At 34.5% G+C, this 140,087-nt stretch overlaps 19 protein-coding genes and 2 pseudogenes across 24 annotated transcripts; 17 read left to right on the forward strand and 4 right to left on the reverse strand.

Annotated features, from left to right (window-relative positions):
- The first annotated feature begins 749 nt into the window (after positions 1–749).
- Positions 750–4,169, forward strand: LOC18031272 (acetate/butyrate--CoA ligase AAE7, peroxisomal). The gene is made up of 3 exons (XM_006419360.2): positions 750–1,051; positions 1,864–2,454; positions 3,127–4,169. The coding sequence occupies exons 1-3, from the start codon at positions 836–838 to the stop codon at positions 4,021–4,023; spliced, it is 1,704 nt and encodes a 567-aa protein (XP_006419423.1). The 5' UTR covers positions 750–835; the 3' UTR covers positions 4,024–4,169.
- Positions 4,170–6,604: 2,435 nt separating this feature from the next.
- Positions 6,605–8,990, forward strand: LOC18031784 (acetate/butyrate--CoA ligase AAE7, peroxisomal). The gene is made up of 2 exons (XM_006419361.2): positions 6,605–6,921; positions 7,497–8,990. The coding sequence occupies exons 1-2, from the start codon at positions 6,706–6,708 to the stop codon at positions 8,988–8,990; spliced, it is 1,710 nt and encodes a 569-aa protein (XP_006419424.1). The 5' UTR covers positions 6,605–6,705.
- A 3,768-nt stretch (positions 8,991–12,758) lies between these two features.
- On the forward strand, positions 12,759–15,098 carry LOC18031995 (annotated as a pseudogene).
- Positions 15,099–23,029: 7,931 nt separating this feature from the next.
- Positions 23,030–25,170, forward strand: LOC18031755 (acetate/butyrate--CoA ligase AAE7, peroxisomal). The gene is made up of 2 exons (XM_006419363.2): positions 23,030–23,938; positions 24,099–25,170. The coding sequence occupies exons 1-2, from the start codon at positions 23,132–23,134 to the stop codon at positions 24,981–24,983; spliced, it is 1,692 nt and encodes a 563-aa protein (XP_006419426.1). The 5' UTR covers positions 23,030–23,131; the 3' UTR covers positions 24,984–25,170.
- Positions 25,171–38,843: 13,673 nt separating this feature from the next.
- LOC18033565 (beta-D-xylosidase 1) lies at positions 38,844–44,925 on the forward strand. Its single transcript, XM_006419364.2, has 7 exons — positions 38,844–39,458; positions 40,956–41,234; positions 42,242–42,411; positions 42,557–42,654; positions 42,948–43,298; positions 43,489–43,902; positions 43,987–44,925. Exons 1-7 carry the CDS (start codon positions 38,940–38,942, stop codon positions 44,607–44,609), a joined length of 2,454 nt encoding a protein of 817 aa, XP_006419427.2. The 5' UTR covers positions 38,844–38,939; the 3' UTR covers positions 44,610–44,925.
- Positions 44,926–47,173: 2,248 nt separating this feature from the next.
- LOC18033566 lies at positions 47,174–49,318 on the forward strand. Its single transcript, XM_006419365.2, has 7 exons — positions 47,174–47,314; positions 47,576–47,638; positions 48,477–48,539; positions 48,636–48,683; positions 48,796–48,858; positions 48,951–49,016; positions 49,105–49,318. Exons 2-7 carry the CDS (start codon positions 47,588–47,590, stop codon positions 49,108–49,110), a joined length of 297 nt encoding a protein of 98 aa, XP_006419428.1. The 5' UTR covers positions 47,174–47,314; positions 47,576–47,587; the 3' UTR covers positions 49,111–49,318.
- Positions 49,319–49,415: 97 nt separating this feature from the next.
- LOC18032226 lies at positions 49,416–51,235 on the reverse strand (annotated as a pseudogene).
- A 1,475-nt stretch (positions 51,236–52,710) lies between these two features.
- LOC18031623 (putative pentatricopeptide repeat-containing protein At3g16890, mitochondrial) lies at positions 52,711–55,849 on the forward strand. Its single transcript, XM_024191986.1, has one exon. It carries the CDS (start codon positions 52,758–52,760, stop codon positions 54,921–54,923), a length of 2,166 nt encoding a protein of 721 aa, XP_024047754.1. The 5' UTR covers positions 52,711–52,757; the 3' UTR covers positions 54,924–55,849.
- An 832-nt stretch (positions 55,850–56,681) lies between these two features.
- On the forward strand, positions 56,682–57,781 carry LOC18031347. The gene is made up of 4 exons (XM_006419368.2): positions 56,682–56,774; positions 56,867–56,964; positions 57,053–57,278; positions 57,362–57,781. The coding sequence occupies exons 1-4, from the start codon at positions 56,696–56,698 to the stop codon at positions 57,484–57,486; spliced, it is 528 nt and encodes a 175-aa protein (XP_006419431.2). The 5' UTR covers positions 56,682–56,695; the 3' UTR covers positions 57,487–57,781.
- Positions 57,782–60,730: 2,949 nt separating this feature from the next.
- Positions 60,731–62,481, forward strand: LOC112096363. Its single transcript, XM_024179791.1, has 3 exons — positions 60,731–61,276; positions 61,406–61,735; positions 61,813–62,481. The coding sequence occupies exons 1-3, from the start codon at positions 60,731–60,733 to the stop codon at positions 62,479–62,481; spliced, it is 1,545 nt and encodes a 514-aa protein (XP_024035559.1).
- Positions 62,482–67,253: 4,772 nt separating this feature from the next.
- Positions 67,254–69,175, forward strand: LOC18031269 (protein trichome birefringence-like 4). Its single transcript, XM_024189417.1, is given in 5 exon segments — positions 67,254–67,752; positions 67,841–68,033; positions 68,217–68,410; positions 68,506–68,664; positions 68,744–69,175. Coding segments are annotated over 5 exon segments (1,374 nt in total). The 5' UTR covers positions 67,254–67,255; the 3' UTR covers positions 69,075–69,175.
- Positions 69,176–69,715: 540 nt separating this feature from the next.
- LOC18031981 (AMSH-like ubiquitin thioesterase 3) lies at positions 69,716–75,351 on the forward strand. Its single transcript, XM_006419372.2, has 14 exons — positions 69,716–69,982; positions 70,155–70,219; positions 70,634–70,709; positions 70,800–71,000; positions 71,334–71,425; positions 71,875–71,980; positions 72,078–72,124; positions 72,286–72,601; positions 72,750–72,839; positions 72,988–73,050; positions 73,768–73,842; positions 74,180–74,242; positions 74,452–74,504; positions 74,817–75,351. Exons 1-14 carry the CDS (start codon positions 69,884–69,886, stop codon positions 74,989–74,991), a joined length of 1,521 nt encoding a protein of 506 aa, XP_006419435.1. The 5' UTR covers positions 69,716–69,883; the 3' UTR covers positions 74,992–75,351.
- An 86-nt stretch (positions 75,352–75,437) lies between these two features.
- Positions 75,438–80,626, forward strand: LOC18031574 (transcription factor MYB111). The gene is made up of 5 exons (XM_024189929.1): positions 75,438–76,109; positions 78,811–78,950; positions 79,065–79,194; positions 79,699–80,497; positions 80,530–80,626. Exons 2-4 carry the CDS (start codon positions 78,818–78,820, stop codon positions 80,447–80,449), a joined length of 1,014 nt encoding a protein of 337 aa, XP_024045697.1. The 5' UTR covers positions 75,438–76,109; positions 78,811–78,817; the 3' UTR covers positions 80,450–80,497; positions 80,530–80,626.
- A 962-nt stretch (positions 80,627–81,588) lies between these two features.
- LOC18031720 lies at positions 81,589–86,497 on the reverse strand. 3 transcript variants are annotated; one of them, XM_006419374.2, is made up of 6 exons: positions 86,293–86,497; positions 85,198–85,405; positions 85,014–85,072; positions 83,083–84,921; positions 82,489–82,642; positions 81,589–82,409 (listed from the first exon to the last, which is right to left on the reverse strand). In XM_006419374.2, the coding sequence occupies exons 2-6, from the start codon at positions 85,316–85,318 to the stop codon at positions 81,742–81,744; spliced, it is 2,841 nt and encodes a 946-aa protein (XP_006419437.1). In that variant the 5' UTR covers positions 85,319–85,405; positions 86,293–86,497; the 3' UTR covers positions 81,589–81,741. The 3 variants fall into 3 exon arrangements, with proteins under 3 accessions (XP_006419437.1, XP_024044851.1, XP_024044847.1); XM_024189083.1 differs by having other exon boundaries at positions 85,198–85,411; XM_024189079.1 differs by having other exon boundaries at positions 85,198–85,448.
- Positions 86,498–92,337: 5,840 nt separating this feature from the next.
- LOC18031721 (protein FAR1-RELATED SEQUENCE 11) lies at positions 92,338–96,045 on the forward strand. Of its 2 annotated transcripts, none has more exons than XM_024182605.1 (4): positions 92,338–92,523; positions 92,979–93,990; positions 94,326–94,769; positions 94,848–96,045. In XM_024182605.1, exons 2-4 carry the CDS (start codon positions 93,031–93,033, stop codon positions 95,706–95,708), a joined length of 2,265 nt encoding a protein of 754 aa, XP_024038373.1. In that variant the 5' UTR covers positions 92,338–92,523; positions 92,979–93,030; the 3' UTR covers positions 95,709–96,045. The 2 variants fall into 2 exon arrangements, with proteins under 2 accessions (XP_024038373.1, XP_006419438.1); XM_006419375.2 differs by having other exon boundaries at positions 92,339–92,554.
- Positions 96,046–97,833: 1,788 nt separating this feature from the next.
- Positions 97,834–99,473, forward strand: LOC18031210. The gene is made up of 3 exons (XM_006419376.2): positions 97,834–98,258; positions 98,338–98,585; positions 98,978–99,473. The coding sequence occupies exons 1-3, from the start codon at positions 98,100–98,102 to the stop codon at positions 99,378–99,380; spliced, it is 810 nt and encodes a 269-aa protein (XP_006419439.1). The 5' UTR covers positions 97,834–98,099; the 3' UTR covers positions 99,381–99,473.
- Positions 99,474–100,216: 743 nt separating this feature from the next.
- On the forward strand, positions 100,217–103,774 carry LOC112096785 (importin subunit alpha-2-like). Its single transcript, XM_024180489.1, has 11 exons — positions 100,217–100,550; positions 100,688–100,784; positions 100,869–100,960; positions 101,053–101,184; positions 101,306–101,491; positions 101,578–101,741; positions 101,832–101,910; positions 102,142–102,270; positions 102,518–102,645; positions 102,743–103,147; positions 103,270–103,774. The coding sequence occupies exons 1-10, from the start codon at positions 100,335–100,337 to the stop codon at positions 103,116–103,118; spliced, it is 1,599 nt and encodes a 532-aa protein (XP_024036257.1). The 5' UTR covers positions 100,217–100,334; the 3' UTR covers positions 103,119–103,147; positions 103,270–103,774.
- A 3,898-nt stretch (positions 103,775–107,672) lies between these two features.
- Positions 107,673–108,881, forward strand: LOC18031534 (GATA transcription factor 16). The gene is made up of 3 exons (XM_006419377.2): positions 107,673–107,981; positions 108,084–108,227; positions 108,355–108,881. The coding sequence occupies exons 1-3, from the start codon at positions 107,961–107,963 to the stop codon at positions 108,631–108,633; spliced, it is 444 nt and encodes a 147-aa protein (XP_006419440.1). The 5' UTR covers positions 107,673–107,960; the 3' UTR covers positions 108,634–108,881.
- A 5,641-nt stretch (positions 108,882–114,522) lies between these two features.
- On the reverse strand, positions 114,523–115,653 carry LOC18031941 (leucine-rich repeat extensin-like protein 3). The gene has a single exon (XM_006419378.2). It carries the CDS (start codon positions 115,429–115,431, stop codon positions 114,844–114,846), a length of 588 nt encoding a protein of 195 aa, XP_006419441.1. The 5' UTR covers positions 115,432–115,653; the 3' UTR covers positions 114,523–114,843.
- Positions 115,654–124,236: 8,583 nt separating this feature from the next.
- LOC18031944 (COBRA-like protein 7) lies at positions 124,237–127,059 on the forward strand. Its single transcript, XM_006419379.2, has 2 exons — positions 124,237–124,864; positions 125,426–127,059. The coding sequence occupies exons 1-2, from the start codon at positions 124,336–124,338 to the stop codon at positions 126,841–126,843; spliced, it is 1,947 nt and encodes a 648-aa protein (XP_006419442.1). The 5' UTR covers positions 124,237–124,335; the 3' UTR covers positions 126,844–127,059.
- A 604-nt stretch (positions 127,060–127,663) lies between these two features.
- On the reverse strand, positions 127,664–131,668 carry LOC18031346 (two-component response regulator ARR2). Of its 3 annotated transcripts, none has more exons than XM_024191753.1 (7): positions 131,521–131,668; positions 131,224–131,358; positions 130,647–130,799; positions 130,190–130,570; positions 129,795–129,871; positions 128,441–129,640; positions 127,664–128,335 (listed from the first exon to the last, which is right to left on the reverse strand). In XM_024191753.1, exons 2-7 carry the CDS (start codon positions 131,351–131,353, stop codon positions 128,261–128,263), a joined length of 2,016 nt encoding a protein of 671 aa, XP_024047521.1. In that variant the 5' UTR covers positions 131,354–131,358; positions 131,521–131,668; the 3' UTR covers positions 127,664–128,260. The 3 variants fall into 3 exon arrangements, with proteins under 3 accessions (XP_024047521.1, XP_006419443.1, XP_006419445.1); XM_006419380.2 differs by having other exon boundaries at positions 131,224–131,390; positions 131,521–131,590; XM_006419382.2 differs by having other exon boundaries at positions 127,664–128,332; positions 131,224–131,607.
- Positions 131,669–140,087: the final 8,419 nt, after the last annotated feature.

Raw genomic sequence — 140,087 nt, forward strand, 5'->3', positions numbered from 1 at the left:
CTTCGCTCAAAATCACCGTCAATTGTTTTTGGGACTGCTGCGCTGCGGCCGGGTACACATAACTACCGAACGAAGGTGCACATGTTATGATTTAAGTGTGGATAATAAGATAAGGATCCTCATTTTCTGACCTATTCTCAAATAAGGGGGTAGTTTCTTCATCTATTTCGAGAATGTATTATAGGTCACTAAAATGACCAAAGTGCCCTTGTGGTGTTAGATTTTTCCACGAATAAATATAAGGTAACCTGAAAATTATAGGATGATAATCGACTCATATAGTAAAATTTATTCAATAATATTAGAAGTTTCAAATTTAAATCTCGTTTATTTGAGTTGGGTGAAAATCTTTTTTTTTTTCATAAGATGAGCATATTTGTTGATTTGAATTAATTTAAATTGATTAAATTTAAGTTAAAGACCGATTTTAATTTAATTGAAAGTTTATGGACATATCAATTTTGATTTAGTTTGAGTCTTCAAAGAATGAACCAAAAATAATAGAAGTGAAAGAAATTGATGGAACTAATTCTAACTAAGAAGGAAAAGAAAACACTAATGCGAATTTTTGTCGTAAAAATTAGAGAGCAATTTGATTAAAATAGAAAAAGTATCCGCAAATTCGACAATTTATTAAAAGGTTAGGGATTAAGGTGTTATTAGCCATTATTAATCATTTTTCGCCTTTTTCAGAAAGCTCGTGAGTATAAATGGAAACTCGTCGTTCTAGTTCATTTCGGCAAAACTCTGGATGTTATAGAGAGAGAGAGAGAGAGAGAGAGAAGAGAGAGAGAGAGAGTAGTGGGCTAGTGGCTGGCGCTGAAGAAGATAGAAGATGTCGATGGCAAAAGGCATAGACGATCTTCCGAAGAACGCGGCAAATTACATGGCACTAACGCCGCTGTGGTTCCTAGATAGAGCGGCTACGGTGCATCCTACCAGAACTTCCGTGGTCCATGGATCCACGCGCTACACGTGGCTCCAGACTTATCAACGCTGCCGTCGTTTGGCCTCCGCACTGTGTAAACGCTCCATCGGCCTCGGTTGCACGGTATAAAGTTCTTATACACACACATACTTAACATCATACATGTGCACGTACATCGTCAAGAAGCAATAAACCCGTTCGTATATTTGTTTTGAATGTTTATGGATAATTAGATTTTAAGAAGAGATAAACTGTATTAAGCGTCCAGACTATAAAGACTATATTACAGTCAGTAGACCGTAAAATGATATCAAAAAGTGTTTTCGGATTTGTTTTATTTGAAAAAAAAGCGTTTTTTTTTTAGTATGTATTTTTATTTTTAGAAAATTGTTGCTAACTTTATTGAAAATGGAATTGAGTGATGATATTATGCTGGCCTATTTTCATTTTATTAAAATTTCTCGCTTGATTTGCCATATCACTTTACTAAATCATTTTGTGTGCAATAACTATCTAATAAATTGTGAGGAAGAGTAGTATCTGTTAGAGTTTTTATTTTTGAAACTCAGCCCTGTTTCTATTTCTTGTATCGCTTATTTCCGCATTTCGGCACAAATTTAGTTACCGTTTTGGGTGCTTGAAAATTCTTGTTCAGCTCTTTTTGTCCCATTGATTTGTGTACTTGATATTTGACTAGCATTAGACATGTAGAATTTTAGCAATTCTTTAATCGGTTTTGGTTCTTATCCTCGCTCTGACTTTAAAAAGTGACAAGAAGTTCGAATCCACTAAATTTGTGTAGAATTTTTAGGTAGAAAGTATATTATGGCTGGATTATAATGGGTTTGCTGTGTTCAGTTTGTTTCATACTACTTTATGCTGATTTGGATGCTGATCATCGGTTAAATGTTATCTTTTCTGTTTTTTGCTGGCAGGTAGCAATAATTGCACCAAACATTCCTGCAATATATGAAGCTCATTTTGGAGTTCCAATGGCTGGAGCTGTGTTAAACGCTGTCAATATTCGTCTAAATGCACCAACTATTGCCTTCCTTCTAGGTCATTCAGCTTCTGCTGTAATTATGGTGGACCAGGAGTACTTTAAGTTGGCAGAAGAAGCTTTGAAGATCATGGAAGAGAAAAGCAATGGCAGATTTAAGCCTCCGCTTTTGATCGTGATAGGTGATGAAAGCTGTGATCCTAAGGATCTGAAATATGCTTTAGGAAGGGGGGCCGTTGAGTATGAGAAGTTCCTTCAAACTGGGGACCCGCAATTTGATTGGAAACCCCCGCAAGATGAGTGGCAAAGCATTGCCCTGGGATATACTTCAGGTACAACAGCTAGTCCTAAGGGTGTGGTGTTGAGCCACAGAGGGGCATATCTCATGTCTCTGAGTGTTGCTCTTATTTGGGGAATGAATGAAGGAGCTGTATACTTGTGGACTTTACCAATGTTCCATTGCAATGGATGGTGTTACACTTGGTCACTGGCCGCTCTTTGTGGGACAAACATATGCCTTCGGCAGGTAAATTTGTTAGCTTAGTATATATATTGCATTTCAAACATAACCGGAATCATGCTTATTCCCTTACTATATCTTGATGGTGTTCATGTAATTATTATAACTTCAATGCGACTGCAAATTCATGTTTAAGATAGTGAAGCTTCCAAGATGTGTGCATCTAACTCTTACACCATGGACATAAAATTGGTCTTCTTGCATCAGACATGCTTCCTTTATGATGGTTACCTTCAGCTATATCTTGACCGGGCATGAAAAAAAATTATGTTTTTGGACCATTAACAATGTTTGTAGCTATTGGGTGACGGAATTTCCTGTCTCCAAGTTTTTATTTTTGATAATTTGTGTTTGATTCGGTGGCTGGTTGAAGTGAGTTTTCCCTTCAATGCTGTTGGAATGAGGCTGTATGTTTGAAGTGACTGTCACTTTCAAGTATGCTATGTGTGTGAACTGGGTGATGGGCAGAATTTTTTGAATCCTCCGTCATTCTATTGTAGGTTGATAAATCATAAATGAGCTTAAAGATTAACAGAAGCTTGTTGCTTTCAACTAAATCATTCATTGCTAGGGTTAAACACAGGGTTTAAATACTAGCATGCTGCATTCTTCTCACAAATAAGAACTCACTTGAATGTATTCAAATGCTTTAACTGCGTGTACTTTGTGTTTCCACAGGTAACGGCCAAGGCAGTTTACTCAGCCATAGCCAAGTATGGTGTGACTCACTTCTGTGCTGCACCTGTGGTGCTCAACAGCATAGTCAATGCCCCATCAGAGGACACTATCCTTCCCCTCCCCCATGTTGTGCATGTAAATACAGCTGGTGCAGCTCCACCGCCTTCTGTTCTCCATGCGATGTCTCAAAAAGGCTTTCATGTCACTCACACTTATGGTCTCTCAGAAACCTATGGCCCCTCCACTGTTTGTGCGTGGAAGCCTGAGTGGGATTCATTGCCACCTGAAACCCAAGCACGCATGAAAGCACGCCAAGGGGTCCGCTTTATTGGTTTGGAGAAATTAGATGTCATTGACACTAGAACTCAGCAACCTGTTCCTGCTGACGGGAAAACAATTGGAGAAATAGTGATGAGTGGTAATGTGGTGATGAAGGGTTACTTAAAGAACCCAAAAGCCAACAAGGAAACTTTTGCAAATGGATGGTACCATACTGGTGATCTTGGAGTAAAGCATCCGGATAATTATATAGAAATCAGAGACAGATCAAAGGACATTATCATCTCCGGAGGTGAAAACATCAGTAGCGTGGAGGTAGAGAACATGATGTACTTGCACCCGGCAGTTCTTGAGGCATCTGTGGTGGCAAGGGCAGATGAGCGTTGGGGAGAGTCTCCTTGTGCTTTCGTGACGTTGAAGCCAGAAGTGGATAAATCCAACGAGCAACAACTGGCAGAGGATATAATGAAGTTTTGTCGGGCAAAAATGCCTGCCTACTGGGTTCCAAAGTCAATAGTATTTGGACCATTGCCAAAAACTGCTACTGGGAAGATTCAGAAGCATGTGCTAAGGGCTAAGGCAAAAGAGATGGGACCTGTTAGAAAGAGTAAGCTTTAATCCAATGATGATCACGGAAAAAAAAAAACAAATGCCTCTTGTTTTTTCAATTGCCATTATAGAAGGATTTTAATCTTCAATAGAATAAAGCTGTAAGTTAATACACACTATTTATTCAAATAGCTGCTTGCTCCTTGTTCACACAATTGCTAATTTTCTAGGCTTTACCATTTGGTCTTTGATATTCTTTGCCTTGGTAATATTGAGAAATGAGACTGTGGCTGGAAAATAAAAGGAAAATTTATAGAAAGAGCCTAAATTAGAGCTAATTTAGGAAAGTAACCACTTTTCTTTAGTCCCTACAAATAGGAAGACTTTCTTTTTTTTATTTTTTTCTTTTTTCTTTTTTAGACAATTAAAGTACGGAAAAAAAAATAAGAAAAGAGGTTACATTTGTAATTGACTCCAATTTTAGGCTATTTCAATATTTTTTTCCTCAAAAAATTAGACAAGCGGCCGTTCAGTAAAGTTTTGATCAGGGTTTTATGGGCTAATGGCCCAAGTACGTGCGATGCCCAGTAGCGATGCTGAATTAGGAGACGCTTAAAATGTTATTTTTATTTATTTATAAAAAAATATTACTTTATATAATAATTTATCTCATTATTGGGGGTACATGGTGCATTACATCACCGATGTGGTTCATGATAGATATGTCAATTGGTACTATCATGCAGCGTACGTGTCAAATTTAAATATTGAAATATATCATCTGTCTATTAATCATATTGACCCATTTAACATAATTAATATAAAAATTAAAAATTAAAAATTAACTTAAAAGATAATAAATATATCAATATTATTCTTAAAAACAGGTTATAAAATATAAGTTAGCATGACATAAATAGATTCATAATACAATATGAATATGACACAAATAATTAATTTAGTGTTTAGTATATATATTAGTTATTTTAAACAATATTATCATATATTAATTGATATTCATGTCATAATAATTAATTTATCATATCGTGTCGTGTTAACTCGTTTGTTTATTGTGTTAATATTTGACAATACAAATATTGAAAAATTGTGTTGTATATGTATTATATAATCTTGATGTGACCTATTTTGCTATCTCCAGTTTATGAAACAAATTTACCGGATTCATACATTTTATAAATAATTATACATATGAGCTTTGATGTGGGGATCAACTGTTGGTCAATTTTTAATTCATAGTCGTGAATAAAATTTTTGTTTTAATAATTTTTAATAGTAAATTACAAATTTATCAATATTAGAATTAGAAATTTACTAAAAGTTTTAAAATCATATATGTGATATTGTGATATTGCATTTCAAATATTTAAATTCAAGTGTCTACTTTGTTTTTACAAAATACAAACTTACATAAACAAAATTGATGTAAGTCTTGACAATTGACAACTTAGCTTAATTTGATCCATAAGTTCGTTGGTGGTAACTGATTATGTAAAAAGATCTAGAATTCTCTAAATTTGAAGTTCGAATTTTATTTTAATTTTTTTTAATTAAGACTTTTAAGAGAGCATAAAAGGTCAATTGACAATTATTTTTTTATATATTTTTTTTTGGAGGGTAAAACTTATCTTTCACAAAACTTCAAGCTTTGTTATTCTCTCTCTTGCACATTTCCCCTACGCAAATGCTGACGTTGGCTATTAGATTCTCATAAGGCCCACAGGGTTTTTTTTTTTTTTTGAGAAAAGGCCCACAAGGATTAGATTAGTTCACACCTGCAATTATTTCTCTTTCATAATTAGAAGCTTTTTTCTAAGCCCGATTGCCTGAACTAATTACCTCAATTGCCTAATATCGAAGCAAAAGTCTGTTTTTCAATTGTAAAGAACAATTTTTCAAGAACTCACCTACGTTCCAAGTTTGGATTTTAATGTGTGTGTGAATTAATAAAAAATATGAAAAGAAACTAACATTGCCTAATATGCATAATAACAAAATTGTTATCGGATTAATCATTTAACATGACACGTACGTGATTCAACAATACCTCACAAAATTGTTATCGAATTAATCACACGTATGGACTTTATATTTTAAGAAACTATTTTTTTTTTAAACAAACTAATGAATGTAACAATTTTCTTTGTAAAGAAGAGAGTAATAAAATTTTCCATCTACTATTTTTAAGATTATAAGGTTTTTAATAAAATTAAAAGGAATACTCAAAATCAAAGATTCTAAGTAAATAATTAAGTTTTTTTTTAAAGAAACTAGAAAGAAAAAGATTTTTTTTTCTTGGAAAGACTAATAATGAACAAATTAATGGTTAGAAAATATTATTAGTTATATCTTTTTAACACTAAGATTACAAAATACATATTTTTTTTTTATAAAAAATAATTATTACTTGTAAGATAATTATTAATTAGAAAAATGATTAATAGGCTTTCCTACAATAAGTAATTTTTTTTTAAAAAAAACTTTATTATTAGAGAATATTAATCAAATACTCAAAAAATAATGTATTCCTAAAATATAGAGTACTACCTCCTTTACTTATACTTAAAGCCGTTACTGCTATGTAGTCAACAAGAGTACCAAAAACTTTAGTCAACCAATCCAATGTCTATCTAAATTTAATTCTTGTTTTTCCTCTTTTAAAAATAGACACTTTTGTTTCATTTTCGTTCCTTCTTTTGGTTTAGACAAGTTGATAAGAGAGAGTGAGGTGAGATGGTGGGAGTGAAAGCCATAGATGATCTGCCAAAAACCTCGGCGAATTACACGGCACTGACGCCGCTGTGGTTCATAAACAGAGCAGCAACGTTGCACCCCACCCGAAAATCGGTGGTCCATGGATCAAAGCACTACACGTGGCATCAGACTTACCGGCGTTGCCGTAGATTCGCCTCTGCTCTTTCCAAGCTCTCCGTCGGTCTTGGTACCACGGTACGCATACATACACAGTAGACACCCACACACACGCACACATATGTATTTAATGAAGAGATTGACATATATCTTAGAGTCCAAAAATATACGATTAAATAAGTTATTTTTAGCCGGCCAATTTCTCAGGAACTATTTTTTTTTATTTACAAAACTTTGCCGGATAATTAATAAGCTACTTTTTTTTAAAAAAAAAAAACACTTTGTATGAAAAATGTGAAGGTCCACTTTCACATATTATATTTATTAGTTGTTTGTAAGGGGTAATTTTGTTTATTGCAACAATTTGCTCCATACACGAGTCTTTCCTTATCTAAATATATTTTTTAAAGAAAAATAAATAAAAAGTAAAAAAAAAATGATTTCAATAGACAGTGAGTAAATTGGATATGTTTTTAAGTAAATTACGAAGTTTTTTTTTTGAAAAGTGATTGGCTTATAATCTTAATTTTTTTTTTTGAATACTGATTAATCATCATATTACTGCATTACACAAATATTTACAACTGCTATTATAGCAGATATATTACACTGATCAATTCGTTAGGTTAATTTACATTTTCATATACCGGCAGGTATCGGTGATTGCACCAAATGTGCCGGCCATGTACGAAGCTCAATTTGGAGCTCCAATGGCTGGAGCTGTGTTAAACAGTATAAATATCCGTTTAAATGCCACAGTCATTGCCTTCATCTTGAGTCATGCTTCATCAGCCGTCGTTATAGTGGACCAAGAGTTCTTTTCTCTAGCAGAAGAAGCTTTGAAAATCATGGAGGCGGACAGCGAAGGAAAGTTGAAGGCTCCCCATTTGATTGTAATTGGTGATGAAAGCTGCGACTCTAAGCAACTAGACTATGCTTTAGCAAGAGGAGCCATCGAGTATGAGAGGTTTCTAGAAACCGGTGACCCTGAGTTCGCCTGGAAGCCACCGGAAGACGAGTGGCAAAGCATTGCATTGGGGTATACATCAGGCACGACAGCGAGTCCCAAAGGGGTAGTGGTGAGCCACCGGGGGGCATATCTCATGTCTTTGAATGGTGCTCTTATCTGGGGAATGAATGAAGGAGCTGTGTTTCTTTGGACTCTACCAATGTTCCATGGCAATGGTTGGAGTTACACGTGGTCACTTGCTGCTCTTTGCGGCACAAGCATATGCCTTAGGCAGGTGACAGCCAAGGCTGTGTACACGGCCATTGCCACACATGGTGTCACCCACTTCTGCGCCGCGCCCGTGGTGCTGAACGCAATTGCCAATGCCTCACCCGAGGACACCATCCTTCCACTTACTAACGTTGTAAATGTAAATACAGCTGGCGCTCCTCCGCCCCCTTCCCTTTTATTTGCAATGTCACAAAAGGGCTTTCGCATCACTCACACTTACGGCCTCACAGAACTCACCGGTCCTGCATCCGTTTGTGCTTGGAAGCCTGAGTGGGACTCGCTGCCATTTGAAACTCAAGCCCGACTCAATGCCCGTCAAGGGGTCAGGACTATTTGCCTGGATGGCTTAGATGTTATCGACGCGAGAACAAACCAACCGGTTCCTGCTGATGGGAAAACAATTGGAGAGATAGTGATGCGTGGCAGTTGTGTGATGAAGGGTTACCTAAAGAACCCTAAAGCCAACGAGGAAGCTTTTGCAAACGGGTGGTTTCATTCTGGGGATATTGCTGTGAAGCATCCGGATAATTATATCGAAATTAAAGACAGATTAAAGGATGTAATTATCTCTGGAGGTGAAAATATTAGCAGTGTTGAAGTAGAGAAAGTGCTGTACTTGCATCCATTAGTGCTCGAGGCAGCTGTGGTGGCGAGGCCAGATGAGCGTTGGGGTGAGTCTCCTTGTGCATTCGTGACATTAAAGCCAGAGGCCGATGAATTGGATAAGGGGAAATTAGCTGAAGATGTAAGCAAGTTTTGTAGAGCAAAGATGCCGTCCTATTGGGTTCCTAAGTCAGTAGTATTTGCAGCACTGCCTAAGTCAGCTACAGGGAAAATTCAAAAGCATTTGCTAAGGGCTAAGGCTAAAGCGATGGGACCTGTCAAGATGATTAAAGGCAAATTGTAATGTAATTAACACATACATACCAAAATAAATTGATCAGTTCTTGTGATTCTAAAACATTTAGATAGTCCTGTGGACGTTTAGGACTGCAATTAACCTAGCACCGTATCCAGACCTGCAATTGGATCACAACTTTGCTATAAAACGCAGTCAATGGTTGACATTGCACCCATTCTACAATCACTTTCAGTTCTTCTCAATCAAATATCTTCGTTGGCTTTAACTTAGATAGTCAAATCAAATCTTTCGAGCCAATTATTGACCAAACAGTAGTGCACGTAGTTAACCGCTTTCACGGCTTTGGAGGCTTTTATTATTTATTTTTTAACACCAAAAAAGTTCTCCAGTTTTTTGTTTTTGTTCTAATATATGAGAAATTCTAAAATAGCTCAGATGTACTACAACCAATTGATGCATGCATAATACAATCACCACTTACATGATAGTGATTCAAAATAAATGCACACATGTCATGGTATCATTGCTTGTTATATGGGTAACATGGTACATCGGATGTATTCTAGAATTTCTCCTAATATATATACCACCTTAGCTTCTTGTTTTTTAAGTCTGATTTTTAATAGAATTTTAATGTCGTACAAAAAATTATTCCGTCATTAATTGGATAAAACTACATAATTTATCCGTATCTAAATTTAAGTCAAAATCTTAAGTTGAAATAGTCTATCCCCTTCAAAATTTGGTGTTGTATTCCTATCTTGTATCGTGGATAAATTAGTGCACTACAAGAAGTAGCACTTGTGGGGCCTTAATGAAATTGATTAATTTCGTTATACACATTTTCGTTTACAAGTAAATAGAAGTATTGATAGTGTTGAAAAACGCGCAGTCGTTAGCTTGGCTGCCATTAGTATTTACTTATCCATAAAACATTCCTTACTCGCACAATTTTCTTTCTTTTGCATAGTTTTTGTACACATCATTTCTTTTAATAATCTGATTATAGAGCCCGTATAAAAAGCTTAACACGTCTATTGAACTTGTTTTCTACTTTTCTTCCTTTCTTTCTATCTTATTTTAATCAGTAATGCTACACATCCCAAATTTTTTATCCCAAAAAATTATTTCAAATGATGTGTCATTTATCAATTGGTTGGTGAGATAATACAATTAATTCACTTGGATCTTGTAAAAAATTATCAACCACTCAATTAATGACAAATCATTTGGGATAACTTTTTGAAATAACAAATTTGGGATATGTAGCACTACTGTATTTTAATGGGGATTAAAAATTTCTTCGACTTAATCAGTAACCACCCTCACACTTATACCGTACAAATTGCGTGCCGACAATATTTTTATTTTAGATTAAATTTATTAATGCAAGTAATTAATAATGCCATAGCATTTCCCTGTGATGACATGCTTATCTGATAACCAATTAGCATGAGTGTCACGATTTATCATTTATGAAGGATTAGTGGTCAGCGAATACGTTTATTTTTATTCTTATTTTTTTTTTATACTTACCTTTAAACCTTAAACAGTTTAGATTTAGAGATTTTTTTTTTCTTTAAAGATCTAGTGGATTCGACTCTTTATTAATATTCAATTATCTAAATCACTAATTAGTCGATTGATGAGTACATCCTCGTTTCATTCTTGAGGTCAAACTATTAATTATCTGTGAATTTTAATTTTCTTGATATCATCTAGATCTGGCTCATTTTAGGCAAATATTTAGACCGCGGCAATAAAGAATTGATTTAAAAAATTTATGTAGAGTTCTCATTGTAAATAGAACAGTCAACATTTGAAATAAAACAATCAATCATCTTCATAGTCAATGGAGTAAAAAATTCGATCTGAATGATCTTGTTCCAATTTTATGAAGTTCTTGGAAAATATAGTTAACAATATTGGACCACATAACCATGGTGCTCGCATGGGTAGCCACATATTTTTGGTTAAAGACTTATAAAAGTCAGCAGCTGTAAATCTCAGTCGGAGCATATACATATACATATATATAATTCTTGCTTGATCGGAAGACTTTTCTCAAATTTGAATGGTCAAATTTTTTTTTTTTAATTTGTAGCGAACTTTTGCTTTGAAAAAAAACTTCAAAACCAACATTTAGAATGTTGTTGTAATACATTATTTATAAGTTGTAACATTAAATGATACATCATATATTGAAGCTGGATTATATATATAGTATTTAAAAAAGTATTTATGTGCAGCATTCTTTATAAGTTGTAATACTAAAAGGTACATCATAGATCAAAGTTAGAGTAATATTAAAAAAAACATCATAGATCAGAGGTAGACTACGCACGCATGTGTATATATATATATATATATATAGTATATCTAAAAAAATACTTACGTGTAATATATTTTTTATAAATTGTAACATTAAATGATACATCATACATCAAAGTTGGATATATATATATATATATAGTATATAAAAAAGCACCTATGTGTAATATATTCTTTATAAATTGTTACATTAAATGATATACCATACATTGAGGCGGGACTAATATATAGTATCTAAAATGGAACTTATGTGTAATAAATTCTTTAAAAATTGTAGCATTAAATGATACATAATAGATTGAAGCTGGACTACATTGATATATAGCATTTATAAAAGTGCTTAGGTGTGATGTATTCTTTATAAATTATAACATTAAATGATACATCGTACATGCTGGTCCATAGACATTGTATCTTAAAAAGGCACAAAATGATGGTAGGGAAAAGATAGAGACGATCTTCCCAAAAACGGAGCCAATTACACAGCACTGACGCCGCTATGGTTTATTGAGAGGGCCGCTACGGTGTACCCCACCAGAAAATCTGTGGTCCACGGATCCAAGCACTACACGTGGCTCCAGATTTATCTATTAGCCTTGGAACCACGGTACTATACTGAAAATACGTATAGCTAATGTGTGTGTGTGTGTGTTTTGGGGGGGCATTCAAGATTCTCTCATCATTATGTGAGCTTATATTATTTCAATATGTGTTTCGCAGGTATCAGTGATTGCAACTAGGGGTGGGCGTTTGGTTCGGTTTGGGTTAACCGATGAAATCCGAACGGATTCAAAGCTTCAACCCGTTCGAGTTAAAATTCGGTTCGGGTTGAAGCTTTTTTTTTTTTAAGATTAAGCTTTTAAAAATTAAAAATATATATACATACAAACATCTCCCGTCATCCCACCATCAGATTTCTATTGTTTAGTTTCCTATTACTAACTCAATGTTGTAACGTAGTTTTAATTGAGCTTCATTGACTAATAATTAATTGAGCTGTAACTTAGTTTTAATTGAGCTTCATTGACTAATAATTAAATTGTATATTTTTAATTAATTGATTGGCAATTATTCAATTATTTGGAGTGTGTTTGTTGTTGTTGACTGATAATTGAACAAATGGAGATTGTTATTAGTCAAATTGGAGTGGGTTTACTGATAATTGAACAATTGGAGATTGTTATTAATTAAATTGGAGTGGGTTTGTTGCTGTTATTAATAATTAAATTAGAGATTGTTAATTAATTGATTGATTAACCCGAACTAACCCGAATTAACCCGAACCGATATGTTAACCCGAATTATCAACCCAATCCGATCCGAATTACCAACCCAAACCGAACCGAACCGAATTAAATTCGGTTCGGTTTGGTTCGGGTTGGTGTTTTCAACCCGATTGGGTTCAATTCTCCAACCCGAACGGGTTGAAACCCAAACCGAAACCCGAACAACCCGAACCGAAACCCGATTTGCCCACCCCTAATTGCAACAGCCATTGCTTTCGTTTTGAGCCATGGGTCAGCTGCAGCTGTTATTGTGGACCAAGAGTTGTTGCCTTTGGCGGAAAAAGCTTTGAAAATCATGGAGGATAACAACATCAAGGGCAAATTCAAGCCTCCAATTTTGATTGTGATAGGTCATGATGAAACCTGTGACACTAAGAAAATAGAACATGCTTTAAGAAGTGGAGCCATTGAATATGAGAATTTTTTGCCAACCGGTGATCCTGAGTTTGCTTGGAAGCCGCAGGAAGATGAGTGGCAAAGCATTGCTTTGGGATATACTTCTGGCGCGACGGCGAATCCCAAGGGGGTGGTGGTGAGCCACCGGGCGGCGTATGTAATGTCCTTGAGTAATGCTATTTTCTGGCGAATGAATGAAGGAGCCGTTTACTTGTGGACTTTGCCATTGTTCCATAGTAATGGCTGGAGTTACACTTGAACCCTTTGCAGCTGTTTTTGGAACTAGCATTTGCCTTCGCCAGGTATTTTGCTTCTCTTTCATTTTTTGACTATTCAATATACCTTAATTAATGATGATCCTTCAATTATCGATCTGTATGTCGGAACGAAGCAACCATAAATTTGTATTCATAATTCTGAAGTTTTTGTGTAAGAGTACTACATCCTACGCATGTGAAATTAAATATTGAACCAAGTATAACTAGGACATATAAAAGAAGATCAGATCAGGAGAGAATTCTAATCCGTATAACTAATATTTAACTAGAAGCTTATAACCATATTGGTGGCCATAATACATGGAATTTTTATATGTCATCATAGCATAAGATTATTACACAGTATATAGAGCATCTTCAAAAGACTCTATTAATTTTATTCTTCAAATATCTATTTGCTTACCTATGTGGCAAAAAGGAAAGTGAAAAAAATATGTTATTCTCCAAAATACTCTTCAAATAGAAATACGTTAATATAATTTTAATCAAATAAATATTTTTTTCAAAGAAAAATAAATGGTAATTAAAACACTTCTCCCTCTCTTTTTCTAATAAAAAGTAATAAAATATAAATTAAAGAGGGAGAAAATAACTCTACAAAATTGAAGAGAGAGAATCATTTCTTATTTGAAAAATTTTAATTGAAGTGTTTATTGGAGTTTTAAATGCTGATAGCCTGATATAGTTCTTCAAATAAGTAATTAAATCTTATTTGAAGAGACTTTTGGAGATACTCTAACAAACATATTCTAGATTTTTATTTCAAATAATTGAAAATAGATCTGATCTGCTTTGAATTTAAATTATCATGCTTAGGCCAGCTGAATTAGTAGATTTGGATAGATTTATGGTGTTAGATATTGATCAATAACTTTGGGATGTAACATTAAATTTTTGTCACTGATTTAAAAATTTTAAAATTTCAAAGCTAGAGTAAATTTTCTTGAGCGCTACGATTGTATTTTCAGTTGACGGCCAAGGCCGTCTACTCAGCCATAGCCATGTATGGGGTGACTCACTTCTGCGCCGCACCCGTGGTGCACAACAGCATTCTCAGTGCACCGCCAGAGGACACAACCCTTCCCCTCTCCCACACGGTAAACGTAAACACAGCAGGCTCTTCACCACCACCTTCAGTCCTTTTAGCGATGTCCCAAAGAGGCTTCCGTGTCACCCACGTTTATGGCCTCACCGAAATCAACGGCCCCGCTACAGTTTGTGCATGGAAGCCGGAGTGGAACAAACTGTCACCTGAAGCTCAAGCCCGCCTCAATGCCCGCCAAGGAGTCAGGACCATTTGCTTGGAAGGCTTAGATGTCAAAGACACATTAACAAAACAACAGGTTCCTGCTTGGGAAAACCATTGGAGAAATAGTGATGCGCGGCAATGCAGTGATGAAGGGTTACTTAAAGAACCCTAGAGCCAATGAGGAAGCTTTTGCAAATGGGTGGTTTCACACTGGGGATCTTGGTGTTAAGCATCCGGATAATTATATCGAAATTAAAGTTAGATCAAAGGATATAATTATCTCTGGAGGTGAAAATATTAATAATGTTGAAGTGGAGAATGTGCGATACTGCTTGAGGCGTCTGTGGTGGCGACGCCAGATAAGCAGTGGGGGGAGTCACCTTGTGCTTTTGTGACATTGAGGCAAGGGGTGGATAAATTGTCTAGTGAGCAACAATTGGCAGAGGATATAGTGAAATTTTGTTGATCGAAATTGCCTGCGTATTGGGTTCCGATATCGGTTGTGTTTGGAGCATTGCCGAAGACGGGAACTGAGAAGATTCAGAAGCATTTGCTAAGGACAAGGACTAAAGAGATGGGACCTGTCGGGATGGTCACTAAGAGCAAGCTCTAATTGCAATTGAGTGGCGAGCATTCAGAAACGGCTTGTATGATTGTGTGGATGAGAGTTTTTAGATTGCGGAGAAAAAAATATATTGGGTTACAGAATTTGGATGCATCAGTAATTGTTTGGGAAAACCAATAGTCAAATGAATGTCAAAGTGGAAAAGTTTGAGAAACCAAAGTCTTGGAATGCCTAAAATTCTATTAATTTTTTTTAAGTAATAATTGTTTTGTTATTTACAATTTATCATTTTTGAGAAATGATAGATTTTAAAATTTTGATAAAAGACATGAAAAAACTAAAATTTTGTTTACTTATTTACAATAATGATCTTCTGAACATTGATAGGAACAATAAATTATTTTGATGCCAATTCTTTAAAATTCAACAAAAGCAAAAGATCGAAGGGGTCTAGATCCCATCTTTCAATTTTCTTCATTCATATATTCACATTCCTTATTTTGTTCTACAGATGCGAGACGAGATTGATAGTGCAGCGGAGGTGGAGGTAGGAAATGACAAAGACGATCTTCCCAAAACCGCAGCTAAATTCACAAAATCTGTGGTGCGTGGATCCAAGCACTACCAATGGCATCAGACTTACCAACTTTGCCGCCAATTGGCCTTTGCTCTTTCCAGGCTCTCCGTCGGACTGGGAAAGTACATCTTTTGTGAAGTAATCCGATTAGTTAAGGTACTAGTCGATTTCTTTTTTCACTAAGCGCACTCTATTTTATTTACATATGCTAGAAGAAATCTTTGCCTTAAATACCTAAAAATTATTTTCCACCTCATACTTCACCACTTGATTTCATACGTATAGCATTACTCAATAATAATAAAATTCGATAATTTGTCTTTAAAATTTTGTTTTGGATTGTTAAATTCTTAAAAGGATATTTGTTCAAATTTCTTGATCACGCAAAGATGAATAATCCAGTAAGGAAATGAAAAGAGATTTTTTTTTATTGAAAATTAAATATCACAATATTAAACATATAATAAATTAATAACAATATTCTGGTCCAAATAATTAAACAAGTTCAAATTATAATAAAATTAAAATAACTAATTAACTCATGTCGGTTTTACTTGTTCGACAAGAATAAGTAAGGTCGCTTATACTCAGGATATACATACTCAAGATATATAATTGTAAACTGCAATAACACATGACATGTCATTTACGTCGCACAAGTACTGACGGCATAATGTAAGAATTAAAAGTTATTTAACGACAAGTCACCTTTCAACAAATAGTTGAAGACAATTTTTACATAGTACGCGCCCCGCATATACTATATGAGATGTTGTTTTGGTCTAAATTAAAATATGACATGTCAATAAAAATAGTCAGACAACATGTTCTCTCAGATACCAAACTTCATCAAAAGTTCATGAATTAAATGCCATTTTATAATATAAAAAAAAAAAAAAAACTTTAAGCTACAACCTTTTTGAGACTCTGATATCTCAGCTACATTACAAATGCAAAAACGATCGGGGATTGAAAAGTGAACCAATGCATTATGGATCCACCATATCTTTAATCTTTTTTCACTAAACACGTTGAATGGGACATAAGAACTTATTAATGATGGTACAATTCAGACTATCCATATATTTTCTCTACATTAATTTGCTACAAGAAGGCCCTTCCCCAAATATTTAAAAATTATTTTCCTCCTCATATTTTGTTATTTAATTTCATATGGATGCATTGATTTTATCAACTGCTTGAAATATCCTATAATTATTCCAAATTCAAGATTGACAACTGAATAGAATCGGTCAGTTATTTGATTGAAACTAAAAAAGTAGATATTGAAAGGCTTAAACAAATTTCAATAAATCATCCTATGGAAAATATTTAAGTGACTTTCAAAGATCAAATGAACATTAATGTGGTTGCATACCAAAAAGCTTAAAAGTTTTCATGAAAATATATGTTAATTAAGATTTAAACTCAAAAGAAAGGATAAATAAATAAATGCTACATCTATATATGAATAAAATGTAAAGTTTCATATACTCAAAATTGATGAAGACTCGTAAATTCACCATTAGCAGACTCGTAAACTCAGAGATATCTCACATGATTGGGGGTCTAAAGCTCAGCCATGCATGATTCGTTCGGATGTAGAGCCAGCCGAATCGTGTTCCGATCATTATTATAGCTATATATGATCCCTTAATAGAAAAAAAAAAAGAGAATATTATTAATTTCACTTCCTTTATCTAATAATCAATAATGTTGTACCAATCAAATTTGTTAAACGTTACATAAAAAATATGCTTGTATTTATAATAAAATAATCTATTTATTATAGCCCAGTTTGAATATTCAAAATTAATAATAAATCATATCTATTAATAAAAAATTTGAAGAAAAAAAATCACCCCACCAAGAGATTCATAACCATCGAATTACTTTATGCTTCCCTGCCAATTGACTTATTATTAAGCCGACTGTCTTATTAATGAGTAGTTTAATAATCTATTTCAAGCTGTTTGATATTAATTACGTTGGATAACTATAACTTAACCACAACACTAAAATGTTTAATAAAGACTAACTAGTGCGGCTTAAAATATAAGTTGATTTGATCAATTACTTGTATCATGAAAAAAAAAAAACCTATAATTTTTTCTGTCAAAAATTATTATTTAAAAGTCATATTTATGATAGGCGATTAATTTTTATTTCATAATTACAACTTTTTTCATAATAAAACCACAGTACTAAACAAAACCTTCATTTTCTATCTTTTATATTTGATATTTTGGTGTCACAAAAAGCACTAGGTCATGAGCTAAAAAGTGCAAAATCAGCACAAATGTTTTAATTCTCATACATGGTTATGCTACTAATTAATTATGTTGGTGTACAAGATTTGATGAATAGTCAAGTAGAGAAAGAGGTAATAACCCGATTAATAATAATAATAATAATGAAGTATACAAATTAGAAATAATTAATCTAAACATAATAATAAAAGCACAAGACTCAGCATATAGTTTAGAGGATAAATATGAATTTAAATTATTAGAATTAAAGGTAATAAGAGTAGTACTCATAGATATAAAAATCCAGCATTTACTGTAAATAATCATAGTGAACAAAAACAAAAGGAAAAAGTAGAAGATTAAATGATAATACTCTAGACAATAGTTATAAAATACCTTAAAGATGAATTAGTAAATTGTATACAAAAGACTAGATATTTTTTATAAATTTGATTGTAAAAGCAGTTTTTGACAAATACAACTCCATGAAAAATCTATTTCATGGACAACTTTTAGTAGTTCAAAAGGACGTTTCGAATGATTAGTTATGTCATTTGGATTTGAAAAAACACCACATGTTTTCCAAACTAGAGTGCATAAAATATTAAAAACCATTTTCAAAATTTCGTATAGTGCACATAGATGATAGTCTTATATTTACTCATAATAGATTTATGCATATAACTTAGTTATATAAAATCTTAGATTATTTTTAAAATAATAATATTTTAATCTCTAAAAAGAAAATAGAATTACTAAAACAAGAAATAGATTTTTAGGACTAGCAACATATAAGGGAACAATAAAATTACAACCACACATAGTTGGTAAAATATTAGATTTTTCAAACAAAATATAAGATACTAAAGAATTACAAAAATTTTTAGGCCTATTAAATTATATTAGAAAATTAGAAAATTTATACTAAACTTTAGTACATTAATAAGACCTTAATATAATTAATAAGTTAAGTAAAAATGGACAAAAATACTTTAATAACAAATATATAAATTTAATACAAAAACTTAAAGGAATTGTTAGAAACCTTAAACCTCTAGTGTTACCTATAGATAATGATGATAAAATTATACAAACAGACATAAGTAGCTTATAATGAGCAAGAGTATTAATACAGAAGCCTAATAATGGTAGTTCTAAAGAAAAAGAACAAATAGTTGTGTAACCAAGCAGTAAATTTACGCAAACATAAAGTAGAAAGTCTAGTACAAAATTAGAAATTTTTGGAATAATAAATTCTTTAAATACATTCCATTTATATATACAAGATGATACTTTTACGATAAGAATAAATTATAATAATATTATAGAATTTTATAAAAAAGCATAAAGAAGAATTTTAAAAAGAAAAATTCTTTTATTAGTAATCATTGGATGTACTTTTTATAAATAATAACAGGTAGAGAATATAAAGCAAAGTGTGAACATACAATACGAAATGATTGTACTTTAACTGATATTTTTTCAAGCTCCGTTTGGTACAGCTTATTAAATAGAACTTATAACAGTAGAGCTTATAGCAGTAGAGCTTATACCAATAGAGTTTTTGCACAAAAAGTCATTGGGTGTTTGGTTGTCAATAAAAAAAGCACTTTTGAACCATTAAACTATGTGATATTTTTTATATTATCTATTTTTAGAAAAGCTCTATAACCTCTAATCCCAAAAGCTCAAATTTTGAGCTTTTACTAGTAGAGGTAAATTAGCTTATTTAAGATAAAAAAACTCTACTAAAAAAATAACCAAACACCATAAAAATTTTAAAAAAGTGCTTATACGATTAAATAAGCACTTATGGCTCTTAAATAAGCCATACCAAACAGGCACTAAATATTCAATGATTATTTTGTAGGAATGGGGCATTAAATGAATTTTGGACCAATAACACTTCGACAATTCCCTTCATGAACAAATTTGAGTTTTAAAAATAAATTTAAATTATTAGACAATCAATAATGCACTTTGGACAGTTTGTGAAGTTGACATAATTCACAAGATAAAATAAAAGTATTAATGCACTCATGCGTTATTTTAGATAAATTAGTGAACGTGTAGACAATAAAAATTTTGCATTTTGCATATTAGTTAGAGATAGAAAACTATGCATATATAAACAACAAAAAGAGATAGTTGACTTAGCAATAAATTATTTAAATCCATATTTTAAAAGTTTTTATGCATTTTATGAAACAATAGAATTTGTTAGAAAAGAAATAGCACGAAGTTGTTATGTTAGCCATTTAATCAATCACTTAGATAGTGTATCATCATCATCAACCGTACAGTTTTCTAACCATTGTGAAGTAACAACATGTACAAAAAACTTAATGGTACTAGATATCATTTAGATAGAAAGTCAAAGCATGTACACAAAAAAATAATTGCATTAGAAAATACTATTGTAGAATTATATAGTCAAATCACTGCCTTACAAAATAAACGTCATACACTAGACATTAAGCATCATGGTAGCTAGAGTACACAAAAACCATTAACAAGAAAAGAATGGGATGAGCTTGAAAAAAAAATTCTCTTTTTCTAAAAAGAGAATATACACTTCTAGCACATATAATTTTAAAAATTAGACAGAATGCAGCAAAAACAACATTAGAGAAATAAATATATAATATAATTTTTTTAAATGATCTAGCTTCTGATAAATATTAAAGGATTGAGTATTAGGATGTCCAATACAAAACTAAAAGTATAAATTGCCCAAAAGAGGACCCATTTTTTAAATATATTCCTTTAAAAAGATTTGCTTGTAAATGCCATCTTGTTTATAATATACCTTCAGCATGTATAGATTTATCTAGATATGACCCTATAAAAATAGAGTACAAAGAAGAAAAGATAGTTTTGACACCTACCCTACTTTTAGATTATGGTCTGTTAAGTTGTCTAATATTTTCAGATCTAGATCAAATAAATCATTTTGGCAGAAAAATAGCTACAATTGTCCTAAACATTTTTGCCACAACCAATAATCCTTTTGTAGAATTATCTACAGAAGCAAACCATCTGAATGGGATGAATCAGGAGTTAAACCAGCTGAATATAAAATAATATTAAGATTCCATAAATTTAGACCTCCACTTTTTATAACTAAATTTCTTTGGTCATGTAAACAGTTTAGTATAGGAGAACAACTTAAACAACAGACCAGCAAAGTAATTGGTAGACAATTTTATTGAGCACATTTCAAGCTTAAAATTTACAAGTTAATAACTGAAGATGCAGTCCAAAAATTTTATTCTAAAAACACCCTCCTAAAAGTACCTTAACACCCTCTTAAAAGTACCTTCCATTATCAAAACTAAGTATACAAAACTAGTTAAGCATTATGCTAAAGAATTCAACTAGTTAAGAATTTTGCTGAAGAATTTGAGGCAGAAATAAAGCTTAGAAAGAACAACAAGAATTGGCCTAATAAGAAGCTGAATGGTAGGACCAATTAGATGATGAAGAGAGAGAGCTATTTTAGAGAGAGTAGCAAAGAAAATCAAGTGGCCAACTTTATTTTTACAGATGTCATTCATTTACTCATTACCCAATAAGAGAAAAATTGTGAAGGATTTTTTTTAGTTTTGTCATTTTTTATTGACACTTAGCCATTATTGAGTCAGCATAGAAAGTCAAGTCTTTTTACTGTTTACCTTTTAGTTGACCCTCAGGCAAACTACCAACTATAAATGTAATCTCTAAAACATTATCCCTTTGTACTTCAAATCGTTTATTATATCAAGTTTTCAATTGTATATACAGACCTCTTAAATTACTGAGACGAGAGAAAGGCTTTGAAGCAAGAGTCATTATTTACACAAGCAAAGAAATAAAATTCTCTTTCCATGTTTCCTTTCATACTTAAGAAGTTCATATAATATTTGGAAAGCGATCAGCAAGTAAGTGATATTATTTGCTTTTATTTATTTATCTTTCAAGTTAAGAAGTTTCACCTAGCTAATGAGAATACAATCCATATTCAAAACACTAGCACAAGGTCGGTCCTTGTTATTATTCAAGGAAAAAGAGTTTTTGAAGAAAAGAGATGTTAAAAACAATGTTTTCATTTCTAACAAAAATATTAAGAACTCAATAAAAGTTTTTACTAATTCTCTGAAAGCTTCTTTTTGAACATGGTCTTTGTTACCCGTCTTTGCCATTAATGTGTTGTTGAAAGACATTTTAGACGTGAGTCAGCAATTTTGAAAAAGGCATTTTAAGCGTGAGTAAGCAATTTTGAGGTGTTTTTATAAGCATGATTTCAAAACCATTTTTTTTTTTTTTTGAGGAGCAAAACCAATTTTAATAAACTTTCAAAGGCTAGTTTTTACTAAGATAACTACTTATTTCAAAAATTAGGATTTCACTATATATAGATGATAACCGACGACATATAGTCTGATGGTTAACCTAAGTAGAAACTATATCAACATATATTGTCGATATAACAAGTCACATACAAGTTTTCCTCTTTTTACCCACTACCCTTTTCTCAACTTTGGTACCAGAATATATAGTCAATTATCCATCATCAAATCAGACATCATCACTATGTACAATGGCATTTTTCATCTTTTCATTAGCCGATTCTGTAGTCTCATTTCCATCTCTTAGAAGACTACTCATATTTGACCTAATCAAAACTTGTAATAATTAATTAAGTTAAAATATTGAAAAAAAAGGTACATTTGTAGAGAGCTCAGCCCGTCAGCGGGGGTTTGGCGGCGTTTACAACATATTACATAATCGAACCGTGAATAACAAAGACCATTTTATCATTTAATAAATTTTTTCAAACAATATTATTCACTCCATCAAACTCATCTCCCAAGGTAAATTTTTTGGGCATATTTTTCGGTAATTAAAAATTGAACACGACTTTATATTGGCTCAGTTTTTATTTATCCTTGGGCAGAATTAATGTAGAGTCGTAGTAGCTGTCTATCATCCAATAATTTCTTTTTTGAAAAAAGTTGTTATTAGACTAATCTAGCAGGCCAATATTGACTGAGCTGGAAACTGCAGCACCTTTTGTTTTCCTTGAAACGTACACATGGCATAATTGACATCATACGTACATATATAGAATTTGGAATTAAATATATCATTTCCTTCCAGCACTGGCGGTGGAACATATGGAGCTCACGTAAATACGTAATATAGGTTACGAAATTATGTCACCAGTTCTTAATTAAACTATCATCATTGCTTTGGATCCTTCTCTTAGAATTCTCATGGAGCCGCAAAATGACATAGACGATCTTCCGAAAAATCCGGCAAATTTCACAGCACTCACTCCACTGTGGTTTCTAGAGAGAGCAGCTACTGTGCATCCCACTAGAAAATCGGTAGTCTACGAATCAAAGCACTACACATGGCAGCAGACATACCAACGTTGCCGTAGATTGGCCTCGGCTCTTTCCCAGCTCTCAATCGGCCCTGGAACCGCGGTGTCAGTGCTCTCACCAAATGTTCCAGCCATGTATGAAGTCCACTTTGGAGTTCCAATGACTGGAGCTGTGTTGAATTGTATTAATTTTCGGTTAAACCCACTCAATGTCGCCATCATTCTGGGTCATGCTGAGGCTGCTTTGGTCTTTGTGGACCAACAGTACTTTGCTTTAGCAGAGGAGGCTTTGAAGATCATGGAGGGAAAAAGCGAAGGCCTGTTTAAGCCTCCGGTTTTGATTGTGATTGGAGATGAAACCTGCGATCGGGCGCCCCTGGAATATGCTTTGTCAAAAGGGGTTACTGAATATGAGAAGTTATTGGAGACAGGTGATCCTGAGTTTCCTTGGAAGCCGCCGCGGGATGAGTGGCAAAGCATTGCCTTGGGGTACACTTCAGGTACGACGGCGAATCCCAAAGGGGTGTTGGTGAGCCACCGGGCGGCATATCTCATGTCTTTGAATGTGGTTCTTACTTGGGGAATGAAAGAAGGTGCCATATACCTGTGGACTTTGCCAATTTTTCATGGAAATGGATGGTGTTTCACTTGGTCACTTGCAGCTCTTTGCGGAACAAGCGTAATCCTTCGTCAGGTAAGTTCGTTTATCTAGACTTTTAATGGAAGGAGAAAGATTCTTCTTTTTTTTTTTCTCGTTCGTTGGTCAACTTCTGATTGGATTATTCGGATCTACCAGGTCAGTACTCTTAACGCGGTACTAGTCTTGCTTCATTTATATTTTTGTTTTTCTACAGGCGTCGGCCAAGTCCATCTACAAAGCCATAGCCGAGCACGGCGTGACCAACTTCTGTGCAGCACCAATAGTGCTCAACTCCATAGTCAATGCTCCACCAGAGGACACAATCCTTCCCCTGCCTCATGTTGTAAATGTAAATACCGGTGGTTCTCCGCCACCGCCTCCAATTCTCTTAGCAATGTCCCAGAAGGGCTTCCGTGTCACCCACGTCTATGGTCTCTCAGAAATCAACGGTCCCGCAACCGTTTGTGCGTGGAACCCCAACTGGGACTCACTCCCTTTCGAAGCTCAGGCACGTCTCAATGCACGACAAGGCGTAAAGTGCATGTGTTTGGAAGGCTTAGATGTCCTTGACACGAAAACAAACCAGCCGATTCCTGCTGATGGGAAAACCATTGGAGAGGTAGTAATGCGTGGTAACATGGTGATGAAGGGTTACCTAAAGAATCCTAAAGCCAATGAGGAAGCTTTTGCAAATGGATGGTTTCACACCGGGGATCTTGCCGTGAAGCATCCGGATAATTACATAGAAATTAAGGACAGATCAAAGGATATTATAATTTCCGGAGGAGAAAACATTAGTAGCGTGGAAGTAGAAAACGTGCTGTACACGCATCCGTCAGTTCTTGAAGCATCTGTGGTGGCGAGGCCGGATAAGCGATGGGGGGAGTCGCCTTGTGCATTTGTGGCATTAAGGTCAGGGGGAGATCATGTTTCCGACGAGCGGAAGTTGGCTGAAGATCTAATGAAGTATTGCAGGTCAAAGATCCCTTCGTATTGGGTTCCCAAGTCAATAGTATTCGGACCATTGCCAAAGTCTGCCACTGGGAAGATTCAGAAAAATGTGCTAAGGGCCACGGCAAAGGAGCTTGGGACTTTGTGAATTGCCTGTGGTCAATCAATTAAGCCGTGCATTGATTATCATTGCGCGGGCCTAATAATGTGTTTTCATTAGATAGATTGTCTGGTGGCCTTGACACAATGGTGACATGTATTGGATAATCATTTTGGGGCTGAAATGTGTAAACAATGGTCATTGTATTCCGTAATAAACGAATCCTTGGTTTATATATCTAGGAAATAAATCTCGGAAAGACGATTCTTACGAACAACTTTTGATCAAGGTTTAACCCACGAGTTGAAGAATTTCCACCATATTTGTTTTTGAGTATTGTTTTGATCTAATAAGGATTATTTCTTTCAAAAGTTTAACCAATAAACAGCAAAGTCCCATTAACACACCTGTACCCGCTTTCCCATTAATTTTTTTTTCCGTTCCAGTAACTTCACACTTATGTAAATTACCATATGAAGTAAAATGAATAGTAAGTATCATTTAGTACAAGATAATTTATAACATATTAGGATGCAATACTCAATTGAATTTGTATTGAGTACCGGATCAACGGTCAGTAGTTAATTAAAACTCACATAGAATAATTGCTGACCTTTGATCTGGTGCTCAGATCTGTTTCCATTTATAACAACCAATAAAATCACACCATATTATATTATTTAGGATGAGCAAATATTCATGTAATTGATTACAAAAGTTTTTCGGTTAGCTTAATGTCACACGACATTAATTACAATCTCGTTTGTCCATATATTATGTTTAAGCAGGTTGGAGACTTGACTTGAAGTGATATGTCTTCATTTGTGTTGAGTAGAACGCGCGCAAAGTTTGAATGTTGCTCTCTCATGTCAATTAAATGCCAACCCTTACGATGTGATGGTAATAGAAATAAGGACTTGACTAGGTCTGTTGCTTACAGAGTCTGTAACCATCCGCCGTCCACGTGTCACGCACCCATATATCATTTTTTCAACTCACAGGCTGTTACTTACGGAGTCAGTAACGTAGATTGGTCCCGTAGTTAGGTCCCAATTAGGATAAGGATATTTTCACCTCACAATGTCAATTTGTGTAAATCCACCTTGTTTTAAAAAATTTATATATAAAAATTTGACATTAATTTTTTAAAATTAAAATTAGAAAACAAAGTTTAAACAATTAATCAATTAGATACTTCTCAGAGCCAAAAAAAAATTTATGAGAAAAATAGCATACATTTCCTAACTAATAAATTTTATGAGATATCATGCCACAAATATGTACCTCAGTTTTCAAATTTATCCTTAATTTGAAATTGTTAAAAACATAATGAATTTCTCATGAGTAATTTTTTTAAAGTAGGATGGGTTTACACAACTTGAGGGATAGGAATATCACCATCAAATTAATTAATAATTGTTATACATTTTATCATCTTCTCCTTAATTATAATAATTGTCAAAGTTGAATTATTTAATAGCCTGATCAAATAATTTTTAAATAATTTATTTAATTAGACACGAATTCAAAGTATAGTAAAGTGTAGTTAGTCATACACATTTAATTAATTAATTTATTCAAAGTGACTCGGTGCCGTTACAAATGGAGTCACACAATCAGTAAATAATATTCTTGTTTGATGACATTCATGGCAATCTGGTTGTCAAATCTTTTCTCTTTTATCAATTTTCAAACTGCAGCTTTCGTCTTCGTTGAATAATGAGTTAATTGACGACGACTGCCAGCAGTCGCTCTCTCGAAGCAGCCACTCTCAACTCTCGAGAGCAACTGAGGCAATCGGAAGTCGCCCGTTCTCTCTTTTTTTCTTTTTTCTTTTTTCTAATTACTCAGATTACAATATATATATATATATATATAATTTTTTTAATTACTTAGATTACAACTTATATTTCTTTTTTTTAAATTACTCAAATTATAACTTATATTATATGAAATTTCTACTATTATTTAAAAATTAAAGAAGAAAATTAAGAGTGCGTTTAGTAACGTGTTTAAACTAATGTTTTTGGATCTTATTTTAGAGAAGGAGAATGATGTTTTTGAGGTGATGTTTCTTAAAATGAAAATTTGTTTAGTAGTTTGTTTTCAAGACATCATATGAAAATAAAAACAGTAAAAATACGTTTGGTTGTTTGTTTGAACATATAGATTTCTACAGAATTTTTTTATAAAATAATTTTGTTCAATTTATTTATACATTTTATCTTTTATCACTATAACTTTAATCAAAATGAAATCAAATTTCATACAGTAATAACAATTTTCAGAAAACCCTCTCATAATTTATTAAGTCCAAAAATTAAAATAAATGAAAAAAAAGAGGAATCTTCATCCTATATTTGATATAATAGAAAATCATACAAAAATTTAATGAACAATAAACAAAATCATAAAATTCCAAAAAAAAACAAAGTACATGGGTCTTGGTTATAGTTGAAGACAAAGGCAAAGCTCAAGGTGGGCTAACCCAAGCTGTATCCCGGGTTAGTTTTTTTTTTTTTTTTAAAAATAATTATTATAATTTATAAATTTACCTTATTAATAATTATAAAAAATAAAAACAAATCCAATGTTTGATAATATTTTTTTATATTGTATTTTTTATAATTTTATGGTTAGATTTTTACTTATGTAATGTGTTTAATTTCGTTTGTATAAAATAAAGTTTTGAGAAGAAAATTTTATTTTAAAAAAAAGATATAACCCACCCAAAAAAATGATGTTAGCTTCGCCGCTGGTTGAAGAGATAAGGAAGTCTTGAGTCTTTACAGTTGAAGAAGAAGAGAGTTATAGTGAAGGGATAAGGTGTAGAATCGCAGATGTAAAATTGAATAAAGAAGGGACAAAGTTAATAAAAACTTATTAATGAGTAAAGACTTATTAATGAAATAAAATAATAATTGAATAAGTAAAAGTGGTGTGCCAGGCTCCTACTTTTTTCCTTGTCTTTCTTGTTTTGTCCTTCAGTTTTGAGAACAAAAGTAGAGAACGCCAATTTCAAGTTCTTGACTTTTGTTCACAAAAGTCAAGAAAAAATTGTTTTGATTTATAAATTTTTTAGTAACCGTTAGAAAATAACCTTACCAAATATGTTTTTGTGTTTTTCGTTTTTGAAAAATAAAATACACCCAACAAATAATGTCACCATACGAACCATAAACCCTTGTAATTACTTTTAGAATAATGATATATCCACAAATTCTTTTACAAATTTATCTTGTACAAACTGATGTAATATTAATTTATTGATTGAATAAAAATATAAAATAATAAAAATAAATTATGTAGGGCAAGAGATATTTAATTCAACCAATGAATTAACGCCACATTAGTTTGTATAAAATAAGTTTATACAAGAGTTTGTGACTATATAATTACTCTTACTTTTATTGGTTCGAACACATTGTGAGAGTAAATATTCTCTTACTAGGTAGAAATCGCCTATTCTTAGAATATGTCACAGTAGTTTTTTTTTTTTTTTAAGCAAGGATCTATGTATTAAAATAGACAAAATCATTTTAAAAAAAATTATCTAGAAATTATATCAATTGTTTTGTTTTTATAAGACGCGTCTCCCCTTTTCCCCTTTCGTTACAAATTATATCATTTGTTTTGTTTCTATATAGACGTGTCTTCCATTTTTACCTTTCGTTCCGATTTTCATTAGAGACAAAGATATGTGATTCAATAACTATTGTTCAGTACACGTTATGGGGCTCTTTGAGTGCAAGAACTTGGCATTGGATTTGGACTTTGGGCCCATGATTTTATTTTGAACTATTGTTCAGTACATGTTATGTGATTCGATAATTTATTTTGAAGGAAATGCTGTAATGGATTGGATGACATGAGAAATCTTCAGGTTTAACATCAAGATAATTTCCAACCGTCTTCAATTTGCAACTAAAAATAACCTTAAAATGTTAAAAAAAAAAAAAAAAGATTTTACTTGATAACGTCGAGATGATTTCGTAGGAAGAAAGTGATGTTAGATTTTACTTCAGGATTTACAGTTACACACAAATTATTTTCCGCCTCATTAATTCTACTCGTTTTTTCTCACTACCAATTTCCACCCGATCGAGCCTGATTTACTAGCAGACAGAATTAAGCAAGATCGTTGATCTTAGTTCAGAAGATGGTCATCTTCGTGAGCTTATGGATGATGATGATCAAGATTTGTATCCTGAGGTCGATGCTGATGATGATTACGATGCTTTTGTGACGGTGAAAGAAGAGAAATTTCCTGCTGGCTGCAATTATGAGAAGATTCCCAGGAGTGCTGGCCTCATTCTTTTGTATGTTCATGTTCATATATCGTCGCTTGCAGCGACTATTGAAGTTCTTGTTCAGTGTGTTTAGAGGGGAATTTTAATGGAATGCTCGGACTGTCTGCTGCTCCAATGTCTTCCATGAAACTTGCGCTTATGAGTTGTTTTTAAGCCAGATTTTTTGTCCCAGATTAATTTTTAAGTGCCATTTTGTTGTTCTATTATTAATCATAGTTACGTCTTCAGTTTTTTAATTTTATTGAGAGAATGATAACTTATTATTACAATTGTAATACTTTTTCTAATCAAAATTTTTGTTTGATTTCCGGGTTATAACGTGTATGCTAAACTATTTTATTTTCAGGATTAAATGAAATGCATCTCCAGGGTTTAATCTGTAGTTGGAGAATCATTCAGAAATAAGATTTTAATTCTTCGAATAAAAGGACAGTGGAGAGTCTATAGGAATGTTTTCGGAAGGACTCCTCATCCAATAAGTCGTCGTGAGTTTCGACTCCAATTCGAAATTTATGTTAAGGAACAATCTTTAATGTTGGAAGTAGGTTGGGCCTTCCTTAATGCAATAGATTGGTATTGATTCGATCTTGGACTTGTGATTTTAATTTTTATCATGTCGGCCCCTAAACATTCGTGACCCAATAGTGTTGGGGTTTTTTTTTTTTTTTTTTTTAAATGTTAGCAGTTAGCATCACTAAAAGTAAGGAATAGTAAAATCCTCACAAGTTTCAAACTCCATGAAACCCTACACCAAATAGGATAAATTTTGAATAACTTATTTTAGCTTTTAAAGATTTTTTAAAATAATTTAAATACTTTATAATATACTAATAATTTTATTTAAGTCTCTAATTTTTTATTTATTAAAATTATTTATTCATACTTTCTATAAAATAAGTAAATGAGGATTCCCGATGTTCACCCCACTAAATTTATTGGAGGATGAGATGGGGAATGGAAGTGAAATTTTTAATTAGGTGGGGAATAAGTTAGGCCTCTCCACCCTCATTCATCCCTAACAAAAAGACTCTACTAATTTTACTCTTCAAATATTTATTTACTTATTTATATCACAAATAAAATAGTGAAAAAATATGTTATCCTCTAAAAGTCTCTTCAAATAGAAAAAAGTTAATGTTATTTTAATCAAATACTAATTTTTTAAGGAAAAATAAATAGTAATTAAAGCACTTCTCTCTCTGTCCAATAAAAGTAATAAAATATAAATTAAAGAAGGAGTAAGCACTCCACAAAATTGAAGAGAGATAAGTATTTTTTATTTGAAAAATCATAATTAGAGTGTCTTTTAGAGTTTTAAATACTTGTGTGGCTTTTCAAATAAGTAGTATAATCTTATTTAAATAAACTTTTGGTGACGCTCTTAAAAGAGTGGGCTGATAAATATTGAAATGTCGATTAATTATTTCAACATTAGGGACACTAAATCTTAATACGATCTTGTTCGATGATTGAAGTTAGACAGCTGTAAAGCTACAATACTAAGTATTTAGTAAACATTAGTACATATAACTTAAAAGCTTAGTTGATTCAATTTTACACTTGTATGATAAAAAAATATTATATTTTTATTAATTTTATCAAAATTATTATTTAAAAATTATATTAACTACGTACTATTAACTTTTATTTCATATTTATAATTTTTTTCACAGTACCTCAATAATAAACAGGACCTACGCCTTTTCAATATTGATTGAGTGTGTTTACTTAACAATCATCCAATTTATTGAGTAAAACCATTATTTCTGTCATTTTTATAAGATGCAATCTGTAGATATTAGAATATTTATATGAAATTTTGTACTTGCTCATTCTTTATTTTTTCAAAAAGAATAATTGTAGCGAAGGATTGTGAACTCTTAATTTATCTAAAAAAATAATAATTCTAGTTCTTGGAAAACCTTTTTGTAAATGAACCGTTGATCTTTCAAGAATAAATATTGGTTTATAGAGAATCAATCATAATCGAATATTATAAAGAGAAATGAGAAGCGTGAAGCATTAAATTAAGGGTTGCTTACTCAGATATATTATTATAAGGAGTAATTTTATATCTTTGATTCGAATTTTGTTAGACTTTTAAAAAATTAAGATTCGATGAAGAATTTATACGCTTTTGTTTAGTAGTCGTTGTCTTTTATTTTAATCAGCACAATGTGCCACTTCAGCCTTGGTCGGAGTGGTGGGCTGCTGCCCCCGCAAAAGCATTTGTGGGGGCTAACGTGCTTATTTGCTTAATATTTCAAAAATTTCCTCTCCTTTGTGAAATACGAGTGGAGTATAGACATCCCTCTTCTGTAAGGGCTTATTTATCTGGGCATGTACTTCACAAAATTCAATGTAATAATATAAGTCCCAATTATATATTTATGATTGTAAATATCAGTGTAATATATATGCTATAATAGCAGTTGTAAATATCTGTGTAATGCAGTCATCTGATGATTAATCAGTATTCAAAAAAAAAAAATCAGCACAATGTGAAATCAACGTTGAATTTGAACTGATCTCTATAAGAGTTAGGAAGCAGCGAAAAAGAGATCGAAATTGATTGCTCCCTTTATGACAAAGCAAAGCAAATCCAAAACTATATCCGTAGCTGCCCATCAGTTAATTGATTACGTACAACATGAGATTATAAACCCCTTCGAACGATTAACGTAAGGATAACGGATTGATTCTTGATGTTTCGTTTTGAGTAATGACATAATTGCTTTGGAGTGTTGACGTTGTATTACAAATATTTTCGTCACCAAAATCATTAATAGCATGTATAACTATTCTAGGAGAAAATATTATGTACGATCGAGATGGCTATAAATTGTCTCTTCAATGATGAACGTCATGCTCGTATAGTTGAGAATTAAAATCATCTTCTTATATGGATAGAATTCTCTCCTGATCTGAGTACTCCTGATATAAGTTTATTAATTAGTTTTCTAAAGATTTTTTTAACACATATCCATTTATTTTTCTTTTACTAACTGCTAATCACACTTATGTACTTATTAATAAAAAGATTTAAGATAAAAAGAGAATTATGATCTTATCCATATTAAATAAAGTACTTTTAAACACAAATTCTGATGCTTTTTCAATATGAATAATCCAAGTTTGACCCATAAAGCATCATCTTGCTTTATTTAATGGAAAAATGAAAAAGAAATGAACTAATAACGATTTCCTACAAGTTAAGGAAGAGGAGCTTTAAATTTCATTAGTTGCCAGTTGGCAGGATTATCATTCGCCATCATGTATAATATTATGCGTCAATTTACAGTATTTTAATTTTAAGGATAAGAATGTAAATATGGAAAGAAGGATATCTCTTTACGCCATTGCCGTATCAGCTTAGACGCACGAAGCTCTATCTTCCACAGAGGCAAGTGTCATCCATGATCCGTATGGAGATAATTTTTCTGATAATATTTTTCAATCTCATCCAAATTTGGTCTTTCCGATAATATTTTTCAGTCTCATCCAAACTTGTGTCCCAGATTCTTTTAACAGATAGAATTTATGTGGGTTCAACTGTTCAAGTGTATGTAGGCCACACAGTATCCATGATATATATTAATATATAATATATTTATGGGATAATAACATACGAGTCCGTAAACTCTTACATTTATGCAAAGGACGTAAAGCTCCGTTTGTAGTTTGTACGTTGATGTGACGAGATAACTACAGTGTCTGAACATTTTCCACTTGACACAAATTGACAAACTATTCCTTAGTTGTGAAAACAAAAGAAATCAGGGACTTAGAAGTTATTGCCCCCAGATGTCAAGATGCATACGGTTGGGCTTATTTTGGGTCATCGTTTGGCCAGATCTCCCGCGATAGGGTATACGTGGGATCGAGCAGGCACTGGTCCCACATTATCCACAACGCGCATATATCTCATAATATGTATTGGATAATAGCATGTGGATCCCTAGTTTTCGACATTGTCACAAATGAGGCCATAGTTTGTCTGTTTACATAAAACAGGTCCTAATTCACTTTCCAAAAAAAAAAAGTTGTAATTCCTTTTAAAATGATGAAGTTACGCTTATAATGTGTCTGCATTTGTATTTTTTTGTTGGTAATTTTATGTTATACAAGTGATTTTAAGAGCTTTTGTGTCAAGTGATGTACCATTCATTCATTAAATGATAAAATTAAATGTACTTTGAAGTTATTGAATACAATAATTTCATTATTCAAAACATAAATGTCAAATGACTTTAAATGAAATCTGTTGAAAAATATATATCATAATTTTTTTTTCCTTCAATGAAAGATTATATATATATAACTTAAAACGACAGAAGCATTTTCTATTTTTTCAAAGAAATTTTCATTACAAGAAGTAAGGGACATATTGGATATAAAATGATAAGCAAGGTCGTTATTTGTGTAAATTAAAAACCTTTGGGGATCTCACTGTTATTATCCCATATATGATATATCCGTATACACGTATGTAGTTAGGCTTGTTTCGGGCCCCGGCTTGGCTTTGGCCACATCTCCAACCAGTCATCTTCTTTCCATGCAAATTGACATCAAAATTAACGTATGGAACAAACCCCACAAGCGTGCATGAACGTCCATGAAAATCGTGTCAACATTTTGAAAAAAGATAATTGGATATATAAAAATATCAGGAAGAAAGAAAGAGTTGGCGTTGGTTGCAAATGGTCACAAGCTAACAGAAGGACAACCTTTTGATGCAAAATCAATGAACAAACCCATCTTTCAATTCCTCAAAAGCGACATAATTAATATACTAACCATTGGTTACAAAGAAGATTCGATTCTTTGCTCAATATTGAAAATTTTAAAATGGAAATTTGATCTATACACAGTCAATGGCGAAATTAGAATTTTAATGACGAAAGCTATGATATAGAAACAATGAACCTGACAGGGAAAACACCATTGGTTGCTGAAGTTTCAATTCTTCTATTAATTTTCTAGATTCTGGTAAATAAAGTTGGTTTTTACAGAGTCAGTGGGAAATTAGAATTTTGATTTAATGGAAGCCATAACATAGAAGCAACAAACTTGTAAGGGTCCGATAATAAGATTTAAATAAAAATTGGTTAAAATTTACTTTAGACTTTTATCTGTTCTAAATTTCTTTCGATTGGAAAAGTCACATCTCAACATTGTTTCACCTAATTTATGTTACTTAATGTATTTTTTTTTTTTGTTTTTGAATAGATATGAGGGTGGATAAAGTGTTAAATCAATTTTTTTAACCTCTTATCTCTCTAATTTGAACTCGGATTGCTAGCTAGAGAAAATTATTTGAAACCACTTGTTAAATCTCCTGGAGGCTATTTACTATGTAGTTTAAAAGGTATGGACTCCGGCTCAAGAAAGTTGTTATATGACAAACAAAGAAGATAAATATATGAAGTTTCGCTGAGCTAATTGAAAGAAATTAAGATTGATAATTAAATCATGGAGAAAACAGGAGTAGGAAGCTTTGAAGGAAGCTGACATAAAATTCATAAATGTTTTGTTTTCCTGCGTTTAAGGTCCCACATAAGAGAGAAAGCATGAAACTGTGTTGCTGACCAATGGATGCACTTGCGTTTCAAACTTTCAGATAAAAAAGTAACTGATGATTGATGGGTCGCTGCAGAGTGGTTGTTAATAATTTCTCCTGAGAAAGCGTCTAGGTTTATACAAGTTGTACGTTATACGAAAATTAAATTCTATTTTGCCGAATTCTATTATTCAAGATTATGATGTAACCATGATGGGTTTCTAAACTGCATACACATAACGAATTTATTTAGCATGATGGGTATATTAGCTTTTTTAGTTTCCTTGTACTATCAACTGAAGCTTTAAGGTTTTAAAATGTCGGTACATACTTTGTTTTAGGCTATATATGGAATTCACTTTTGAGAAGAAAAAGTTTGTGTGATGAATTCATCTTTGCTATATTCTTTAGATTTATGCTAGGGTTGAATGTAACTTTGCTAGAGAAAATGAAAAAAAAAAAAAAACTTTTTTTCCTATTAGAGATTAAAGGAGAATCTGCCCTAATCAGACATTAGTTTTAGTGGAATCCATATGAACCGAAAATATCTTTCGCCGATGTTGATCATCATATTTGACGTAGAAATGGAGAAAAAGCAAAAATGCGAACCATAGTTTTGGTTGGTGGATACTTAAGTAGCTTTTAACTTGTCTTGTTTGTTTATCTAACAAATAAAGTAGTTCGAAAAATGCCAAGTCCAAAGATGCTGAAATTTTAAATAGAAAATCCACCTAATAGATAGTTTCTTTTTTTGCATCTGCTGTATATGATCTATATGAACTCTTTTTATTGATTTTAATTTTGTAAATTTCTTATTGTGCCTGACAACATACAATGATATAAGAGCATCTCCAAAAGAGTCTTCAAATAAGATTTTACTTCTTATTTGAAGAGCCATATCAATATTAAACACTCCCAAAGACACGTTAATTTAGATTATTCAAATAAGATTTATTTCTCACTCTTCAATATTGTCGAATGAGTTTCTCTCTCTTCTATTAATATTTTATTATTATTTATTGAAAAGATAAGACTGCAATAATTATTGAACTTTTAGAAGAGAATAGTTTCAAATAGTGAATTCCTTTAAATCTCAAAACATATCATTTTCTTTAGTTTATATGAAAACATATCCTTTGCTTTAGTTTACAGGGATTTTATTGTGATTCAATTAATTATTGCGTATTATAAAAATTATAAAACATGACATCCCTAATTACTTAATTTCACATATTTGAATTCAATGACTTGATTTAATATGTATTTAAAAAAAAAAAAACCGGTGTGACTTCTGCCCTAACGTATCTCTTCATTGAAAAAAAATGCATGGTTGATTTGGGACAGATAGACAAGTTGAAAAATTAAAAGAAATCTCAAGACAACTGGGTAAGAGGGATAATAACATCTGGATACCTCATGTTATGTATATTCTCAAAGAATATCATTGTCTGTCCATTTATATGAAATAAGTCCCTAACCATTTTGAAATGACCAGTTAACCTTATAATATATATATATATTTTACCATTAAGAATGTAAGCGTACACGCCCTGACACTTAAAAGGGCATTCCAGTCGTTTTCCATAAGAGTAAAGGATCTATTTGTTTCTAATTGATAAACTATATCCTTATTTAAGAAACTGTATAAACTCAGCATTCTAGATGCTTTATCCCAAAATAAATTATTAGATAAAAAAGTTCAAATCCCTAATTTTAAATGTGTATATATATCCAATGATTTATAATGAGAATTTTTTTTTTTTTTAATGAAAGAACGACGTGTAGTATTAAAGAAACCTTAGATAATTAATTAACTAACAGCAAGGGCGGATTCACCTTAGGACTGGAAATTTTTTTTTGTTTAATAATTAATTTAGTTTTCTTAAAATTCTCAATAATTTTTTCTAAAGCCCCCACTAATTTATAGTCAAGCCTACAATACATAGTTATACTTAAATTCTCACACTCATAATTTTTTAAATTCAAATAAAAAAAGATGGGCTTTGCAAACTAAAATCAAACCCATAAATATTAATATTAATTTAATTTTTAGACGGCCCACAAACTCATTAATAATTTTTTTTTATTAATCTTACTTTTCCAATTCCACTACTAATCCAACGCCCATAAAAAATTCCTAAACATCTACTTATTTTGGTTGTTTACATAGAAAATTTTTTTATTTAATAACATTGATAATGAAGTTATAATACAATGTATCAATGTATGAAAACTCGTATTTTCAACATATGCTGAAGTACTATAAATCTTTTAAATTTATATTTTTATTACTTTTTTAAAAAAATTTATGTTACTGTTGAATAAGCCCCCAGTGAATCACTATGCTGTCTCCGCCCCTGACTAACAGATAATATTACTTATCAAACCATCTGCACGCAGCATGCATAATACCAAAAATATAATACTATTAATAATAACAGTCTGTAAAAGGGAACTCATGCAATTAAGTCGTGGTAAGCACGTGATGCATCTTGAGTAATTGTTGGTATTATTTCCTTTTCACAATCTGTTGGTAACAAACTCTTGTATTTAAATTTAAATCAAAGTTGACTTTTTTTTTTCCTAAAAAAAAAAAAGATGTTCTATTTATATTGATACAATTAACACATCAAATATTCCATTTATATTTATCTATATCAATTAACATATCCAAAATAAATGTCTTAATCATTTAAAAAAAAGGAAGTTAACTAACATACGTACGTGAAGTCTTGTCTGACAATTAAGTTAACGAAAGTAATTTTCATTCATGATTGTTAACTACCGTACGTGAAGTCTGAAAAAAAAAAACAAACCGAGCCTGACAATTAACAATTAAGCCCCATAAAAGACTAATTAATAAAAACACACTCAAAATGACGTAATTTTGTGTTTGTTTTAAAAATAAAAATAAAAATAAACTCACTTGAAATTACATAATTTTGGATATATATTTTTGTCAGCTAAGTTTTGGTTAAAAAAAAAAAAGAGTGCTCTAACAATTCATCACAAGATGAAAAATAAATTAAGTCGATAAAAAGACAACCAAAAAAAAAAAAAAAGGAAGAAAAAGAAATCTTTCTTTTTCTAACTTTCTAAATTTTTAGGTAAATTAACCAGACAAAAGTTCACGTTTCATCTAGTAGCAAGTCACGAGATTATTTTTCAAGCAACCCTAAACATTCACATGCTTCAAAGATTTTACCATCACAAGAATCAATGATCAAGGACAAGAAACTCAACATAACTAGCCTATCATAGACAAAGGACTCATTCGTATAGCAGCTTTCAATATAAGAGTTGACTTATTCCTAGTTTTAATCAATTTTTTATTTAAGAGATAAACAGTTCTAGAATTAATACAGTGGTCCGCACGTTTTAAAATATCAAACTTCTAGGTTCTCAATTAGTCACCGCATTTTAATTAGTTATCACTCAAAACACGGCCGATTTTGATCACTTGCTAGTGTATTTTTGTTAATTTATAAGTGACAATTATTGTTGTGATTTTAATTACAACTTGATTTTCACACTTAACAATCTTCCCTCTCTCAAGTGCTGGAGTAGTGTTATTAGAACATAGCATTAATTAATTGTATAGATTTAGACTCCCGGTATTCCAAAGTTGTAATATCCGTGAACATATATATATAAATGTATGTACAAATAAAAGTGATAGCAACTCAATTCCGAAGAAATATACCCATTAATCAATTTTAACTTTTGAGCAGTGCGCGTGACAGCCAACTTGCTAAACATAAAAGATAGAGATTCGCACGTCCGTGACCAGCATTCCAGCTTTTCCCACACCCAGTTTCAGTTTCAATCTTAATAATTGATCAGCTCCATTTATAGGTTATGGCTTATATAGTTATTATATATTATTTACAGCAGGCGGGCTCTGCAGCCTCGTAGCTACTTTCTTTAATCTCCTCTTTTACCTTTCCATTTCTGTTATTAATTTATCAACAACCTTGTTTTTTCTAGCTAGCTAGATTACTCCCACCAATTTGCCAACTGCGTGTTACGCTCACTCTCTTCTCTTGCTCTCATCACATTTACATCCATCTCTTTCTGAGTAGTGTTTTCGTTTTTCTCCAGTAAGTAGCCCCTCGTCGACGTGTAATCCCAATCATGAACGCAACCCCCCTCTATATATACACGCACCCTCCTTCATCTCTACTCGCTCACAACAACAAAAAAACAAAAAAAGAAAAAGAACCCTCTTGGTTATTATTCTTTTGTTTGATAATAATGCCTCGTCACTTTTTGTTTCTCACATTCTTCTTGATCTTTTCCTGCTTCGGCTCCCGTTTCGTGGAATCGCGTGTCCCGTTTGCATGCGACCCGCGAAACGGGCTGACGAGGAGCTTGAGATTCTGCCGGACGTCGGTGCCGATTCATGTCAGGGTGCAGGACTTGATCGGACGGCTGACATTGCAGGAAAAGATAAGGCTGCTTGTGAACAATGCGGCGGCTGTGCCCAGGCTTGGGATTCAGGGATACGAGTGGTGGTCCGAGGCTCTTCATGGGGTGTCAAATGTGGGTCCCGGGACTAAGTTTGGTGGGGCCTTCCCTGGGGCCACTAGCTTCCCTCAAGTCATCACCACTGCTGCTGCTTTTAATGAATCACTCTGGGAAGAAATCGGACGGGTAAGGATTTTCTATCTCTCTTTCTCTCTCTTTTTTTTCTTTGTTTTTTTAGTTAATTATTTATCTTCTTTTTTATTTTATTTTATTTTATTTTTTGCATGGTTTATTTATTTGGCAAATTCGCTGGCCACTGCTGCAAAATCCGTAAAATAACCCCCCAGTCGGCCAGCCCTGCGTTTTCGTTTGATAGTCATTCCTTTCTAATCTTCATTTGTGTGTTCAATTTCTTCTTAAAATTTGGATATTTTTATATTGTGGGTCTAAGTTGAATTTTCAAATGACATGAACTTCATTTAATTTTCTATCAGTCGTAATCACGTTTTAAAAATTTTCTAACAATTATGTGAGTGACGACTATAAGTATTGTTTTGGAATGTCCGTATTTTGTAAAATAAAACATGGACCACTCTACTTATTAGAAAAAAAAAAAAAGTATATATATTAGTAGTTACAATATCTAAAATTGTGAATTTGTTCACTTGGAAGATTACACTTGAACGTATAAATTAATATAACTAAGGGCACAAGTAATATATAGCGATTCATGATAAGACGAATCACATGCGACACACAAAAAATTTTGAATATTCGTAAATTACAATAAAATATTTTGTGCTCAAACATTCCTGAACTAAATTATGCAATTGTCCTCCGTTTGTCGAATTGTCCCATGCCTTGCCCTTGATAGATAATAAGTGGCCCTTGAAATTTCCATACACGGCCGTCACCCTTTTTCCCTTGTCTCCATGTCTTTTGATATTATTATAATTATTATAAAGATTCCAAAATTTTGTCATCTTTAATTATCAAATATGTTGTTGGAAAGAACACATCACCATTTATCAACGACGTTGTCTTTATATCAGTGATTTGTTTGTTAGTTTTCGCTTTTCATGATGCTAAAATTTTCAGTAGTACTCAAAATTATTATTTATGTTGGGGAAGTCGATCTCCAAATTAATCATTATAAGATCCTGAAATTAAAAATGATAATAAACAATATGAATTCTAAGTTCTCCCAAGTAATTAGATTCATCAAGTTACATGCAAAAGTTAGTTTGTAGCACATGTCAGGTGGAAAAAAAAAAACACAAAAGTGAAGAACTGAGGAGTTGCGTGCATATTTTAGCCACGGTTCCTTCCTTTTGGGTCCCATATGACCATAAATTTACCACCTTTTTATTGCTCTATATGTCTAGATACTCGCCAACTCTATGTAATGTATAATTTTTTTTGTTTTAGGGTCGTCTCCTAAAATGTTTTTTAATCTTTCAATTAATTAGGGCAATGTCAAATGTGTAGAGATTATATATTTCGAAGATTTTAAAGGATATTAATATAATTCTTAACATTCGGAGTTGTTCTTTTATTTTTTATTTTATTTTTTATTCTAAAAAAGCATGTCTAAATGTTGCCTTTTTTTTCCCGTTAAAATCTTTCACTAAATTAATTTCTTTTGTTAAACAATAACGGCTAATAATATACTTTGGTTGTCAGGTGGTGTCTGATGAAGCAAGAGCAATGTACAACGGAGGAATGGCAGGTTTGACATATTGGAGCCCTAATGTAAACATATTTAGGGACCCAAGATGGGGCAGAGGCCAAGAGACGCCCGGCGAAGACCCGGTATTAGCCGGAAAATATGCCGCCAGTTATGTCAGAGGACTCCAGGGTAACACCGGCAGTAGGCTCAAGGTCGCTGCATGTTGTAAACATTACACAGCCTATGATCTTGACAATTGGAATGGCGTGGATCGGTACCATTTCAATGCTAGGGTAAGAAAAGATTTCAAACATATATATATATATATATATATATATTGTTTTATTTCCTTTAATGAATCATGTCAATGTGTATAGATTCAATAAACATATGTAGCTATCTAGGTGAATCACATAGGCAAGCTAGCAGTATTACATGTTCGTTCAAAATTTGTGAAGAAGCTGAAATCGCTTAACTAGTATTGCATAGCTTGCACGTTACAATTAAAGCTAATTAAGTTGTTAAGGCTATGATCTTGGGCCACGGTCACATGTCATTTTCTTTAGCTGTCCTGTGCAAAGTCTTTAGCTTTGAAAATAGACTTAAAAATTATAAAATAATAAGTAGATGCTTATAAAATCAGTTTACTTTGATTTTGTTTGTTGTGACCTTTGAACTAAGCATTCTCGTGTCATGTACCATTTGCTTTAGAATTTTAATCATAGTGAAACTGACAAATTTGTGCACAATTTATTGGCTTCGATCTAGTGGGAACTAAAATCCTATCTTCAACAAAGATTTAGATACTCCTTGTGCATACGCCAAGTTTCATTAGATTGCGACCACGCAACTCTCAATGAATTAACAAAAATAAACACATGTATGATAATAACCCAACAAAGGAGGGAGTATATAATTAAAGTACCCAATATTATCATTTCCACCAATGTGACAGATTGAGAAACACATGCTGAGAAGAATCTAAAGAAAAATTGTGAACATAGCGAAAATATCTAAAACTTTCTTTGCTATAGAAAAGATGAAATATTTTTGTCATAGTTATCATTTATTACTACTTCTAGAAGTGCTATCTTTTGCAGAATATTTTGAAGCAAGATTCGTTTTTTATTTCTTTTTAAGTCAAGAAGAACCTCTAGGTAGTAGGTAAGATAAAGAAGTAAACCAAACAAATAAATTAATCGACAAGATTAAAAGCTTCTTACACGGCTAGTTAAAAATTCATTTTTTTCTTTAAATATAAACAATTAATTAATTTTGCATTATTTTTAATTAATTGAAGGTAAGCAAGCAAGATTTAGAGGATACATATAACGTCCCATTCAAAGCATGTGTAGTGGAAGGCAAAGTTGCCAGTGTAATGTGCTCTTACAATCAAGTCAATGGAAAACCCACATGTGCTGATCCTGATATACTTAAAAACACCATTCGTGGCCAATGGCGTCTCGACGGGTGAGTCTCCTTACTATTTTAATATAGAACTTATCAAATTATATTAGCTTTGACTTTAGAATTCAAATAAAATAGTGGCTCTTGAGTCCTGTTATATTATTATCAATGATTTGATAATTTTATATTTGGTTTTGGTCACAAACAGGTACATTGTGTCAGATTGTGACTCCGTTGGAGTTCTATATAATACTCAACACTATACCCGAACACCAGAAGAAGCAGCTGCAGATGCTATCAAAGCAGGTGAGCAACATTGAAACATTTCTTTTGGTGTGATTCGAATTTCAAAATAACCTTGCTATTAAGTTGAGTACTCTTAAATATTCATAGTCAAATCGAATGATCTACAAGTAATTTGGTGATCTCATTGGGGGATGAGGGACTTATTCGTTATAAATGGATAACTAGGTTCTCCTCTTTGAGAAATTAAAACTATAGGGATCTACATATAAGTATACCACACTCCATGTTTGTTCTCTGTTTCCTTTAGTGGGCCAACAAAATCTAATGGGCCCAATTGCAAAAACACTTCGTAGGTCTGGATTTGGACTGTGGGCCTTTTCTAGCAATTCACACGGAGAGGGCAGTACGGGGAGGTTTACTAAGAGAAGAGGATGTTAACTTAGCGTTAGCCTACACAATAACGGTTCAAATGAGGCTTGGCATGTTTGATGGCGAGCCATCGGCCCAACCATTTGGAAACTTGGGTCCAAGAGACGTCTGTACTCCAGCCCACCAGCAGCTAGCCCTCCAAGCCGCCCATCAAGGCATTGTTTTGTTGAAAAACTCTGCAAGAACTTTGCCACTTTCCACTTTAAGGCATCACACTGTTGCGGTCATTGGACCCAATTCTGACGTCACCGTGACCATGATCGGCAACTATGCAGGTATCCAACAGATCCCTGATTTTTCATAATTCATCCATTAAAGATATAGTTTGATGATTTATGTCAAACAGGTACTGAATCGTGCTGAAAGCCTGAAATGACTGAAAATTAACTCATTACAGGGATTTGATGTCACTTATCAATTTGAAGATAATTTCATGATCATTTAATCAATTTCCTTAATCTCCAGGTGTTGCGTGTGGATACACAACTCCGCTACAGGGGATTTCAAGATATGCCAAGACGATTCATCAAGCAGGTTGCTTAGGTGTTGCTTGTAATGGCAACCAATTAATCGGAGCCGCTGAAGTAGCAGCTCGCCAGGCTGATGCTACCGTATTAGTAATGGGACTTGATCAATCGATAGAGGCAGAATTCATAGACAGGGCAGGACTGCTTTTGCCTGGACGCCAACAAGAGCTCGTATCCCGAGTTGCAAAGGCATCAAGAGGCCCTGTTGTATTAGTCTTGATGTGCGGCGGCCCTGTTGATGTATCATTTGCTAAGAATGATCCAAGAATCGGTGCCATTTTGTGGGTTGGTTATCCTGGGCAGGCTGGTGGTGCCGCCATTGCTGACGTTTTGTTCGGAAGAGCTAATCCAGGTACTTAATTATATCAGAGTATGTTTATAACTGTTGTGCTTATGCTTGATTTTGAAAGGAGTTGAAGCCATTTTCCCTTTTCAGGGGGAAAGCTGCCAATGACTTGGTACCCTCAGGATTACGTGGCTAGACTGCCAATGACAGACATGAGAATGCGAGCAGGAAGAGGCTATCCTGGAAGAACTTACAGATTCTATAAAGGCCCAGTTGTATTTCCATTTGGTCACGGAATGAGCTACACGACATTTGCACACACATTATCAAAGGCACCAAATCAATTTTCTGTACCCATTGCAACAAGTCTCTACGCCTTCAAAAACACTACCATATCAAGCAATGCAATTAGGGTAGCACATACAAATTGCAATGATGCAATGTCATTAGGTTTACACGTTGACGTCAAAAACACCGGCGACATGGCCGGGACACATACGCTTTTGGTTTTCGCAAAACCCCCGGCTGGAAATTGGTCTCCGAATAAGCAACTAATTGGTTTCAAGAAAGTTCATGTTACAGCCGGGGCACTACAAAGTGTTAGGCTCGATATTCATGTGTGTAAGCACCTTAGTGTTGTTGATAAATTCGGAATTCGAAGAATTCCAATGGGTGAACATAGTCTCCATATTGGGGATCTCAAGCATTCAATCTCTCTTCAAGCAAATTTGGAGGGGATAAATTTTAATAATGATGTTCCTAGTCTTCCTTGATCATTGCACAAGCAAAGGGAAGAATTAAGGGACAATATATTATATTTGTTGCAATTGTAAGTTACAAATAGTAGTGGTTGACTGTGTGGGCTTTTGTATAAAATAGGTATTGAGTTCCAATTCATTCTTGATTTGCAAAAGCAAAATTGAATGGAATGGAATTGTTCAGTTGCAAGCAATAATTAATGAAACCAGCTCTCAAGCTTTGCTGGTTTTGCAACTCTCTTTGTTTGTACTCTGTTGTACCTTCTTCTTGAGTTATTTGTGCTCCAAAATTAAAATTCTTAGAAGAAATACAATTATAGTTTGATTCAAATTTCTCCTTTTTAATCTCTTCTTGTTTCTTTTTCTTTTCCTCTTTCCTTGTTTGGCATGCATTTATTTAGTTATTAACATATCAACCACATTTTACATTTTAAAAGATTATGTGTACAGAATAAAAGTGGCCCCATTAATTTGACAAATTACGGCTCTACTTTAGCGGCTTGTCCAATTCATTACTTTAAGTGCACTAAAAATGAGATAAAGTTTCAATGTCTTACTGAGTTTTTGCTAAATATTAGATCAGAGGTTGTTCGGTAAAATAAATGAAAAATAGAAAATTATTAAATCCTGATGTAAATTTAGTGTTTAACAAAAGTTCAACAACCCATCACTAAATAATAATCTTATTAAAATGACTTCAAATTAAGAAATACGGATTTGAATGAGATTCCTTAGCTATCATAATTAACCACATTGATTTTATTCATTATATTAGAACGGGTTTAATTAAAAAAAAAAAAAGCCCTTTTCATGTACTGTTTGATATAATAATCAATTTCATCTTCTTTTTTAAACAATAATATATTTTATTTTTATTTTTTAAACAATAGCTCAAAAAAAATACTTTTGTGAATTTACCGTTAGTTTACTGTATAATTCGTTAGAGGCAAAACAAGATATCAATTAAATAGATGGAAGCTATTTTAAAATATAAATCTCAAATACAATTAAATAATATCTAACTTTCTGCATAAATTTAAAATTTGAGGATAACTTAGTGTATTTTCATTATTTTTTCTTAATGAAAGTCAACTAAATTTTTAATGAATATATTATTATTATTATTATTATTATTATTATTATTATTATTATTATTTCAATAAGAAATTATTGAGCATATTACGGTCAAAGATAAGTTACAAGACAAAAAGAATAAAAACAAATAAACACACTCCAGTGCTTGTAAAATCTATATAATTTTTTTTTGTGTTTTTTCCTAGATATGTATTTTATGTATTGTTTAGTTTATTATTGTTTATACATTAAGTTATTCTTAAAATTTAAACTTATGTAAAAAGTCAAATGTTATTTAATTGTGTTTGAGAATTTTATTTTAAAATGGTTTGTGTCTCCTCAACTAAAAATCTTATTTTACCTTTAATGAATTATACAATAAACCAATGGTAAACTAACAAAATGGTATTTTAAATTATTATTTAAAAAGTAAAGACAAAATAAATTATTATTTAAACAATAAAAATAAAATGGACTATTCATTAAATCCAAGGAGCGAAATGGGATTTTTCCCTCAGCAAAATTAAACCTATTGTCTGTTATTGCTGAGAAAACTTTATATCGCATAAACTTATATTAATGAATAAGGGCTCCAATATGTGAGGCACAGAAAATGAAAGAAATGATTTCTTCTACCGTCGGCGTTATAGATAAATCTCCTTTTTTGTGTCAGAAATAAAATTTAATGAATAAGATCTGTCAATTATTAGATTCAATCAAGCAAAACTTAAGTCACTTTCCCACTTTCTTTAATTATAATTAAAACAACAATGTCAAATGTTCAAAAATGTACCACTTGAAAAGATAATCGCTTCTCGATTTGATATATTGATAATGAAAATGAAGAAATAAAATGTGCCAAAATTATTATACCGAGACCATCGCTCACACTTGTAGATGGGGAATATGTGGGAGGGAAAATGATGGGGTAAACAAAATCATGCTTTCACATGCAAGTATGTACGATGTGGGCTTGGATGGACCAATTGATGGTGATATCTTAACAGCATCGACGACTAGTCATATGGGGAAAAAAAATAAAACTTTCATCCAATTAATTAATTTTTTTTTTAAAAGATTATACACATAAATGTTACATGCATTCAAATTTATTGGATTTTTTCAATAATATAACTTTGAATAATTAAATTATATGCAAGCAACTGATATGATAATCAAAATTAAATTTGTACAGGACTGCCAAAAGATTAGTGCAACTAAACACCAGATCTAATCTCGTTTTATGGCCCTTTGTTCACAATTAATACTAGTAATTAACGGACACGTTTAACCAAACCCTAGATTGAAAATAATAATCTCTCTTCTTGTTCTTGTGCCGTACCCTAAACCTTATTCTTACCAACCCCATAATCCACACTTCTCTTATTGGCTAGCTATTGTTGTTTCCAAATTTACTCCCCCATCAATTCTTTTACTAATGCAATTTGCACATCCAACTTATATTATTATTTAGATTTATATACTTATCTCACCTATTCACTCAACCCCTCCTCATATATAATTCTTCACATTCTATCTTTCCCTTTTTATTCTCACTTTTTATCTCTTTGAATTTGTTCGCTTCGTCTCCTCTTTCATTATCTTTCCATCTTGCATTGCATCTCTCTCTTTTCTCCTCTTGCAAGGTAATGCCGAGATCCTCTTCTCCCCTTTTTGCTGCCCCTTGTGATGTATTTATAAGAAGCTTAAACTCACTGCCCTCTTCATGTTAACTTCTTATAATTGCCTTGATTGATAGCCTCTTCTCTCCCTTTCTCTCTTCGTATATTTATATATATATATCTCACAATCAATATCTTAATTTAAAGGTTTTCTTTTTTTCCTTTCTTCTTTCTTTTCAATTATGTGTCCTGTTGATGATTAACAATGGCGACTGATCTTGACAGGAGAGCAGAGAGATGGCAGATTACAACAGAGGCCAGGACTTCTATTCTTCTCAAGACCATGAGGTACGAAATATTTTCTTTTCGTTCCTCAGTTTGCAACAATTAGGGGCGAGTCGATGAATTGCAAAATATATTTGGAAAAGCTTTAAATTTGTCAAAGACGGGGTCTTTAATGAATTTAACCATAAATTCTAACGTTATGGGGGCTCACACAGCCACAGAGTTTCGTGTAACGTTAAGCTCTTGGGCCGGGGGTCCCAACTTGGTGAACTTACAATCTACGTAGAGCGTCCATTTGAATCAAAAGCCTATGATGATAGATAGAGTCGACAGTCCAGATTGCATCATTTGGTGGTATACGTGTATCATGCTTAGTGGGAACTTTGTTTGGTGCTGGAATTTTTTTTTTATTTTTTTTATGTTGATTTTACTCGTAATTAGTGGTTATTTTTCAGATTTATTAGTGTAAAAGTTAAAATGGGGGCTAGATTTAATTTAGATATTTTATGGGGGGTTCGTGGACTGAAATGGTTCCATGTGGCGTTTTGGTCCCACATCTAACGGCTAGTGCTTTGACACGACAGAGTATTACGATATTATCAAATTTACTTGAAGCTAAATCAGAGACATTCTTTAAAAATATGTCGGCAATGTACTGTTGTGTACACAATCAAATGACCCTACTTGTTGTTGGCCTGTCAAGTGAAGTGATTTCACGTGGAACACCTGTTTTCTTCTTCAACCAATTGAAATTCGACACGTGTTCGATCTAAACTAACTCCACCATTCAAGCATATTTTCATTAAAACCCCCAAATTTTGTGTACGGTCAATAAAGATAAATCTTTTGAATAAGTATACAAAATAGTCCCTGATTTTTCTTCACTCATTCTTATACACAGGCAGCGTCGACGGAGAAGAAATATGGAGGTCTGGTGCCAAAGAAGAAGCCTTTAATTTCACAGGTAAGTTCAATGTATTATAAATATGAGCAGAGCCAGTTTAATTGTGAAGTTTGAAATGTACTAATTAAGGAAAACTTTATAATGGAATTGGAATAGGACAATGGACATGCCTTCTTCGATTCAGCAGATTGGGCACTATATAAGGTAAAAATGTCACAAAATATAACAAAAAAATTGTTCTTCGTTTAGAACAATTATAAATTTTTGCAGAATTATTATTGATTTCGTCTCTTCAAATTGTTTGAATTTGCAACAGCAAGGTGCTGGAGTTAACCAAAATTCTCTGGTGGCTATAGAGACTCTGAGACCAAAACTACAGGTACTAAACTCGACCGCTTTCGAGTCAAGTAAACTAAACATGTTTTATTAAACACTTTAATCTTTTTACATGAGCATCTGTAAAATTTACAGAGAACTCCACACCAACAGCTGCCGCCGAGACGACCAGCTTGTACATCTGGGCGTGATAATCACCAGGTGAGCAGACTATTGAAAAAAATTCAGTAGTTCAATATGCATAGAAATAATTTGTTACGATCACTAACTTTGGTTAATGTTTTTGCAGGATTGAACAATTGGTCAGAGAACTTATATTATGTGATTATTGGACTTCAATTCATGAAATTCAGAAAATTGTAAACATTAGAATTGTCCTTTCCTTTTGAGGTGTTTTGCTCGGCCTTCGATAAAAATTGTCTTTGTTATTACAAAATGTTCAATTATTGGTTCCCTTGATAATATCATAGAGGCTGAGACAATAAGAAACGACAAGTCATTTACAAATAAAAAAATAGAAAAACTAACGACAAGCTTCTTCATAAAACAGTCAAGCACCAAAATTATATCAAAATAAAGTAATCTCGCTGCCTTTTGATCTTAATTTGATGCTATGATCTTCATCACTCTCAATTTTGTCACCCACATACCAAGACTTTTAAGGGTATCAGCAAATTTAAAAAACCCAAATTCACGGCTCTTATTCATGCTACACACATGTTGAAATCCGAAATGTAACACATTAATCAGTGCCTAAAACAAGTAATCTCTTCCAATTTGTTGATGTTGTAAAGCCCATGTTGTTCCGCTATTTCATCCCACACTTTCGCTTTCTGTTTCATCATCCCCACAAAATCAAACTCATCATTCTCATCAAACGGTACAAATTCAACACCAAAGACCTCGCATGTTACCGTCCATACACTTCCACATAAAGACATTCCCATTGGTACAATTACAGGTCTCGTTCTTCTCATGGGCCGTGACCGCGGCCCATATGTGTTGCTCGGCCAATGCACGGGCATCCGACATGTCACAAAAATGCTCCCGCATGTATCGGGTATCGGATACGTAAACGGTAACCCCTCGTGTTGACATATTGCAGGATAGACATCTAAAGTAAGTAGAGAGTTGTACACACTCCTCGAAGACGTGCCTATTATGATAGAAGAATGGTGTATTGAGTACGATATCGCTGGCGTGTATGATGCTACAAGGTCTTCCAGTGCGCAGTAAAAGTTCCGGTAAGGTAGTCGGGGCAGGTCGTCTCGAAGGGGCGGATCGTGAGGGTTGGCATGGGCTGAATGGGCCGGATCATGGACCAGGTCCATATAGTATTGATGGCCTTTTTGAGTAATATGCGTAAGCCGTGGATTTAGAGATGATTTTAAGACATTAATGATGTGTTCACTTGTTAGGAATCGAAATAGGCTGGAATTAAAATAGGTTGAAATAGAAATGAACTGCAATTGGAATGAAAAATGAGAATCAAAATAAATTGTTTACTTGAGCTGTAGGAATCAGAATTAGAATAGGTTAGAATCCTATTGATGTGTTTATTTTATCTTGAAATCAAAATCAAAATAAGTTAAATTATTTCAAGTTATTAAAATACACTTAGTTAATTATAATAATAACTATTATTATTATTATTATTATTATTATTATTTCATGTATTTTTAATTTTTTTAATGAATTTTGGGCTTTTATATTTTGTATTAATTTAAAGGATAAAATTAGAATTATTAAAGTTCATTGGGGCAATTTCGTTTCTTCAGTGTAAGGGTTTTGATTCCCAACTCACCCTATAGGAATCAGAACCCCATGTTTCATTCCCATTTTCCAAATTTTTGTGGAACCCATTTTCCATTCTGATTCATTGATTCCCGTTCATTGAAGTAAACACAGTATAAGCACATTCACTCTCAAGCACTTGAATTGCAACCAAAAGACATGGGTGATTTCATTAGATAACGGTGACAACTTCTCAGTCGTGTTGCCGGAGTTGGTGGCGTCAAAAGTGATGTAATGATCAACGGTAGAGGAGGGGAACCAACTTTGCTTGGGGGGCCAAGCCGAGCTGTAAACTTCCCATGGATCGCCTAAGGCTGTGGGGCTCTTTAAGGCCTCAGCAAAGCTCAAGTCAGCCATACCGGTAACACCAATTAGGCAATTACTATCGCCACCGATTTATGAACATTTTCTTATTCCATTTTTGCTTGTGAGTTGTGAGGAAGGAAAGAAAGAGGTGTAAATGGCTTACGAGTGTAAGTTGAATATAAAAGCTAGTAGAAAGTATATAAATTGAAATGGTGATATTCTTTATGGGGTTGAAAGAGGCACATGACATAGAAAGACGGTATGGAAAATAATTAATTTCTGGATGGTTGGAAAGTTTTGGCCCATTACAAAGTCGTCATTTGTTTTTTGTTGTTCATCTTCTGCCAAACAGTCATCTTTTTGCCTTATGCTTTGGATTACGGTTTGTTAGGAAGGATGATTTATCTCCACTAAAAACACTCTTTTCAGGTTCGACGTATCTCAAAAATTTATAATACAACAACGCATTACTAAAATATTCTATCCATTATAGGAATTCTTTTATTTGGGTGAAAGGTTTTCTACCACACCTATATTATTATCTTTGAAAATTATTGTCCTGTTGTTAATGGAATTATTTCTTCAAAAAAAGAAGAAGAAGAAATTATTAGTCATAAATTTGCGCTTACCACCACATGACGAGTGAAAAGAGGGACTTTGGAGTTTATTTCAAATGGAATTGTGGCCTACAACAACTTTTGTCATGCACATGGCCACGTCTTTCTCAATGCGAGTAAGCAGTGAAGTACCTAAAGGTTGCAGTTTTTAATCTACAACCATTGTGAAGTTGATTATCTATTAATACAAAGAAATGGAAGTTCTCTTCTTGTAAATATATTTTTTTCATTTTCGTTTCTTATTTTATCTTTTGATCTCTCCTTCCGTGCGAAGGTTGGTCTCTCATTCCTTATGAAGATTGGTCTTTCTTTCCGTGTGAAGAGTTTTCCCTCCATGTGATGGTTGGTTGCCATTCATATCTGTGGTGGTTGTTTTTGTTCTCTTTCTTGCTGGGGATTGTGGTGGATCTGTGGATTTTGTTTGCAAGGTCACTGTTTTCTTCTAGTTTTGAAGCCTTTGCTATATTCAGATTTTGAAGAAGAATTCATATGCTAAAAGATTGATTTGTGCCGAAACTTTGTTATTGTGTCAATTGGAAAAACCAAATCTCTTGGTGGAGTATGATTTGAAAGAGGTAATTTAGTAGTGTGCCCCTGGTGGAGGTAATTGTTGTGTGGGTATCTCTAATGCACTTATTCATTTTTCAGGTCTATATTATTGTTCAATTATTAACAATATATAAATAAATAAATAAAAACAAAAAGAAAAAGTTGTAAAGGGACAATCACTGCTCAATCTTATCCTCTTTAAATTCACGTGAAAATTAAAATTACTAATCTTATGATTGTATGATCAAGTTTAATTATAATTCACTTATTCTAATTCTAGTGAACTTATTAAATATGGTATAAATATTTTATCTACAAAATTAGTTTAATCCTACAGTCGCAAACAAAGTCTAATAGATATCTGTATCGTACTCTTTGATCTATGATCTTGTGGATCTTGGTTTGTGTAACTTGCTTTTGTCCTATTTACAAAATTAGTCACAGATCGAGACCCTCTAATTTATTATAAATTTCCAAAATCTACCCCTATATGAAAATGGAAGTGGAGGCCCATTAGGTTATAAACTTGCAACCTAAACTGTGCACCAAGTTTCTACCCAAGACTCAGTGGGCCTGAAGCCCTTCTGTCATAAACGTCAAATCGTTTAATTTTACAATTTCCCGTTTCTTTGAGCTAACCTAACATGGCTTGCTGCTTCAGCAGTCAGACGAGGACATGAGAAAGCTTTCTTCTTCGGCTTCTAGGGCAAAACCTTCACTTAAAAACCTCCCTGAAGAATCATCAAATCCCAAATCATTCAACAAACAAAGCCCCTCAAGGCCCAAACTCTACCCGTCTTTTGACCACGACAATAACAGCAAAACTGAAGCTTCTTCAAGAGGTATCTTGTCCATTTCATCATCTTCACTGAATCCTCATAATTTCAGTAAACTCAATTTTGTTACACTCTCAAGCAATCATGCTTCACCTCATAGTGACGTTAAACCGATTGATCATCATTACATTTCTCAAGCTCTTGCTAGAAAGGACTGGTTTTTATTGCTAAGCCATGAATTAAAAGCTAATAGGATCAATTTGGTACCTCGAGTTGCAGTGAGTATTTTACAAAATCAAGAAAACCCAATTCATTCTTTAAGATTTTATATCTGGGCTTCTAGTATCAACCTGTTATTGGCTAAGGATCAATCAGTTAAGGGAGTTTTAGGCAATGTACTTCATAGAATGGGTCCTGTTATTTTGTCAGTTGAGTTGCTTAAAGATATTAAAAATTCGGGTTTTCAAATAGGTGAAGATTTGCTTTGCGTTCTGATTGGTAGTTGGGGCAGGTTAGGATTGGCCAAGTACTGTGCTGACATCTTTGGGCAGATTTCATTTTTGGGTATTAGTCCTAGTACAAGGTTGTATAATGCAGTTATTGATGCATTGGTGAAATCCAATTCCATTGATTTGGCATATTTGAAGTTTCAACAAATGTCGGTGGATCAATGCAAACCAGATAGGTTTACGTACAATATACTTATTCATGGAGTTTGTAGAATCGGTGTGGTGGATGAAGCACTTCGGTTAGTCAAACAGATGGAGGGCTTGGGATATGCGCCTAATGTTTATACATACACAATCCTGATTGATGGGTTTTGTAATGCTAAGAGGGTAGCAGAAGTTTTCAGGGTTTTAGAGATAATGAAGGAGAGGAATGTTTGTCCTAATGAAGCAACTGTTAGATCATTGGTTCATGGTGTGTTTCGTTGTTTGGATCCTCATAAAGCATTTGAGTTACTAATAAGGTTTATGGAGAGGGAGCCTCTCACACAGAAATTAGTTTGTAATACTCTACTGTATCGTCTTTCAAATAACTCAATGGCATCTGAGGCAGCTGCAATCTTGAGAAAGATGGGTGATAGGGGTTACTTGCCTGAGAGCTCGACATTTGACTATACAGTGACTTGTTTGGTAACGGGATTGGATCTCAACGAGACATGTGGGATATTGGATACTTTTATCAAGCGAGGTGTGAAACCAAGGTTTAGTACTTATCTCTTGCTCATGGAAGCTTTGTACAAAGCGGGGGGAGATGTGGAGGGGGATCGCTATTTGAATCATGTTTTCAAGGATGGACTTGTATCAAATGTGAATTCGTATAACATGGTAATTGATTGTTTCTGCAAAGTCAATATGATGGACAGGGCAACAGAGATTTGTAGAGAGATGAGAGATAGAGATATTGCTCCAAATCTTGTCACGTTCAATACCTTAATCAGTGGGCACTGCAAGGATGCAGAAGTACATAAAACACGTGAACTTTTGGTAATGCTTTTAGAATGTGGTTTCAAACCAGATAAATTCACTTTTAATTCAATGATCGACTGCCTTTGTCGAGCACACCGGTTTGAGGATGCATTAGATTGTTTGAGTGAAATGGTTGAATGGGGTGTCCCTCCAAATACTATCACATATAATATACTGATCCGTTCATTGTGTGCCATTGGTGATGTTGCTAGATCACTGAGACTTTTCCAAAAGATGCAGGCAGATAGAATAAGTCCAGATATTTACACTTTCAATGCTCTCATTCAAAGTTTTTGTAGAATGAATAAGATTGAGAAAGCAGAGAAGGCTTTTTTTTCCATGTTGTCATTGGGCTTAAGACCTGACAATTTTTCATATAGTGCTTTAATCAAGGCACTGATCAAGTCAGGAAGATTTGATGAAGCGAAGCAGACATTTCTTTCAATGGAACAAAATGGTTGCAATCCTGATTCTTATACGTCTAACTTAATTTTGGAAACCTTGGTGCAGCAGGGCCGCTTTGAGGAGGCCCATGATATAGTCAAAACATCTAAAGAGAGGGGAATTTCTTTTAAATCTTTCCCTGGTCTGTAGGCTTCGGTTTCGATGGGTTGTTTAATAACTCTGCTTTGAGTTTAAATGTTGAAGCCGACCCAACTACAAATTTCATGGCTGCCGTCTTGCTGATTGCAATGTTGCCCTTGTCCCTGGTTGGATTTGCATGATCAGTTGTTCACTTTGTTCAAGGGAAACAGATTATCTGGAGATAACATTTGGACTTGGTAGAGTGCTCTTCTCATGCTTTCATGCTATGGCACTATCGTATGGAACAAATGTGGGTTGAAGCAATGGGAAAATCATATGTTGCCTGCAAGAGTCGACTTGCCAGAGTGAGTTTCAAATAGGCAGCTTGGCGGCTGTTGTGGGGGTCAAGGCATGTTTCCTTTTTATGACTTGCTTCAAACTTCAATTGGGATCTTCACTTATGGTGACTGCAATTATACTATCATTCCACAAATTGGAGAAGAACAGCTCATTGTAAGGAGCATATAAAAGTCAGTGAGAACACTTATTAAGAGCACTGTATCGCATTCATACAGTGCTACATTCTCTGCAGTCAAAATTTGTGTAATACGATCTATGGAGTATGAGCTTGGCACTAGATGCGATAACCTTGTTATTGAAGCAGAATTCAATCAATGGGGTGATAGGGTATACAGTGGAAATGAACCATAATCAATGAATGGTTTTCCTGGCAATTGAAAGACTCCATGTTCCCCGTCAGCTTATGACCTGTATCCAGTGCGTACTACAAATTCACACATCGGATTTCAAGAAGTTTAAAATTGTTCATTTCCTTTTTCCTCTTTTATTCCCCTTCTGGTGGCCAATTTTAGGCAAAAATGTCACTCGTCGTAAGTGTATATGCTTTCCTTAAGGCAAATAATTTTTATAACATTCAAATACCGCCTCATTGCAGATTCAGTTGCAACGCAGATGACCCTGTATGAACCTTTAATTCGAATAGCAACTTTCACTTCTTGAAAAAGTGCTTTCTCTAACGTTACTGTGATAACATTTTAAATGTTCTTTTGTTGAAATTTAGAGATTGGGAGATTCTGAAAGTTGCAACTTTTTCCTGTTTGTAAATTGTTTCAGTCGTCCTAAACATCGCGACAAGTAACGAGGTTAATTCTGACGCACACTAACCAGGAGAATGTTTTAGAACTTCTAATTTTTTAACCTATACATTTAGGAAACCCGAAGAAAGATGAAGAAACAGAACATCTAAAATTCATCAGGAATTGTCTATAGCATGCCACATGTACTCCTTGACTCGTTGCCACATGTCATTTGTACCAATATCATGCTTCTCTGCGATGGATTACTTGAGCCACTAACCTAGTACTAATTTCCTAGCTAACCCGAAGCAACCTTGACCTCGTAACAAGAGTATGAAACTGATAAACCTTTTTTAGGTTTGATTTTTACCCCTCAAAGACAAATTCCTCGTAAAGTAAATATTTGGTGACTTGCACTCTAACTGCTCTCTCTTTCAAAGTCCTCTTGTTCCTCCAAATTTAGTGCCCGATATACCCAGCAAAGCGAAACTTGCACTTAATTAATTTTCCAATTGTGCTCACCAAACTTATTATATCATTTTTCAACCATTTGCAGAACATGAATAAGACTCTAGATGATTCAGTTTGTTAGGCATGCCCAATGGAATGAGAAGTGTACATATCACTGCATTGAAATTTGCATGATTAAATTTAGCTGATAACCGTAATAGCAACGCTGCATTGGTATATAATTAGCCAAAGTTTTTAATTCTTTCAGATGAACTTTTTCTAATAGCTTTTACAATGGCATACATTGTGAAACTTGAGCTCTGGCTTTCAGCTGTAATTCTTATTTGCATCACTATCTTTTGCTGCAGCTTAGGTATCCGTATCTGTTAAAAACATAAAGCATCCTGCACGCAAAGGTATGGTTTCATTTTGAAAGTACTGATTATTTGCACTAATTCTTGTCAGGGAAGGCACAAGAAGAGACTGTGCCTGAATCAGGCGTTGCAGGTGGTGATCCAACTCAGATTGTCGCGAAAGCCTTGCTATGCTTTAATGACAAATATGTGAGTGAGAGCTTAGATGTATACGAACTACTCTTCTTTCATTCAAAATTATCTTATTTTCTTGCTTGTAATTTGGACAATTTCCCAGGTTTACAGCAGCTGCGAACAATCCTACAGGCTGACCGAGAATGGAAACATCAACGTGCCTCCTGATTACACAGATAAATACTGCAATGGCCCCTGCCTGACAGAGACGAATCTAGTGCTCGACTGCATAGAAAACATTATGTTGCACTTCAAATTCTACAACAAAGCAACCATACAAGATATTAGAGACACAATCAAGGCTGGATGCAGCCATGGCCCTGAAAAAGGTAGCTTATTACTAGCTTATGATGACAATACTTTCTTCTGGTTACTACAAATTTTTTATATTCACCCTAATTTTTTTGTGTAGGTAATTTCAATGTAAGTAAGCATATTCAAACTCAAGGAAGCAGTGCATACAAGGCAGCCTACAAGGTGCTGTTTGGACTTGGACTGATGATCATGGTTCGTGGTTTATTGCTCGCTGATCTGTAGACTGATATGTCTAGGCTGGTGAAAAGTCTTGTTTTGCTATCCATTGAAACAAACGAGAAGTGTGTACTTTCTGTTACTGAGACGGAATAACATTCCCAGAAGAATATGTCTTTATACAAGTAGCTGTATGAATATTGTACAAAATAATTGCAGAATATGTAATTTGCATTAACAAGAAGCCTTTGCATTGGTGTATAAGTAGATCAAGGATCTTCCCCCGTTCAAGCTTCTCTTCTTACATTCAACACCAAGGCAGTACAGGAACTTCCACTGCAAAAATTTCAATTTGTACATTAGGGACTGCCAATTGACAGAGTATGCATGATCTTTCTCCTAACTTTGGAGACCAAAATGTGCCCGGTAGTAAATGGGAAGCCCCTGACGCCAAAAGTTTGATTTCGAAGTAATCATCAAACTTGATTAAGACTAATTAATGAAGATTGACTAGAACCAATTTGACACACTGGTCTCATAAGTGAATCAAATGATTTCGGGTATAATGCTTCCTTTCCACACCCACTCACCATTGAAAAATCTGACGTTTCTAAGTCTTTTGTTGTTGATCTCCCAAGTTTTCCCTCCCAACTGCCAATTTATTATATCTCAGTTATAGTACTTATAGAAGAACTTGAAGTGTCAGCACCAGAAGAACTGCTTGAAAACCTTTGGGTCGTAACAGAAAAATAGAGGTTTTCAGTGAAGAGTGCCCCTATATTGCAGATAATTTAGACCTGTTACGAAATACCCTTTTGTTATTATCTCAAAAACAAAGTTTGGATTTGAGTTGTTCCATAACATTTTCAAAAATAATAATAATAATAATAATAATAACTAATGTATTTTTGCCATTGACTAACTGCCCGACTGGTGAGAGCTTAGAATGAGATTGTAGATATTATAGAGGTCGTCACTTATCAGTACTATTTGCAACATAATTACACGAGAATTCGTTTTAGTTTTACTATCAGCTGCTGGAAAAATCGATATGAGGTGTTTTAAATGTACTGGCTAGTAATATCCAGTTGATAACTCTGATTGTTGATGCCGAAATATCTTATACTTTAGTTTTGACTTTTGAATTATCTTCAGTTTTATAATCAGACGTGCAGGCATATTGAATTGAACCATGGTTACCCTGAGAAAAAGAAAGATTTACCTGTGGCATGCAGATTGGTCAAGTCTTATACTTGGGGTAATCTCAGAGAAATTACCTGTGACTGACTATTCATCTTTCGTTAAAAGTTAGCAAATAATGGAGAGAATTTTCAATAGATTCTCTGCGTTACAAGCCATCATCGTGGGGAATTCCTCGGCTTTTGATGTCAGGCCAAGCTTCTACCAAAACCAGAACTGGCTTTAGCATATTTGAAAACAAGATACGTTTCTTGGAAATCACCCAGGCTTTTGGAGGATGCTTAAGGGGATCTTTTGACGAGTGATTGATAATTGTGAGGCCTGATTGGACAATTTTGGACGGCCTCGCGGGATTTCCTTCTAAGAAGAATCCGTATCTCTTTGCTGAATCCTTTTTCAGGAACCGATATTCTTCAACCTGGTGCGGGAAATTGCTGTCATAAGTTGGCATTGTCAGGGAACTCTGACGAGGAAAGCTGTGTGTATATCCTCTTAAATTTGAAATCAGCTAAGTTTGCCTTGTGGAACAAGCAAATCCAAAATTGGTGTGAATGTGAAATAGAAGGAGAAGATGATGATAATCCCTTTGTGGATGTGATCTCGTTTAATGGTTGTTTCTGTCTTTTGACCAAGTACTATGACGTCCATGTTGTTGATATTAAAACTGCTTGCTCAAAAGCTAAAAGAAGTCAAAGAAGAACTGTTGCTTCGATGAAAGCTCAGTCTTAACAAAGTTAGAATCAATCTGAATGCACATGGAGAGAATATACATGTGCTGAGATACTTGGTTGAATTATACGGTGAAATTCTGATTGTTTGTAGATTTCTGAACGGAGATCGTGATACCAAAACTTTTAAGATATGTAAGCTGGATTTGTGCAAAAGGAGTCGATGGGTGCTGTTGGATAGCTCGGGGGTTGATCACATTTTATTTCTAGGTAGAAATTGTTCGAGATTTTTTTCTGCAAAAGGATCAGGGTGTTGGCACAGGAAATTGCATATATTTCACTAATGAGTATGAACCTCTACACCATAATGAGCGGGACACTAAGCGCCGGAAAGGTTCTGAGATTGAAGATTGGAGCATTTTCGGGCTGAGTACTGATAATCCTGAGAATTTTCACGGCCGTGGTGAAATGTGTAACTGGCCACCTATTTGGTTAACTGCGCCTTGAGTGGTGGTATTATTCTATGGGGAGGAGGCACAGAGGCGGTATTATCCTCCGAGGAGTAGGCCTGAAGTTCTGAATCACCAAGACATTGTTTAACTAGAATTTTTTTTTTTTTGGGAATCTATTTACCTTTTGGAGCTATGATTCTTTATTTCTATTTTTTCAAACTTATGTGTGCTTCTGTGCGGTACTTGGAATTTCTTATTTCTGCTTTGCAAAGTTTTATGTGTGGCTGATAATTGATCACTTTCAAATTTTCATGTCCTTTAGTTGAAAATATTTATAAGAGTACTTTTTTAGTATGAAAATTCACATTCTTTTAAGGGTTATTTTTCGCCTGCCCCCATATGTTTCAACAAATTTTGGCGCTAACCCTAATGTTTCAATGTTACGTGTCTGGTCTTGTTGTTTTTTTTAAAAAAATAAATGGCTACCGTTAGTAGTTATTCCATAGTCCTAGTCTAATGCAAATTGTTGCTATTTTATCGTAGGAAGTAGTTGCAGTAGGCTACTTTCTAGCAATTTTCTTAGGACATGAACCTTGTAACTTTTGGCTATTTATTCCAAGCCACTAGTGAATAAAGAGATCAGACAAATTTCATTCAAATAAACTCAAGTGCAGAGGTCACAGGTTCCTCAATCAATCTGACAATTTGTAGTATTTTTATATTTTCACAATAGGTTCTAGCAAGCAAAAGAGGAATAACCCCCAGTACGTACCACAGTGATATCAGAGCATAGGCATGGATCAAAGGGTGGAGAAATTAGAGTCAGATGTAAGTTCTCTCATGACTGGTCAGCTACAGATTTTGGAGAAGATCAATGAATTATTTGGAAAGCTTAATTCCAAAAATTCCTTACTAGAGGTCAATATGGAAAGAGAGGAAGGAGAACACTCTAATGCCCCACCCCATGATTAGGGGCGATCGGGAAACACCATGGGCAGTCGTCAAATTAGCACACATCACTCTTATGTTCCAAGGATGATTAAACTTGATTTTCCGCGGTACAATGGCAGTGAAGACACGACTAGTTGGGTTTGTAGAGTTGAACAATTCTTTCATCTTCATCAAACTCCAGAAGAAGAACGTGTGGCGTTGGCTTCGTTTCATTTAGAAGGAGATGCTCAACTATGGTTCCAACTGATCAAACAGGAAAGAGACATGCTGACTTGGCAAGAGTTTTGTGACGGCTTACATGCTAGGTATGGCGCCACTCAATTCCAAGACTTTTTTGGTGAATTAATCAAGCTACAACAAGTTGGTTCCGTATGTGATTATCAAACTCAATTTAAGAAGCTATTAGCTAAGGTGGGACAACTCTCACAAGATCGACAAGTTAGTTGTTTTGTTAGTGGGTTGAAAGACACCATTAAAGCAGACGTTCCTGATGGAAGGCCAACCACATTGACATCAGCCATTCGGCTAGCTCGATTGTATGAAGCTAGAAACATCTCACAGCGACGTAGCACTACCACTACTGAGGTAAAAAAGAACAATTCAGTAAAAAAAGAACTGACTTTTGCTAATTCAACCCTTCCGGTTCGACGATTGGCACCGGTGGAAATGCAAGAAAAATGAATTAAAGGATTATGTTACAATTGTGATGAAAAGTTCACTCCAAGGCATCATTGTAAAAAATTATTTTTGATTGAAGCATGTTATGATGGTGACAATGACGTTGTTATGGATGAGGATGAGGCCATTATAGAAGATTCTAAGGTGGTGCCAGAGATCTCTTTACACGCAATTTCTGGAGTAAAGGCATTAAGTACAATGCAGGTAGAAGAGACTATTGGGTCACTTACAACAATAGTTTGGTGGACTCAGGAAGCACTCATAATTTCATCAGTGAAGATATTGCAAGGAAGTTGGGCTTACAACCCAAAGTTGAAGAGCAATTCAAGGTGGTGGTGGCATCAGGAGAAAGGCTTCCTAGTCGTGGCAAGTGCACCAATGTTAAATTATTATTACAGGGGATTTTCTCCACTTCTATTGATTTTTATATTCTTCTATTAAAGGGATATGATATAGTGTTGGGGACTCAATGGTTGCGAACATTGGGGCAAATAATGTGGGATTTTGCAAAGCTACAGATGAGCTTCATAATAGCAAATAAGGAGATTGTCTTACGAGGGGAGTCTATTGCAGATGATAAATTGGTGGGGGAAGTGGAGGTGAATCGGGAAGTAAGGAAGTGCAAAAAAGGGATGGTGCTTCAATTATCTTCAGTTCAAAATATTACCATGATGAATCAACATTCTCCATCATTGCAAAAGCTCTTAGAAGAATTTGATGATGTCTTTGGGGAGCCCAAAGGGTTGCCACTTTCACGCAACCATGATCATAAAATCCCACTGAAAGTAGGAAGTGAGCCAGTATGTGTTAAGCCATATCGTTATCCCCATTTTCAGAAAACAGAGATAGAAAAGATCGTTGCTGATTTGCTTTCTACAGTTGTTATTAAGTCCAACAATAGTCCTTATTCATCACCTGTCATTTTAGTTAAAAAGCATGATGGATCTTGGCGAATGTGTGTCGATTATCGAGCTCTAAATAAGATTACCATCAACGATAAATTTCCAATCCTAGTTATTGATGAATTATTGGATGAGTTAAATGGGGCAACTATTTTTTTCGAAGCTGGACTTACGAAGTGGTTATCATCAAATCTGGGTAGCATCAAGTGACACACCAAAGACGACTTTTCGAACACACCATGGTCACTATGAATTTCTAGTCATGCTGTTTGGCTTTACCAACACTCCATTCACCTTTCAAGCTTTAATGAATGAGGTATTCCAAGACTACATGCGTAAATTTGTTCTTGTATTTTTTGATGATATTCTTATGTATAGTAAGTCTTGGAGTGAGCATTTGCATCATTTAAAAACTGTATTGGTTGTATTAAGATCTCACCAGCTATTTGCCAAGAAGGAAAAATGTCAATTTGGCCAGAAAAAGGTACAATACCTCGGCCATATAATTTCTGAAACAAGTGTTGCAGTGGATCCTGACAAAATTACTACAATGATGAATTGGCCAAAGCCAAGTACACTTAAAGCCTTGAGAGGGTTCCTTGGATTAACCGGCTATTACCGAAAATTTATTCAAAATTTTCGTAAAATAGCTGGACCTCTTATGAAAATGTTGAAGAAATATTCTTTCTCTTGGACGCCAGCGGCTGAAGCGGTATTTCAAAAATTAAAGGAAGCTATGACAAACTCCAGTTCTTGCTCTTCCTGATTTTTCAAAGAAGTTTATTATTGAGTGCGACGCAAGTGGATTGGGAATAGGAGCTGTCTTAATGCAAGAGCAACCCATTGCTTTTTTGAGTCAAGTCTTACAAGGGAAGAATCTGTTGCTATCAACGTATGAAAAAGAAATCCTTGCTTTGGTCCTAGCGGTGCAAAAATGGCGTCCATATTTATTAGGTCGTCAATTCATTGTCAAGACAGACTACCAAAGCTTGAAGTATCTATGGAGCCAAAGAATCACGACTACAGCTCAGCAAAAATGGTTGTACAAGCTAATGGGATTCGATTTCATAATTGAGTATAAAAAAGGGAAAGAAAATATTGTGACTGACTTTCTTTCAAGGAGAGAACAGACAGGGGAAGCTAACGACGTGGAGAGTGGTGGGAGACTCGCAGCTATTACCCAACCTGTTCCTAATTGGGTGGAGGCTATTAAACAAGAAATTGAATCTAGTGTGGTTTTACAGGAGCTATTCCAACGTATTAAGGATGGGGAGGCAATAGGTCCGTGGAAAATAATGGATGGGGTAATTTTCTTCAAGGAACAAATTTATCTTGAGGAAAATTCTTCTTTAATTAAAGACATTTTAGAACAATTCCATAATAGCACTCATGAAGGGTACCATAAGACATTTCAGAGGATAAAAGCCAATTTTTTTTGGAAGGACATGAGAAGTGCAATACGCAAATTTATTGCAGCTTGTGACATTTGCCAACGACACAAGGTGGAACAGCTTGCTCCTACTGGATTACTTCAGCCCCTTCCTATTCCACAGCAGGTATGGGAAGACATTTGTATGGATTTCATTGATGGGTTGCCAATCTCAAATGGAAAATCTATTATTTTGGTTGTTGTTGATAGACTATCAAAATATGCACACGTTGTTCCCTTATCTCATCCTTATACAGCCGTCGGAGTTGCAAGAATATTTTTTGATAATATTTTCAAGCTGCATGGAATGCCAAGAACTATTGTTTGTGATCGAGATTCAACATTTACAAGTTTATTTTGGTCTGAATTATTCAAAATGAATGGGACAAGCTTCAATTATAGCCCATCATACCATCCCTAAACTGATGGGCAAAGCGAAGTTGTGAACCATGCGGTTGAGATGTATTTGAGATGCTTTACTAGTTCAAGGCCTAAGGAGTGGAGTAAGTGGCTAGCTTGGGCTGAGTATTGCTGCAATACCAGTTGGCACTCAGCAATTAAAACTACCCCTTTTGAAGCAGTGTATGGAAGATCTCCGCCAAGCTTATTGTCTTACATTCCAGGAATGACTCAAGTGGATGCTGTTGAAAGACAATTGATGACTAGAGACCAAGTTATTAAGGAGCTACAAGCAACTCTCAAGGAAGCTCAGGCACGCATGAAGAAGGTGTATGATAAGAATCACAGAGAAAGACAATTTGAGGAGGGGGAGTGGGTTTATTTGAGGCTCCAGCCATATCGACAAACTTCGATTTCAATGAGGAAGAATCTTAAGCTGTCTCCTAGGTACTTTAGACCATTCAAGGTTTTGAAAAAGATTAGAGCTGTTGCTTACATATTGGAGCTACCCAAAGATTCTAGGATTTATCCAGTTTTTCATGTTTCATTGTTAAAAAAGAAAATTGGTGACAACGTTGTGGTGTAAGAAGAGCTTCCAACAGTTGATGATGATAATGATAGTCTCCATCCTAAGCTGCAAGCTATTTTGGATCGTCGGGTTCGTAAGCAATCGTAAGCAAAAAGTAGAAGTTCTCATCCATTGGCAAGGATTATCACCTGCTGAGGCAACTTGGGAAGTTCTGGATATTATGAAGAAACAATTCCCTAATTACAGCCTTGAGGACAAGGCTGCTTTTTAAGGGGGAAGGACTTGTTACGTGTCCGATCTTGTTGTTTTTTTAAAAAAATAAATGGCTACCGTTAGTAGTTATTCCATAGTCCTAGTCTAATGTAAATTGTTGCTATTTTATCGTAGGAAGTAGTTGCAATAGGCTACTTTTTAGCAATTTTCTTAGGACATGAACATTGTAACTTTTGGCTATTTATTCCAAGCCACTAGTGAATAAAGAGATCAGACAAATTTCATTCAAATAAACTCAAGTGCAGAGGTCACAGGTTCCTCAATCAACCTGACAATTTGCAGTACTTTTATATTTTCACAATAGGTTCCAGCAAGCAAAAGAGGAATAACCCCCAGTACATACCATTCAACAACTATCACTGCACACCCTAATTAGTAAATTTTGCCATTAACTTCGATGGAATTGTCAGTGATTTGAGTAAAAGACTTGTTTGCCCTTCATTTCAAATGTTGTTACTGAAAAATGAAGATGAGGCTAAGAAGCATGTGTCTTCTACAAGTTTTTTTTTTTTTTTGATAAGTACAAATTTTTCTTCTTTACTTGAAGTAAATGAAAGGAAAATTTCATTAGATTATTTTATTGAACTTGGCCAAGTGTTTGTTGAAGTTACTGTACTTCCTCAGGGAACTGTGCAGCACTTGAAGGGGATGAAATTTTCAGTTTTTTGGGTAATTTTTGAAACAATTTTCCTCACTTATTTTTGTCACACGTCATTTTTCACCTGAGCACCGATACACTACCACAGTCAAACCCACAAAGCCTACAGCATTGTTTTAATCTTTCCCAAACCTCACCGTTTTAAACCAATATAAGTGTAAATGAAATAGCAAACCAATCGTCATCTTCCAAGGCTTATCCACCAAGCTAACTTTCCAATTTTCCAAACGAAATAGCTAATCGAATTCACCAAATCATTTTATCCATCATGTTGGAACACAAAAAAACTAACAAATCAAGGAATCGATTTTAAAATTAATTTATGTTTCACCATCAATTCCAATTTCAATATTGACCAAGTAAAATTATACCCAAATCAATTGATAAGCTTTGTGTTGTGGTGGCTGTACGAGCGGCCAGCAGTGTTGTGGTGCTTTGTGGCATGGGGGCGTAGATGTTTGGTGGTAGTGTTTGGCGGTCACGAACCGACGATGGTGATGGTGGATGAAACCGAAGCTAATTAAAATAAATTTGGTGAAGTGTGGAATATGAATTTTGGTAGATTGGTGAGGTGAGTATGCTTGTGCGCATTTTGATTTGGATGAGCATTTTGATTATATCGATAGTGTTTGGTTATAAAATTGAAATTCAGTCTGCAGGCTTCTGGTTTCAGTTGGGGATCTTGTGAGCAAACCATCATTTTCCCTTTTACCCTCGTTCCGTCAAAATTAACTGTGAATTTTGTTGATTAGGGTGTGTGGTGATAGTTGTTGAAACATTAGGGTATGCACTAAAATTTGTTGAAACATATGGGGACAGGCAGAAAATAACCCTTCTTTTAAATTATAGATTCAGAATTTATAATAGCTTTACAATGTTGTAAACTGTTGAAATCCGCACTTGAGAATAATTAATATTTATAATAAATCTTCTTTGAAGGCTAAAAAAATTGGAATCACAAGTGTTTGCCATCATAAAATATTTCATTACCTAGAAAGCACTTTTTAATTTACTATTTTTTTTTGGCGTGAAACCATGGCATAATGATTGAGAAACTGTGTTATATCATTAAGATAAATGGATTCACTTCCTTAAAAAAAAAAGAGTAGAATGATATTAGTTGGAATATTGTTTTGGGTACAAAACTTTTTTACTCGAGTTTGAACTTATGATATCTTATATATAGTATTATAGATTTAGACTGTTGGCGACTAAAAACTTGTGAGTATTTTTTTTTTTTTCTAATTTAGCTCTCAAAGGGCAATTTAATATCCTTCCACTCATGTGAGAGGGGTTTTCAGCACTAGATTTTACATTCTCAATTAAACGACATCTACAAAAACTTGCGAGTATAAAATCTAATGGTGTTTCAATAATGTAAAATTTAGAGTTATGATATAAAAAAGAAAATTTCTAAGGTGGGTGAGAGTTGTACGAAATAGAGCTCTATCGTAAATATACCCATAGACTAAAATTGAGACTTGTTACAAAATACCCTTTCGTTTATTATCGCCACAATGCAGTTTGGATTAAAGTTGGGCCTTAAGAAAACACAAAAGAACTAGTGGTTTCTCATCAACCAAAGACGCCCGCTAATACAGTTATTCTTCCCTCCAAAAATGCCTCTTGCTTCACTTTTGCTTCTAATACAAACACAGTCCAATTCTTGCCGATTCCATTCTCTGTAAATTTTCTAATGGCGTATTTCAAGAATCTTTCTTCCTCTCTCACGAGTCTCGCAAGAACCCACATTCTAATCATTTCACTCGTCCTTCTTTCACTCCTCTTTCTCTTGGCTTCACAAACCAATCACTCACCGGCACTCATAGCCTCAGCTCTGACATCTCGCCTTCTCTTTGCCGCAAACTTCTACATCTCCCCTTTCTCTTCTGTGTCCTCATCAAACACCTGCCTCGTCTTGGACTCCGAAAGCAACTGCACCCTCTCTTCAGTGACTGCAGTTGAAACCGCTCATGCAAATTCAAGAAAAGATCAAGAACGTTATAAGAGAATCAAAAAACTGAGTTCTTGTGACATCTTTAATGGCCAATGGGTAGTTGATAATTCTGAGCCCCTTTACAAACCCGGTTCTTGCCCTTTTATTGATGAGGCCTTCAATTGTTTCAAGAATGGAAGGCCTGATTCTGATTATCTTAAGTACAAGTGGAGGCCTATCGGTTGCCAGCTTCCAAGGTTTTGATTTTAATTTTGTAAAACGGTTTTATAATTTGTTTCTTGTTATGCGTTGTGTTCATGTTTTGGTTGTTGGACGTTTGTTCAGGTTTGATGGAGGAAAAATGTTGGAGATGTTGAGAGGGAAGAGATTGGTATTTGTTGGTGATTCTTTGAACAGGAATATGTGGGAATCTTTGGTTTGTGCATTGAGAGATTCTTTGAAGGATAAGAGTAGAGTCTAGGAAGTTTCGGGCCGGCAACGGTTCAGGACTCAAGGGTTCTATTCTTTCAAGTTCAGAGTAAGCCTTTAATCTTGTTAAATGCTTTTTCATTGTTGATTGAGCGTTAGTAAAATAATTCTGAAATCTGGGTTCATTTGCTTTGGTGAATTGTATCAGGCCTTTAGGGGATTGGATTTGAGCAATTTTAACAGACAACTATGTGTTTGATAACATACTGTTTATGTTTCTGCAATGATGTAGGATTATATGTGTTCAATAGACTTCATAAAATCACCATTCCTCGTTCAAGAATCGAAATTCTCTGATAAATCTGGAGCTCGAGGAGAGACTCTGAGGCTTGACATGATCCAGGGCTCTTCCACAAAGTATGGCGATGCTGATATAATCATATTCAACACTGGTCACTGGTGGACTCACCACAAAACCTTTAAAGGGTAAAACTCTGGTTCTGTTTTTGTACTTATTCAGTGTTGAAATGTTAACCAAACTATACAACACTGATTCTGCTCTTTCGATCCCTCTATTTCAGTTACAATTACTTCCAGGAAGGCAGTCACGTCTATAACAAACTAGAAGTGAAAGAAGCATACACTAAAGCATTGAAAACATGGGCTCAATGGGTTGATGCTAACATTGACAGCAACCGTACCAGAGTCTTCTTTCGCGGTTACTCAGCTTCTCACTTCAGGTAACTTGACTAGCTGTGGTACCAAATTGGTGTATTAGTATGATCACAAGCTCGATAACTTGTGTTTTTGGCGTTATAGGAAAGGGCAATGGAACACTAGGGGATCCTGCCATGGCGAAATGAAGCCTATAGCCAGTGATACATACATTGCAACATATCCATGGATGATGAGAGTGCTTGAATCTGTCATAGCAGAAATGAAGACGCCAGTGTTTTATCTCAACATTACAAGGATGACAGACTACAGACAAGATGGGCACCCTTCAATTTACCGGCAACGGGAAATCCCAAGAGGCCCTGGAATGTTCCAGGATTGCAGCCATTGGTGCCTTCCTGGTGTTCCTGACTCCTGGAATGAGCTTCTCTATGCGACTCTGCTCATATCCCACTATGATTTCACAGGCAAATGAGCAGCAAGTTCCCGCTGTTTGTATTGACCTTGTAATATAGATTTCGAACCCCATTCATTTTGCATTGTGTGTATCTGTTTCTGTGAATTTTAGTAGTAGCCTTGTAGGTATTTTGAGCTCAACATGTACTCCAATTCCAATTCCAACTCTAACCCATATAACTCTTAAATATGACATCAGTAGTCTTTTTATGTGTATCTGCTACACCCTTTTGTTACTGAAACATTCATACATGAGATCATATTAATATCAAGTCACAAATTTAATATTAATTTTAGTATATAATTTAATTGAAATTTAAAGATATTACAATGTTTGGAAATTAACACTTGCATCATTTGCTTTTTCTTCAAGCTCTCTCAATAGGAGAGAAAAAGAATTGGGAAAATTAATGCCAATTTACAAATCATATAAGACATAAACATTCACTATTTTTAAAAAGATGGTAAGTGGGCGGCTAATTTTACAAATTGGTTTTCAGTTTAGGCTTTTTTGCTAGTTTTCCGAACTAGTTTCAAAACTGACGTGGCGATTTGGAACGACACTAATTTACCAAATTACCCTTACACTTGGCACGAAGTTACTGGAACACGCGCAGAGAAATTCAGTAATCCTAACCGTATATAGCCAAAACGCTCTCACCATGTCGACATGGAAACACAAGGCGTTTCAAAACGACGGAGTTTTTTCAATTGCCTTCACTGGCACGCTGAGAATTTGATCTTTAGTAGCCTAGCCGAAGAAGTCGATCGGAGTTTCAATTAACCGGCAGCAGCAATCGCGGGCATAAGGAAAACGAAATTCGAAGAATGAAGATCAACGTGGACTCAATCGCTAGAAAAATCGACGTGGACAATCGAATTCCTCTCCGATATTATTACCGAATCGCCGATAATCTCCTCAAACAGGTCCTTTCTTTTAAGAACTCTTTTATTATTTTTTAATCTATCTTCGCAATTAAGCTTCTAAATTGCCTTATAGATGCTTTTCATTTACTCGCAATTAGTTTACAGATTAATAATTACACCATCTGATTAATTTTATGCACTGATTTATTTATTAATTTATTTTCATTTGCAGGCTAGTATTTACAGAGAGGAGAAGAATATTGTGGATTTGTATATAATACTTCTTAGATATTCAAGGTAAGAAATGTAAAATATTAATGCTATAGCCTCTGTTTGATTTTTGATTTTTTGAAAATTTTATGAATATGTCTTATATGTTTTATACTGTGTTCAAATTATATCCAAGAAGTTTGAATTTTATATCACAGTTCGAAAACTTGTTGGATCATTAATACTTGGGGCAAAATTCACATACTTAAGCTTAGAGTTCTCATCTTCTTTGGACCTACCAACTCCTTGTATAGAGAACTGCTGAAAGACTAGAATATTCTTAACTCTCGGTACAGAAAGTGTTGGATAATTAATGCAAAATTTTTGGCAATTTTTTATCTGGCAACACTGTAAAGAGAGCACGTAGTGCATGGTTTAAGAAAATGCAGATGTCTGAACCTGATAACTGTTACACAAAACTTATTCTTGATCTTTTCACAGTTTGGTGTCAGAAACTATACCATTCCATCGGGATTACCAGGTGTTGCTGGCAAAAGAAAGAGCTGTTTATAGGAAGGTGAGGCATGTTGGCTTCTGTAGTTATTATGTGTTGTTTTCTTGATATATAGTTAATCGTTTAATTGGGTTGTTATATTTGTTATTCCAGAGATTGATTGCTGTACTTGATGAGCTTGAAGCTTTGAAGCCGGAGTTCCAGCGTCAACTAAAGGAACTGAATAGAACCAATGGTGAATCTGAATTGATTAAATTTGATGGCTCAGATAGGACCTCGAATGGTGCAGAAACATCTTCCTCGGAATGGCCTGTTGCCAATAAAAAACTAAACCTGAGAGTGGATTCGAAACAGGTATTAAAGCCTCAACGTCCTCGGTATGTGGTTGATGCTATATCATAGTGGTTGCGCCAATTATCTAGTGGTCTTTATTTAATAATTTTATGCTTAGAAATCTTTCTATCAGTTTTGAATGCTTGTAGGTTTTGGTTTTATCTGTTGTCCTTCCCTGTAGGAAGGAATCTTAGTATAATGTTATTCTTACTCTGTCTTTATTTGTATGAAGTGCATGGATGCCTTATCATTTCTTTCTTCACCTGATAATCTGTTTTTGTAATTTCTGTTGCTCTTTAGTGTAGCATTTTCTATATGTTCATTCTGTTCTTTTTCTTCTTTAATTGCCTGCAGCCTTCTAGTATGGAAATTCAGTCTTCTTGGAGGAATAGTACACAAGTTTCATCTTCAAGTTCTTCACAAATTGACAAGCAATTCCAGAAGCTGTGAGTATCTTCTTGTTCTCAGATGTTACTGTCATTATTTAGAGGATTGGGGCCTGTGGAGAATACGTTCTGTTTTTAAGCTAGATGTAGTGGCAAGTGAGCTAGTGACTAGCAGCTTGTATAATATTGTATATTGATTCATTATTTTTGCTTTATGAGGTTTTATTTTTCATGAAATGGCTTTTATTTGATGAACTGGCTTAAAAATGGATTTTCTGTAGTTTTGTCGCTTGTGTTCTGATTCCATTCTTTTGTTTCATTGAGCATATATTTTTATGTGTCTTGTTAGTTTTGTACTGGAAAGGCAGTTTTGGACTTACGGTATGTGAAAGCTAGATTAGTTATTTTTAAAATTGATATAAACTATAAGAATAAACTTTGGCAAGCCTGTTTCTTATATTGATATACTGGTTTTCGTTGATCTTTGTGGTTTTCATTGATATTTGCAGATCTGTTAATATTCCTCTTCCAAAGAAAGAAACTCTGTCCAGACACTCATTTCTAGGCCCTAATGGTCTTCAAGGCCAATGGCTTGGCCCTAGTGCAGAGATAAAGGTATCTTATTTGTGGCTTTTTATGTTCGAATTTATAATTTCATTTTCCTGTCTTGAAATGTAAAAGTGTATGAACTGACCAATTCTGTTATAATAAGGTTCACTATCCAAGCAGCACTGACCTAACCACTACTGAAGATATAAGGTATGACTTTTCATTTCGGCAAAACTTATTCATTTTTTAAACCTTCCGATATGATTCTTTTACCCTATCATTTTGGAAGTTTTTTTGTGTCTCAATATAAGTTGTCATAAGTTTCTTTCGCTAAACTATGGCTAATTCTGATATTACCTATGTCATAATAGCCTGAATCAGACCGGACAATATGGTATTGTGCCAATAAAAGATGGTGATCCTGGAGGAGCCATATCAACTATGGAGTCAGTTCTTTCCTTGGACGATGGTAGATGGTTACATCCTGCTGAGAAGTCATGTCCCCCAATGGTTCATGAAGCAAGGGAGGATCCCTTCCAGTTTGTCAGTACCAAGCAACCTTCTCCTCCTCCTGTTCTTGCTCAAGTGCAGCAAGCTTCAATACCTCCATCCAGAGTGGCAGATCCAAGACCTGGCCCGGCTCAGGATATATCATTAAACACAAATGAATATCAGCATTTACATGTTGTAAGTCTTTCTGTGCTGATATAGTGTTTCTATTTCTGTTTCTTTGTGCTATTTGGCTGTTGCGACACCTCTCATTTTAATTTATGGTTATGATGTTTGTTACACTTAAGGGGCACGGTGCTATTGTCTCTATTTTTTGACTTTGCAGCCAGTAAATATGATGCAAGATTTCTTAAGATTAGCTCGAGCAAATACTGAAAAAAATTTAGAAACCTGTGGTGTTCTTGCTGGATCATTGGTAAGAGAACTGAACTTTACAGGAGAAATAACACATTACTTCCTTTTTCTGGGTGGATTTGGGTGGGGCAAGCCCCGTGTGGAAGGGATGCTATTAGGATGCTAAGTGTTGACTGACATTCTTTCTTGTATATTTTACATGGTCGTAGAAAAACAGGGTTTTTCACATAACTACTCTCATTATCCCAAAGCAGGAATCAACTTCTGATTCAGTAAGATACACATTTTTATATTTTTCTATTTTATTTATTTTGATTCTTTTTCAGTGTTTAGTTTTCTTTTCCATTTTATCTTTTGGTGTCTCTATTATCGTTTATATAGTTACTGTCACTTCTGCTTGGTGTGACTCCATGAACTTTGAATTTATCAATAAGTGAAAGGAAATTTGGTATTGATTGGACTCCAAAATCTATGTAGATCAGGTATATAGTTATTACTCTCCTTGTGTAGGTCCTCCTTCATTCTAATTGATGCAATGGTGGTCCTTGTGAAGAAATTTTCTAATTCCATATAGAGAGATGCATATGTACTTTTAATTCCAATCTATGTTTATCAATAAGTGAAAGGAAATTGGATATTAATTGGACTCTAAAATCTATGTAGATCAGGTAAATAGTTATTACTCTCCTTGTCTAGGTCCTTCTTCATTCTAATAGATGCAATGGTGGTCCTTGTGAAGAAATTTTCTAATTCCATATAGAGAGATGCATACGTACTTTTACCATTTCATTTATTATTTCTAATTTCACAATCTACTAACTATGAAAATGAACTCAAGCTTTGCCTAATTTGAAGTAATGCACGTCAATTTTGTAAATCCAAATTACTTATGCAAGCAGCATTGGAGTTTAGCTGTGGGTCCTGACTTCAATCAATATCACTTGCTATCATAATTAATACTATTGCACTAACACCATTTTAATGTTCAGTGTCAGACATTGAATGAAGAAGAAATTTTTGAAGTTCAAGATAGATTATCTCTTTTCCCTCTTGGCTGGATTCATGTAAGTTATTGAGAGCCATGATGCCAGTAATTCTCAATTTAGTTATTAAAATTTATTCCCTCTTATCACTTTTTAATATTGATATGTTTAGTCTTCTCTGCTAATGGTAGCTAGTGGTGTTATCTCGAACAAAAATTAAAGAATAATGAACTGTTTGATTACTCTTTTAATTGCTTTTCTGTGAATGTGATAACCAATGAAGTTGGTGCTAACAAAAATTAGGGCATCCTTTAAGTTATTAGGCAGCCTGTACTGATGGCACAGATGTGCAGGTTTACGACATTATATACTTTGTATCCATGGAGATTTATGTTATTTAGTTTATGTTTGTTTCCAGACACACCCATCGCAGACTTGTTTCATGTCGTCAGTCGATCTGCACACTCATTACTCTTATCAGGTAAGAAACCGTGATTCTCTCTGTTTCTTGAACTAGCTTATGCGATTTGGCAAGGCATTAAACATTTCTCATAGCTGAGGGCATAACGGCATATAGCCTTTTCTTGTTTTCTTTATCCATTAGTGTCCTGATTACTTAAAAAAATAAAAAAAAAAAAAGGTATCATTATTATGTTTCACCAAATGGTTTCTTTTGTAAATTCTGTGTAGATTATGTTGCCTGAAGCAGTTGCTATTGTCATGGCCCCAACTGATACATCAAGGTACATTGCTTTTTCTTTCCTGTGACAATTGCATTGAATCCAATTTGTCACCTTTGACAGAATATTCTTATAACAAGAATGTTCATTTGCAAATGAAAATGGCAATAGTTATTCATTGATTGCAAAGCACATGGTCTTTATTACAAAACTGATATTCTTCATGGAAAATGACCGATTAATCATTTAAGAGTGGATAGAATTGAGAGAGAGAGAGAAACCTGCCCTATATGTGCATTGTTCTTATTATTATTATCATCGTCTTACTAGTTGCAAGCTAACATACATATATATATACTTTCTATGCTCTTGCAGTCCACATGGCATATTTCATTTGTCTGACCCAGGCGGTGTGTCAGTGATACGTAATTGCCAGCAGCGGGGTTTCCATCCCCATGAAGAGCCTGAAGATGGAAGCCCTTTATACGAGCACTGCTCACATGTCTTTATGAACGCAAAATTACAATTTGATGTTGTTGATCTTCGGTGAGCTTGCAATTTGTTGATGTACACGAAGGCATTTTTGTTAATAATTTACTCAGAGAAAGAAATCACGTCAACAGTGAATTTTTCTGCAGCTGATAGTGATGTAAATTAAACTACTTCCTTGAGTAGAAATTGATGAAAATAGAGGATTTTCATTTTTTTTTTCTTCAGTAGAAATTTGCCGAAAATAGAGGATTTTCATATTTTCTGATTCATCAGAAAATATTAATTACCATTGTACTTATCCAAAGTGTATTGCTGTTGTATCATTTCGCCTAGTCAGAGATTTTGGGATTAACCATATGATTGTAAGAAGCAAACATTGTACAAATGGGTTGTAATTATTCAAAGAGCAGTTAGGAGTTTAATCTGACAAGGGCTTCGGTTTCTGAGGCCTTTGATGTGCAAGGCTGTCATCTGTGCTTTTTCTTTCCCTTGATAGAGAAACATGACGAATGATAGAATGGAGGATTGAACAAGTTACTACATTTGTAGTTACGATAAGTCGATAAGTGGTCCGTGATTACTCAAAGTGCTAAGAAGCCACGCCGACAGTTGTAGTGTGCATTTTATTCGTGGGAGAATGGTTGGTGAGGCAAATAAAGAGGAACACATCACGCACATAGGCTGTTGAAAGGCTAAGCTTAGAGATTTTGGACCACGCCCGGTTATGGATGGTTGACAATGAGGGCATCGATCATCCAGCAAGCGGCAACTGCAAGTGGGTTTTTGACATTCTGGAGATGTTCTTGGTTTCTGGAATTTTTTTCTCTCTCATCACAATTCAGTGGACACAATTTTGCGAGCGGCAGTGTTTCCGCAGCAATGAGGATTTTACTCTCTCTCTCTCTCTCTCAATACTCAATATTTCTCTGCATACCAAGTTCGTTTTAAGTACTTCCAGTTCCAGAGATGTTACTGAATTATGGTCATTTCTTAAAAGAATTTTTTTTTTCTTTCTCCCCCTTTACCGGATTCAGCAGAATAAGGGGAGGAATAATCCCGAAAGAGTCAATATTGGCGTACTAAGTTTCGGTAGACAGAAAGGCTGGCGTGGTAATGGAATGGGGCCCTGATCTGTCTAAGCCGACTTTGCTGTGACTCAATTTTGTAGGTTTCCAGGTATTTTAAATTTCTGGTGGCTTTCAATGATTTTGGTCCAATTGAATTAATACAAAAGCAGTTCATTCTTTCTCCCCATGCGATGCATTGAAATTGAAACTTTTCACCTAAGAAAATATTTGAGAGAGGGCTGAATGTGTGATCCCGATTGACAATACGTCACCATTTGGGGACGGAACGAATACGAGTGATTATCATTAATTAGGATCTGGAAGCTGCTCGTGATTGCAGTAATCACACGTAGACCAGCCACAACAGTAGGCACTGGCACCGTGCCTTAAAATGTGACAAGCAATGATCTTACCATTATTATTATTTTGGCTAACGTCAACTCAGTCTTTTTCTCACCCATGTGGGATAAGTTAAAATCTCAATCCTCTCATTTTCAATATCCAAAATTTATCCCTTTCAACAAAAAAAATTCAAAATTTATCACCTCAATAAAAAAACAATGGCTTTGAATATTCAGTAAAAAACAAATATTTCGGTAGGATTGTGGACTAATATGTATTAGTTTAATTGACTGATTTCTTCATTCAAACCTTAACTAATCTAAAATTGATTGGTTCAAAAATTTATAAATTGACTCAGAATAAATTCATTTTTTAAAACATAATCTATTAGTTTTCAAGTAATTTTATTTAGTTAGCCACATGAGTTCAAATCTTTAGGTATTAGTATGTTAAAAAATTAATTTGAAACAACTATACTACTCATCTAGCTTTTTAAGGGAAGGGCCGAAAAACAGAAACTAGAACAAATCCCTAAATTAAATTATTTGAACTAACTAGCACTCCACTCAAACCCAATAGTTCCTACAAACTAAAAATGTCCTCTTGTAAATGAGATCAGAGTTTGTCTTGTTATAATGTACCATAAAATACAATGAGGACAACTACATATGAAAAGATCAATGTGGATGATGAAATTCTAGTATCATTTCATAAGAGTATTGATTGTAAATAGGGATAGCAAAAATCCTCACGGGGACGGGTACCCTCTGGGATTTTCCCCATTCGGGGAGGGTATGAGGATAATTTCATACCCAATTTCTTATTCGGCGAAGGGACGAGGAAATTTTTTTACCCAATTTCTTATTCGGAGAGGGGACGGGGATGAGGTGGAATCTCCATCCCCTACCCATTTCTCCATTTTAATTTTTAATTTAATTTTTATTTTTAAAATTACTAGTAAATAAATAATAAAATTTGAATTATAAAATTATAAGTATTGGTAAAAATAAAAAATATCAAAATATTTATATTATTAAACTTTTAGGCCTAATTAACTAATTAAAGTCCTAAATTTTTATTTAGGACATTAAAAAGACCGGACAGATTTTATTAGCCCAAAACTTTTGTTTTAATTTTAATATTCATTAAATATTTTAAACTTAAATCTATTTTTTATTTATCTTAAATCTATTATTTATTTATTTTTAGATGTTATAATTGCCCACAGCAAATCACAATTTTAATATCTAATCTAATCTAATATTTGCTCTTGATTTGCTTTGACTTAACTATTGTGCTGTAAAGGAAATAATCCACATTTATAAAGTGTCCACGCCACCATTAAAAAGTTAATTTTGAATCTAAATTTGATTTTATTTGTAACAATTTTGTATTAGACTATTAATTTGTTCATGATAGTTTGTATCTCTTGCATGCTGCGTTACTTACTAATTTAATGTATGTGACTTTTGTAATAGATATTAATGTAAGATATATTTCGAACTTTACTTTTATTTGCATTTTTTATTTTAATATGATTAACTCAAAATCGAAAACAAAAAAAAAATGTATTAGTTATTCGGGGATCGAGGACCCTCGGAGATCCCATGTTATTATTCGGAGAGGGGATGAAGATTCTCTTAAATAATTTTGACGGGGACGGGGACATACGCAAAATATCGAAGAGGGGTACGGGGAGATTGTTCCTCTCCCCTTTCCTCCACATTGCCATCCCTAATTGTAAAGACATATGGTGAGTTGAATTTATGATGTGGAAAACAAATAAAACACGCTAATAATTGATTATCTCACCGTCGGTATGTAGATACATATAGTAACCCATAGCCCACGTAGCCATAGTTGTGAATTTAATGTCACCTCTTTTTTTTTTAATTTTGTTATACACAGATTGTTACTGATATTATATCAGACATTACAATTATAATATTTACAATCGTATTAAACAATTGGAACCACCGACATACATTAACACACTGAAACACTTGCTCAAATACTTTAAACCCTCTCTAATATTCGAGGGGTGCCTACTTCACTCACATTTCGTAAGGGAGAGACTGTCTCCACTCAATTAGTTGATAATTGAGGAAGAATTTAAACTAACCTACATAATGCTCTTACGAAGGCTCGAACCATTACACTCAATATTACAAGTGCAATACTTCTCCCATTAGACCAAAGGCCTATTGATATTTAATGTCACCTCTTGAAACAACAATGCAGCAAACTCTAGAGCTAGACTGGAGTGGAACACGGCATCAAAATTAATGATAAATAATTAAATAAAATAAATCACAGTCACAGTCGTGGCAACTTGAGCAACCGCTCGTGCAATTAAGTTCGTCACCTCTTTCACTCTTTTATTTAATCTCACTGCACCAAATTTCATTCAAACTTAGAAGTAGCTTCAAGTCTATGAGCTTCTGTGTTTGTTGTCTTTTTTGACGTAGAGAGTCAATGGGGAGGGCACCTTGTTGTGAGAAAATAGGGTTAAAGAAAGGAAGATGGACAGCTGAAGAAGATGAAATTTTGACTAAATACATTCGAGCCAATGGAGAAGGATCTTGGAGATCATTACCCAAAAATGCAGGTATCCAAATGGCTCGAATCTTTAAAATGCTCTGTTTGTTTCAGGTTTTTTGGCAGTACAATTTCTAGGTGTTTTTTAATTCTAATTCACGTGTATGTTTTCATTTTTCAAAAGGTTTGTTGAGATGTGGCAAGAGCTGTAGACTGAGATGGATAAACTACTTAAGGGCTGACCTAAAGAGAGGAAACATCACTGCTGAAGAGGAAGAAACAATTGTTAAGCTTCATTCGTCTTTGGGTAACAGGTATGTGCAGGCTTTGAAAATTGCATGCATATCAGGCATATTCTAAATCTCATCTTGAGTTTACTTCACAATATGTAATTTGTTAGCTTGAATTTGGAGCTTTCATTTTTGCTCATTTGCTGGGTGGTGATGATGCAACAGAGTGTCGATTCTATTACTGGCTCTAGTTCTATTGAGCCACTGGGTTGACACAGGATATACAATACAAATATTACTGCTAAAGTGATGCAGTAGATATGTATAATGATGAGTGATAATTTAGGGGGCAACGACAGTGTCCCAGTTTCAGTGCCGTTTATGAGGTGTTGTGAAATCACGCCATATGTACACACATAAAGTATTAATATACTTTCTTTTTTTCTTTTTTTGTTGCAAACAATGGTGTAGTTATTTAGTAGTAAGTATTTGTTCTGAAAGTGTCAATAAATATTTTCTAAAATCCACTCGCTAATTGCATGATTGGATGTATTTATATGTATTAATTATTGTTGTATAATGTTATAGGTGGTCTTTGATAGCTGCACAATTACCAGGCCGAACAGACAATGAGATAAAGAATTATTGGAACTCCCATTTAAGCAGAAAAACATTCAGCTTCACAGGGCCCGCAGATGATCCATTAACAAGTGATGATTTGAGTAATAACGGTATCAAGTTAGCCGGAGGATGCAAACGGAGGAAGGGCAGAACCAGCAAAGTGAACTCAAAAAAGCACAAACTCGCATTGGCATCAATAGGGATGCCTAAAACTAAAAGGGGAACCATAAGTGAAGTACTTGATCAGCAAGTAACAGCAGATGAAAATAAGAGCAGCATTGGACAAGTTTCTTGCATGGCAAGTGATGAATTTTTCTGTGGTGAAGCAAGTAGTGATCAGGCAAGTGGATTGTGCCTCAGCAAGGACATTGAGAGTGAAGTATTGGGACCGTACGAGTGGCTGGATAGTGAAATAAAGCGAGTTAACAGTAACCTTAACAGGGAAAAAGCAAGTGCAGAAGACGAAGTGAAAAGGGACCAAGACAAAATGGCAAAAAGTGCTGAAAAGGAAAGCGTTTTTTGGGGTTCTAATGAGGATGAACTGTTGTACACATTTGATCCAACAATGATGAATTGTTCAGGCTTTGATGAGGAATGGCTTGATTTTGACTGGGCAGCAGGTGGTGCTGAGTGTCATAATCAGTGTGAATTACGGGATGGAGATGACAAGTTATTGTGTTGGTTATGGGATAGTGGTAATGGTGAAGGGTGTCAATAAGTGTATTGTTTGTTAGCTAGTAAGTTTGTGGTAGAGCTTCAAAATATTGTAATCAATTTGCCTAGTTGAGATGCACAAAGGTTTAAGTTTGTAATACTAATGGTGCTTGATGAGTTGAATAAGTATTATGCTTGGATTTTTGTATTTGTTGTGTTCTATTAAACGTTCAATGTGCATTTGCGGTCTTCAAATGTATATTGAAACCTTTATCTTTGTTTTTCTTTTCTTTTTTTAAAAATTACATATTTCAATACATTGTATATTATATTTTTTTTATTTGTTAGTGTATTGAAATTTGTGTTCCTCAATTTATTAAAATAAGGATGTCTTCACACTAAAGAATTATTATATAGTTAGTATTGCTTACACATAGCTATATGCACGAAATTAAAATATAGATGGAACTAAAAAATAATAAAAATATAGATTCTAATGTATATTTTTTTTAAGTTTTAGTGCATTGAAGCTCATATCTTTTTGTTTTTTAACTCCCTCCGCATGAATTTTGCATAAAGATGTTGCACTCGAGCATGACTATATATATGTATAAAAAAAAATTCTAATAAGGATATTTTCATTCTAACAAAAATAAAAATACTACTAACAAGAAAAAAAAAAACTCTAATATATTAAAATTTATACCTTTTTATATTTGAGAGACATCTTTACTCAATGATATGAAAAGTGGTGCCCAATACTCATTTTTCTCTTATCACCGCTATCAAGGAGTTGATACAATAGAGGATGGCAAATCACCATAAAGCATATATAATATAAAGTTAATTTTGCTGCTGATTCTATAGCCAAATTTGCAGGTTCCTTGCCTCTTGGCTTTCATATATTTGAGAGCCCCTAAAGGGTTTGATTATTAATTATATAATGATATGTATGAGACCCATCTTCCCACTTTTATTTTGCCCTAAACTTTATTAGGCTCCCTTGTATCAAAAATATATATGTACGTGTGTGTAAAGATTTATAATATAAATAGGTGCTCACAAACGAATGCTCACACAAAATTAAAATGCAAACAGAGTTAAAAAAGAAAAGAAAAAATTCTAAGACAGTATTTTTTGGAGTTCGTGTTATTTTGCCTTTTAGCTCTGTCAACATTCTAATTTAGTGCGCAACAGGCTGTATACCCCATACTATTGCATGTTGCTACAATTTTATAAAAACAAACTTGATCATTCACAAAGCCTTCAAGTTCACACAAAAAAGCCCTGAAGCAATAACTTGATGAGACCAACATACATAGCAAGTTGTATAAATTATCAAAGCAAAATGGCTTTTTAAAATTGCAAGATATCAGCAATCACTTCATCAACCAACGACTTAAATATTTGACCCTCAACCTCTACGCCAAGAGCGAATGCATCGACTTCAAAGTCCAGCCATCTCCCATATTGACTGCTCATGTCCTTGTCTACAAGTTCATCCACCATACAGTCTCCCATGCTTCCCCATCCAGAAATCTCCCTGTACACTTCTTCGGCTAACCACTCTTTTCGTCTCACCATTGCCACCCCTTTTGCCCATGTTCTGCATCCCCCACCCACATACCGCCTGCATCTTATGTCCATGAATTCACTTACACAATCAAACAATACCTTCCTGCTTTGCCTAGACTCATCACCACCACTTTCTAATCCAGGTTTTCGATTTTCCAACAGATCAAAGAGGTAAGGATTGATTATCTCCCGTGCTCTGCCCAGTGCAAAGTCCTTAAACATCAATTCCACATTACACAGAATCTGTTTTACATACTCCAGTTCCCACTTGGCTGATCCTGCAAGATCTGTCACCATAATTGCACTACCATTCTTTTTAGCCACATATCCTATGGACATAGATGAAGCCGAATCTGACATCTCCGTATCTACTTCTAATGCGTGGTATTTCTTCAAAGAACTCAAACCAATAATATCTTGAGCTTGAACAGATGAACACTGCTTATTTCCTGTATGCATATTCTTAAAATTTGAATATAACTGATCAACAACTTTACAAAGAAAATATCTGAGGCTGATAAGTCTTACCCTCTGTACTGCCACTATCTACACTATCCGAGGAGTTGCAACTTTCTGTTGAAAAAGAAGGTTCAAGTATAGAAACCGGACTGGGATGTCGACAATCAAGCAACTGTTTGCTATCATAATGGTTAGTGCTGCACTCATCCATCTCATCAACTCCCTGATTATGTTACATCTTGCATTAGCATCCACAACGAGTGTAAATTTTAAGTTACAAAAGTTACAAAGGACTCAGTAAAACCCAGTTAATTTGATTAACTGAACAAGAGCTTGTTTTAGATTTACTTGCCAACCCCGCACTAAACACAAGGAAAAAGAGACAAATAGGGCAGACAAGCTGACCAAGTAACTGACCCTTTAAGATAGCTTATACATTTTACCAGGTTCTTAAAGCGGAAGGTTTTGGGAGAAATCAGACGAGACAAACTCGATATAGAAAGTCCTTATGAAGAGTTCTTAAAAGGGATCATTTCTGAGGTTGTAACACCAAAAGATGCAAAAAATAAATAAATAAATAAATAACTGATAACTCCAATAAACTCAATGAAAGAAAAAAATGAAATATGATTTCTCAGAATTTGAAAAGGAGGTGTACTGTACCTGAAACTTGTGTTTTGGTTCCAGTGCTGTAGCCGCAGTGAATGAAAATTCAGATTCATAAGGGTTACCCTGTCTATCAGTACGCTGTGCACATTGATTCACCTTATCTTGGAACCTAGATCCGCTGCCAATCGCATCAAGAGTGGGTACTCGATCTGGTATAATTGACGCAGAACTGGAAGATGATCCTGTTTTGAAAGATTCATGAAGGGAAGACTCGGATCGATAACTTAGTTCCCTTAACTTCTGTTCCAAAAGCATACTCAAAGCATCTGCTCCCAGTGAAGACAACTTCATACTATCTGAGTCAAGCATTAATCTTTTACCCTGGTTGTCCATGCAAAGACTGTCATTTTTTTGTCTAGCCAGAGAAGATGTTTCTGAACCGGATATTGATCGAGTAAGTGGGGCTGTAAATGTAAATGAGACAACATCCATGCCTTTCTTTCTGCTGTCTTCAGCCAAAGTAAAATGTTTTTCCGTAACTGGATTAGATTGAAATGCCTTCTGATTTTTGTTAACAAACAGATCAGTAGCCTGATCTTTCCCACAATGCATGTCCCTCTCAATTGATCTTTTTTTCCTAGGGACATTCTTTGTGCTGGAAAATAGGATTCCCCTTTCACTATCCATGACATCGGAGTCCAACTTCCTGGATCCAATTTTGGTGTTCCCAGCAGTTCGAGTCAAAGGTTTCTGACGCACAGTAGAAGAATCCCTGGACAGCATTTTTCTTCCTTGCAAGTTGGAAACCACGGGTTTTGAGGGTAACTTGTCTTTATCCGTTGCACAATTTTGCTTCTGATTATTCTGCCTAAGCACTCCAGAAGAATTATGCACAGAAGACTTTTTATGCAAATTCTTTTGAATATTTGGCTGGCTCTTGAAAGGCTGGCTTGACTTAACCTCATTCTGTTCTTTTTGAGCAACCAGATTTCGGTTATTGCTTGAATTTAAACCTTCTCTTCTCTGGACATTTACCTTGGCTTGAATTGCAAGAGAAATTGACTTCCCCTTATTCTTTACATCAGAAGCACCTTCGTCGGTATCAGAAGCCCGGGAAGATGATGTATCTATTGAACCATTCCAGCTCTTATTTAAAGACTGACCCTTAAGATACTTGGCAGCATTAGACTCAACAGGCCTTCGAGAAGTCTCAGCAACCCTGGATGCTCTATTCAAAGCTTCTACTTTCTCTTTAAGATCTCTCACTTTCAAGGGTGCAGAAGAGCAAACCAGTGGCATTTTCTGTGCAGCCTCTGCTTTTTCTTTGAGATCCCGGACTTTCAATGGAGCTGACGAAGACCCAGCAACAGGCATTTTGGTCCTGCTACTATTTCCTTGGCGGGCAGGCTCAAGAATTTTTGCAGCAGCTTCCATAATATGTGCAGCATTCTTAGTTGGTATGTAGCCATGGCTCTTGATAGGTGACAGAAGTTTATGGTGGGTAATCGGAATTGATTTAGCAGATTTAGGAGGCAAAATTTCAGTTTGGAACTTCTCTATCGGCCTGCTCAGCATCCTTTGAGACTTCAACTCCACAAAGTCCCTGGCACGGCCTTCCATGTTATTGAGTAGGTTACCAGAATACATCATTTGGGAGTCATAACAATAGTCAATGTTTTTCCTGCAGGAGTGAGCATCTTGAAAAGATTGGGTGTCAAAAAGAGGGGTAGAATATGGCTCGGAAGATGTGGGCAAGGAATCTAATCCCATAAGCCTGGCTACTACCCCAGGGGCTCTAGCACCATACCCATCATCATCTGTAACAGATGAAGCACAACTATAATCACTACTTCCTTTAAAACTTGAACCTGCTGCAGTATCATACTCATCTACCTGAGACATAAACAACCATTGTAAAACTCCATTATAAAACTATTCAGGGGTCATAAGCATCAAGAAAAACATCAATGATAGCATATTCTTACCAGATGGACCCGTGTCATTGGCAGGTTTCCATCGCTTTTCTTCCCCTGTTTTGTACGTTCTACAGATAAGATAAGAATGAAGAATATCAATGACCAACCAATAAGAAAGATTTTACAAACAACTAACAAATTGCAAAAAAACATACATGACCATTACTGACATTACATGTGGAGTAGATTGTACCTGGAAAATCTGACTTGCTAGAGAACAACTTCTTTCGAGATTTTGCAGTCCAGTCAAACAGCTGAAAGAATCCTCCTACATAACCTCCTCCGCCTTTTGAACCTTCTTTCTCGATGCCCATTTTCACAAGCCAAAACTAAGGCAACATTAGCAATTATAAGCTGTAGAAACAGGGAAGCCAAACTGTGCTCCACCCATCAAATGCCATCTGCAACTTGATTGAACAGAACTGATTATTGATGTTCCAATTACTGTCTTCATAACCCATGCCACAGTTGTAACATTCATAAAAAAGAAAATTAAGCATTGTTATCTTTTGAAGATTATATGACTGTCATCCCGCATCAACCCATTGAATCAATACATTTTCAACAAATGAACTAGAATTTCAACATCTTTACAGAATTTCTCAATAAAAAGTAACTGTTCCAATAGTCTAGTAGCATCTATATGGCTAATGCTGCAAGGTCCATTTAAGTTATTGATTCAGACTTAGCCGTATCTATGTCTATTAAATTCACATCAACACTTATCCCCGTTGCTTAACATTCCATGACTTGTTCTAAAGGGCAAACATTCAATCTCACTGTTCACCTCCCATCACGAGAAACTACAAAACCAGACCTTCTACATTACACAAGAAAGCATACAAGAACTTAGTTATATAAAACATATGACCTCAACCGTTAACCTGAATTTCATCAGTTTTAACTCTTCTTTCACATCAACTCAAGTCTTTATCATTATTTTAGAATATCACATTCCCTTGGATTCACCTCATCAATTCAACTGCTCAAAACGCTTGAATTTTTTTTCAAACAAAGGCAAAAAAGTTGCTCCTTTCACACACCAAACAAGGAAATATAGAGCAGACTATTTACATTAACTTCCATAACTAACAAATTTCAAGCATACTCAATAAATTTACCAAACTTAAGTAGGTGCAAAATTCAAATTTTTTAGAACCCACGTGAAGAAAACTAAAGTATTCAATTCAAATTCCATTTTTTTACTACATTTTCTCAGCAAACAAAGAGAACCCTGAAAAAAAAAAAAGAAATTTCATCAATATTCGAAGCGACGAAAACAACTTACATCAAACAATCGAGAGAAGACTCTGGATCTCTTTCGGTTCAATCAATGCCAGCTAATTTTTTGGTGGTTAGGGTTTCCAATTTATTTTCCGAAGTAACTACTGATATCTGCAGAGATTTTAAAGCCAGACTGGGGAGAGAGAGAGTGTGCGTGTAGTGTGAGATCGTGTGTAGTTCAAAGCAATAAATGGGAGAGGCAAATGCAGACACATACATATATATTTTCTTTTTTAAAAAATAATAAAACTGTTTTTAAAAAATGTTTCGAGGAAATAATCGTTATTAAAAATTATAAAGTTTGTAACGTCTCTTTTTGGTAGAGGGAGCGATTTCAAATTCCGAATGGTGACATGATTTGTTTTGACGGAGTGTTCGGATTATTTAAACTCACAGCTGGGTGTACGTTAAGGCTGACTCCCTCGTTCTGCTGACAGCCACGTGTGCCATTACGTTTTGAATCTGAACCATAATTATTTTATATTTTATCGTTGAGGTCCTTGTGTTACGGTTTTTTCTTTTATAAAGATATAGTTTATCTCAATGATGTAACTTGGTCCCTCTTTTTTTTGGTATTAAAAGACACAAGTTGTCTCATTCTTTTAACTATGTCCCCGTCATCAACTAATAACCCATAATTAAGTTGATCAATTTGAATGAGATCTGAATTTTATCCTTTCCCCTCTTTTACAAACTAATCATCTAGTTTATTTATAGTTTAGAGGAACACAAAAAAAAAAAAAAAAAGACATAAGAAAATCGTTTAGTTTAGACAAGTAAATTCCTAATTTAGGTCGTAATAATCAATATAATTTAAGCAGCTCCTTCATTTCTTCTTTTTCCAAATAGGTCATGTGAATCTCAAAATATAGAATTTGATGGTATATTGGATGAAATCTCTAAATAAACTAAAAACACTAACCAAATGAAAGCAAATTATGTCTCACTTCAAAGTTAGACAAGCATTTAAATGAACATTACATAAATTAACCAACCTGAGATCATGTTGGATGATGGCATTTGATAGAAAATGTATCCAAATACAAATATTAGAATCAATTTTAACAATAAAAACAAGAGGGAGATTAATTTTTTTTAAAAAAAAATTGAAAACCTACAAATTAATCCATTCAATTACGAGCTTGACCATAATTACACAAACAAAATTGACAAATAATCAGCACCTTCTCCCTTAATTGAAAAATGATGAATCATCCCACAGGTTCTGCATCTTCGCTAGGGCTTCTGGTTCTCACATTACCCCACGTAAAATATGAACAACAAATGCAAAGAGGAAAAATAAAATAAAATAAAATGACAGAAATGTACAAGAATCAGAAGGAAGAAAGCAATCGAAAACATTTAGACTTCAGAGCACAAGAGCAACTTACTTCATCCCCCCCAAAAAAAAAAAAAATTATTTATTTGAAGGTCTTCTCTTTTTCTAATTAATAGCCATGCACGAGCTGATAATATTTGTTCTTGACCCATCGAAGGCTGTTTCTTATTGAAGCCTTCATTTTGCCTTCGACAGCATAAGCCTTGTATTTCACAACCCTTCGTTGTCTCTTCACTTCGGGATCATTAATCCATGATGTTTTACGTTGAATTTGATGATTCCTTTTGTTATTATTATTCCACGCACTGAACGTTGATGATGATATTCTATTGGAAGGATGAGGATAATCCGGTGCACGTCGACGCATTTGATTAAAATCCTCTGATGATCGATGACGAGCATTGTTCGTCCTGTTGTTGTTTTCAAGCTTCCATAATTCACTCCCATATGCACTGTTAGCTGATTTAAATTCTTCCATCTCTCTCATATGTTTTTTGCTTGAAGATAATTTATTTTGCAAAGAAATTAAAATTAATTGATTGCCAAACAAAAGTTGCACAAGGGATATTGATGGAAGAATTGAGCTAAGTAGGGTTATGAATATGGGGGTGAATAAATGGAAGGCATATGCATGCAAGATTAAGAGCTCGTGTTGTTAAGGCTAATGTGGAATTTAAAGGGAGAAATTTTGGGCAGACGTGATGAGGAGACAGCCAGAGAGATTGAAATTGTGAATTGGAAAATCAGAGGAAAATTACTCATGAGTAGCTGGCTTGTGTTATAATCTTGGTTAATAATTGCGGTGGCACTACTATTTTATTTTTTTTTTCTTTTTTTTTAGTTTATTAAATTGATAATTAAACATTGTGAAAAAAAAAAAAAAGGGAACTTGTGTGCATATGAGAGAATAAAAAGGATGAGGAGTTGTGGATGGCCTTGAATTTCTCATTTTGTTTGTCCAAATATATTATGGCATGTTTGACTCAATACTTGTGCAATTAATTTATCAATAAGCCACTAATAATGTCTTGCACTCGAAAAATAAATTAGTTTATTTATTTATTTTTTATTTTCACTAAATTTTTTATAGGATCTAAATTCAAATTAATTGGTAGTTCTCATTGGTTTAAGTGTGTTTTCCTGATATTGGGGGCAAGTGATATAGTTGAGGAAACAATAGGGAGAGCTTTGTGGAGCATGTAGGAGTTAATTTTGGGAGTTGGAACTAATGTGAGCTCAAGAATTACTTAGGTGAACTCGAGGGTAGTTCAAGTGATTTCACAAAATACTTAGAATAATTGGGATAGCTTAGATAAGCTCATACTTGAAAAATGATATTAACCTTAAATTGAAAAATAGAGTTAAAAGACATAAATATAGAAAAATACACAATGTTTACGTGGTTCGTCCTTTGACCTACATCAACGGGAGTAAGTTGTCACCAATTTACTATAGAAATAAGAGATTACATGAGATTTTAGATTTTTCAAGATGAATAACGCAAGTTAGATAGTTATATAATCACCTTTAGTGTTAATAAAGATAAAGATGGTTCATAACGATATGGATGGTGATAATATGGTAGAGAAGATGATGATGGTGAAGAATAAAAGGTGGTCTTCCAAAAATAGAGAAGTGGGTGTCGATCTATAATAGAGAGAGAGAGAGAGAGAGAGACGAGAGCCTTCTAAATATGAGTGGTCAAGACATTTGTATAGTGGAGGGTAATGGTAAGGAAAAATTAGAGCTAGATATCATTTTAAAATCAAAACAAGAGACTTTGTTAAAAAAAAAAATTAAAACAAGAGACTATTTTTAAGACTATGTGTCATATTTAACGAAGAACCAGAAGAATACTCCTTTTGTACTACTTTTTTTTCTTTCCCATAAATATCTTGATGTGTGCAATCTTAACTCTTGATTTTTAAGACCATCCAATATAGTAAATTCTTCCAAATGACATCTTTATATTCCTCTAAGAATTGTGCTCATTTTATCCTTATAATTATCCATGTGTCCTTTATTTATTAGTATAAAAATATTCTTCTAAAATTATCCCAAACATTTATCATACCCAATAATATAATGCATACCACATCAATTGAGGTACATCACCTTATCTACGATAAAAATTATGTTCTTTGAGGATGTAATCTGAGTATCTAAACATTGAAAATGCTTAAACCACTACTCATTACGTGGGCCACAGAAAAAGTAATCTGTGATTCAACTAAATTGAGCGGTTCCATAAATACAGGGTAATGATTGATAATACTAATTATTGACGATAAAACTGTAGAAATTTAGGCAACTTTTGAGCTTGCTGGGATTCCATACCTTTTGCTTATGTAATGTTCATTTAGCTATTGGTGGCATGGCCATGATCCCACAACTTGATCCTTGAGAATTTAGAAAACCCTCCATTATGGTATTAACATTTTGTTAGAAAATATGGCTTTTTTTCGATAAGGATTTGTATTATAATTGTTAGTATATTTCCTATAATTTTTTTTAAGAGGATTCCTATTTAGAAATAAGCAATTTACTCTCTGGGACTTAACTTATTAAAGGAAGAATACAACTTCCACAATTCTACTTGTGCAAGAAATAATCAGTATTATAAAGAGGATGAATTCATTTATTTGCATAACACTTCAATTTCTAATATGAGAAATGGTAGGTCTACCTGGTGTTATTGGGGTGTTGATGGTGAGGAAATTTTTAAAGTTATTGTAATAATTTTCCATTCAACATCCTTAGTGTAAAATCTCAGTGTTGTGTGATTGACGATTGATTTTTTTCACCATTTATATTTTCTAGTAATTATTTATTGAGAATTTATTATGTTCGAAGTACTCTAGCCATTGGATTTAAAGTTAAAATGAGTATTGGCTCTTTCAACTTTACATCCAATGATTGTAATAGATGCTTTAAATTAGAGCAAATCCTATATAACTAGACCTTTATTTATTGATTATTTTTACTTGTGAGATCTTGGGCGAGATTAAAAATTCCTAACGCATATAAACATCTCGGTGTCTTTATCCCATGAGTGTTGTGTTGCCGGCACTACGTGTCAGTTAGGGCGCTGAAAAAAACGGATGACTTTCTTGGTTAATGGTTTATTATCTTGATTTCGACTGATAGATGAACATTCATAATAATGGCCGATAGCGAGTAAGACGTAGGTGAGATGTTTTTAATAGGATTGTCCAATAAATTATATTATATCACTTTGGTTAGTTTTAATTCAATGCATTATAGCAAGATTATTTGTTGATTTGATGAGTGGATGCAAGAATGACATGCAACATATACTTCGTCTAAGATTTTCTCGTTGACGAGAATTGATAATTCTAAAAGTTTATCATTGTGTATAAATGCATAAGAATATGCATGACCTAAATACTCACAAGGCATGCTTCTTTGGTTTGATCAAGTATAATTATCTCAGAAAATAATGAGGATAGTAGAAGAAATTAAATAAGCCAAAAAAACAAATGGCGTGGAATTAAATTAGTAGTACTAGGAGTAAGATTTTTGTGGCACAACAATTGACAAGACATGTGCCAAAACCAACGAGGTGGATGCTTGATGATTCGAAGCCACTGTCGGCGACTAGATTAGCTGAGAAGAGCAAGCCAGGTGGTGTAATATTGCATCCCTCCGCCCCACAATTAGTCTGATCTTGTTTGACTCTCTGAACTCTTTTATCTTAAGCCCGTTTATTAATTACTTTAAACGTCACTAAAGAAACCATTAAACTAAGTGTCCGAGAAGATCATGCAAAAGATGTACGTACCAATCATTGAATTACTTTTGAAACCAAAAAATATATCTAGAATACAGCGTGCCCTAGTTTCCAAAAGCTAAAGGCTTTTTAAAAGAGATCAATTGGGTTCTACGTACTGTAAGGTTAATAGAGTTGCTTTTCATGTATATGTAATCTTCAATTGCGAGCTTACGATGACTGATGGAGGATTCCAGTATGCAAAAACACTAGACAATACGGCATTATTTCTTGCTTTCTGACCACAACAGATGTTACAGACCAGTGACATGGACATGCATGCAGGTGGGGAATGTTAATTCGTCCGACGATAGAGTAAGAAAGACATTTTCTATCACTCTTTTGTACTAGTGCGTTATCTTCTCCTTTTGTGTTAATTTGTTTAATCAAAAAAATCTATTCATTTGAAGTGCGTGCAAGATGTTTTATATTTTTTTCAATCCACAAATATAATGGGACCCTCCTCATTTAGCTAGCTAGTCCCGACGTTGAAAAAATCATTCTTCACCTGTGGATTCACCATCTCCATCCTACTAAATTTATTAGGAGATAGGGTGGGGGAATGAATGCGAAATTTTTAATGAGGTGGGAAATGAGATAGGCCTTCCCACTCCATTACCATTTGTATTTTTTAATAAATTATAAAACTTATATAATTTAAAAGAGTTAAAAATTAATTCATTTAAATTTTATGATTTAAAAATATGTCTCCATAAAAATAATAATGAAAATGTCCACACTAAATAATTAGTTCTTTACAAAATAAAGCGTCGAGTCCAAATTAATGGGCAGTAGAGATATCAATGGCCCATTTAGCCCATAAATTAAAACTCCAGGCTTTCCTCTAACGTACGCCTCCGACGATAAGGTTAAAGCTCGCCCTAACTTATCCACACATATCCCGGCCCAAATGGACCCCACAAACCGCGCCCTTTAATCGAACGGCTTAAAAATCACGCCGTGTATGCGCTTGATAATCTCAAGCACCCACATAGCGCACGATAGCTATTCCCCACTGCAAACAGTAATCGTTCTCCGCAGGATGCGCTTTGCTCCCCTCTCTAACCTCACCGCCACTTTCCCGTTTTTGCTCTCTTTAATTTCCGGTTCGTTATTTACCGTTAAAAAAGTAATCTGGTACGTGTATTTACTCTAAAATATTATTAAAAATATATAATTGTTCTCTTTTAATCTTAGATCCATATGTTGCTTGAATTAATTTTATCTTATTTATTAATAACAGATGCAAGTGCTTTGTGGGTTTGCTTCTTTTTGCTCCAACTTAAGCTTTTTCGTAAATTAAAAAAAAAAAAATTAATGATTGAAAGAATTGGTGAATTTGAAAATTTTCAAGACCAAATGCTGTTTAACATTATAACTTTTAATTACCAATTATGAATGAAGAAGTGAAATTTAGAAGTCAATGAGTATGATTAATGAGTAATTATTTAAATAATCGTAGCATTTGCAATCAATGAAAGCGGTGTCTTGTTGTATAAGCTAGTGAAGTTTGAGTATGCTGTGACAATGCTTAGTGCTTATGATCAATTAATGCTTGCAGGCTTCATATTTGAAGTGTGGTTTATAAATCAGAATCATGTACTGAGGAGATAATGTCAGAAGGAAATAGTATGGCTTCTGAAAATGGCACAGATTTGTCTCAAGATGATACTGGAACCATAGAGGAAAATCCAGAGGAGACGATATTGTCCCAACAAACGTCTGTCAATCTTGTTCCATTTATTGGACAACGGTTTGTGTCTCAAGATGCAGCTTATGAGTTCTATTGTAGTTTTGCTAAGCAATGTGGGTTTTCAATTAGAAGGCATCGTACTCGAGGAAAGGATGGGGTGGGTCGAGGAGTCACAAGGAGGGATTTTACTTGCCATCGTGGTGGGTTCCCGCAGATGAAACCTTCTGATGATGGGAAGATGCAAAGGAATCGGAAATCATCACGTTGTGGTTGTCAAGCATATATGCGGATTGTTAAGCGTGTGGATTTTGATGTCCCCGAATGGCATGTTACAGGCTTTAGCAATGTTCACAACCATGAACTTTTGAAATTGAATGAAGTGCGGTTACTTCCTGCTTACTGCAGCATTACTCCAGATGACAAAACTCGGATATGCATGTTTGCAAAAGCTGGAATGTCTGTTCGGCAAATGTTAAGATTAATGGAGCTCGAAAAAGGTGTTAAGCTCGGCTGTTTACCTTTTACTGAAATAGATGTTAGAAACCTCTTGCAGTCTTTTAGAAATGTCAATCGTGATTATGATGCTATTGATCTTATTGCAATGTGCAAGAAAATGAAGGATAAAAATCCAAACTTTCAGTATGACTTTAAAATGGATGGCCATAATAGGCTAGAGCATATTGCTTGGTCGTATGCTTCATCTGTTCAATTGTATGAGGCATTTGGAGATGCATTGGTTTTTGACACTACCCACCGTTTGGATTCTTATGATATGTTGTTTGGCATTTGGGTTGGGCTGGATAATCATGGAATGGCCTGCTTTTTCGGTTGTGTACTTCTGCGGGATGAAAATATGCAGTCTTTTTCCTGGTCATTGAAGGTAATGAGCTTATTGGTTCTAAAGGAACCGTATTAATATTGTCACTTGTTATGCTTCAATTGCTTGCATTCTTGATAGGTCTGAGAAACACCATTTTGATGGTACCAATGCCCTACTTTGCATTTTACATGAATGAAGATAAAATCCTGAGAAGGAGATTATGCGTTTTTCTGTTTAGAATTTGTAGTCTTCCTGCTTTTCCTTTTCACTGGTGATAAAAACTTTTGTGCTGATTGACCTCATTGCATTATCTTAGCCAACTAAGATTTTGGTTTTTTGTATCTTTTATTGCCAACTTTTTAAATTTATATTTCTTATATTTTAATGTTATGCAGACGTTGTTGGGCTTTGTGAATGGCAAGGCTCCACAAACATTATTAACTGACCAAAACATTTGGCTGAAGGAGGCTGTTGCTGTTGAAATGCCTGAAACCAAACATGCTGTTTACATTTGGCACATTCTTGCAAAGCTTTCAGATTCTCTTCCTACATTTCTTGGATCAAGTTATGATGATTGGAAAGCTGAGTTTTATCGTCTCTATAACCTAGAGTTGGAAGAAGATTTTGAAGAAGAATGGAGCAAAATGGTTAATAAATATGGACTCCGTGAATATAAGCACATTACCAGCTTATATGCATTACGGACTTTTTGGGCATTGCCATTCTTGAGACATTACTTTTTTGCCGGATTGTTGAGTCCCTGTCAGTCAGAAGCAATTAATGCTTTCATCCAACGGATTTTGAGTGCACAGTCTCAACTGGATCGTTTTGTGGAGCGAGTATGTAACTTTAATTCTCTTTCTTTTGATTATTTAACTAGTTTTTAGGCCAATTTTGTTTAAACAACCTTTTTTTAGGTGGCAGAGATTGTTGAATTTAATGATCGTGCTGCAACAAAGCAAAAGATGCAACGGAAGCTGCAAAAAATCTGCCTCAAAACAGGTTCACCAATTGAATCTCATGCTGCTACCGTTCTTACTCCTTATGCCTTTGGTAAACTTCAAGAGGAACTCCTGATGGCTCCACAGTATGCATCTCTTCTAGTAGATGAAGGTTGTTTCCAGGTCAAACACCATACTGAGACGGATGGAGGGTGCAAAGTCATTTGGATTCCTTGTCAAGAACACATTAGCTGTAGCTGCCATCAGTTTGAGTTTTCTGGCATTCTTTGTAGGCATGTTCTTCGCGTCCTTTCAACTGACAATTGTTTTCAGATTCCTGATCAATATCTACCTATCCGTTGGCGTAATGTTACTTCAGCTTCCACAAACCCCCTAAGAACTACTACTAGAGATCGTTCGGAGAAGATTCAGTTATTAGAGTCCATGGCTTCTGCTCTTGTATCAGAATCACTTGAAACAGAGGAACGCCTTGATGTTGCTTGTGAGCAGGTTGCCATGGTTTTAAATCATGTAAAAGACCTTCCCAGGCCAATACATGGTATGGATGACATTGCCTATGCTTGTCCATCTCACTCGTTGATTCTACCTGAGGTTGAAGATACTGATGGGATTGTTCAGAGCATTACAGTAGGAAATTCTCACGAATCTTTTACTCTTGGAAAGCTCAAAGAGAGAAGGCCAAGAGATGGAGTTGATGTTTCCAGAAAGCGAAGGCATTGTTCTGAGCCTTGTTGTAGGCATTTTGGACATGATGCATCTAGTTGCCCGATAATGGGAAGTGATACTTTGAATGCAGAATTACTAGGATATTTGTAGAATAAGATACTGGGAAATCTGTTTATGTACAAAGCACTAATGTCGAAGTTTGTCAGTGATTGGTGCATTTTTTAGTGCTCTGAAATTCTCTCATACAAGTTTTCATTTTAGTCCTTGTTATAGCAAAGATCTCATCTAGACTAGTTATCTGTAGAAGGTTTTTAATCCAGGCTTAGCAAGCATTCAAGATATAGGGACTGATTTGAACAAATAGAGAATGCAATTGATATTTTGTGCTCTCTATTTTATAGTAACACTTAATGACAGACAACTTTGTATATTATCTAGCTCTCTGCATCTTATTACACTTTCTATACCACTGAACTGTAAGATCTAATACTTTGCAAATCGATGATTATGCGACAAAAGATATTACACACTGGATAATTCTAAAGCTATTCCTTGGTCAGATGAATCTTCAGCCAAAGAAACCTTGCTCAACCTGCTCGGCAACAATCTGGCACCAGTATTTGTGACTTTTCTGCCATGGCCTCGATGATTGTGTGACCTATAAAGTGCTCTCCGTACCAATGCTTTTCCAAAATTAGGGTTGCTAGTTGTGGGTTGAGTTGCTTGGTTACTTTTGGTACTAACCTCTGGATCCCTTGCATTGGCCTTTTCAGAAGCCATTTTTCTGAGATGCACAAGGGAGCTACAGGAATAAGAAGCCAATGTTGATTGGTTAGTAAGGTACGGTTTAATGTTAAATTTATAGAGTACTTGGTATTTTTTTTGCAGCTATGGGAAGCTGCAATTTGGTGACATGAACAAGCCATACTTGTGGGTTGAAAAAGAATCTGCAAACGGTTCTTGCCTATGGAATAAGTTTTTACTGTCTTATGTGTTAAGAAACCAAAAATACAAAAAAAGCAAATATCTTTCTAATATTCCTTGATTCGAAGACAGTATGAAGATCATTGATCACTTAGGAGACAACCTTTGTGATATATGTTAATGGTTAGAAATTTTGAAAAGAATTTGCTGAGCATATCAGAAACTGAAAGAATATCTCAGAAGAGAGGATCATTATATTATCCCAGTTATACGGTTGCATTGCATTGTGCGAAATATATACATCGGTCAAACAGGAGAGGGCATAAAGTGATAAGATTGATGTCAATGGCACCATCTTTTGTGGATTCTTTGATACATAAGCATCTTCTATAGCACCAAAAAGGTAGCCCTTTGAACTGAATTTCATCAGAAATATCAATGTAAGTTCGAGAAATGGAATATAGAAGGGGTGGTGATGCTTCTTTCTCTTATACTTGTCAGTTAGTGATTTTATATCGTTATAACTTTTGATAAAAGCCACATCACCTGGATCGGCGGATCCCAACATCTTTCCTTGGCTTGTTTTGCTGTTTGATGGAATCATTACTTTTGCTGAAGAATCCTAATCTGTGTTCACATATTTGATGCAGTGCATTCAGAGCCACTGGATTCTTCTCCATATATGTTATAATTTATTAATCAACATTCCCCCATCTGTCAATTCTCTCATTTGTTCTTTACTAACATAACAGCCACTTTTTTTCTCTTTTAGATCTGACCCTCCAACAAATGCACTTTTAGGGCTGTGGAGTTTTGATGCCTTGCATTTCCGATATTTGAAGTTAAAAAGATGCCCATTTAAAGGTTAACAAATATTACTAACCGTCCATCTCATTCTCATGCTCCCTTTATCATGTTCAAATAGCGTACTAAAATTTATTCATTTGTATTGAGCTTAATTCCGTCCTTCCATAGCTTTCGCCTAGAAGCCAACATGCAAGTAAAGTGAGCTTGCTTATTGGCATTGGTCAATGACTACGTGGGAGATAAAGGGGCCACACATATGGATTAGGCACAAAGCCTCCAAATTTCTTGTGAAGATATGCAAAGTGATAGCAGTGATAGCCTTGTTTGATATTTCACTAAAGGATTTAAGAACAAGCAATAGTCTTCGGCGCCTCATTTAGCAGTGAACTTCACAAGATATCGGGACAACTGGGTAAGTAGTATTTGATTAATCCCTTAATAATGAGATCGATGAGGTGATATCAAAATATTTGAGTGCTTTGGGACTTTATTCCCACAAGTGATTTGATTAATTGGTCGGCCAAAATGTGCTTTTAACAAAAGAAGGACAAAAGGGAACTAAATTGTACCGAAGCTTATCAGCTTCATGCGCAGAATAGCTTTAAGCAAAATTTTGAGAACAGATATGCCTGTGTGAATACTTAAGAGTAAAGCCCAGAACCTGGGAATCTTTGCCCTTTAAGCAACCTTTGCTCCAAGCAATGCCGCAATTCTTTTTTCCCCTTCGTTTCAATGCTTTAAAAAACTTAAACCCTTATTGTCACCACCTTCTTAAGCCTGCATGAATTCTAGCTTCTTTCGACTCCAAAAATGCCGAAACGAACAGCAATTACACATGCTGATCTTGCTCCAAGTCCCCAAGGCACAGAATTCGGTAGCAAAACTGGAGTTGTTCTAATAGTCTCGACCATTCTCTGTGGCTTATGTTGCTTCATCCTCTGTCTCATTGCTGAAGCCACTCGTTCCCAGGTACCTTTTTCTTTTTCTTGTTAATATGAAAAACCATAATTGAAATTACAAGCTTTTTTCATGTCATAAAACCTTGCAGATGACATGGGAGAGCACTCATAAGAAAGGAGAGGAAAATCAATGTGTATACAGTGGTAGCGGCAAGCTGCCATTGTTATGTGCTGCTACTGCATTTGTTGGATTGGCAGTTGCCATGGTAATTGAACATATGTACATGCTGATAGCAATTAGCAAATCACCACCTCCGGCTTTGGTCTCTTGGGATCCTAACTATCTTCCTGTCAAGTCCTTAACATGGCAAGCGGGCTTTTTCTTTGTTACCACTTGGTAAGATATTTACTATCTCATTTTATAATATTTTGCTTTAATATTGCAGCAAGTTGGAAGAATTATATCAAATCATTTGCGTATTATTATTGCATTTCTAGTAGCATTTGTGACCAAAAACATTGATTCAAGATTTGCAAAGCGTTACTCTTCTCACAAAAGAAAATGGCAGGCATAAGTTTTGTAGGAATCTTTGCTTTTCTCATTTGTCTGAGAACAAAGAAAGCCAAAGCTTTGAAGCAAGCCTAAGAAGCCCTTTGTTGGCATTGTGTTTCAGCTTTACTTTAAAAGTACAGCGGCTATATTGTTTGATAAGCGAATTCACAGCAATTGTAGATTAAAAGCTACGACGTCTTAATCCCGGGCTCTAATACAGTTCCGGTTTCTTCCAGGATTTGTTTTGCTGTTGGGGAGATTCTGCTGTTAATAGGGCTAAGTGTGGAATCGGGGCATCTAAAGAACTGGTCCAGGCCAAGACCAAATTGTCTCGTAATCAAACAAGGCTTGTTCTCAGCTGCTGGAGTCTTCGCATTACTCGCTGTATTCCTTGCTGCTGGTTTATACTTAACAGCATTACGTGCACAAAGAATTTCCCAAGAACAAGAACACGTGAGGCGAGAGGTGCTTGAGGCCTCCGCCCTTTATGCATCTCCGCCGCAGTCGCCGCGGCTTAGCATCATCACAACCATGGCTAGAGAGAATCCTGTGCGCAGAGAAAATCAACTTGAGGAGCAACAGCAGAGCACTTGGGCATCATCATTTGCCTCCTTTAGCAAACGCTCAAATTTAGTGTAATGTACACAACATCAACACATTAAAGAAAAATCTATACTGTACGTGGTTTTGTGAATAGAATTTTCTCATGTTTCATATGGAGAAGGATCCAGTAAATTCTGGGCCAATGCTGATGGCCCAAATGCAACTGCACAGTTCATTTATAGCTTCTTAAAGGATCATTAGAGTACATGCTAGATAGACCTCTCCGTACCTTTTTCAATTTTTTTAATTTTTCCTTTGGCAAATTCGTGGGCAAGACGTGTAATATTCCTCATGCCACACACACGTGACACGACACAATACCGACAAGAGTGTAGTTATTTAAACCTATTAAAATATTCATAAATTTTATTTCTTAAAAAATATTGTATTAAAATTTAAAATTTTACTTTATAAACAACATAATATTAGTGACATAATTTGCTTTATATTGTAATTTTTAAGGAAATTTCAATATCAATTTAGAAAATAAATCTTATATTCTAATAACCTACATCCAATTGCAGCCAAAATCTCTGTTATTTTCACATTGTCTAATTAGAGTTATATATTTAGAAGCAACAATTTTCTCCATAGCGATTTCGACTGAAGAAAAAGACAATGTTGTTAAAAATAGGTTGTTCTCCTAAAAAAGAGAAAATAATAAATAAATAAAAGTAAATTGTTTTTACCATTTTAATTTCAAACCAACAAGACTTGCACACGTGTCCAAGCTCCCGGTATCCAATAGTCTTTCAAATTCAAACTCATTCAAAGTCACGACTTCCATTCAAGCCCAACAAACTAAACAACTGTAATTAATTAATTAATTAGTGCTAATAAAAAAATAAAATTATAAATTCCAAATTCTCACTTCTTCAATAAGCACATTCTCATTTTCCCTCTCTTGCTTTTTCTCAGCCTTGACTCTCACTCCAAATCCCTAATTTTCAATTTAATCACAAGTTAGGGTTTTTTTCCAAAGCCAAAACGATGTCGCTGAGGCCGAACGCCAGAGCCGAGGTTCGTCGAAACCGTTACAAGGTTGCCGTCGACGCCGATGAAGGTCGACGACGGAGAGAAGATAACATGGTGGAGATCAGAAAGAATAAGCGCGAAGAAAGCTTGCTCAAGAAGCGACGCGAAGGTCTCCAATCTCAGCAATTTCCTCCTCCTGCTCCTGCATCCAATCTGAATCTCCAAACTAAGGTAATTTTTTTTTTGTAAATTTAGGGTTTTGATTGGTTAAATTCAATTTAAGGCTTTTGATTGGGTTATAAAGTTTCAACTTTTTTTTGCGGATCAAACGACTCCGTCTTTGAATTGGGCTGATAATTGAATTGCAGTTGGAAAGTTTGCCCGCCATGGTTGCTGGGGTTTGGTCAGACGACAGTAGCTTGCAGCTGGAAGCAACTACTCAGTTTCGAAAACTGCTTTCAATCGGTATTTACTTAACATGTTATCGAAGCAAATATGTTGGCCGTTGTTATGTTATTTCTTGTTTAATAAATTTGTGATGATTAACAGAGAGGAGTCCACCAATTGAGGAAGTCATACAATCTGGTGTTGTTCCGCGTTTTGTTGAGTTTCTTATGAGGGAAGACTATCCGCAACTTCAGGTCTGAGTTTGGTTTTATTGTTTTTTTTTTCCATGTCTGGGGTTTTTTAAATTGGTGGTGTGTGTGTATTGATATGTTTGAGGTTTTTGTAGTTTGAGGCTGCCTGGGCTCTTACAAACATTGCTTCTGGAACTTCAGAGAACACTAAGGTGGTGATTGACCATGGTGCTGTTCCAATATTTGTGAAGTTACTTGCTTCTCCAAGTGATGATGTTCGTGAGCAGGTATATATTCATTTTTTTTTTTAAATTCTGGTTTTGGATTTTTAATAGGCTTAGGGTTATGTGGAACCAGAGAACCGAATTGAAGGTTATAGTTTAACTAATGTTCTTTTATATAATGTAGGCTGTTTGGGCATTGGGAAATGTCGCTGGTGACTCTCCTAGATGCCGTGATCTTGTGCTCAGCCAAGGAGCTTTGATTCCATTGCTGGCACAGTTAAATGAGCGTGCTAAGCTTTCAATGCTAAGAAATGCCACATGGACTTTGTCTAATTTCTGCAGGGGGAAGCCCCAGCCACCATTTGACCAGGTTTACTTTTTGGTTCTTTTAATGGATGCATGCAAGTTTTATTCATTGCCGTTCTTATTTTATAAGTTCTGAAATTTGATGTGCAGGTGAGACCAGCTCTTCCAGCACTTGCACAGCTTGTTCATTCAAATGATGAAGAGGTCTTGACTGATGCCTGCTGGGCACTCTCCTATCTTTCTGATGGAACGAATGACAAAATTCAAGCTGTGATTGAGGCAGGTGTTTGTCCACGACTTGTTGAGCTCCTTGGGTGAGTGAAATATTTTAATTTGATAATTTTTATTGGTTTTCTTTCTTCCTATATGTGTGTAAATCTGATAATTTAAAACTTATGTTCCAGTCATCCATCACCCTCAGTGCTCATTCCTGCCCTTCGTACAGTTGGAAATATTGTGACGGGAGATGATTTCCAGACTCAGGTATGAGCTTATCCAGGACTTTATTTTCCTCGATTGTATTTAATGTTTAACGGAAATGCACAATATTCAATTTATTGCTTTTCTATTTATAAATTCCTGCAAAACATGATGTAAGTGAACAATCTTGTTGTACGCTTTTTGATCCATATGCACTGCATATTTTAACTTTTGCCACTATGGATGCTTTTTATGTGAAACATATTTTATGCTCATTTGTTTTCTTCGTTACAGTGTATAATTACCTATGGTGCACTGCCCTACCTTTTGGGCCTGTTGACCCATAGTCATAAAAAGAGCATCAAGAAGGAGGCCTGCTGGACTATTTCAAATATTACAGCTGGGAACAGGGACCAGATTCAGGTAATGATTTAGGTGTTTTTCAAGTATCCAGCAGTTGATTGTGGATTTGTAATGGGTGGCTTGATTGAAGTTACAGAAGTAAGCTTTGAGACCATCTTAAAAGTATTTCAATGGATTTTAATCTGTTTTCATGTGTTTAAACTTTAGTTTCAAGTAAAGTAGGAGTCTAGGACCAGGATGTTAGCACATTAAATTTTACATAGTTTATTCTTAGTGCCTCATAATTTGAACTTTTTATGTGATTCAGGCAGTAATTGATGCTGGCTTAGTTGGTCCCCTTGTCAATCTGCTTCAAAATGCTGAATTTGATATAAAGAAGGAGGCTGCTTGGGCAATTTCAAATGCCACCTCGGGTGGTACTCATGAGCAAATCAAGTATGTTATTTATTCAGTTTTGAACCTCCTTTTTTTCCCCTTTGTCTTCAATTTTTCATTATTGAATTGGCTATAACCCCTTTCCTATGTATGGTAGGTACCTGGTGAGAGAAGGGTGTATAAAACCTTTGTGTGATCTCTTTGTATGCCCTGATCCACGGATTGTCACTGTTTGCTTAGAAGGATTAGAGAACATTTTGAAGGTCGGGGAAGCTGAAAAGAATATGGGTACTGCCACTGCAGATGTTAATCAATATGCCCAGTTGGTTGAGGAGGCTGAGGGGTTAGAAAAGATTGAAAATCTACAAAGTCATGACAACAATGAGATCTATGAGAAGGCAGTAAAAATTCTTGAGACATGCTGGTTGGAAGAGGACGATGAGACAATAGCTGCAGGTGATGGTCCTCAGCCAGGTTTCCCATATGCGGGGAATGAGGTTCAAGTTCCGTCTGGTGGATTCAATTTCAGCTGAAAATCAATTGGCTCGTTTTCTGGTGGGAGGTAAGCTAGATTTATTTTCAAATGTTTGATTTATACTGCAACTTGAGTCATCATTTTACCTTAAGAACTTGGGATGGGTTGTTTAGAAGTAGTGTTTGCTGATATGTTGACGAAAATTGCAGGGATACATAGTTTGTCGGATGGAGCAGAAGTTTGTGTTGGGGTGGGTTTGAATGTTGACGACGTATGTCGGGGTCAAGTTGGGTCGGGTCAGTGCGCCTTTGCATGTCTGGTTACAGGTTTGGTCCAGTGTCTATTGTGGTTGAAAAGGTGCCAACTAAGGTCGGTCTATACTTACAGTGTCCAATAAAGTGAGGCTGGATGGATTAACTACAATATGATGGCATGTGTTTTTGCCTTGGAAATGCTTCAAGAGGAATGCAAGAAGTGTATATCCAGGGACTGATCTGAAGTGGTCGTGGTGGTCGTGGTAGTCGGGGCATTGTCGAGTCTACAATTTGTCCCATGAGTCGTGTGTGTAACCATAGTCTCTCTACGGCTTGGCATATTTGTTTCATTGTGGTGGGTGAATAACTGAAAATGTAGAGTACCAAAAACCTCTTGATTGGGTGTATTACGAGTAATTAGCAGTATCTTTCTTAAATGTGCGAAATCCTCATGTTCTTACTTTCATCTCTACAATCATGTTTTCGCAAGCGCATGTGTGAGCCTGAGCTGAATAATCAGAATTAGGCTCATTTGACTAAAGGGGGAACATGGCTGAATTGAGCTGGAGTTTGCATTAGTGGAGTTTATGGGCTGGACTAAAATGTGAACTGTTCCGCATGTGGGAAGATTTTACTGCCGCAAATCGCCGCTGTTTTAGTAGCAGGCGTGTTTACAATACAACCGGTGTCTTTACATTCTCCTTTGAAAATCTCAAATTCTGAACTGTTGGGAGTCAAAGACCAAAAATTTCTTGGTGTGAGTGATGAATTTTCAATGGAAAATGTGTTTGTGACTGTCAACGGTTCAAGTGTTGTTATTTTCTTTGATTTAGTGATTTCAATTCATAATACTTGTGATAGAATTAGAAAATTGCCGTACTTCAAATTTCAAATGGCGTGCAATTTTTTTTTCTTTTTTTTTTATAGGAATGAAAACAGGCGAGTAATGTTGACATTGGGTAATCTTGTACTCATTATGGAGGTTGGTAAAGGACTCGTAAGTCTTTTGACTGAATAAATAATAGTCGACGAAAAAAGACATGCAAAGACTGAAATGGGGCACGTGCGTTAAATTTATTAATTAACCACTAAACTCAATGCAATTTGGAACTTCCTTTTTTAAAAAAAAAACAGTTGGAAGGTTAGAAAAATTACTAAATTATAGTAACTAGTAGGAACAGCTTGGTACTACTAAGTTTCTGAATAAATCAAGGCATCGGTTTTAACGAGCACATGGAGGGTTTCTCATCTTTTCTAACAGTGTGTTTATTTACAGCATAATTGAAATTCGAAATTAGAATCAGTAACAGTGTTTACTTTCTGAATTGAACCAAATTAAGAGTGGTAATTGGAGTCATTGAGGTGAGGCTCACTTCATATTGGGATTAGGGAATAGTAATTGGAATCATTGAGGCGACTCACCTCATATTGGGATTAGGGAATGGGAGATTAATTTCAAAAGTGGAGTAGGAATGAGTCTCTCATTTCCATAATTATCAATTCTAACCCTCTAAAAAAAAAATGTCTGCATCTAATTTTACATCCAATTAAAATAGAAAAAAAAGAAAAGAAAAAAGGCAGATCATGGAATGTGCCGGCTATACTCAATCCCGACATCATTTGACGCAGAGCCATTCATGTCCCTTTATTTTTTTGGGGCAAAAATTTGTCATAGTCTGATCCTATTAAATACCTCATCTCATCCAGTTATCCTAAATAATATCGAATATAAATAAATAAATTATGACTTTTTTCTTTTAAAGATCATCATAACTCAATATAGAAAAAATCTTGAATAAATACGAAATAGAATTATCAATTAATAGTTTTATTTTGACGACATGCATATTTGAATATAATTTTATGCTAACATTTTAATTGCCTATTTGCTTCCATTACATGTTAATATTAATGCTTCAAAAACTATAAATTTAGACAATAACCAAATTCAACCATGTTTAAATATTTAATAATTAAATAATATAATAATAAACTAAACTAATAGAGTTGGCAATGTGATAGGATGGGATGGGATTTGCCACTCCCAATCCTATCCTGTTTATACAAGTGAGATAAAAAAAAAGTCTCACTCATATCCCTTCGTTTTTTTTTTTAAATATATCTCAATTATGTCCCAAATAAGATATGATCTTGCATGGAAAAATTGACAATCCCTACGTAAATGCTTCATGGGAAAGTGTTGCAATTTCATTTGCTATTTCCCGTCAAGAAAAGGTTTTCTTTGTGCCAATTTTGGTACATCTCCTAATCAACTTTTTCACTAGACAATGATTTAATCTAACACAATAGTGTTCTTATCTTGTTGCATATTACTGCTCGTAAGCCTCTTTTCTTTTTTATTAAATTAATATTTAACAATAACTTGCTAAAATATGCATTTTGTTCAACAAAAGCTCTAAAGTTGAAACTTCAATATTTTTTTTTTAATTTTTCAGTCAGAATAAAAGTAGGTTACCATAAGTAGTGGGTGACAATCGGAAAGAACTTGGTTGGGTTCTTTGGTTATAATCTTGATGGCCAAAGAATGTCAAAACTCAAAAGTAACGTCACAGGTTTTAATGAAAACAAAATCCACGGGAGCTTAACGAGTTTTCGAAGCTTTTCGAACTTTTTCTTCAAAGGCAAATGAGAGACGAGCAAATTAGTGAATTATTATAAAGAAAAAGAAAGCAACAGCACATTAATAATGGCACTATTATTGCAGTCTCGGCAGAGAGGCAGCAGCTTGCCAAAAAAAAGCTCTTTCTTTGTGTGGGTTGCCTTCAATTATCCATTTCCATTAAGTTCCAATTCAACCACAACAATAATAAAAGACTTATTAAATGAACAAACGGAGATGTTTTGTTGTTTCAAAATATAAAACAAATTAAAATTAAAATACGGCAACAAGATTTACTTAAGTGGTCCTCATTTTTTCTTGTCTGGTCTCATGTCCCCTCACATAATATCTGGCATATTATTGTTTTCTTATCTGTTTGCTTCATCTGCATTTTCATGCTTCTCAATTCTCATCTTCTATTAACAACTTGTTATGTGCGCCACAAGTTCACAGAGCCCTATATGGAAAACTCATCCCAGAAATAATGACTGTGACAAGTTTTATTTTTTGGTCTTAAGTTGTGGTGTCTTTTATGCTTTTTGTTTTTGGGTCAATAGATGGTGACACCGGTGACGCTCTGATTATCTATTAGCGCTTGCTAATGAGATTTTGGATCATATATGTAAAACCTCATCTCTTAGGATTTGTGGGCTTTAAGTGAGCTACTTGGATGATCAAACGCCACTCGCCATTTTTCTTGTCTTATCATATGCTTAAACGTCTCTAAATTTGACTTGAATTCTTATTAATTTCCTCTTCAGCTTTTTGGGTAATTCACACAACTATTGAGGATTAGAGTAGCCAAAATTTTATATTAAATTATTGATTGTTGAGAAATTTGTAACTAAATACTATTTTAAATGTTTTTTTTATTGCGTGCGTATACATTCTTAAATTTGTCGAATAACTTTAGTTGTTTTAGAGTTTAGACTACTTTGCTAACACTTTATTTCTTTCTTTCAATTATTTTTCAAGTAATTGAAAGTAAAAGACTTATCATTGGGAGTAAAAATAACTCGGCGCATAATTGATTTAAGAAGTTTTCAGTAAACATTTTATTAGTCAAATAATCATTAAATGACAGAATTTAAGTATCAATAAATTTGGGGGTAATTCAAACTTCATTTGGGTTTCTTCTCAATATTTAAAATGAACTCAACTCTTACAAAACTGAAGTGCTCAAACTCCATCTTCACATAACTAATTTAAAAGAACTCAATTCAGTTTTCAATTGTAAATGTAAGCATCCCTAATAAATTCCTTGTTGATAAAGACTGGTTTATATTTTAAGGTTTCATTAACAAAGTGATAAGTGACAAGCGAGACCTTGTGACATACAAAGAAACTTAAAAGGTAGGGCCAGCATTAGTTAACTAATCAAAGGGTCCAAATTTAAACACACCGGACGCGTACAAGAAAAAGAATGGCAACGCAAACTCATCAACCACACGATTACTACCAAATCTATAAAAATAAACAAGTAAACGAAGGAGCGAAATGGAGGCAAAACTCATCAAAATGGCGCCATTTTTTGTTGAGGTTTCTTTTCGGAGCCATTTCGTTTTGGGTTTTGGCGGGGGCGTGCGTTGGTTGCACATTTTGGCCAAAGGGCGGGTTAGGTTAAAACTTTTTAAACCAACGAGGGCAATCAAGTCATTTCCTTAACCGAAAGCTAGGGTTTCGCATCTCATATATAAATGGGAGTATTTTTCAGATCTCTGCCCTGCGTGCGGTCTCTGGTCTCTGTTGTGTGTCGGTTTTGAATTTCTCTCTCTCTCTCTCTCTCTCTCACTCTCTCACTCTCGGTCTCTCTAAAGCGGCACGAACATTACACACTTCACTTCGTTATCTCTCTCTCTCACATTCATTCATTCTTTCCTTCATTCATATTTAGCCCCGGCCAGCTAATAGCTTCATTCCAAATCATTAGCTAGAGTGATTAGCTTCCCTTTTGATCAAAACCCAGTTCAGTTTTCAATCTCTTTTCACCTGGGTCAGTCTTAGTTTCTTGAAAAATCTTCTAAAAATGATGGATCCGAGTGACAAAGTGAGTGATCGTGCTTTGCTTGTGTTGGATATTAGTTTTCTTTTTGATCCAATCATTCACATCTTAGCTGACCGTGGGTTGTTGTGTTTTCTTTTATCGCAGGGATTTGAATCCGACGAAGTGAACAGCAGCGGCAGCAAGAGGCTTGATGGGGTTTCTTCGGATGAAAATAGTATCAAAAAGACCTGTGCTGATTGTGGGACCACCAAGACCCCACTGTGGCGAGGTGGCCCCGCTGGCCCCAAGGTAATTTCACGCCCGCCCTTGATCATCATCGCGATGATCGATCAAGTGCATATTTGCGGTGGGTAATGTTTCCGGCTGCCGGTATTTTAACATTTAGTGATTTCATTTGAAACGTGTGATCTTGCAGTCACTATGTAATGCATGCGGGATAAGGAGCAGGAAGAAGAGGAGGGCAATATTGGGAATCACTAAAGAGGAGAAAAAATCAAAGAGAGGCAACAGCAATAGCAGCAGTAATAGCTCAAGTAATAAGCTTGGGGATTCATTAAAGCAAAGATTGTACGCATTGGGAAGAGAAGTTTTGATGCAAAGATCAAGCGTGGAGAAGCAAAGAAAGACGCTTGGAGAAGAAGAGCAAGCTGCTGTTTTGTTAATGGCTTTATCTTATGGTTCCGTTTATGCTTAGTTGATTAACCCAAAAAAAATCAAATCAGTAATAATCATAATAATAATAATACTAGGACTTTATGGATGTCCCCTTTGGCCAATTTATCTTGTGATGATGAGTTTTGTTCATGGTTTTTTGGGGACTTTTATTTAATTTTTTAAATTTTTGTAATTTTTCTCTTTTTTATTATTTTTGTTGTCTTTAGGTAATTGTAGTTTTTAACTAACTGTATTTTTGAGGAGTTGAAGAAGCAGTAATTGTAAGAAACGGAGATTGATTTTAATTTTTCATTACATAGTAATTTATTCATCCATGTCACTATCTTCTCATTACATATTAATTTTATCTATTCGGTTTTTGTTTTTGTTTTTGTTTTTTGTTTTTTCAATAAATTTTATATGTGGTGCACATTAGCTGGCCAAAAAGATAGCAAAGAACAAAGGGTATCTCATGAAACTTGATTCTGAAAATGAAAAAAAAAACTTCATAGGCCCAAAATCAAATTAAATGGATGGTTATAGTAATGATATGATAGATGAATGCGAAACATGTTATGTTTAATCTTTACCTTTTGTTGGAATTGACATTAATTGGTATACCTTTTTAAAGTTTATGCACTTTGGATTCTTCGTTTGGTGAATGGTGACCCATAGGAATATGTTCTAAAATAAAAACTGGGGGAAAGATGAAAGGGAAATGGCATGAAAACATTAAAGCAAGAGCTCAAATTGAATTCAATTGCTCCCCCCACCCCCCAAAAGAGAGAATTTAGTGTGGATGTGTGCATTAATGAAGAGGATACAACAATTCTTTTTGGCACACTATCTACTACAAAATTGAAGAATTAAAAGCATATTGTCTATTTTTAGAACATTTTCTTTGTAATTTTCATTGGGCACCATGTTTCTAGTTTTGGGCAGGGCAACCACGAATTGGCCCAAGCCACCATTCCACTAACGGTGTATGCAAAATGAAAGAACCATGCATGATGACATATAAAAGGCACAGGGATGCGCTGACCAAATTTAGCAATTAGTAAGTTGAATCACCTGAACAATTTTCCTTTTCATTTTTTTATTACATATAATTTCTCCCACAAGGCGTCTTTATATACCAAAATTTAGTTTATTACTTCTATGGAGTATTGATGTGACAGCCAACCCGATTATGCAAGTCTTATAGTCATACGCAATAATCTTCACAACATTCTAAGTGCTCATTATAATAGTACACAAATATTGGAGCTGGCTTGTGATACCAAATGCAAAACTTGGTAAATACATTGACAAGCTTGTACTTAAATAAACCAAAATTTTGCAACGGACGGTTGTAATGTAAAACTCTTGTTAGGTAGTGAGTGATACCCTCGTGCATATGCTATGAAATAGGCATCAGGTAGTTTCAAAAAAGACTATGACTATGTTGGACCAGATTTGTGGTGGAGTACGAATATCTTCTCAGCCACACACGTAAAGTGATAAATAGTAAAAAATTATTTATAGCTTTGATCATATGGTTATGAAGGGGTGCTTTAGAGCAACTCCAATATAGTCAAACCCAATAAATAATAATAATAATAATAATAATAATGGCTTATTATTAATTAATTACTTGAGATGCTTAAATACGACTAAATTTCCATTCGATAGTGTAGTCAAAACTTTTGTTTGAACAAATAAAAGACACTAAATATTGGCGAGCATGTGTTCAAATGATATGTAGCGGTCATTTTCATATGGCACCACATTTCTACGTTTGGGAGCAGGCCAAATCCAATAGCTGCCGTCATGGAGGGTGCATACAAATAAATTGAAAGAAAAATGCATGATATAACAAATAATAACCAGTAAATTGACTCAGTGGTCAAGCACTACTTGAAACCAAATTGAACTCATTAATTACTTCACATGTTTTCAAGTACATCGGATCCGTTCTGGGTTTTAGATAAATAGTTGAACCAGTGCATTGTATTAATTGCTGAAATGCAAAATAACATTCTTCTTCTTCTTCTTGGGTTAGGATCTTCTAGGCCCAACATTGTGAAGCGAACACGGCCGTGGGGCTTATAGAAGCCTGAAGATCCAGATTGGGCCCTGTAGTGTCTCGAAATTAGCAGCAATGAAGATGGGTCTGACCCAACATCATAATGCCCATAAGTACCCCCGATCATAAATGAATGTGGTGGGTAGTTATTGGGAATTTATGAAGAAATGGACCACTCACCGGTAACAACCAAAGTTTTCGGAGTTTTCAAACTCCGTTAAGAAATTTAGTAGCAATGACACACATTATATTACATCATAATTAAATTCATTGAACAACCTCTAAATTTACCTTACAAAGCAATTATTAAAAAAGAAATTTTAATTTAGTATATAAAGTGCCAGAAATTATCGAATGAGTGTGAAAATAAAATCCATAATGATGTGTAAACGGCGTTAAAATTAAGAATATTCAGGGTGTGTTTGAGATTGAGATTGGATAAAAATTACAGCAGTTAAATATTTAATAAACACTAAATGCTTTAACTTAAAAATTATATTGATATGATTTTTCATTTATATGATAAAAAAATTATTATATCTTTAATAATTTCATCAAAATTATTATTTAAAATTTATATTTACTATATATTACTAATTTTTATTTCATAATTATAATTTTTTTCCACAATAATTAAAATTATAATACTTCAATCTCAAACACAAAAAAAAAAAAAAGTCATACAGCAACTATAGCTCATAATGACGTGGCGACGTGGCAACGTGGCAAGCTAAGTCATTACTTTATGAAGTCGAACTTTCAGCTCGTGGTCAGCATTGCAACCCGTAACGTGAACTTATGCTGGCAGCCGGCCACATAATCAAAATCATGCATGAATAATTTTGTGGCTCACAATTTGCATGGGAATTCGTGCAAATTATGAACTATTTAAGCTTAACCAATTTAATTTAGAGAATATTAATAATTGAATTAAACTAACCATAATTCTATATATTTTCTTTCGCACTTTTGGTTCTTATTCACATATTTTAATTTTATGAAAAAAAAAACTACAACAATATCTCTAGAGAATAATTTGTGCCCCCACCACCCACACAATTACGTGGAGTCCAGCTAATAATTTTGTCCCCATGACATCTCACCTTAAAAATTAATTAAAACAAATAAAAAGGAATTCAAATAATTGCCCCTACACTATCTCCAGGCTGCTTGTGTAAACCAAGATAAATAAATAAAAATTCTTCTTTCAATTTTTAGTTTTTTATTTTCACAATTGAAATGTGCCAGCAATTTGGCAAATCTTGAGAAACAATTACGTAGCTTCGATTTTGGGCACATGGTATGGTAGTTGCCTTGCATAGTTGGAGTTTAGTGCCCAAATTCTTTTGATCTCGAAGCTCATTCATATGATCAAAGATCGACACATTCAATTTTAGGAGGAAAAATTGGACCCATTTGCATAAGAAAGACAATACACTTTTCTTTTTATTCTTCCCATTGAATTATGGAGAAAGTTTGCCTTTTTGGTTTTGCCACCATTGAGTTATTATTAATTTGAAGGGAAAAAAAAAAACACTTAGACCGCATAATGACAGATAATTGGACATAATGTTATCTAGTATTAATATATTGTTGAAAAAAATTATAATTATGAAATAATAATTAATAGTATATGGTAAACATAATTCTTAAATAATAATTTTAATAAAAATAATAAAAGTATTTTTTATTTTTCATCATACAAGTAGTGAATCAAATTTTCCCAACTTCTAAGCCACAATAACATAAAAATTACTAAAAATTTTAGTATTAGAATTTAAAATTTATAACTGCTTAATCTCAATACTAAATAAAATTTTAATTACTTTAATAATATATAAATGTACCATTAACTAATTAAGACTAATGCATATACTCCAAATTTAAGACCTTGGGTGTGTGGATCTTTTATTGCACTTTTTACAAAATCAAAATTTTTATAAACATAAATCTCACAAATGATAATTTGTTGATACGATTAATATCTTTTTGTCCTTTTTTTTTGTCTTTTATCCTGTTTTAATTTTTTAGATCTAGTGAAAAACTTAATCTGAACGTCAATGGAAAACTCATTATTAATCATTGAAAAAAAAAAGGGGCAAAAAGCTTATCCAGACAAACTAAAAGTTTGAAAATTTTCTTTTTCCCCTGACAATAGTAGATAATATATTTGGTCTAATAAATACTAACAAACATGTAATTGATATTTAATTTTTAAAATTTTAAAAGGGTAAAAGTTTGTTTAGTCCTTATATTATGATGTTAGTGTTCATGTAATCCCTATATTTTTTAAAACACCTCAAACGTCTCTACTGCTAAATATTGACACTCATGCCATTATTTTTTATTCTTTTTAACTTGTTTTTACAATATTACACTCTTACAATAATGTTTCTTTTTTGGATATTAATAAAAAATTAGATTATCAAAAATAAAATTGTATATATTAATTTTTGTAGAAACTCACGTATGTCTAAAAAATTAATATTGTAAAAAATTACATTATCAATTTTTTTAGAAAAATTAATATTTTAACTCAAAAGAGTGTTCCACAAAAATTAATATATATATATATATATATTGGTGTTAAACTGGTAATTTATTTTTTTTCTTTTTAATAATGTCTAAAAAAATTATTATAATAGAGTAATATTGTAAAAATAAGTTAAAATGATCAAAAGATAATGACAAGAGTGTCAATAATTTAATGGTAATAAATAGTGATGATTTAAGGTATTTTAAAAAATATAAAGTCTAAACGAACATAAATTTTAAAATATAAGAGCTAAACGAATTTTTATATATTTTAAAAATTAAATTACATGGACGTATTGGGTTTTGGGCTTCGCTTGAATTTTGGCTTTGTATTATATATAATAATAAATTCATCTCTTGCTTAAGTTTCCAGGAACAGGGAGTAGGATTCTGGTGGTCAACGATTCATTAGAAAAGATATGTTACTGGCCAGTCAGAATCCTGTGTCAGTCCACGAAAGCAGACCTTCCACTCTTCCAGAGCTCTAAGTCTTCTGATTGGTGCGTGCAGCGTGCTTACCTTAGCCTAAAGCTCCTTACTCTACCTGATTATACCCAGCAGCCCACATGTCGCCACGTCATCACATCATGATGAGGTTAGCGGTAGTCGCCTTACCTCTGTTCAAGAAGGATGCTTTCAGCCCTTATCAAGTTTTCAAAGCTTATAGCGTCCAATAATGACAGGGTGTGCTTTTATTAATGTGTGCCAAATAAAATTCGTTGTATTATCCATCTAACCAAAGTGGAAAATATGGATACATGTGATTATAATTAAAAAAAGTATATGAATTATGCATTCAAATATCTTGTGTGCACTGGACGCATGTGAAATAAAAGTTGACTAGTAAATGAATATCTCCTATAAGAATATCCATTGAATAATTTCGATTACTATATAATGAATAAGTACAAATGTATCTTAATCTTGTAATACTATGAAAATAATATTAAATTATAAATTAATCAACGTCACCTAATAATAATACCGTTAACCAGAATGTGAGCAAAATAATTCACTAAATATTTTCATTCCAAAAAAAAAATAGCTCATTAAGTATATAGTAATAATTTAATAATAAAGAAAAGTTAGTGAACAAGAGGAGGTGGGCGGTCCATGAAGCAAATGGGCAAATCAAATAATTGAAGCTAAGCAATTACTGCAATCTATCCACCGACAATCATGGCATTTACCAAAGCTATGGCGCCTATCTGTGTAATATGCATGTGTATATAAATATATATAATAAATAGCTAGACATTAAAAAAAAAAAAAATTATTCGAGCGTAATCATTGGCATAAACGACGCTAATTTCTTTTATTAATTAAAAATTGATAATTAACACTAACAATTAATAATGGAACAAAATTACATACAAATCTGTCAACACAAATTTTACAGATCATTCACGACATCTACAGTGTAAGTAAAGAGATAAAGAAGACAGGGGAAAAGAGAAAGAGAAAGAGAAAGATAGTGCCTTTGACCTTCGAAGAAAGCTGCCTAAAAGCAAAAAAGAAAGTGCTATTGAAGTTGTTCTCGATCACTTCCTCTCACAACACCCCGGATCTGCAAATCTGCTGCCACATTATTACCTTTTTTTTTCACTTAATTGATCTTTCTTTCTTTTTTTTTTTTTTCAGTTCGCATGATCACCACATAAGCAACAAAACAAGAGCAAAGCCAAGAGTGCAACGATGTAATGTTTGTAAAGAAACTGAAGTTGGTGATGATGACGACTTAGAAGGAGGAGGGGGACTGTAATAATAGTATGGGAAGTAGGGCACAATAGGGTTTGGTGGAGGGGGTGTAGGGTAATTTCCCCTATTGGGCGGTGGAAAATACAGCCCACCAATGCCGCCGTTTCCATTGCCGTTGCCGTTGGACGGCGGTGGTGGTGATGAGTAGGAGGAAGAAGGGCTTGAAGGTGGGGGTGGTGAGTAATAATATGACCCACCACTACCACCACCGGAGCTGGAGGGTGGTGATGGTGGTGGTGGGCAGTTTGGGGAGGAGGAAGCCGGTGGCGGCGACGGTGGTGGTGGTGATGGTGATGGCGGCGGGGGTGACGGGTCTGGCTGACATGGGTTGTCACATGATGAACACATTGTGCATTCGATCTGGTACTTTGCTGTTGTTGTTGTTGTTGTTGTTGTCACACTAGCGCCTAAGGCCAAGTGTTCTTGTAGTAAAAAGAAAATATAAAAGAAAGAGAAGCTGAGTATGCGTGAACTTTTCATTGTTTGTGAAAATTGAAATGTAGAGGAAGAAGAAGGAGGGATTTTTGACGGAATTTTTTTCTTAGGAGGAGATAAAAGAGAGAGGCCGATAAGAAATGGATGAGAGAAAGAGAGAGAAAGAGAAATGAGCAGATATAGTAGTGATAGTGACGATAAAGAGGCGCTGGCCTGTGGTTGTGTGGGTGTGGGTTTCGTTATGATTGGTTGATGCTACATTATACTACTTAAATATTAATACAAGCTCAAATGACTATACACTGTACACGGCATCCTTTATGCAAGAAAAAGGGTATTTTAAAAACGAGGGTTTAAAAGGAGGAGCCTTCAATTTCTAAAAGATGACACCGACACGTTTACTACTTTACTTTAACTGAGGGCAGCAACTTCGAAAAGAGCCGCGTAATTAAGGGTTGGTTTAAGTTAATCAAGTGGAATTAGGGTTAATTTTGTGAAGTTTTTAAGGAAAGATACTGCCGGCCGCCTAAACTATTGGCTGGTTGGTGAAAGTTGGGAGTCCCTTCAAAACTCATTTATTTCAGGTAACTAATTATAGATGAGGTAAAATCTAATTTTTTAATATTTACAAAAAATTATGAACACATCATGATCATGGTTTTATTGTTTGATTGTATGTATATATTTAGACTCTCTATAAAGGAGAGAGACAAAATTTAGATAAGTTAGATCAGCTTCACAATAAAATTTTGATAATGACTATACGATTATAAAAATAAATATTAAGTCTACATTTGTTCTAATAATTATTATCAATAATCTATTAAAGAGTTAACACAATTTAACCACTGCTTTATAAGTAACATAACATGGTAGATTGTAAATTACAATTTGTGTGTAATTTACACCACGGTCATGATTGTGGGGCTTGACTTGTAGACGTGTTCTCACAAGTGATTAGTTTCATCCTTGTTGTGGCGAAAACAGGAGGTAGACGTCAAGAAGACGCAAGCTAACACGTGGGCTTGGCTGGCCCTAATACGCAACAAAATTCTCTACTCTCTGGCTTGCTATGTCATCAAAATTAGCCCTTAGCAGCCATAATGTATGGATTTTTGTGTTGCAGCTTTCAATTCAAACGTTTCTACGTTTTATTTCCATTACCATTCATACTTAAAGCTTTTGACATGTGGGCTTTCAATTCTCTGAAGTCAGGTTTGGTATTTGTTACCGTTATCAATTAGCTACGCTCCATTTTTATAAATTTGAGTGTGGTTAAGACTTAAGACCCTGTTTTAGATTGAGATTGGACAGTTAATGTAACACTAAAATATTTAATAAATATTAATTGTTATATCTTAAAAGTTAAATTAATTTGATTTTATACTTGTATGATGAAATATATGATATTTTTACTAATTTTATGAAAATTATTATTTAAAATTATATTTACTATATATTATTAATTTTTATTTCATAATTTTATTTTGTTAATACAACTGAAGTTGCAACACCTCAATACCAAATGAGGCTTAATTAGTAAGTAAAACAAAAAAGTTTCTCTTAGTAGTTGCAGCCATAATTCACCTCATTTTAATTATGCTCACCCTTCGCATATAAGAAAGCTGGCAGCACAGTCAAATTCTCTCTTTTTTCAATTCCTTAATAGTTAAATGCCTACAAAACTGTTTGCACTCTAGAATTAAGACCCTTTCCGAATTTGAGTCTTTCTTAATTACTTTTAAGTTTTTTTTTCGAATAATAGTGAAAAATTAAAAATTCTCACCGTAATTACAATAAAAAATAATTTCGAGTATTTCGACGATATTAAGTTTTAGGTGAAATAGCATTATTCTTTCTTAATTAGTTTATAGAACTGGTTGTGAAAGCGCAAACTAAATGCTACCATCACCAATATGGGGCACTGAGGTGAAAAATTTAAGGCTCATCTAATTTTGCCCACATGCAACACAGCTAGCTAGCTTCATAAAATAAAACCAATTCAATTGACCTGTCGGTATTTATCTCGTGGAACAAATGATCCCAATAAGGATAAGTAACCATACCATCATATCCTGATCAAAATTTAGATGATACACTGAAAGGATATTTAAATTATATCATTATTCAATGTTGCAAGTTTCAATGGCAATGGCCGTCCAGACTCCAGAGGACAAAGGAACTTTACAGGCTGGTTCGGTGGTGATAGTCTTTTTGTACTAAGTCACTAGCTATGAACCTTTGCCTGCGGGTTCCACAATTGTGACGATGATGGCTCTTCACAAAATTGCCAAATTGCTAATTAAATGCCATGTGGCGTCTAAATTTGGCATCTACAGATGCTGCTCCTTTTCTTCTCAATTATCATAGATTTGATTGATTGATAAACCGAAAGTCAGTTAATTATTTAACTTGCTTCGTGTTAGTTAAGTCCCCAATTGTGCTTCTCTTCAGAAATATATGCTCTTCATAAAACTGCACGAGGAAAATTAACGGTATCTGACCCACATTTTTGCTAATTAAGTTATATGCTTAAGAAGTTCTTACTTAGTACAAATATCAATATGTTATAGAATATGGATTTGAACTTAGTTATCACCGCTTAGCTTTATTAAAATGTTATTAATTAAAGTTAGACGGAATTAATCTACTCCAAATCTATATTTTAGAAGGTGTGAACGATGATATATAAATCCATGAGATTAGATTTTAGAATCTTCAAATTTGTTATTTTTTTTTCTTTTCTTTTCCACCTCTTGAGGGAGGAATAAGGATGTCCGAATAAAGTTCGTAATTGTCAATTTTACGGTATAATTTAGTTAACAAATGCTTTGAAAAAGTCTGTTTGAGGACTCCTGATGCCAAGATATTCAAAATCAATAAAGGCAAAATTATGTGTATAAATAACCTCAAAACCCAAACTAGAAGTATAAAGAATCTTGAACTTTACTCAAATCTTTTTTCTTCCTTTTACTTTCTGTTTGTCTGAAGCAACTTCTTCACAATCTATTTTATAATATAACCTTTTTCAAGTTCATTATAGGCTTGATTGCCTCGTTTACTGGAGCCTCAAGTGTAAACAGGGTGAAATTTTAACTACCTTTCTTCTTTTCCATTTTCCTTTTTCTCTAGACCCCAAAAACGAAATCCGCAATTGGATCTGTTCACAAGTTGGACGGCACAAGAAGAAAATCACCATCTATTCTAAATTTTGAATTCACGATTTTATTTTTATTTTTTAATGAGTGTAGTCCAGTACTGTAAAAGTGCACTTGTTATTTATCGTCGATTTAGCACCACATTAATAAATTAGAGATTACAAGTTCACAACTTTATCTCAGAAATCCTCATTGGAATCAGGTGATGATTCTGAAGATCCTTCAATCGAGATAAATAAGAATTTTATGATATCTGAAAATTAGTTATAGTAGTGTTCGGTTATGTTCCTTTTTATGTAATTAAAAGTTGATAACAAACTTCACCCAAACAAATCTACTAGCTTTGATTCCGGAAAGTAATCAAGATAGATCTTGAACTAATAAGAAATAGATTCTAAATGCTTACTCATGAAGCTTTAAAAAAGGAAAAAAAAAGTGTCCTCGAATATGATAGTTCTTATGGTACGATAACTTAGAATTTTACCCAAATATTTAATACAAAGGATGATGATTCAGTGTTGAGCTGGGTTTTTGCTAAGCACTGAATCAATAATTATTAGGTAAGAGAAATAAAATAAAAAAATTTAAAATAAATCTTGATCATTGATTCAGTGCTCAGTTAAAAAAAAAAAAACTCAATACTGAATTTTAATCCTAATACAAAATACATGAAGTGATAATTTTAGAGGAAAAAAAAATTCACTCACATGACTTTCCTAAAAGGTTAGTTAGAAAAACTTCCAAATTAATTATGTTCACTAGCAAAGAAAATGGCCGACCACTAAACATGTATAGGATTGAGAAACAAGATTGAAAAGCATTGAATGAACCATTAATAATTGAAATAAAGTAGCCATCAAGTAACAAATAAGGGGAAAATTAAAGGTTATTTGTAATTGTAATTAGTTGATTAGGAGATGTGATGGTTGGTGCGTCACCAACTATTTTGCCCACTTAAATGAAATATAATTACCAAAAGAGGCTCATGGTCATGGAGCTTGGACCTTTCTGCGAGTTCGGTTCATGGATTGTGACACGTGGTGCACAATTAGCACCACGTTGGCACCACGACAATACCAATAATGCAAACCGATAGTAATAAAGCTACGAAACGAGACAAGGCCTTGTTTGTTAAGATGTAAGCACTTGCTATTTTCTAGGGCCCCTTCGATGACTCTGTGAATAGAATTTCCTTGTGCACGTACTTTATTCTCATCCCACATGCCACGAATAGATCGGGACTTTATGTGAATTATGTTTTTCCTTCAACTTTAATCTGATTTTTTTTTTTATGCTTTTTAACTTTAATTAAATTCTACTGCTAAGAACATGCTGGCTTAGTTCTTTGGACATTAAAAGTACTGCTTCTGGTGGCAGCTTATAAGATTGTTGGAATAATTGGATTTGAATAAAATGAAATGCACATAGCTAGCTTTCACATGGACGAAGCACAAAATATTCAGGAAAAAAGTTGACGTTGCCGACAATTAAAATCATAACTCCGATCTGAAAGGTATTGGTATTAAGTGCTTGTTAATAATTTAGAGGTCGCAACTGGTGCAATATCTCTGTTTGCGGAGGTTTTATGCGGATTTGACACACTCACATCAAATCAAATACGATTAATTGTTACTACTATGAACTAACCTTAACCCTTAAGAGGTAAGGTATTAATTAGCATGAATCTATAATTAACAAAAAAAATCTTTTGTGCTTAACCCAGTTTATCAATATTGAAGAATTTCGAGAAATAGGCTTTATTCGTGGATTTCGAATCTACCTCTTACGTATGCCTTTAAGTACGCGCAATTCAAGGATAGTTTCTGCCTTGTTCTCGGGTTATTCTTTTATTTTATTGAACCAAAAAGAATTGATATTTTCTTTTCGGTGAAAGAAATCAGAGATTTGCAGTTGGACACTTTTTACATGAATTTGCTTCCAATGCACGTATACAGTGGTAAGATTTCAGATTATTAAAGGACTTGATCTATGGCGACCTTGCACCAAAATTTCAGGTCAACCAATCAGTGTAAACACAACTGAAATAAGCATGGGATCTGAACGTCGTTTCTCTCATATAGGTTCGAACCCTAAGTGGTCATTTGGTGTCAACTCATTTATACGTTCCAATTACTGCTCATTTGCGAGCCAATCAGTTCCAGTCTTAGCAAAATTTTCAAGCTTGGACGTTCCAAATTACTGCTCATTTGCGAGCCAATCTGTTCCAGTCTTAGCAAAATTTTCAAGCTTGGACTCTTGAACTGAAGGTAGACTGTGTCTTGGTCATTGGGAGGCTTATAATCATAAAATTGGATCATCTTCATCGATAGGGGTGTCTTTGTTAAGAATTATTTTAGATTTTTTTTTTAACTTAATGAAGAAATAATATATTTCTGCTTTGAAAATAATTACCCCTGGATTCCGCATTAAATCCAAATTAATGACCTGATCATATATGTGTTACATTTTTATGGATTCAGATTCAGATAGGCAGATAAGATTCATTTATTTTCTGGGTACGTATGAGCATGCTCTATTACATGAGCTCTACAAACTGCCAATATTGTGGAAAAATTGCATTTTTGCCATCACTTCATGAGTTAGCTCGTTACCATATATATAAAGACACGCGAGATTTCTCAAGCAATGTGCATGCAAACACACACATGTCTTTAAGTTGGTTTAAGGGCCTGAAGAAGCAGTGGAAACAAAAACGCAGCAATCAAGTTCATGGGAATAATGACAAGCCAACAATTTGCAACAGTTGTGACGCGAAAGATTCATTCATCAAGGCAGAGCTTCAAGTAAGCCCTAAAAGTTTGCCTGAGAATCAAAAGAATTAATAAAGCTTCTGGGGTCTTCGACGCCGGTTATAGAAGACGGCGTGGCAGTGACGCCGCCATCGGAGGTGGGTCTATCCATGCAGATGCTCAAAGGAATATTACCTTGCATGCCTATATGCCATCCCCTGTTTGTGCTCTTTTGGTTGCCTAACAACAAAAGTTTCAGAAGTATAACATTTCAATAAGGAGAAATCTTTTGTACAACGGCTTTACCACGTTAATCTTTTGTGCTAGTTGATTGTATTATCTTCGATGTACGAAAGATTTTCTCGATGTCATTGTCCATGCAAAGATTATGTTATATTTTTCAGACTATGTTCTACGTATAATCTTAAAATATAAGCAAGAATAATAGGGGCAGCTGATGAATGAATAATTATCAAATCCCCTCTCATTTCTGATGTGTTCTCTTATCAAAAGTTGCGAGAAAATGTTTTCATATACATGAGAGAATAGAATCTATTCACTAGAGAATTTACGGGGTAAACCAACCAATTATTGCCATGATATTTCGTAATTCAAATTATCTTAAGACTCTGTATGATCTTATATCTAAAAACAGAAGTGTTTTCACAAGAAGAATGTTCGAGCAGAGTTGTGATTTTTGACCGACAAGGAAACGTTATTGTTCGGATGTTTCAATTCATTTGATTATTAATTTCATGAAACATTTGACTTATAGTACCTAGTCATTTAATGATGCAAGCAAGTTGATTAAGACCAAAAATCATCTAGCCTGATATAACGGCTATTTGGTAAGAGTAACATCCGCACCGCACCGGCTCCTTTGAAATAAAAATTCAGCATTAGCTGTCAATAATTGAATTTTTGACACGTGCTTGGGTTGTTGGACCCTGTGCTATCTGATATTTGGTATGTGTGTATTTATTTTAAAAATTTATATGCAAATGGGAGTGATGATATAACCACAAACTCTTGTACAAATTTATCTTATACAAACTGATGTGACATTAATTCATTGGTTGAATGAAAATATAAAATAATATAAATAAATCATGTGAGCCAAGAGATATTTAATTCAACCAATTTTATCATGCCACATCAGTTTGTACAAAATAAGTTTGTACAAGAGTTTGTGGCTATATCATTACTCATGCAAATGGTGATTATATTAAATTCAACTACACATGTCGTGCATGCATTAATTGGTTGTAATACATCAGAAGTATTTTAGAATTTCTCTTCCCAAGCCAGTAAGCAATAGAGGCTTGGGATTGAAAGCCTTCACTTATCTCGTGGTTGAAAAAACTCTAAATTTTCTATCTGCTTAGCTCTGAGTTTTTGTGTATCATCATGTCATAAGTTGGGCTTGGTCTAAATCTTTTATTTCAAGCTATATTTATGAGAATCACTACTCTAATTATCAAACTAAACTCTTTCAAATTTTTTTGTAAGTATTTTAGTGATCTCTATTATCTTTAAAGATTGTAAATGGAACAACAAAGAAAATGAAACAAAGATGTAGTCAAAATGTAGGTGTGATGTGAATTCAAAGCAGGAGACTCAAATACATATCCACCTAACCTTTAAAACAAAAGCGAAAAACACTATACAAGCAAAGAAGCTTTACAAGAAACCTGTGCCTGCACGTGCAATTTTTGGGCATGTTGTTATTATATAATCAGAGAAATGGTAAGTGATATTAAATTTTTAAAAAAAAACGAAAATAAACAAAGTTCATGTCATAAGTGCCAGGCCAGGTGCCCAGGTCCAATTTCTTCCCGTTGACAAACTTGAGAGTTGAGAATCCATCATTGGGCCTTAAAACTGGACGCCTAATGCCAGTTTTGAAGCCCATTTATTGTATTATGGGCTCATTGTGAAAGCCTATTAACCAGACAAACACACGCAAATGGAGCGACGCGGCCGGCACGTTGGTGGGGTCCAGTGCAATGAAAAGACGTGCAGTCGGCATTATGAATTCAAAATTGGAAAGATTGAGATAGTGACAGGAAAGTAGAGCCCTCCTTCTTACATACACAACGGCTCTTTTGCTTTACAGCGATTCCTTTGAAGCATTTTCCCACAAAAAAAATAATAAATAAATAAATAAATAAACCAACTACTTTTGTTTTTGTTTTTATTTTTTTAATTCCAGAAAACAAATCAAGTTACCACCTACGACTAATTAACCCCCAGAACGAGTCGTTTTATCTGACTCAGTCGACACAATTTGAAAACCTAAAGAAAACTTCAAAAAAATAATAATAAAAAGATAATAACAATCAAGTCCTTGATTTTAAAAAAAATCACAATTAGATATATAATTTGAAGTTCTGTAATGTGGGTCTCTACTGTTATAATATGTCAATATCACATTGACATTTTCCTTTTATTTTCTTCAAGTCCTTAAGTTTGTCGAATTTTAAACCAGACTCTCATATTTTATTGTTGTATTATTTATTGTATAAATCTAATTATAAATGGAATAATTCTAGTTTTTATGGGTATTTTCAATTCAATTTATCTTCTGAAAATAGATCTAATTTAAACTTGATTATTTTGAAAAATTAATTCAATATAAATTTGAGAATTGAACTGAATTATTTAATCGATCAATTTCATTTTTTTTGTTTTAATTCATTTTTAAAGACCTAAATTAAAATAAGTTTCGTTTAGCTAAGGTAATGCCTATATTTTTAATAACATTACTTATTTGATAAAACAATGAATTATATATGACGACTTTATTGAGGTATTTTAAAATTATAATATTCTGTGGTTTACCAAACCAATAGGGATCTATTTGTTATTATACCAAACTTGAAAAAAAAAAAAACATGTTTTCCGAGGTATACACAGCTACCACTAAGCTGTCTTATTGCTACATCTCTTCTTCAGTCACGCGTTTCCCTTTCCCACAGAGTCTCTACAAAGCCTACTTTCAAAATCCTTACGAACAAACAAAATCAAAAAACTCAAAAGCCATGAGTTTGAACTGGGTTTCAATTTTCATCTTATTTACAACGCTGCCGTTTACGATCTGTCAATCACCAGCAACCCCAGAAGCGCCAGCACCGGCAGCCAACACCTGCAACGGCGTTTTCTTATCGTACACCTACAACTCGGGATCGAAGCTCCCGCCCGACAACCCGAAGCACCAAGCGTATCGGTTCGAGTCAACGCTGACTGTTCTGAACAACGGGCTGGAACAGCTGAAGCAATGGAGGGCTTTTGTGGGGTTTCAGCACGAGGAGATTTTGGTGTCTGCGTCGAACGCGGTGTTGTTTGATGGGAATAGCTTCCCTGCTAGTGTGGGAAACGGGACCCTTTTTGCTGGGTTTCCGATGTCTGACTTGAAGACGGCGGTGATGACGGCGGGTGACTTGACTCAGATGCAGGTCCAGGTTAAGATTGTGGGGACTCAGTTTGGTGTTGGGTTACGTGATGTGCCCATGCCGAAGAATATTAGCCTTGCTAATGATGGGTTCTTGTGCTCTCCTGTGACCAGGCAAGGTAAAAATCTTTTCTTTTTCTGATGGGTAAAATAATTGTTTAGAAAAAAAAAAAGTGTTTCTTTCTTTTTTTCTTTTTTTCATTTTGTGATGTGGGTGTTTGTTTGTTGCTTATGTATGTATGTGATTTTAGTTTATAAGTTTATGTTATGATGATGATGTGTGTGTGTGACAGAGAGTATGTGGGTGCAAAAATGTAATGCTGTAACAGATCTAGCAATATTTTAGGAGAAACCTATGTGGCTTGAACGTATGATGCTTGAAATTGGGTGCATCAAGCACTGCAACTTATATTTGATAAATTCAGACAGTTATGTTTTGAATTAGAAACGGCATTGTTGACTATATGTATGCAACTGTCCTGATTTTGAAGGGATAACTCGATGAACTTGTTGATGGAAGTAGAGAATGAATGAAGGATTATTTGTTTGTGAGGATCAGCTATAGGTTTCTCTTTTTTGTGCTGAATATATTGGACTGGATTCTAGAAAATATTGTGTGGCATTTTTGCTTATATGGTATTTGTTTGCGCTTGCTGATGGCTATGATGGTGGATTTTCAGGTAAGAGTGAGCTGCACGTATGCTGCACGAAAGATGCAAATGCTAAATCAAACTTCACTGTTGATGATAATTTCTTGCCACGCCAAAGTGGTGATCTTACGATCATGTATGATGTGACTAGAACATATGACTCGAATTACTGGGCGCAGGTTACAGTTGCAAACCATAACCCCATTGGCCGTCTTGATAATTGGAAATTGAGCTGGGACTGGATGCATGATGAATTTATCTACACTATGAAAGGGGCTTACCCTTATCTTGCTGATTCATCCGACTGCATATATGGTCCACAAGGTACATACTACAGGGACTTAGACTTTGCCAACGTATTGAATTGCGAGAGAAGGCCAACCATAATTGACCTGCCTCCTACAAAGGCTAATGACACAACCCTTGGGCTGGTCCCTTTCTGTTGTAGAAATGGCACTATCTTGCCACCATCAATGGATCCAAGCAAGTCGACTTCAGTTTTTCAGTTGCAGGTCTTCAAAATGCCACCTGATCTGAATAGATCTGAGCTCACACCACCTCAGAACTGGAAAATCAACGGGACACTCAACCCTAATTATCAATGTGGCCCTCCAGTGAAGGTGAGTCCCAGCCATTTCCCGGACCCCAGTGGTGGTCCAGCAAATAGAACTGCTTTTGCTAGCTGGCAAGTTGTGTGCAATATTACACGGCCCAAGGGAAGGAGCCCTAAATGCTGTGTATCATTTTCTGCTTATTACAATGACTCTGTTGTCCCCTGCAAAACTTGTGCATGTGGGTGCAAGAGTACAAGCCAAACTTGTAGTACTACTGCTCCTGCTATTCTTCTTCCGCCTGAAGCTCTTCTTCTTCCCTTTGAGAATCGTTCTTCTCTGGCAAGAGCTTGGGCGGATCTTAAACATCGAACAGTGCCAAACCCAATGCCCTGTGCAGATAATTGTGGTGTCAGTATCAACTGGCATTTACATACAGACTATAATCGTGGATGGACTGCAAGAGTGACAATCTTCAACTGGGGTGAAACTGCTTTTCCTGATTGGTTTGCTGCGATGCAGTTCGACAAAGCAGCTCCGGGTTTTGAAGCAGCATACTCATTCAATGGAACTGTTTTGGATGGCGGCAATGATACTATATTCATGCAGGGTCTTCCGGGATTGAACTTTCTTGTGGGTGAGACAGATGGAGCCAATCCTGAGAAGGATCCTAGAGTGCCTGGGAAACAACAGTCAGTGATCTCGTTTAAAAAGAAAGATACCCCTGGAATTAATGTGCCTCTTGGAGATGGGTTTCCTACTAAAGTATTCTTTAACGGGGAGCAGTGCTCGCTTCCTTCAATATATCCTACAAGTGATGGTAATACAAAGAGCTCAGCTCTACTCTTTTCGGTCCTTGCAGCTGCATTTGTGTTATTGTTGATACAGCAGCAATAGTCATTGGGCAAGGCAGTGCTTGCTGATTTTTTGATTCTTTCAGTAGTGTTGATTAAATACTTGTGAGGATTGACGTTACCAGATGAGGTGTACACTATGATTCGTATATACAGTATGTTACATTTCATTATGTTAGCCATGCAGTTGATTCACATGACAGAAATTGTGGAACATTATATAAACAGCTATAGAATTTCGTGATTTGTACACAATCATTGGATAGAGTTGCCTAGTTTGATTGTTTATATGTTTGATATCTTTTAGTTTTCTAGGATGTTGTGATGATTATTTGATGTTCTTGAATGCCTTTTGTTAAAATCAATGTAGATTTGGTTTTTGAGGAATATTCCTTGTGAGGACTATTTCTGGAGTTGTTTCCCTGTTCTTACAGTCACAGAGGCAAATGACAGGTCCCTCACAATGTAGCTATCCTGCAACTCATTATGCATATTAACAATTGCAACGTCTTTTAATGATATCAGATACCACTTGATATCCTTTCGGAGAGAAAAAATGATACGACTTAGCGCAAAGCAACAGAATAAACAGTGGTGAAAGTGACTGCAGTTCAACCTCGTTTAATACAACACTGCTACCTTCACCTTTGCTACAGAGAACTTCCAAGTTTTCGAAAATTTTCGTTATTGACCTCCAAGTTTTTTGTTCATGCTCTCGAGCTTACGATATATTATGTACACCATTGTAAAATTTTGGACCAGCGACAAAGAGGTTTTCAACAATGAATGCGAAGAACTTTGGATATACACCCAAAGAACAAAGGTCACATGAGAGTGCTTAACAGAGTCGGCAAAAGCTAAGAAAGCATAATTGACAATCTCTTCAAATTTAGGTACATGATAACAACCAAGAAAGAATAATACCCAGACACTTGTGTCTTGCAGTCAAATGGAATATGTACATCAAGTTACTTCCTTACATGAGTGGAAAAGAAAACATGACAAGGAAAAATAAGGATAGGTACGAATATTTCAAAAAAAAAATGAAGAAAAGCAACCAAATTTTGAAGTGTTATTAGAGTTAGAAAGGCTCCTATAAGTCTGCAGATGTCTACAAACAATGTCGCCTCAGGACTTAACACATGCCCTCAAAACCAATGGACACCATGACAAGGCTCCTAAAATTAGTTGCTTGTTGCTGGAGTTTGCTACTGAAAACAGTCAAAAATTTTGCATGTACGCCTTTGCATATCATGCACTGCTATTTTACAAGCTTCACAAATATCTTCTGACGCAATTGATCCCATACCAATCAATATCATTAGCCTGATCTTCTTATGTGCAAATAAAACCAGCAAAACATGATAGTCAAAAAGGAAGATGCAGCTACATGAAATCATGCAATCCTCTCTACCATCGACTATTTCTGTGGTATGTACTTCAGAAGTTGCAGCCATGAACTACACGGGAATATTGTCCAGGGAATACCCATCAAATTCAAAGTCATTTTCAGCTGGTCCAAGGCCATCCTGCTGCTGGAATTCAGAGAAAGTTTTGTGGGGATTAGTAAAACCACAGGTAAGAAACTATGCATATGCAAGAATGTCTAGAGTTTAAATGGAATATAGACAGTAACAAACCTGTTTCAGAATTGCACTCATAAGATCTTCCTGACCAAAGTGTTGAGGGAGGAGTGTAGGCTGACAGCTTGTATCTGTAACTCTCTCAGATTTCACTCTTGTTGAGTTATCAACAAGAAGGCTATTGAGATGCTGACCAACATTCAGAGCATTCCCATGCTCGCTCCCTTCCCCAACCGAGAAAATTGGCTTGCCCATCGCTGATACATTACTATTCTGTACATTCCTTGGGCTAGAAGAATATCCTTGATTAACTAAAACTGAAGGTGTTACATCAACACTGGCTTGCAGAGAGTTTGAATGCTGAGAAGCATCAAAGGCGAAGCCCACATTCTGCAGCTCCCAGTTGTGGGGTTTGTGCTGTTGCAAATCATTAAAAATATCATAACTTGGCATAAATCCTCCAGATCCTTTAATGTCTGAGTTGATTTCTTCCTGAAATCCACCTTTAGTTGTGAGAGTGGACATCCCTGCGGATATTCCCGGTGTACTTCCTAGGGGGAAACTATTGCCTGGCAATTCTGCCGAGTGGTTTAAGGGGAAATTTAACACTGAAGATGTTTGAGAAACTGAATTGTACCCTGTCCCTCTACTATTTTCACCAATCCCATTTCTTGCTAACATTGCACCAGCAGCCCCATTTGATAGTATAGGATGCCCAACAGATGTTGGAAGCCTGGGAACTTGACCTCCACTAGTTTCAGTTAGTATCTGCCCTCGTGATTGCGGTTGAGCCATTTGCATGAGTAAAGGGCTACTCTGGCCACTTGGGTTTCCATGGGCACTGGCTTGCATGTTCAAGCTGCCGAGGGATTGAGCAGAATGGTGCAAATTGACAAGTTGTTTCGAATCCATGGTTGTTGGAATTCCATGTAGTAAGTTCATTTGTTTGCCACTGCTCATATGTTGTGGTTGCCCTTCTCCAAATCTTAACTTCTGATTATCAAAGCTAAAAATGTTCCTTTGATCAACAAGAGGCATTGGTAACCCAGGCTTTGCAGCTGACCTTGCAAGTCCTGCTGCTTGAAGTGTGGCGAGACTTTGAGCTGGAATTTGACCAGTGGCAGCAAGAGTTTGAAAGTCAAGCCCACTAAGCGAAGACAGGGAACCATAAGGTGGTTCTTGGGAATGGGAGCTGATAAATGAATTGCCCTGGTGTGGTGACACTCCACTTAGTCTTCTAAGATACAGACGATATTTCTGCACCACACGGTTGAATAGTTAGACTAACCGAAGAAAAAGGATAATTCAGGAACATAACCATTCTATTGTGCATGCAACTTAATAAAGAAATAAAAGTTTCAAATTTCTATATCCTGCAGAATTTTCTAAGTTCAAGAGTTTTATACAGTACCTGAAGGTGGCTGGCAACATTTTCTCTAGTAAGTCCAGGAACATTCATCAACTCCAGAATTTTCTTAGGAACAGCCTCTGTAGTATACATCAATGCAAAAGCATAAGTATGAAATACTGCAACAGGAATTGGAAATGTAAAAGTGATATATTGGGAGCTGCCATACACAAAACTATATTCTGATAATAAATGAAAAAGAAGGACAACTTCAAAGTCCAATATAAATATATTTAATGTGGTTCTCAGTCCAAATTAAGATAGAAAAGACAAGAATACAGAATATGGTGTACTTTTCTCATCCCCTGTCTGAATGGGAGTGCTAGGTATTTAGGTATGTAATCATAAGAAGCTAACAAGCATCTGCAAATAGAAAGATAAGGTCCAAAGAATCTTACTGTCAATGCCTAGCTGGTTAACGGCAGACACAAACTGTTGATGGAGCTCAACTGACCAAACTACACGCGGTTTCTTTAAAGTGGATGTATCATCCCTCTCTTCCATTTCTTCTTCCTCATCTTTCCTCCTCTTTGAAGTTCTCCAATTTCCTTCATTTGCTGAGGAAGAATAATCCGCTTCTTCAGATGGTTTTGGTTGCCGATCTCCCTCTTCCACACTTCCTGACTGCTCCAAGTCCTTCCACTCGTTCTTCCTCTTCCGAACCACATGCTGCCATATGTTCTTCAGTGCCTCAATTCGAACTGGCTTAATTAAATAATCACAAGCACCGTGAGTAACACCTTTCATGACAACTTGTTTGCTATCATCCGCAGACATCACTGTACAATTGCACAAGTCAGATTCAATTAACAGAATCAAAGTCCTCAAAAGAGAGTCATTGAGTAGGCTGCTTACTGATAACCGGCAGGTCCATCTCCAGCCCGACCTGCTCAAGGAGTTTGAATCCATCCATATCTGGCATATGAACATCACTGATAACAATATCGTACCCATTCTTGTTCGTTCGAAGCATATCCAAAGCAATCTCTGCTCGATTGCATTTTGTAACTGAAAACCCCACGTTAAGCTTAATCAACAATTCATACAGTTACTTGATCACACAACTTTATCTACAGAAAGTACAGGCCCACAAAATAACTCTCTTGATCCACATATGAACAAATCAAATCACCGACTGATTAACGAAACAAGCAGAACTTTCAAAGTAACTTTAAAATTAGCTAACATAGGATGCTTGAAAACAGAGTATAATAGATTTGAAAAATAAGACCAAATCTAATAAATTTCATTTTATTATCACTTCTACAACAAACCAACAGGAAAGTCATATCAAACACTGAAGAATCACAAAAGAAGAACATTCAAAGTCAAACTACATGCAATAAAAAACCCCAAATGAAGGGAAAAAAACAATATTCTAAGAACACAGAAATGAAATTACAAGACATAACAAAAGCAGCTTGAATAGTACCTTCATAAAGACAAGTCCCAAGCATCTTTTCCAAGATCCTAAGACAAGTAGGATCATCATCAACAACAAGGACACGTAAGCCAGCCGGAAACTGATCGGAAACAGTAACACTTGAACTAGCCGTTGACATGGATCCTTTATCGTTATTGAGATTCATATCTCAAAAACTTTGATACCCAAAAACAAGCAAGAAGAAACAAAGTGAAACAATAACTAATAAAAGAAGAATTTACATGCTTCAAAGTTGAAACTTCAACCTGATGATGACATGAAAAAGACAGTGATAGATATTAATACCCAGTTCGAAATTCAAAGAACCCAGATGAGATACGCAAAGAATTATAGAGATAGAAGAGAGATTTGAGTTTATTATTAAGGAAAAAAAATATTTTTTTGAGAGATTGAAGTTGAAGAAGACATGGCCTTGTGTCAAAGCTTTGAAGCTGAAATTGTTTTAGTGCAAAATAATTATATAATGCTAATATTTTAGTGAATATAATTGATTGAATAAAAAAAAAAATTTAAAAGTGGGACAGTCCTGGAAGAGTGGATCCAGCTCACACATGAAGTTAACTAACTCCGCGCATCTAAATCTACTCCAAACAGCAAACACTCACAAGTCCAACAACGTTAAACTCTGTTTCAAGTTTTTACTTTTAACCGCTTTTCCCCATACAATAATAATAACAAGTCAATGACAACAAATTAGCAGGATACATGTACCTTGCTGCCACAAACGAACAAGCTCCAAGTGATTGAGCTCGTCTCATCTTTGTTTGTTTGTTTGCTTGGAACTATTGTGTTTCCGCTTAATTTTAAAAATGTGATGATCATGTATTGTTCATGTGTTTGACCTTTACTATGGAATATCTAAATTTATTAAAGATATATATTGTAATAACAATAATATATTTATGTTTAATTCATAAATTATAAATTTGAGTATACTTCATAGCGGTTATGTTTAAGTCCGCGTGACTTGTTTGATTTTATTGTTTGTAATTGTTATGCTTTCGCTTGAATTTAAGAAACCATAATAGTTTAGAATGTAAAAAAAATCATTAAAGTATTTTACTTGTATTTAAGGATGATTTTAAGAAATTTGTTGTTTATAATAGCACCAAAAAGTTATTTCTATACTTGTCCCAAAAAAAAAAAATAGTTCTTTATGTGTTTTATGGTTGAATTTGCTTTGTACAATTTTTTATTTTATTTTAGTTAAATGAATTAATTGAGACACATGATTGCAATATTAGGCTTGAGGGATAAAGAACATTAACTTTTCTTAGGATAATCACTTTTAGGGCAAATGCAATATGGGGGGTTTAAATGGGTTATTACTTTTTTTTTGGGGGGGGGGAATGAAAATGATTAATCATAAGGAGTTCTAGTGTGAGTCCACCTAATTGAAGTCCTAAATGCTATTGACGTGTTTTGATAGTTGCATGTGTCAAATTCTTTATCAAAATGTAAGCTACTTACCCAAATTGACCTAATAACGACACCTTAAAAAGCTTAAGTGGTAGCAACATTAACAATAATTTCTTTTCATTTCAAAGCTAATGTTGCCATGCCACCAACCACTTGCTTTGTGGGGTGGTTTCGTTTTCCACTTTCAAGTCCTAAGATTGGTCACCCCCCACACTTTGATCACATATTACTACTGCTTTTTTTCTTTTTTCTTTTTTGAAAAAAAAAACGCTTTCAAAATTATTATTTTGATTTTCAGAAAACAAATCTAAAAAGGAGAACAACTAACGGCAGTTACGGAATCCCGGTGAAATATGTGAGGCCCAACAAACGGAACTAAAGAAGGGGGGTTATTATTCCCGTTAAGCACTTCTTTTAAGGCCCCGTTTGGTTTGATCTTTACAGTTCCAAGTAAAAAGTGCTTCTCTCATCTCTGACCAAAAGCTTTAGTTTTTCACTGCCACCTCATCTACCCACTTCCCCCAACCGACACGTGTCCTATTCTCGCCGCATCAACAGATAAGGTCTCTTTGGCTTATATTGTTCCACAGTTTTTTTTTTTCCAAGTTTTTAATTTCTCAGTCACCACCCCCTCCACGCTTTTTTGGCCTTTTTATGTTGCACTTATTTATTTGTTTTTCTTTTTCTTCTTGTCTTGTGAGATTGATAAGTAAATATTCATGTTCTTTTAAAAGGTCAAAATTATGACTCGGTCTCTAGCCCACCTAAATTCACCTACCTTCTTCTTTATCTACAATATTTCAGAAGATGTTTTCATCTCTTTACCTTCGAGATGGAGGGTACATAAAAATACAGGTCGAAAATAGATATTTTAGTATGCTCGATTGCATGAATTTCGACCTTGGATAGACCCACGTTGAAATTTCAATTCTAAAAACATATATATTTTAAGTTATGTTTATTGATTATATGATTTAGTCTCTCAATAAATCTTGATTAAAAGAATTAAGAATATGAAAAAATATCGTTCTCGAATTTGCTCTCAAATGTTTTGACTAAATAAATGAATTCATTAAAAGAATTAAACCACCCCCAAATGATAAAGCTGCTTGTTGTGCTCATTTCACGTGATTTTCTAACTTAAGAAAAAAATGATGAACTTCTTTGACGAAACTTGCTTTATGCAATTAAGAAATCAACCGGGAAAGATTCTAAATGATTAAACAAGATTTAATTATAATGAATGAATCTCAATTTACAAACCTCCCCGTCCCATTTGCTTCAGAGACATATCGATTAAACAATTGATTTTGTTTGCTTTTTCCCACAGCAAGGAAAAGCAGCGACACACAGTACGTAGCTAATTAAAGTAGAAGAATTCTGAAAAAACGTATATTCCCTGTAAACCTTTTCTCTCTTACGATGAATTATGCACACCACACTTTCGACTATTCACCTCCAAAATGTGTAGCTTTTTAGGGTTTTAATTCTAGAGCTCCATGTCCAAGAAAAAACCCCAGCGATAAAAACAAACTGTCACTTGCATGCAGGTAATATTTTGCAAGCAACTTTATATATATATATATATATATATATATATCTTATTTTCCCAATAGATTTAAATCTTTAAAGTTGGATGATTTAAAGAATAATTGTTTATTGTTTTCTTCTTGTTCTGGGTTTAGCTTTTCATGGGGGGAGGAGATGCTTTTAAGAAAAATCGAATATGTGTAACCGCGAGCATTATTTCACGCGCGCCATTAAACTATCATTTGCTTTGGTGGGTTTTGCTTGCCACGTGGCATCTCATGGAAGTTGGAGAAAAGAGTCCATCTAGCTTTTTCATTCACTCACTCATAACTTTATATATATATATATATATATATATATATTTCTTCACTTTTTGTGTTTTGCTTGTGCCCCCCTCTCTCGAACCATGAGTGGAGACGTGGAGTGTGCCATTTAAAATTGTATAAATTTTTTTTTTTTACTTTATTTATTGCAATTTTGAATTCCTCTTTATATCATCATGAGTTAATTTTGGATTAATCACCTCAAAAATGATAATTTTTAAAATATTCCTAATTATTATAAACATCAATTTATTTTTTGTTAAGTAGATAAAATAAAATAAAATTTCATCAATCTACCCTTATTTTTCTCTTATCTTTTAAATGAAAATAAGATAACTTGATATTATGATATTTACTTGAGGAGTATTTCAAAAATTATTATTTTATGAAAGGAGTAATCCAAAAATTTATCCTGTTATTATTTTATTGCATTGTCATGTCTATCCACAGAAAACGGATACAGGCACATAAAATAATATATAAACAAATTTTCATTTTTATGAGTTTGAATTTTGAACCTCACACCGCACGTTGCCTTTAACCATAAGAACTTATTTTACAAATCCATAATTGTAAGAAAGAATACGACCCTTATCGCTAAATTTAGTATATAAAATAGGTATTCAACTTTTGGTAATTAAAGACATAAATGGGACATTTTATCACCAAAACCATGTTCATTATATGTGAGTTCTCACGTGGAACCATCCTAAAGATAACGAAAACAAGAAATTGTCAAAAAAGCTTTGCCAATAAGCTCGGTGTGTTCATTTTAATATCTCATTTATTTTAACTTTTTGTTTGCTAGTGCAAAATAAAAGGTAATGGTATCAAACCATCAATTATTCAATTACATCATATCACTAAACTTTTAATTGGGTAATAACATTAATCTCCCTAAGTTTTTTTTTTTTTTAAAGTAAAGATATTGTTAGTCCATTGGTATCAAATCAATATGTACCACCCTCTGAAATAGTATATTAATAGGTCCATAATCGACATTGAGATAAATTTATGGTCGGTCAATTGATGTAAGTATTTTGATAAATCCTTGAAATCCTATTGACAAAATAAAAAATAAAAAAGAAGAAGCACCAAGATATCTTTAAATAATATCTCAGACCAATGTATAAAAATAAGTTTGAAATTACCTATCTACAAATATTCCTAAATTCTTTCAAATGATTGTTTATCACTAATACCAACTGGTACAATAACTTGAAAGCCATAGTCCAGGAACAAAACATATCTTAATAAACCAAAAAGAAAGAAAAAAGAAGAAGAAATTCATATCTAATGCATAGCAAAATTTAAGTAGAAGAAAGAAATATATATTTTACTCCAATATAAGAAGTTGTGTGAAATAGGCCGAAAAAGTTTGTAAGTAAGAGAGAGATGTCTCTTTAGTAAAAAATGAATCGAAATAAATTTTTATAGAAGTAACTAGTAGAAAAAAAAAATTCGGGAAGGATCTAAGAGACTTAAATAGTTGAAATGCTCTTTCTAGTTACGTTACACAATAGACAACTAAAAGTCTAAAATGGGTAAAGTTCAGCCTCATAAGGATAATGTGATCATTTAAATTTTAAAAAGAAATCAGAGTTGTCGATACATTGGATAAAATTAGACAAGTTATGTCCTTGATTAATATATCTTAAAACCTTAGGGATCAAAATGTTAATTTTCTATCCCAAAATTCACAATTTTCCACTACAAAAGATCCAGCTCCAGTTCAACACGAGAAGAGGGCCCCACAGACGAGAAAGTAGGACCCACGGGCCAGTTTTCAGTAAATCCACATCAGCAAACTGTAAAGGAGCAACAGACGTGACGTGTTGGATGATCTACGAGCGCAAAGATCGGACGGACACGTGGTAGTATCTGGTTGAGATAGAAAGAAGGAGACCGGACCCATGAAACTGAAGCAAATAAAAAACGAATGAACAAATAGAAGTGTGGGGCCGACTCGGAAAAGGCTAAATAAGTGGGGCCCAATCGTCAGATGGAGACATTGAGTCGAAATAAGGCGGGGGGCCACTCGTGGCGTACGTGCGCCTCTCATACACATCACCATCGCCATAAAACAAAAATTGAAAAATAAATAATTGAGAGGATGAAGAAGAAAGCTCAAGTGAGAAAGAAAAGTAGGTGGCTTTAGTAGGTTGAATCCAAGGCACATTATTTATTATCTCCCGACTTTTTTTTTTTTTCTCGAATGAATTTTCTAGTATATTTTGTTCATAAAAGTACTTGCATATGACTTGATTCGACACGTAACTATTTTTTTAATTTTTTCTTTTGAATTTTACTCACATCATACATTGATCAAAATCTAATATTCATGATATGATATGAGATTAAATGAAATAATATCTGAAACTTCTGTTATAAATATGAAATTAAGAGTACGGACGTTGTTCTCCAAAATCCTAAATTTGCTCCTCCATGGTGCATCCGTAATAGATGGATTAATTGTTATAGCTTGATTAAAACTATAGTTTTTAGATGCTCTCATATTTTTCGAGAAGGAAATTCTGTACCTTATTGCTTGGCTAACTTGGGTTTATCTTGTTCCATGTATACTTGATGGGATGAACCACCAATGGTTATTAGGAAAAAGTTATTTGACGATGCTTGGGGCTATCCTAAGTATCGTTTCATAACTTAATCTCTTGTTCATGAGAATTTTGTATATCTTCTTTTTTTTTTAATTTTTAAATATATTTTCAGATTTATATAAAAAAAGAGTACAGATGTTGTTGTATGCTACAAATTAATTAATTAATTCATAATTTTAATTACATATTTTTTGAGGCATCGCTGTATTACATATGCGTGTTTAGTTAATTTATAATTTCAAGTCAAGTACACATTTTTGCAACGACACAGTAATGAATATGTGCATGTGTGTATACAGTTTAAGCAAGGGACCTTTTTCTTATATAGTAATTGCAATTTAGAATGCATTTAAAATTGATGTTAGACAGCTGTAACTTAAAAGTTACAGTACTAAAGTATTTAGTAAATACTAACTGCTGTAATTTAAAAGTTATGTTGATATAATTTTTTACTTATTTCATGAAAATTTATTATATCTTTAATAATCTTGTCAAAATTATTATTTAAAGTTTATATTTATTACAAATTATTCATTTTTGTTCTATAATTATAATTTTTTTTTCACAGCAGATATATGTTAAAAGTTATAATACTTCAATTCTAAACGGGATTTTAATTTATCTTATCCAGCAAAGTAGGTAAGTTTGCTAGTTATGCAAGGGGCAAAGGGAAGTTCTTCGGTCTCTCTCGAAAGCAATCAAGCGTGAGAAGCAGGATCTATCCATAGCTTTTGTTTTAGCACTTTCCCTTAATCGGTTCCTCCTTCTCTCTCTCTCTCTCTCTCTCCGGATTCTCGCAGCTACACGTTCTTGAGACGTCACAGTAATGCACATGTGGGTGTGTGTATGTATATGTACATGTCTGCATATGTGTGTGTGTATAAAATTATGAAAGTAATGCACCAGATAGTGCTATGTAATTGTTGGATACAGAAGCTAAGGTATGAGTTCATGTAGACAAGACAAATTCAAAGCTAAAATTGCTTGGAGGAACGGTGGTGGTTCGCTCATTTTAACCCGTAAATGGATAGGGGTAGCATCAGCAGTAGCAATAATGTAAGGGGAAGATAAATTGAGCACGTGGCATTAGAAGTTATGCTCCCCGACATCCAACTCTCATATCATGTTCAAAATTTTCAATCAGAATTATTGAAGTGATGAGCCTCGGCTTTGAAGGACCCGTCTGTCAATTTTTTTTTTTAAAGAGGGGGGTTACCCTTACCCTATGTTGTACTAGCACCACTACCCAGTTGGAATTAGATCCACATCTCCTTAATTTTGGGCACCCTCTGCCAGGCTTGCAAGTCACCTTCTCCAGCCAATTTGGTTGTCATGATAAGCTGAAAGTTAGAATCACTCATCATTTTGAAAAGAAGCTGAAAACACTTTTCCACAACAACTTTAATTACAGAATTAATGGTACGCTTGAATTTTACAGGAGTCCAATCATTGTCTTTAAGAAATAAGAACTTAGAAATCTGTTTTTAATATCGTATAGAGACGAGGTCTATTACACACACTTGTAAATAAACTAATTTGAGTGACGCGTCAGGAGTCATTATTTTTTTCCAATTAATTTTCACATTCTGAGATACACACAAATTGACGGTAATTAAACAGACCCTAGGACTCGAAGAACTCTAGTTTCATCTCAGATATTTCGTCTCGCAGCCAGTTATATATATATATACATATATTACACATGTTAATTATTACTTATATTTCTGCGTGCTTTGGGATAAAATCCGCCAGCTTTGCTGATGTTTTCGAATCTGCATACCGAGATCATAGAAAAAGGGTCCTGAATATGCTGTTAGATTTATGTAATTAATGCTGCAGTAACATACAGGCTGCAAACCGCTGATGCCACATAAACCTGGGCATTTTTCTTTTTTTTATCCCTCAAGTTGGCAACTTGGAACCATGCGAAAAAAATGGGATCGATGCCATATTCATGTGCCCAAGCATTTAATCTAATTGTTCAATGTTTATGTATTCACATGACATGTCTCAAGTGTGCCAAATGCTGATGATTTATGATCAATATTTTGAAACCACTACTTTGTTTTCATTTCAGTTTGGCATCTGAATTTTACAAAACCCGTGGGCTGCTTTGTTGCGTACAAATATGGCATTAACATAGAATATATAAAAGCTGGCTGGTACGTTTCTTTTAGACGGAATTAGGTGCATGTTCAAAACGATGCACTCGGTCTTGTAACACAGCTTGGCTGGAAGGAAAATTTGTTGACAAAAGAAACTATTTTCCAAATTAAAAATCATGCTAGTGGAGCTGCAGTTCCTTTTTCTTGTATCTCAATGCACGGTAGGCAAAAATGGGATCTCCTTGCTTTTCGCAATAATGTTCAAATTTAGTTCAAGTTAGCCACAAAAAGTGAGGCAGCATAGCTGGTGCACGACAAGAAACCATTAAATTAATAGCAAAACGGTGACCAAAAGTGACATCAGATTTCAACCCTATTCTCTTAATGATGGGGGAGGGGGGAGGGGGGGGGGGGGGGGATTGCAAAATTAAATTTTGTTTCTAGTCACCAGAGTTCACCATCATGTATTCATGTGGACTAACTCATATATGCTTTAATTTATAACCAATAACATGAAATTTGTGCGGATTATAGAAAATGTCTACAGCACACAGTTGTCTGATAGAGTGTTCCCCCCTCCTACTTATTGTTATCAATCTAAAAATTGTAAGTTTTCTTTGTTGACCCTTAAATTTTTGTTTTTGTCTCTCAACTTATAATTAATATATATTAGTAAACGGTTGTAATGTTTTGGAAATGATAGTATTGGAAAACTTGGAAGTGTCTACGATCAAAACGAATGCTGCATTAGACAAAAGTATTAAAATGACACAAGAGTCGTCGTAGCAGTTGGCACTAGCCAAGAGGCAGCAGGTTTTAGGATCAAAGAAAAATTGAATTCTCGGACCTGTCTATGG

The sequence above is a fragment of the Citrus clementina genome, unplaced genomic scaffold, assembly GCF_000493195.1.
Source record: "Citrus clementina cultivar Clemenules unplaced genomic scaffold, Citrus_clementina_v1.0 scaffold_9, whole genome shotgun sequence".
NCBI classification, from domain to species: Eukaryota; Viridiplantae; Streptophyta; class Magnoliopsida; order Sapindales; family Rutaceae; genus Citrus; species Citrus x clementina.

Coding starts and splice junctions, on each gene's coding strand:
- LOC18031272 (XM_006419360.2), top strand. CDS start 836: ATGTCGATGGCAAAAGGCATAGACGATCTTCCGAAGAACGCGGCAAAT. Junction 1,052..1,863: donor CCATCGGCCTCGGTTGCACG/GTATAAAGTTCT, acceptor TTTTGCTGGCAG/GTAGCAATAATTGCACCAAA. Junction 2,455..3,126: donor CAAACATATGCCTTCGGCAG/GTAAATTTGTTA, acceptor GTGTTTCCACAG/GTAACGGCCAAGGCAGTTTA.
- LOC18031784 (XM_006419361.2), top strand. CDS start 6,706: ATGGTGGGAGTGAAAGCCATAGATGATCTGCCAAAAACCTCGGCGAAT. Junction 6,922..7,496: donor CCGTCGGTCTTGGTACCACG/GTACGCATACAT, acceptor ATATACCGGCAG/GTATCGGTGATTGCACCAAA.
- LOC18031755 (XM_006419363.2), top strand. CDS start 23,132: ATGGAGCCGCAAAATGACATAGACGATCTTCCGAAAAATCCGGCAAAT. Junction 23,939..24,098: donor CAAGCGTAATCCTTCGTCAG/GTAAGTTCGTTT, acceptor GTTTTTCTACAG/GCGTCGGCCAAGTCCATCTA.
- LOC18033565 (XM_006419364.2), top strand. CDS start 38,940: ATGAACGCAACCCCCCTCTATATATACACGCACCCTCCTTCATCTCTA. Junction 41,235..42,241: donor GGTACCATTTCAATGCTAGG/GTAAGAAAAGAT, acceptor AATTAATTGAAG/GTAAGCAAGCAAGATTTAGA. Junction 42,412..42,556: donor GGCCAATGGCGTCTCGACGG/GTGAGTCTCCTT, acceptor GGTCACAAACAG/GTACATTGTGTCAGATTGTG.
- LOC18033566 (XM_006419365.2), top strand. CDS start 47,588: ATGGCAGATTACAACAGAGGCCAGGACTTCTATTCTTCTCAAGACCAT. Junction 48,684..48,795: donor CAGATTGGGCACTATATAAG/GTAAAAATGTCA, acceptor AATTTGCAACAG/CAAGGTGCTGGAGTTAACCA. Junction 48,859..48,950: donor CTCTGAGACCAAAACTACAG/GTACTAAACTCG, acceptor TAAAATTTACAG/AGAACTCCACACCAACAGCT.
- LOC18031623 (XM_024191986.1), top strand. CDS start 52,758: ATGAGAAAGCTTTCTTCTTCGGCTTCTAGGGCAAAACCTTCACTTAAA.
- LOC18031347 (XM_006419368.2), top strand. CDS start 56,696: ATGGCATACATTGTGAAACTTGAGCTCTGGCTTTCAGCTGTAATTCTT. Junction 56,775..56,866: donor TATCTTTTGCTGCAGCTTAG/GTATCCGTATCT, acceptor AATTCTTGTCAG/GGAAGGCACAAGAAGAGACT. Junction 56,965..57,052: donor TATGCTTTAATGACAAATAT/GTGAGTGAGAGC, acceptor ACAATTTCCCAG/GTTTACAGCAGCTGCGAACA.
- LOC112096363 (XM_024179791.1), top strand. CDS start 60,731: ATGGGCAGTCGTCAAATTAGCACACATCACTCTTATGTTCCAAGGATG. Junction 61,277..61,405: donor GTAGCACTACCACTACTGAG/GTAAAAAAGAAC, acceptor TGTGATGAAAAG/TTCACTCCAAGGCATCATTG. Junction 61,736..61,812: donor AGAAAGGCTTCCTAGTCGTG/GCAAGTGCACCA, acceptor CTTCTATTAAAG/GGATATGATATAGTGTTGGG.
- LOC18031981 (XM_006419372.2), top strand. CDS start 69,884: ATGAAGATCAACGTGGACTCAATCGCTAGAAAAATCGACGTGGACAAT. Junction 73,843..74,179: donor TCCCTCTTGGCTGGATTCAT/GTAAGTTATTGA, acceptor GTTTGTTTCCAG/ACACACCCATCGCAGACTTG. Junction 74,243..74,451: donor ACACTCATTACTCTTATCAG/GTAAGAAACCGT, acceptor AATTCTGTGTAG/ATTATGTTGCCTGAAGCAGT.
- LOC18031574 (XM_024189929.1), top strand. CDS start 78,818: ATGGGGAGGGCACCTTGTTGTGAGAAAATAGGGTTAAAGAAAGGAAGA. Junction 78,951..79,064: donor ATCATTACCCAAAAATGCAG/GTATCCAAATGG, acceptor ATTTTTCAAAAG/GTTTGTTGAGATGTGGCAAG. Junction 79,195..79,698: donor CATTCGTCTTTGGGTAACAG/GTATGTGCAGGC, acceptor ATAATGTTATAG/GTGGTCTTTGATAGCTGCAC.
- LOC18031720 (XM_006419374.2), bottom strand. CDS start 85,318: ATGGGCATCGAGAAAGAAGGTTCAAAAGGCGGAGGAGGTTATGTAGGA. Junction 84,922..85,013: donor CAATGACACGGGTCCATCTG/GTAAGAATATGC, acceptor TTTATGTCTCAG/GTAGATGAGTATGATACTGC. Junction 82,643..83,082: donor AACCAAAACACAAGTTTCAG/GTACAGTACACC, acceptor TAACATAATCAG/GGAGTTGATGAGATGGATGA.
- LOC18031721 (XM_024182605.1), top strand. CDS start 93,031: ATGTCAGAAGGAAATAGTATGGCTTCTGAAAATGGCACAGATTTGTCT. Junction 93,991..94,325: donor CTTTTTCCTGGTCATTGAAG/GTAATGAGCTTA, acceptor AATGTTATGCAG/ACGTTGTTGGGCTTTGTGAA. Junction 94,770..94,847: donor TGGATCGTTTTGTGGAGCGA/GTATGTAACTTT, acceptor ACCTTTTTTTAG/GTGGCAGAGATTGTTGAATT.
- LOC18031210 (XM_006419376.2), top strand. CDS start 98,100: ATGCCGAAACGAACAGCAATTACACATGCTGATCTTGCTCCAAGTCCC. Junction 98,259..98,337: donor CTGAAGCCACTCGTTCCCAG/GTACCTTTTTCT, acceptor AAAACCTTGCAG/ATGACATGGGAGAGCACTCA. Junction 98,586..98,977: donor TTTTTCTTTGTTACCACTTG/GTAAGATATTTA, acceptor GGTTTCTTCCAG/GATTTGTTTTGCTGTTGGGG.
- LOC112096785 (XM_024180489.1), top strand. CDS start 100,335: ATGTCGCTGAGGCCGAACGCCAGAGCCGAGGTTCGTCGAAACCGTTAC. Junction 100,551..100,687: donor ATCTGAATCTCCAAACTAAG/GTAATTTTTTTT, acceptor ATTGAATTGCAG/TTGGAAAGTTTGCCCGCCAT. Junction 101,185..101,305: donor GTGATGATGTTCGTGAGCAG/GTATATATTCAT, acceptor TATATAATGTAG/GCTGTTTGGGCATTGGGAAA.
- LOC18031534 (XM_006419377.2), top strand. CDS start 107,961: ATGATGGATCCGAGTGACAAA. Junction 107,982..108,083: donor TGATGGATCCGAGTGACAAA/GTGAGTGATCGT, acceptor CTTTTATCGCAG/GGATTTGAATCCGACGAAGT. Junction 108,228..108,354: donor GTGGCCCCGCTGGCCCCAAG/GTAATTTCACGC, acceptor GTGATCTTGCAG/TCACTATGTAATGCATGCGG.
- LOC18031941 (XM_006419378.2), bottom strand. CDS start 115,431: ATGAAAAGTTCACGCATACTCAGCTTCTCTTTCTTTTATATTTTCTTT.
- LOC18031944 (XM_006419379.2), top strand. CDS start 124,336: ATGAGTTTGAACTGGGTTTCAATTTTCATCTTATTTACAACGCTGCCG. Junction 124,865..125,425: donor CTCTCCTGTGACCAGGCAAG/GTAAAAATCTTT, acceptor GTGGATTTTCAG/GTAAGAGTGAGCTGCACGTA.
- LOC18031346 (XM_006419380.2), bottom strand. CDS start 131,380: ATGAATCTCAATAACGATAAAGGATCCATGTCAACGGCTAGTTCAAGT. Junction 130,800..131,223: donor TGGGACTTGTCTTTATGAAG/GTACTATTCAAG, acceptor TGGGGTTTTCAG/TTACAAAATGCAATCGAGCA. Junction 129,872..130,189: donor TAACCAGCTAGGCATTGACA/GTAAGATTCTTT, acceptor TGTATACTACAG/AGGCTGTTCCTAAGAAAATT.